Source organism: Talpa europaea (assembly GCF_964194135.1).
Source record: "Talpa europaea genome assembly, chromosome: 4".
Taxonomy (NCBI): domain Eukaryota; kingdom Metazoa; phylum Chordata; class Mammalia; order Eulipotyphla; family Talpidae; genus Talpa; species Talpa europaea.
In genome coordinates, this window is record NC_140070.1 from 45,739,284 (window position 1) to 45,840,771 (window position 101,488).

General features: G+C 46.4%; 2 protein-coding genes across 3 annotated transcripts; one reads left to right on the top strand and one right to left on the bottom strand.

Moving 5' to 3' along the window:
- Positions 1–1,464: 1,464 nt before the first annotated feature.
- SRPRB (SRP receptor subunit beta) lies at positions 1,465–14,539 on the top strand (the record flags this gene model as incomplete). The annotated part of the gene is made up of 7 exons (XM_084231164.1): positions 1,465–1,618; positions 2,255–2,349; positions 4,056–4,133; positions 5,246–5,328; positions 8,347–8,483; positions 9,574–9,628; positions 14,079–14,539. The coding sequence occupies 7 exons, from the start codon at positions 1,465–1,467 to the stop codon at positions 14,290–14,292; spliced, it is 816 nt and encodes a 271-aa protein (XP_084087290.1). The 3' UTR covers positions 14,293–14,539.
- Positions 14,540–22,103: 7,564 nt separating this feature from the next.
- Positions 22,104–76,626, bottom strand: RAB6B (RAB6B, member RAS oncogene family; the record flags this gene model as incomplete). 2 transcript variants are annotated; one of them, XM_084231051.1, is made up of 8 exons in its annotated part: positions 22,104–22,168; positions 23,793–23,859; positions 26,607–26,700; positions 27,583–27,694; positions 30,616–30,721; positions 30,940–30,993; positions 50,265–50,323; positions 76,557–76,626. In XM_084231051.1, the coding sequence occupies 8 exons, from the start codon at positions 76,624–76,626 to the stop codon at positions 22,104–22,106; spliced, it is 627 nt and encodes a 208-aa protein (XP_084087177.1). The 2 variants fall into 2 exon arrangements, with proteins under 2 accessions (XP_084087177.1, XP_084087178.1); XM_084231052.1 differs by lacking the exons at positions 26,607–26,700; positions 27,583–27,694; positions 30,616–30,721.
- Positions 76,627–101,488: the final 24,862 nt, after the last annotated feature.

Genomic DNA, 101,488 nt, shown 5'->3' on the forward strand with positions numbered 1-101,488 from the left:
AAAAACAGTACAACTGATATTGTAAACAGTATCACCTGCTTGATATAAGATTTTCAATTTCAAAAAAGGCACCTGAAAAGCAATTTTCATTTTGGCTATTGGTCCCCACCTTCAAGGTCCCTCCAACTGAGTTTTTAGTTCACTTTGTGCACTCTGATCTTCCCACTAACCCACACCAACTGCTTCAGATGGAATCTGGATAAGTCTCCTACTAAGCATATCTTATTAATCATCACATTCTATATGTTTTCCTTCTAAGCATCTGTCAAAATTGTGCTCTCCTTTCCCTAACTACCTGTGTCTGAGTTTTAAACTCTGAACATCTTTTGCCAAGACATTGCAATAGCCTCTAAAGGGTCTTCTGCCCCCAGTTTTTCCTCTCTCAAATCATAGTTATCCATTGTTTTGCCATCACCCACATCACCTCAAACTAAAGCTTCTTAATGCATCTGGGATAAAGCCCATATTTCTCAGCATCGCACACATCACGCACAGTTCCTATAGGTCTGGTTCCTTCCAATCTTTCCTGCTTTATTTGCTGCCACTTCTACTCAACATGACAACTACTTAATGAAAGAGACTGCAAACTAGCAGCCCCTGATGTGTTTTATTTGGACCACAGTTTTTGAACGTTTTCTAATTACCTGCTGAAATTAGAAGAGTAAAAAATGTCCCATAAAAACACGTCTTTCTGGCTTTTCTTGAAATACTGGAATAACTGGCCAACTTAGTTGCACAAACCTGCCTTGCAGAAATGACAGCTGCAGATTTCAACAGCCCCCCACTCCTCCCCATTGCTTTTCCTGGTTGATTCCTTTAATGCAGATCTTTCAGTTGTAGCCCTAGATTACAGGGTAGGGACACTGAATTGCTCACTTCCTTCCTAAAAGTGCACCCTTTCTCCTGGAAAGGCGAATTCATCCTTCCTGTCACTATCCTTCAGGAGCGTTACTCTGAGCATTTGTAAACAAATACAGTACAACTGTACAAATACAGTACAACTACTACAAGTCTGAGCCAATGTTGGACTAAGCGTCCCTTTCTGTATTCCATAGCGCCCCGTACAAGCGCTGTCACATCCTATGCCACATTCTATTCGATGAAACGTCTGTGTAATGATAAAAGAGTTTCTCACCAGACACCCCACGAAAGGAGCGACTGGAAATTCTCAGTGGAGATTTCTTGAGCCATCAGCTTTATTCACCCATCGTTCTGTCAACAATATTTGACCCATAGCTTAAAAGATGAGTGCGTCACTCGTGAAATACCTGTGGCGGCACCCTCGTTCAGTAAGAGCAGAGTGTCCCCAGGGAACTACAATTCCCACCAGGACCTTCGGGATCCCGCCTCCGAAGGAGGAAATACAGCGTAGGAACTACGACTCCCGTGATGCTCCGCTAGGGACGCCTGCGCAGAACCCAGGGCCACGTTGCTTTGTGGCGCCGGCGACCGTACGTGTCAGACATGGCTTCCTCAGACTCCCGGCGAATGGGGCATGGCGGTGGTGTCGGGGGCACTTTCCAACCCTATATAGACTCCTTGAAGCAGGAGCTACAGCAGAGGGACCCGACGTTGGTGTCCGTCGTGGTGGCGCTTCTCGTGGTGTTATTGACGCTGGGTAAGGGGGCGGCTGGTGGTCATGGTGGCTGCAGAGCAGGCGGGATCCCGGGCTTGGATTGGGCAGTGCAGACCGCGGCCTTGGGACTCAGCAGGCTCCTCATTTAGTGAGGTGGGGGCGTCTAGAGTGACCGGTTATGTCATTCTACTCTCCTGGTTGAGGCAGTAGGGACTACTCTGTTAAAGGGACTTCCTGTGAACTTCAAACTGAAGTCTTGATCCTCAGGAGCACTAGTAATTGTACCTTCGCCGGCCCTGTTATGCCTAAGCGCGGTTGCCCCTCTTTATTGCTCTCACTGCCAAGATTGACAGGGTCTTTACTCAAGTTTGAGCCTCCTGCTTGCCCCTGGGCGCTTGGGGTACAAAGTTGCTAAGACAAATTGCACTTGAGAAGTACGCAGTGGGGATAGAGGATGCAGACACAGAAAACGTTAAGAGTTGGTAGCGGCTGCCACTCAGTGGGAATCCTGAACAGCAAATTATAGTGGTCGTAGTATACAAGAAAGTTCCAGGTGAATGAGCAGAACTGCTGGTAGGCCTCTGTATTTTCCCTACCCTAACCATACATTCATATTATCGGTAAAAGTATACTATCAAGGCTTAACTTTGATTTTTTTTTTTTTCTTCTGTTCAACAGTGTTCTGGAAATTCATTCGGAGCCGAAGGAGTAGTCAAAGAGCTGTACTTCTTGTTGGCCTTTGTGACTCCGGGAAAACACTGCTTTTTGTCAGAGTAAATACTTTGATATATACCTCTCTTAAACTTGATAGGAAATTTTAGGATACCTCCATTATCCCTGTGAAGGCATGGAAAAGAAACTGAACGACAAATTCAATTAATTCTTTACTCTCATGGAGGACAAAAAGACTTAGAAAACCCATAAAGAGGAATTTCCTGACCATTTCTGTTTTTTTGCACTTATCACATACTGCCATTCAGTCCTTATTCCATTTAAGGGTTCTGTGTAACTACTTTCATGCCATGGCTAAGGAGTCAGAACAACTGAGGAGGTAGAAGAGAGGCGTTGGTATAGAGCTGCTTCTTGTATCCCCAGTGGATTGGTTCCAGGACCCAATCAAGTATGCCAAGTCCCTGATAGGAAATGGCATAGTATTGGCATATTATCTATGCTCATTTAGTAATCTAAATCATCTCTAGATTACTTTTAATACCTAATACAGCTTGAACACTATATGTCTAGTTATTATACTGTAATGTTTAGGGAATAATGACAAGGAAAAAAATGTATGTGTTCATTGCAAATGCCATCATTGTAAACCTAATTACCTAGTATTTATATTCCTTCTGTGATCAGTTGAATCTGGGGATGTTGAACCCTGGGATAAGAAGGGTCAACTGTAGGATTTGTAATTCATTATGTGTAATTCATTACATATAACTCTTCTGAAATCTTGTCAAAGAAATATTTTTAAAGGGTGATCCTTTGACATAATGGGCTACTTAAGCTTCTTTTCATTAATATTTTAAATCTATATAGTACTTTTTACTTTGGTTTCTGCTACAAAGAGTAGCAGAGGTTTTCTCATTATTCTTCCTTTTGAGATTATAAATTTTCTTACACTAAAAAAAATACAATCTCTAGTCATTTTTTTTTTTTTAAGATTTATTTACTTATACAAGCACTGGGTACAGTCAGAAGTCGGGAGGATGAGAGAATTCACCAGAGCCAGAGTGGAGAACAGAATAGGCAGACAGACGAAATACACTGCTGAGGGGAGCAGCGGGCACGGCAAGAGAGGTCTGTTGCGCCATGTGGGACCCTCGCCGGTGGCCAGGGATCGAACCGGTGCTGCAGAGGCTATGGGCAGCTTCGCAGCCCAGCACTCAACCACTGCGCTTCCAGGGGAGGCCCTCTAGTCATTTTTTGATGATAAAAAATGTCTATAGAAGGTTGTAAGTTTGCCCACTAGGAGCCTCCTTGGTGGCGCAAGGGGTTAAGACGCAACCTGTGAAGCTCACCACAGCCACTACAGCACAAATTCGATCCCAACCAGGGAGGTGATCCACATGGCGCAGCAGACCTCTCCTGACTTGCCCGCTGCTTCCCTCTGCAGTGTATTTCAGTACATCTGCCTGTTCTGTTCCCCACTCTGTCTCTGGTGAATCCTCTCACCCCCCAAAACTCTGGCCTGTACCCCAGTTCTTGTATGTATAAATAAATAAATCTTTAAAAAAAAGAATTTGCCCACTAAACTTAGTTTGAAAATAATACCTTTAGTTTGAAAAACCTCTTGTGGGGAGAGGAGACTGAAGTTTGCCTTCCATTAGATTTTTCTACAAGTAAAGGGGAAAAAATTTGGTCCTTTTCAGGTAACGAAAACAACGTACTTTAATTTGACCTTACACACGTAGGAGTGTTAGGTTTAGGTTTGTCTTTATGTTTACTCTGATTTCACCCATATCGTCTTATTTTGCAGTTGTTAACAGGCCTTTACAGAGACACTCAGACGTCCATTACAGACAGCTCCGCTGCGTACAAAGTCAACAATACCAGGGTAAGGGGGTCCTGGAATGTTCTGAGTCTAACAATTTTATTTTACTGTGGTGTGTCAGGAAGGGGCAATTCTAGCATGAATTAGTCTAAGAATGTAGGTGACATTTGTAGCTTACTTATGGGTGTAGTCTATTTGGCAAATTCTCCCCACCATCTAAGAAGCAGATTGAATTAGGCTGTCTCCTGCTTCATTGTACCTCATGCACACTAATGTTACATTGCATTTTATTAATTTTTGTTTTTACTTTTTTTCTAACTTGTCTATGAATTCTTAAGGGTGGACATTAAGCCTTTTTGAGCATCTGTGTGTTTTGAATAGGTGATACATTATATGAGAAATGATCCTTGTTTCTGATACATGTATCAGGTCCATACCTGAGAGTCTTTATCATTGAGAACTGTCATATCTGCAGTGAAACTGACCTCCAGGGTGAAGGCCTGGAGTGAATGTGGGCTCAGTGAGTTTGCTCAGTTGGGGCACAACCCCTCCATGTTTCAGTGACTGTCATGTGGATCAAGAATTGACACAAAATATTGATGGAGTTGAAACAAATAAATGGTGTAACTAGTAGACAAATATTTAAAAAATTAAACTATAGGGGAAATGTCAAAGAATGCTTTGTTATAGAGATTGGGGATTCATACACTGGAAATTTGCTGTATGATAAAGTTCTCACATTAGTTTGTAAGTATTACTGTTTTTCTTATATTTTTGCTTTTATACATGCTGATGTAATTCCCCAGCTTCAGATGGACCATACCTCTTGACTCCCTCAGGCAGGATCATGTTTCTCATGTATCCTCAGAATATTTATCAATGTTGTAATTTTACACTTACATGTAATTTAACATTGTTTTGGTCTTTGTGATTATAAGCCTTGTTAGAGTAGGAATGGTATTTATAAATATTTTTGCTCACTGTTATATCCCCAGAGCTTGGACTGATTGTAGATAACTCTCTGAACATTTGTTTGATTCATTAATTAGTGTTGTTTTTAATTATTTAATTAATTAATTGAGCACTATTCTGGTACCTGATGTTTGCTATTAAAGGTTTATGTTGTGAAATGTGAGTCAGAACTGGAACATTACTGTTACTGTTGCCATCCTTAGGGCACTAGCCTGACCTTGATTGACCTCCCTGGCCATGAGAGCTTGAGACTTCAATTCTTGGAGCGGTTTAAGGCATCAGCCAGGTAAGTAGGAAGGAAGGAAAATGGGCTTGTCTGAAATCTGTATATGGAAATTTTTTTTATTATAAACATGCCCCATGTTTGCTCTGCTGGTATTGGAGAAGCAGCCTAAGTGTCCTAGAAAGAGCGTGGTCTTTGCGGTCATCCATTTCTACACTGTAAGCCCACCTTCACTCTGACTTTATGAGGATTACATGAGAGAATGTTTAAATGCATTTCACAGAGTATTCAGAAACTGTTAACCTTCATAACCTTCATTGTTAGATTTTCATTTGCTCTGATGACACATTTAATGTGTAGAACTATTAAAATCTGAAAAAGTAATTTTAAAATTAGGTGGAATCCTAGAAGTTATTAAAATTTAACAATGCATATTTCTATTCTTAAATTACCTAAAAATGGTGCCTCAAAGGTACAGAATGATACTTTCATTTAATACTGTCCTTGTTTTAGTGACTCCTCTTTCCTAAAATTCTTGTGCTGCAGTTTAGGGTCCTTTATTCTTATTCTGTCTTTAAATTTGATAAAACCTTTAGAGAAAAACCAATAGAACGCATTTTATTGATTTTAGAAACATTTTTATATCGGTGAAATTGGAATGCTGTTTGTAGGTAATAGTGTCAGTTATACTTTAATTGGCAGTATTTTTTCTTTTTTAGTTGTACTTAAAGTAATAATGTGTCGATTAATTGATAGAATCTTAGGTTTGATAGAAAGAGATATTGGTTTGTTTATTTTTGAGGCTGTCTTGACTTTTGTTTGTTGCTTCCTTGCCCACAAGATGGTGGTGATGTGCAATCTCTAACAGTGAGATTGTTGTGTGGTTTTTAAAATAGATTTTTTTTTAAAGGCATTTTTAGCCTCACAGCAAAATAGAGCTAAAAATATGGAGATTTCCCATATACTTGTGTAGCCTCCTCTATTAACTGCATATCCCAGCAGAAACATATGCCTGTTACATCTGGATCTACACTGATATGTAATGACCCCAGAATCCACATTATTTTCATTATTATCCCTGTACCACTTTTTTAAAAAACATTGCTTGCTTACAAAGGCTTAAAATCAGTGATTTCAAATATTTTTCCTGGATCTTAAAACCTTTTTAACTTTGATGTTTCTCACATTTTCCTTTCATTTTATTTTTTTCTCCTTTTTAAGCCCCAACAATTACTAATTTCCCCCCTTCCATTCATTGATTACCTAGAATTGCCAGGTTTTGTTTGTTTGTTTTTCTTTTCCATTGCTTCTTGCCTCTTATTCTTTCCTTTTAGAATCTGTTTTTCTCTCCCTGAGAGAAAAAGCCTCTTTTAGAGGCTTTCCATAATTGGTGAACAAGTTATCAAAATTTTCATCTTTTGTTCAAATGAAACTATTTTTCATGGACCTTTGTTTTTGAATAACTGTTTTATTTGAGTGTAAAATTCTGGATGGTAATTGTTTCCACTTTTTCACATTGAATGATTACTTCTAACTGCAAACATCTGTTGTTATAGATGAGAATTCACTGATTAAATTGTCATTTCATTGCATCAAATCTGTATTTTACCCTCTGCTCAGGTATAGCTTTTCTTCTGTTGATGGGTGATTTAGCTTTATCATGCTTGGAATGCAAATGTGCTATTTCAGTTGAAAGAGTCACATCTTCAGTACTGGAAAATTTCAGTAGTATCTTTTCAGGTCGTTTTATTTCCAGATCCTCAGTTCTTTCCTCCTGGAACTCTTAACATTGCCTTACTATTTCTTTCCTTCTTGTCTCTTCTCTATCATACCTTCCACATCTTTTTTCCTTACATATAATGTGATTTTCTCATATTTCTTTTACACTTCACTATATCTTTTTCATCTGTGCATGTTTTCAACTTTTTCATTATGTTACATTTTCTTTATTCTTTACAAGTCTATTTTTTCAAGTCAGCCTGTTTGTTTATATAAGATCCTATTCTTTCATTATGGTTTCTAGTATTCTCATAAGTAATCAAGTGTTTATGGGTATGCAAAGCTCCTTTCAAAAGTTCATATTTCCTTTTGGAAACCATCCGTGTTCCTTGAGTCTGGCCCAATTTTTATATAAATTTCCTGCTTGGGGCTCTTACATAATGAGAGAGTATAGGTCATACCCTGAATCTGTGTGTGACACAGGAGGCTTGGTGTTTCACTACCTCTTGATTATTTTACCACCTAAATTGCTTTTAAGGTCTAGACTTCGCATAGGATGTTCAGTTCCAGGCTTCCCAGCGGCATGTTGTCCATTGCACATCTCCTTCGCAACTTAGCATTCAAGTCCTGGCCTGTTATCTGCTGATTTTCTGGACTGCTTTGCTTTAACTTTGATAACTCTTATTTCTGGCACGTGAGAATTCTCACTTGTGCTGTCTTATGTTGGGCCCTACCCATCTGGTCAATGTACTTCTGGTTTGATTACCTTAGATTTATCAGTCTTCCATTTATGTACCAATATCCTTTGTAAGCTAGAAATAAATACATAAACTCCATAGGTCAGTGTGCCATGCTTCTTTACTACTTGACCTGATTTTCCCCAATTTTCCTATCTCCCTGGGTACCAGCCTACCTTGAGTTCCCCAGGGCATGTTGTTCCACCCCTTTGTGCTCTGCACATACTACTTTCCAGACAGTTTGTGCCCCAATTTTGTCAGCTTAAAATTCAGCTCAAATGTTAAAACCTTATTTTAAGTCTTCTTGAACTGGTCTCATGTTAATTGCCTTCCTCTTTGTTCCTGTTACCACATGGCTCTATAGGTATGATTTCCTGGTCCTTGAGGGCAGGCATCATTTCCTGTTGTCTTTTTTAGCCACAGTCATTTGATATATAGTAAACATTTAGTAGTCCTTTGTTAAGTCAGTTTTGTATTGTGATTGTAAACGTACCTGCCTGTGAATTTGTTGTGTGCTGCATTAGGATTGAATTAGATGAAATTAAGGATATCTTTTCTTTCAATATAATGCTACCCTATTGCAGGCTCATATATACCAGTGTTTCTACCCCTTATTCTCCTTCAGGGCTGTGGTGTTTGTGGTGGATAGTGCAGCATTCCAGCGAGAGGTGAAAGATGTGGCCGAGTTTCTTTATCAAGTCCTCATTGACAGTATGAGTTTGAAGAACACACCGTCATTCTTAATTGCCTGCAATAAACAAGGTACTATCATGTTTTCTGATAATAGTAATTGAGACTTGGGGAAGATTGCTAATATGAATTAATATAGTTATCTACAGTTGTTATTGAGGATGAGGTCATTGTTTTTATATTAAAGTGTTTTAAATATTAAAATTTATTGATACTCTTGCATTTTCATTAGCCTTTTTACCAAGCTATTTTAAAGAATGACATAGTGATCACAAATTTTTCTTTGGTAGTTTTTTTTTTTTTTTAAGTCATTTTACTTTACCAGTTAAGTTCATCAGATTAGCAGTATAGTTACATCAGACACAAAATTGTGGAGGAACAGAGTAGAGTCTCTTCCTTTCAAACAAGTTTACCATCCAGTATGTTCCATCAAGGGGAGCTTGTGGAAGTTATTTTTTTCAAATTGTGATAAACATTAAAAACTTTTTAGTCACACCCAGTGAAACTAGGCTTCAGTTTCATTATCTCTAAAATAAGATAATTAGACTAGTTGGTGTCTGCAGGTCTCTTTCAGATTCAGATCTGAATCATAGAATCATTCTGTGAAAGAGCTGAAGGCATTTCTCAGAAGTGATCAGGTAATGCCTAATCAGAAGTGCAGTCTTAAGATCATAGCTGGCCTCTTTATTCTATTCATTATAAGGAAAGGAGGTAATATTTATTCAGCTTCTGCTGTGTGCCACATCAGCACTTATTTCTTGCTTATTGTGTACTTGATGCTGTAACTCAACATCTTAATATCAGCTACAAATACGCTATTGGAGTGAAGATTTTTGTTAGAATCACAAAGCTGGTAGGTTTTCTTTTTGTTACACTAACTAAACTTCTATGTGTTGATTTTAAAGGTCTGTAAAGTGTAGAAAGCTTTTGTAAGAGGGGAAGTCAGTTTTAGGGTCCTCAGCTTAATATATTTATAAGCATTGTCCTAGAAAAACCCCTACATGCAAATACAAAGTTTACTTTGCTAGTGAAGTTACTAGTGAAAAGCTCCCTTTAAAAAAAGGGAAAAGAAACTTACTGGTTTAGTAGGAATTCTTCATACATACAAGAAATCTTGAAAAAAGACCTTCTGGCTAACTTACATGTGTTTATTTCTTTATAGACATCACAATGGCAAAATCAGCAAAGTTAATTCAGCAGCAGCTTGAGAAAGAGCTGTAAGTATGAATAAGTTGTATTGGTTAATTATGTATCTTAACACCTAGGAAATGTGAATAGACTGCTTAAGGTCTTTGGATGTGTATGATTATCACAATTAGCCTGAAGATTAGTGTGAAGTATACTTGTTAAATAGTTGACAAAAGAATTAGCTGAAATAAAAAGCATTAATAGGATGATTATAAATATTTTAAAATTTTCTTGGAAAGAAGATCTCAGGTTTTTAGAGACCATAGGCTCAATTATTTTTTTACCACTATTACTAGCTCATTTATAGTAGATATGAAAGAATTTAGAAACAAAAATATTTTAAATCCTGGAAATTTTTGTTGACAGTAAGAAAAGAATATAACTTGGAAAGAATAGAAACCATTATGATATTCTGTAGCTTAATGTTTTCAACATGTTTTCTATGTTTTCATTATTTATTTATTTATTTATTTTTTTTTTAATAGAGGCATGCTTTTATTTATTTATTTATTATATTTGTTTGTTTTGTCTATACATGCACTGGGTACAGTCAGAAGCGGGAGGGTGAGAGAATTCACCAGAGCCAGAGTGGGGAGCAGAGCAGGCAGAAGGACTGAAGTACACTGCTGAGTGGAGCAGCGGGTGGCAGGAGAGGTCTGCGCACCATGTGGGATCCTCCTCCGGTGGCCGGGGAGCAGCCGGGGATCGAACCGGCGCCGCAGAGGCCGCGGGCAGCTTCGCAACCCAGCGCTCAACCGCTGCGCCACCGGGGAGGCCCTGTTTTCATTATTTAGCTGGTTTTAGCATTTAAAACTAAATTGAAATAGAAGTTTTTCAATTTTAAGGACTATAGCATGTCTTTGTGCTAGCCATTAGCTTGCTTACACAGAGGTACCATCAACATAATAAAGCAAGGTATGTTTTGGGTTTTTTTGGTAACGTGTGTTTATGGTGTTTTAAGCAAGTTATGTTTTCTTACTTCTCTTGTGTAAAAGGCTTTTTTACTAAAGAAAACTTTAGTTATGAGGAAAAACTAATGTAAAATTCTACTTTTAGCTTATTTCCCCCCACTCTGATTTACTTTTTTTTTTTTAGTTTTAATTCATTTAATAAGCACCTATAACGATCTAGTATAGACCAGGCCTCCACTCAGGACCTGGCATTTAGGAGCTGACATTCAAGCCCTGCATTCAACGACAGGAAGAAATGTGGTGCAGTTCCTGTGCTCAGGCGCTAGTGGTGTGGTCTGCTTCAGGGATTGGCAGGGTCGGCAAACAGTAGTTTTATATGTTTAAAGGACAGTTTAAGAAGGAATGTAGAAAAATATGTGACAAAGTGTCACCCATAAGCTCAAAATAATTTATGACTCTTGACAAAAGTTTTACCAACCCTGGTCTGTCATTTTACATGGTTTCTTTTTTCTTTTAATTTGAGCGTGATATATTTCATTCTGTATACTTCAACTTTTTAGTATAAATAGTATAAACTTTTCTATTTAGTATAAATAGAAAAGTTTGCCGTTCAGTCAGATTTATCAAGACACCATGCCTTCATATTGAATGTCAGAGGAAACATTTAACCTCTTTATTGAGGTACAATTGATATATAAAAAGCTGTACATGTGTAATACAGTTCAGTGCATTTGAGAATAAGTACATACCCATGAAACCAGTTCATCAAGGCCATGAGTGTATTCATTACCTCCCAAAGTTTCCTTCTGCACCTTTATTATTTGTGTGTGTGTGTGCGCGCGCGCACATGCTTGTTTGTGTTAAGAACACTTAACATAATATCTACCTTATTAGCAAGGTTTAGACAATGCAGTATAGTTAGCTATAAATACTGTGCTACATAGTAGCTCTCTAGCACTTACTTGAGTAACTGAAACTTTAATATACCCTTTGACCATCATCTCATCATCCTGCTACCACTCATAACACACCAGCCCTGATAACCACCAGTGTACTCTGTTTGTTTTTCGATTCCACATGTAAGTGAGATCATGTAGTTTTGCTGTGTCTGTTGTTTCACTTAGCATAATGTCCTCTATGATCAAGCATACTGTTACAAAATTGCAGGAGTCCTTTCAGGCCTGAATAACATTCCACCACTTGTATGTTCCACATTTTCTCTCTCCATTCATCCTTCAATGGACATTGGGTTGATTCCATATATTCTGTCTTGTGAATGATACTGCAGTGGACATGGTTGTGCAGGTATCTCTTCGAGATCCTGATTTCAGTTCCTTTGGATAAATACCCAGAAGTAAAATTGCTGGATCCTTTGGTGGGCATATAAATTATATTTATAATTTTTTGAGGACTCTTCATGCTGTTTTCCATACTGACTATACCAACTTACATTGATACTGCGTAAGATACTACCCAGCTTTTCCCTCCTGTGTCTTTCCCATGTGTCTTTTACTTTCATACTGCTGTGCTCACAGTACTTCTGACTCCTCCAGTCACCAAATATGTGAATTTTTTCCCTCTACAACAAGCAATTTTTTTTTTTAAAGAGGCATGTATTTTTATTTATTTATTTATTATTTGTTTGTTTGTTTGTTTGTTTATTTATACATGCACTGGGTACAGTCAGAAGCGCGGGAGGGTGAGAGAATTCACCAGAGCCAGAGCGGGGAGCAGAGCAGGCAGAAGGACCAAAGTACACTGCTAAGGGGAGCAGCGGGTGGCAGGAGAGGTCCGCAAGCCATGTGGGAACCTCCTCCGGTGGCCGGGGAGCAGCCAGAGATCGAACCGGCGCTGCAGAAGCTGCGGGCAGCTTCTCAACCCAGCGCTCAACCGCTGCGCCACTGGGGAGGCCCAACAACAAGCAATTCTTTGTGACACCGGTTAGGTGTCCTACAATTGTAAATCACTTCTAACACCTGGAGTATCATCATATCCCACAGATTAAGTGCTCAGCCCCACAGCACTGCTCTCTCCTTCAGATGCTAGTCACAGATAGTAGGTCTGCATGTTAACCATAACTTCTGTCCAACCTGGCTACTAATTGGAAGTTCTTAATGATCTTGGGTTTGATTAATTTGCGAAACCAGCTTCCAGCATTTGGTTACACTTAGGTTTACCAGCTTATTAATTGATGTAATAAAGGATGTACATGAATGGCTAGATGAAGAGATACACAGGGCATCTGGGAGAATTCTGGGTGCAGGAATTCTGTCCCATAGAATTGGGGTACATTACCTTCCCATTATGTGGATGTGTTCACCAGACTGGAAACTCTCTGAACCCTGTACTATTGGGACTTTTATGGGGGCTCCCTCATGTAGGCAGGGTAGACACTAAGGCTGAGTTGATAGTGGGTCAGTTTTCATCAGCTTATAGCACTAAAGTTTCAAAGTTCAAGTTGTTTTTTAGTTGTAGAATATCTTACATGTAAAGGAATATGAGTTTATCTTACATGTAAAGGGATATGTTTAAAGAACTCTAAAATGAATACTATGGACCCACCACCTTGCTTAGAAGTCCCTATGTGCTTTTCCCCCAGAGTTTTCCCCTCTGATTCCCTCAGGTAATCTCTTGAATTTTCTGTTGTTTAATAAGACATTTTTTCTGTGTGTATCTTTCTAAACAAGGTATTTTTTAGTTGGTTTTTTTTTTTTTTTTTTTTTTTTTTTTTTTTTTTTTTAGTGTGGGTTCTTCACTGATTTTTCCTGCAACCTCTTGGCATCATGATATGCTTTATTTTGTTTTTTATACGATTAAATTTTTCTTGAGATCAAAGCAATGACTGATGTGATGAGTTGCCAAATAATTGACATTATTTTAAAGCGTTTTTCTTCATATTCTTGTTTTATAATTAAAATTTACATTCAATGTGAAAAAAAAACAAACAAAAACAGATTGTCAGCATGTTTTCTTCTAGAAAGGGTAGTGGGAGTGGCAAATGAGCACTGCTTCTGCATTCCTTATTAGTTCCAGCAGGTGGCAGTAAAGTGACTTAAAACAGGAAGGTTTTGGTGGTTAAACAGGTTGAAGAATATTCATTAGGCCCAGACTGGATAGAGAATCTGGAGCTTGTGGATTACAAAGCTCTGTATACAAGTAGACTCAAAATAAATATAAATAGACTGTCTACCCACACTTAACTCCCAGGAACTTGAGTTTTTATAACATTTCTAGTGTGAATTTTTAAAATACATTTCAAAGTGGCATGATGCAGGAGACCCTGCAAGAGGGCACTGGGCTGAAGGAAGGTTGTGTGTGACCTGGGTACATTACTGACCTGCCGTCATTAGCTAGTGAGGTTGGACTCCTGTCCTTCCTCTCTGTCCAAGAGAGTGGTCTGTAAAAGCAAAGAATTTAATCAACAATCTTAATAGCACAATGAATGGTCTTTTCTGATTATTTAAAACATTGCTGAATTATTTAGAAACTACTGTTTCCTAAAGGCCTTTCATTGCTATGTAAAAATTAAACTCTTAGCTTTCTGACTCATGTTCCTTTTACCTTCCAGCAACACTTTACGAGTCACCCGTTCTGCTGCCCCCAGCACACTGGACAATTCCAGCACTGCCCCTGCTCAACTGGGAAAGAAAGGCAAAGAATTTGAATTTTCACAATTGCCCCTCAAGGTGGAGTTCCTGGAGTGTAGTGCCAAGGGCGGGAGAGGGGACACCGGCTCAGCTGACATCCAGGACTTGGAGAAATGGCTGGCTAACATCGCCTGAGGGGCAGGACCAAGGCACATGACACGATGTGGATCTGTGTGACTAACAGATTTGGAATATTTTATATATATAAAGGAATAGGTATTGCAGCCTGGAGCTGGTGAAGAAGTGGTCAAAATATTGTTACAAACATTTCTTTTTTTCTAGAAACAAATTATTGTTGAAACCAACTTGGGATTTTTTTTTTTTTCATTCAGTTCTTCCTTCTTTTACACTGGTCAGCTTGGACTTGTGTGTCTTCTTTTTGTTAAAGTGTAATGTCCCTTGAGCGTACGCAGTCAAGGTCTCTGACAACAGACACGCTGTGTAGAAAGGATGTCATGAGAATATGCTTATCGTCAGAACAGTTTTCTTAGCCTCTGTTTCTATACTTGTTTCTTTTTTCCTGGAAACAAACCTGCCTGTATTAGGAACCAGTTGATTTTCAGTTGCGCTAATGTTCCCAGGCAGTGCATCACCTAGTCCTTTGTGAATTCTCAGATTTGTGGGTACAATTACATTACAGTTTCTGGTGTCATGAAAGGTAAAAAAAACAGCAAGGCTGACTTAACAGTGGGTCTGTTCTTCATCAGCTCAGAGACTTGTCCACACTCCTGCCTCATGGTACTTAAGAGTTTAAAAATAGATCATGAACCCTTGGAGTCACTCCCAGGTGGTAAACTCCTAAGTGCTAAGTGCCCAGATGTCAAGGGTCTAGTGTGTTCTAGTGGTTACCCTAACTGGGAAGTATGTGGATCCTGTAGCAGCCTTGGTGCTGGTGTGTGAAATAAATGCAAGCTGAAACACATTAGACCTTGGCTCTGGTAAAGTTCTTACTCCAAAACCCATTGCTACTAGAGTTCTGTGTTTTGGGCTCTGCCTCTTGCCCTTTCCTTACTAGCCAAATCGTAACGTAAAATGAAACCAGCAATCACAAAAAGTTTGATGACATGATAATCGTAGATGCTCACATGCATGAAAGTCACTCGGCACTTGTGTGAGAGGCATGCGTTTGTCAGCCTTTTTTGCTGTTTTCCTGGTTGACAAAGTATATATATACTTTACTTTATTAGAGGAAGGGGTATACCAAAAAGGTGACGGAGGGGAGCAAGGTTGAATTTTAAGGCGTAACGATGATCTTTTGAAAAAGGAACAATATCTCATGTGACTGTCTCCGGTTAGTGTGCATCAGATGATCTGTACTGCTAGTTAACAACTGGTCTGAAGACCCTGCTCCTAAATATTCAGCTCAGTAGCAGATCAGGTGCATGCTCCAGAATCTGCTTAACGTGCCCTTTACCTGGCACAAGGGGCTTCTGGGAGCACCCTTAGAAAGAACTTGGTTGCCTCCTGATGCATATAACCCCATTGCTCATAAGGGATGGCTGTGGGTCACCATGAGATGCCATCATGGAAGGCAGCTGGGATGAATAAGCCCTGGGCACTTGGTGGGTAAGTGCTGCCCCCTTCTGGACTGGGTATGGCCCACACCTGCAGACAGGGTCTGGGCACCAGCCCAGCTGTTCTTTATTCCTACTCTTATTTCAAAATTCCTTCAAGGCTTCCAAGGCCTTGGGAGCCGCTCCCCTCGCCAGGCACCTGACAGTTTCCTGGGGGCCTAGTTCCTCATCAACACAGCTTCTGCCAGTGGGGTGTGCTTGGGGCCTACCACTCATTTTTTCCCCACAGCTTCTACTTGGAGCTTCCTGGGATTCCGGTAATCCTGCTTTGTGTGAGGTACTTGGCCATGTTCTGTTGACCTGAGATGATTTCAGCCAGCCAGACGCCAGACTTGACACTTTTTTTTCCTTGAGGTTTGAGTTTAGCACATAGTTAGAGCTTCAGTTGGCTTGGCCTCTTCTCTCACCTGAAGGATATTAGCAGCAATTAAGCTGCTTACCTCCTCTGTTTCAACCCTTCACATCTTTAAAGAGAAGCGGTTACTACACTTGGCGTCTGCACAGTGAAGCCATCCCATTTCTCTTTCCAGCTATGAAGCCCTGAACTGCTGATGACTCCCGAGAGCCTTGCATGTTCACTCAGAAACGCCAAGCACAGCCAGGCTCAATAAAGCATAATCCCTGCTTTTAGAAGATTATGGCCATGTTCCGTGGTGAAGACGTGATCTTTCAGTGTGGCTGCCTTCCTCTCTAACTCATCAGCATGAACATCATCATGGCTGCACTGAACCCCAAGCACTTTGTGGGCCCCAAGGTCAACTAGCTCACCCCCACTGTCCCTGTCCAACAGGGCTGCCGCTTCTTGCAGTGTCTCAGCACTTCCTGGGATTCTGGCATCCCGTGGTCCTGCTATGTGTAAAGTAAGTGGTGTGCTATTGACTTAGGATGGCTTTGTTTCAGCTGAAATGTAATTTTCTCTAATTTGAGTTTGGCATAGAAATAGTAAAGCTCCTTCCTCCACTCCTGGTCAATGATGGCAAAGCATTGATAAGGAAAGCCACCTGGAGCAGCATCTCTTGAGGCCACGATGGGGACTTGGGCAGGACATCACCTCAACTCTAATCAGTCACATTTGGGGAATCCCAACAGTGCTTCCCTCATCTGGCTGTGGGACAGCCGCCAGTGTGAACCCCACATGGCTCATTCCTTCTCTGCTGCCTCACATCATGGTGCTCTGAATGCCATAGTCCTGGGGGATTACTGGTTGCCCTGGGATGGCTTGAGCCATCCCAGCATCTCCATACAAGCATCTGCACTTCGGCGCTCTGGCCTCTGCTCCTTGACATCTCCTCAATCTCATAGTTTACAATTTACAGTTTATAGAATTTATACATTTTTGCAACCAGCCTTACACAGAAGTAAAAGCTGTCCTGTCCCTTCTAATCAGAGACGGTTTCCTTAAGATGGTGACTGGAAGGTCTTCCAGGACCTTTAAAGGGCAAAGATAATTAGTGAAGTTAGAATTGAAGAAGAATGGGATCCTGGTGAACTTGGCCTACTGCACAGCCCCAGGGCTCCCAGCATTTCCAGGAGATGGCGATTCTGGATCTGGCCTCGCCTGGCCTTTGTGTCCTCTTTGGATTAGTCCTGTAATTTTGGTGTGAGGGTATCTTTTAGTCTAGATGAGAGAGGCCTGAAGCATCCTCTCTGGGAGCCCTGCGATTGGCGCGGGATGAAGCTGGGAGTGCTGGTGGCAGTGTGGTGTCACCAGGGAGGTGATTGGGGTTCACCTTAAATTCCTGCCTTAAAATGGCTTTGTAGAATTCACCAGAAAGGAGAGATCGGTCCCTGCATCTCCCCTTCATCACCACAGGCCATGTCAAGTGGAGATTAGAGATGATGAAGATGTCACACACCTGACTCAGTTCTGCTTAATTTCCCTTTCCATCAGCTTTTTGACAGAATGGAGGTTGGGGAGGTGACTGTGGATCTAATGTCTTCAGTGTGTCCGACCTCTCCTGAATAGGAGAGCCCAGGTGAGAAGGAGGAAGCAGCCAAGGGCTTTGCATGGTGGCCACGCCCCCCAAACTGAAAGGCTCTTCATGGAGCATGCATTGAAGAAGTCTGGTTTTGCACCCCCATATATGATCGCAACTCAGAGACACTAGACAAGAGGCTTGTGTTGAGAATTAGGACAATTTATTGTTTGATCAACATGCTGAGTCTTCCACATTTTACACAGTTTTATGTAAAGTCAATATGGCCATTTATGCCTGTTGAGCCAGTAAGAGATGGAAATGCCACTCTCTGTGTTCCTCACAGTCACTTTTTGGGGATGGGTGAGGGAAACTGAGGGAGAATTAACACACAGCACGTACAGACTGGCCTTCAATGTATGGAGGCTTCCCATTGAAAGTGACCATCCAAATCCCACTGCAATGTTTTCTTCTAAGCCGTGCCCAGCCAGTAGTCTCAGCCATACAGGGTCTGAAGCCCAAGGAGTTTACACATCAAGAACCCAAGGTTTCAGAGTACCTACAAAGTTGGTTCCCACAAATTAAGGGTGCCCAGGTCTGTGTGGGGCCCAAGGCAATCAGAGTGAAGTGGGGACAGGCTCATCTGTGCAGTACAGGAACCTGAAATTACATGGATTCTCCTCAGCTCATTCAGAAACACTGGTGAGAACTTACATTCTAACCAGGGTAAAGCTATTAGAGGGGTCCCCGTGCATAGCAGCCTTTTGTGTTCAAGTGCACAGTCACATTGCACACGCAGACAAGCCACAAAGAACAAAGACCGCTTCCAACTTGCTGGGTGACCATAGGCAAGTCCTCCTTCTCTGCCTTGGTTTTGCGGCTTGTGGACAGGAAGGGTTATGAGGCCTCTACCTCACCGTGCAGCCCGCGGACAACGCCTCACTTTCAAGGGGCAGAGGTAGTTTGGAAACTAGTGGGCATGCAACCCTGCTTGGTTGGCGTGCACATACGTCTGTTTAGCTGCCTCTCACGTGGCTCAGACACGCCTCACATTCCTCGGCTCCCTGTTCTCAACTGACGTCCTCACCTGCCTTCCGCCTGGTGAGGGAATGACGCTGCTCTGTCTGCAGGACACCGAAGCCAGCGGTGCCATTATCCCACCTGGTCCTTGAGGGCAGCAGCTCCCAGCACTGGCTGACCACGGGGAGGACGGAAATGTTTGCACCCTTAGTTACCACCGCTTCCAACCTCCGTTCTGTTGCCTGAGACACTGAACTGACCTGGCCATTGCGCCTCAGACCTGGGAATATTGCAGAATGATCAAGGATGCGCACCGGGAGAGAGCGGTGGGAATGACAACATGGCGGTTTCCAACCAAAGGAAACTTGCTTCAAAGCAGCACGCGTGCTAACCTCGCACTACACACCCTCAGTTCTAGCACCCTACATGCTGGTGTCACACCTTCATTCTGACATGTGGGCATCCCACAAACAGTGTTTTCCATCTTAGACTCAAGTTTTCTGACGCCTGCAAAAGAGAAGTTTTACTGCAACTTTTCTTTCAGATCTTCCCCCCTAAAGAAAGCCAAAGGATGATGACCCCACTCACCTCCCAGGTCTCGGCCAGTGGGGAGAGGGGATGAATGACTGACTGTGATGAGATCATTTCCTAACAGGATTCCTCCATTCGCCTTGTGCCGGCCCACCCGGGCTTGGGGTGTGATACTCTCACTGAGGTTGCCGAGGGAATGAGATCATTTCATCACAGAACCCTAAATCTACCTGTGAGCAAGAGGACAGTGATGGCACCTGCTTACGACAGCCAAGGGACCAATGCACTTCTGTGCAAGAGTCTGGCTGCCCTGAGAGACTCCAGGAGGGAGGGGGGCTGTTCAGGTTTGAGGAGAGGCGGGGTGAGGCATGGCACACTAAGATGGGAGCACAAGAGGAGGCGACTGCCCTCACCTTTAGAGGCCCACAAGTTGGGGAGAGGCTGGACTCAGAGAGAGGATATTGTGTACGTGCAGGCAGAGGCAGGGCTCACTGATGCTATGTCAAGCCAAGTGATTCTGTCTCTTACTGCTCCTCTAGGCAGTGAGGGAAAAAAAATTCATGGCGCCTTAGATATGTGTGCACATGAAAAGTAAACTGAGTTTCTACTTTTTTTTTTTACAGGACCATAATAATAAAAATTACTCTTTTTACCAAGAAAATAAAAATCCAACATACATTCGTTCACTGCAGACCCCTGCAAATGGGACCATCCCAAAGGCCACGAGCAATGGCCCTCACTGCCAGCCAGGCCAGATGCTACAACATGGACTCCTGTAAATTCTTGCAAAGTCAGCACTCTTTCAGCCAGCACCACTAGGGGGTGTGCCGCGTGGGAGGACGTGCATATAAGCACAAAGGAAATGGTGCACGCATTCCCGTGGGCTATTTTTGCCTGCAGTTGAACACATCTATGCATTATTTTATTGATGGCAAGACAATCACAAATTTGACAATATTAAGTAATTCTTATTTCAACACGTTGCAGTACTTTTGAATTTCCCAAAACTGTTATCACAATGCAAGTTCCAACTTGAGAGCAGGAAAAGCAAGAATATACATCGAGCACATTTATCTTTGTGTGAATGTGTTTGTGGAAAGTGTATACACAAGTCTATCTCTATATATAAGTATGTACACACATATAAAAACTAAACACATGACACTGGAGTTACATCCGTACATTGGTCTTTGCCTTCTGGAAAAGCCCGCTAGGAATCCTGCTTCCTCTTTTCTTCACCTGAAGATAAATTCCTCTGATATACTGTCACGCTGTCTCCTTAGCTGAAAGCATGTGACAGGTCCAGTGGACAAACAGCAGTGAGTCCTGACAGGTTTTGCTGCACTCACTGACTACCGTTTTGAATTAGTTTCTGAGAAGCTCAAAATTCATTGCAACGACTTGTTGGAGCCCTGCTTTGTGGAGGCACCCCCTAGCCCCCCAGGTGGTCATTTAGTCCACCTATAACATGCCCAGCAGCAGCCTGGGGGGAAACCCGAGTCACCTTGAACAGTGGGGCTGACTGTTTTGGGCCAGCATGGCTGCCCAGGCCTACTTTGCGCAGACCGGGCTGGGGGTTCCGGTGTATTTGGAATGTTAGCCCAGTGGGTGGCATCACTTAGTGAGAAAAGAGAATTCTCTTCAGACTTTACAGGTCCTCGGGACTGAGCCCTTCTCAGAAATGATTCAAAAATGGCAAGGACAGCTTTCTCTGGGCAGCCTTCTGGCGCCCCCCACCTCAGCCCTCCCTTCAGGTGGCCACAGAGCCGCTCCAGCACCCACAAAGGTACGTGCTCGAGGACTACAATTTCCTGCACCAGTGGGCGACAACACGGCAAGAGCTGGCTTTTCCAGAGCAGCGCTCAGCTGTGTTAGCAACTGAGGATCTGAGAACATGCATCTTAAGGGTGGAGGTTCTCCAGAAAACCCTCCCCTGGCCAGTCACAGATGAAGGAGAGCTCCAAGGAGAACAAACTGAGTTTCTCTTTGCCCTTTCTTTAAATTCAGCCCAGATACGTGTGCTGACTGCTGGGCAGGTTGGGGAAAACATCCTCAGAACTCCACATGGTGCCCCAAGTCAACAACCCGCACATCCATACAGCCCACAGTCGCAGCAGCACCCCATTCTTCCAGTGCCCTCTTGCTCTGACAATCAGGCAGGCCACAGGGAACACCAGTGTCCTCCACTCCCTTCAAGGCTTTCCAGGGAGGAGAAGGGAGAGGACGTCACTCCCCGGGGCCTCTGCAGGGCTTCCTGCATTCCACAGGGCCTTAATTTCAACTTGGAGCCAGGCTAATGTCCCATTCTGGCCACGGAAGGCCCGTCAGAGCGACCTCTTCAGAGGCTGTTTTGTTCAATCAGTGTTTGATTTAACTAGGTAGGGCCTGTATAGACCCAGAACTGGAGCCTAATTAAGTTGCCCAGGTACCTATTTTTACTTCCTGGGCAGGGGGATGGGAGGAGGGCAGAGGTGTGAGCCGTTCCAAGAGGACAGACAGGAAGGAGGAGGTGTGTGGAAAGGTTCTCTATAAGTTTACAAATATACAAAAACAAAAAAAAAGCACATTTTTCAAATAAAAATGACTACATTTTTATCTGGCAAAAAGTAGTATACACATGATTTAAATTTTTTTTTAAATTTTAACAGTTTTTGGCAATCTTAATAAAGTACAATATATTACAACCAAACCAAAAAATAGTTGTTTAAGTAACAGCTGTTAAGAGTGACGTGATCCCTGATGCCCAGCCTCCCCCCACCCCACCCCACCCTACTCCTAGAGACAGAGAGAAAAGAAAAATCCTCCCATCTGATGAGCTTATTTCCCACCCCCCTTTAGGAAGCTAACCAATAGGAAGCAACACAACAAGCGAGTGGTGTCAGAGGAAGCCAGAGGTGAGGCTGCATTAGCAGGAGCAGCCGCCCTCGCTGGCCGGGGGCTCCTGGGGTTTGTCCAGCTTGATGTCGATCACTGCAGGGGCTGGGCTAAGGAAGACAATGCTGGGAGGCACAGCCAACAGCTCACAATCTGTGCACCCTCAGCTGCCCTGCGCAGCCCCCACCCCTAGCAGCTTGCTCTGTGTCTCCACAAATGCCCAGGGACTCGGCTTTTTGCCTGACCTGGGCAGGACAGAGTGCCGGCTCCCACCCCTATTTCTCTTGCCCTGACCCTCCCATGTGCCCGCACCACTATCCCTGAAGCAAAGCTTGCCCTGGGCCATGGGATGACCATCTAAACACAGGGGGGACAGTCACTTTCTCAAAGTCTTTCCCTGGTGAGCAGTGCCAGCTCCCAGCCATGGCCATGACACCTGTCAGCCCCACCCCAAAATGCCCTGGGAGGTGGAGAGTCCCTGGGGCAGGCATGGGTCCCACATCTCAAAGCACAGGACTACCTAGGCCTTGGTCTTGTTGGCAGCAGAAATACTGAACCCTCGAGGAGTCTCTGGGCATCCCTTATTCCCTGAGGAAGCTGCTGTAAGAAGCCACATCCCTGGGGAAGGGCCCCAGCACAACCGGTTTCCATCCTCTCCAGCGGGGCTGGAGAAACATCCAGCGGAACCAATAGCACAGCGGGTTCAAGCTGCACAGCCAGGCTGAGGCCTCTGCACTTGCCAAGCTAAAGATGATGACAAGTCCGGCCCGACCACAGGACACGGTCTGAAAACTGCACTCCTGGGCCTCGGGGGTGGGGGTGGTAAAAGAACCCCACTAGGGACCTAGTGCTGGTATCTTGTGGATGGTTTGGGGGCCCCTATCAAAGACTCTGTGAACAAGTCTTTCAGTTGCAAGTACTAAGAAAAGACTGGCTTTCCCTGAAGATCACACTTGCCCTGCTTGCCACATATTTCTCACTTAGCCATGACAAAATTGAAGTTAGACTTTACCTCTGACTTTTCCTTCCTCCCCCTCCCCACCCCATGCCCTAATTTTCTTAATGCGTACCTGTACACATGTGCTTTCTATACATTTGTATGCACATGCATTGTGTGTGTATACAGAGACATGCTTTTTACATGGCAAAGTATAAATAAACAAGTAACGAGATAACAAACAACTGCTTTCCCTCCTCTGAGGTAAGTCAGTTGACCGCTCTGAATCTCAACTTCAACTTTGGTGCTGTCTGAGGTGTGGGTGGGCAGAGCAGAAGGGAGCTTGGGGGCTGTTGAGGGCTGGGCCTAGGAGGAGGGTCTGCTGGGAGAGCTGTCTCGTTGACTAGGCTGACCCACGCTGGAACCCTAGATCAGTGCACCGAGGCCTTCCCCTGTCCCCGCAGACACAGCAACGCTTACTGTGAAAGAGGGTGTCCCTACCCTGCACGTCGCTCCTTATACACCCCCTTGGACCCCACACTGCTTTGGAAGGAGAAGCTTAGATGGCTAGAGCTGCATGGGACTTAAAGACCATGAGCTCAGCCTCACCCCAGTGCAGAGGAGCCCCACACTGCACCCACCAGCTGGGAAGCCACATTCGGGAAGGTGGGGCCTGAAACCAGGCAAGTATGGCCAGCTGTTCTACAACACCAAGTGAATAAACTGATGAATAAATGAACTCCCCAGTACATCTTTCACTCACTCAGCACAGAAAAAGGATACTCCCTTCTTTGCTTTTCTCCTGGACATTCTCCATTCCAGGCAGAGCAGAGGCCACACGTCGGAAGAGCTGGAGAGAAGGGGAGACAGCATGAGCCCTGCCTCCCCTCTCCTGCTGCCCCGGGCCTCATCAATCTGGCCTTCTCTCATGCTGACCTTGGGTTTCATCTCCTGTCTGTCCCACTGACTGTGCCCTGGAGGGCAGGGGCTGCACCTGGTATCTCTTTCACCCATTCCAGCACCTCTCATGCAGGCGGGCTGGCCACAGGTCATGTGTCACGATGGCCACAAGGACCCATCCTGGTGCAGAAAAGGATCTAGACCTCAGAAATAGGAGCCCACAGGCCGGCTTCTGTCCCACTTGCCATGTGGGGAACTGACTTTTGACTTGCCCTGGAGGCATCAGACCCTCTTCTCAGGGGGGTCTGCAAGTCCACAAGCATCAAGGTAACTGGGTGCTGGGCACTGGGTCACAGTTACAGCAGAGACACTTTCCTGTGAGTGTGATGTGTGTGGGTGTGATGCTATGGGTGTGTTTGGGTGCAGTTAAGTGTGATGTGTGTACTGTGTGTAGATGTGTGTGTATGTGTGGATGTGGGTATGTTGCCACATCTGTGTGTGAATCTGTGTGAGGGGGATGTGAATGTGTGTGTGTAAGCGTGCATGCATGCACACACATGCCCTGGGATAGAGATGCACAGAAGAATAGCTGGGGTGCTGTCAGACATGGAACCTAGCAGGTGACCACAAGCACAGGCACAAGTACAAAGCACTGGAAGATTCTCAACACTCCTCCTTCTCCAAATAACAACTGCAGAAACTCGTTGGGCTCTGGGCTTCTAACTCCTCCACTCCGTGAGCTCTCTAAGGACAAAGAGTTATATATTCATGTTCTTACCCCAGAGCCCAGTCCTACAGCACATCCAAACTAGGTGGCAGGTTCTAAAGGGGATGAGGGCCTGAGTGGGCCTGGCAGTGTGTGTGACCCCATGGTGGGCTGTAGAGTGGGGCAGGCAGAGAGGCTGAGGGTTGAGGGCCTGGATCATTCCTCATGAGCTCTCACTCATGGCCTTGCCCCAAAGGGCACACTCTGCCTGTAAAAAGTCACTGCCTCTGCCCATGGCCAAACTGCCAGTTAGAAGAAAGCTGCTGGGGTAACGTGGTTGTCTCAATGTGGACAGGCTCACGGTTACAGTTCAGCATGGACTCTCCTTCTGCAACACACAGGGCTAGTACTGACCACACTTAACTCCTGCTCAGACTATCACGTAGCTTCTAGAGCATTCTAGGAAGGACAGTATCAGAATCTCCCCAATATTGACAAAGGCTTCCTGCCCCTGTGTCAGCCTGGTGCTGCCCCCCCAACTCCCTTGACTTTCCTTCAGTACTGCACAGAGCAGCAGCCCAGCCCTCCAAGAAGCCATGGCAGCCCCAGTCGTACACCAGAGGAGGTGGGAGAGGAGCTGCGAGAGAGAAGAGTTAAGGGCACTCAGTTGGGGAAGATGGGGGTCACTGAGCCCTGGGAGCTTTGGGGCCTCCCACTCTACCTCTTCCTGCTCCTCTGCCACCTTCCCCACTGCCACCAGCACAGCCCACATGGGGTGAGCCATCACTAACCAGCCCAGTGGTTGCACAGGCAGCTTGTCTAGTGTTCCCAAGCACTGCTGGGGGCAAAGGGCAAGAGTGACCCGTAGGCAAGTCATGCTCCTCACTCAGCATGGCCCTCCACATCTCAGGTACCCCTCCCCCACACCTGTGCCCATGCTGTCACCCTGCCAGGCGCACCCTCCCACCTTGTCACTTCTCCAAGCCCTCCCTTCCTTGAAGACAGGGGTCCCTAAGCTTTGTCTAATCAAAGGCCTTTTTGTCAGCCTGGGAGAGCCTATAGTCTCCTTCTAAATGTGAGCAATCACTTACACTGGCATATAAAGAAAATCACTTAGTAATGAAATAAACTTCTAAAATCTTTAAAGATACAAATTTATGCCCAAAGCAGCATCTGTGCTTCCTTATGAACATATTAAACAGCAAGAGCTAGCAGGGGTCTAATAACCACTGTGACACCGAAGTAGCGATGCTGTAAATTGCGAGAAGCCCACAGGACTGGCCAGTGAAAACAGCTGTGACTCTCCTGGGCCGTCGCTCCTGCTGCTATGAGGGAGTCTTGTCACGAGGGAAAAGCTAACACTCAGCTAGTAAAGGTAAAGGCATAGTTTTTTTTTTCTAACCAAAGTCCATGGACTCCTTGGGGGTTCATGCAGACCCCCTCTCTTCCCATACTCTGGAGCTCAACACCACTCCCACCTACCCCTCTATGGCGCCTCCATTTTGATTCGCTAGGTCTCTGCATGCTGGGAGTTCTGGCCACACCAGGGTGTGCTCTTTTCTTCGAGTACAGTTGGTCCTCCACTGCCCTGAGCACTTGCAAGCACAGCGCATAAATCCCAAAACTAGTGACTAGATTGACTTTCCTGACCCCCTTTCCAAGTGAGGAAAGATGCCAGGGAAACACAGCTTCTCTCAGTCACCTGGAAGCTGGTGGCTGGACACTCACATTGTGTTACAGGGACACATGGCGGGCTGCTGCATGGTGGCTAAGGATGACGACCACCCCCTCCATGGAGACTGCTCCTTCCCTTGTACAAGCTTACCGACTCTGGAGGTTAACTTGTTCCCCATGAGGAGGATGTATGGGTGCTCAGGTTGGTCACCCAAGCCCAGTCACTAGCCCCTCAGGGCAAGACAGGCCCACGCCATGGCTGACCACGCTGGGCTGTAGCTGAGCTGGACTCGGGCTCGGCAACAAGGGCGTTTTACCTGCTTCACGTTGTAGCCGGTCTTTGCACTGGTCTCGATGAACATGACGCTCAGCTCTTTGGCGCGCTGCTCTCCCTCCTCGATGGTTATCTGCCTGAAGGCAAGGGCAAAAGGGAAAGTCAGTTTGAGCAGGAGGCAGCCCCTGAAGGAGGCAGAGAGAGAACTGAGATGAGGGCTGGTCCAGCAGCAGGGCCCAGTGGCCCTGAGTCAGCCCTGAGGACAGGGCGCTGAGGCCCAGGCTCCCTGGAGGGCTAAGGGCACCGTCCTTACCCTACTCCTTCTGTTTGGCAGCAGGCAGTGGGGCTGCCCAATTGTTGCCTTTACCAGGAGTCACCACGGCCAAAGCCTGAGCTGTAAAGCACTTTTGAGCCATGTACCACTTCTCTGGAAGGGCATCAGTCCCATTTTCCAAATGGGGATACTGAGGTAAAGAGCGACAGCCCCAAGGGACACAGATACTTAACAAAGGAGCTAGGATTTGAACCCTGATTTCCTCACTTCAAGGACAGGATTCTAATAAAGGAGCCTCTATTTCAGATTATTCCTTAAATGGTCAGTGTGCATTCCAGGAAGTCCACAGTCTATAAACCTGTTGCTTTACCTGACAAGTCAGGGTCTCATGAGATGAGTGGAACAGAAGCATGCAAGTGGCACCGAAGTCAGCCCTGAGGAACAGCCTCAAAGCAGCCTCTTCAGAGAAAGTAGCCCAACCCGACATGACATGTTGACACCCGGAGACCAGAACTCTCATACCCACACCCATACCCAGCATTCCACGGGGACAGAGACACACACTGTAGGAGATGCTGTGTCTGGAGCTATCCTGTGGCCATGGCTGGACCCCAGACCAGGTGCTGCAGGGCAGAAGCACAGACTCATAACCCACACCCTCCCATACTCTGCAGGAGGAGCTGTAGAGGATGGAGGGTCGGCCCAGCTTGCAGGCCCCACTCCACGCCTCTGCCCTCAAAACTACCTCTTATCAGCGAGGTCCGTCTTGTTGCCCACCAGCATGATGATAACGTCACTGCCCCTCTCTGTCCTGACATCATCGATCCACTTAGAGGTCTGTTGGAAGGAGTTGAGATCTGCAGATGGAAGGTGCAAATAAAATAGGTACTAAGTGCAGCCTCATGGAGAGGTGAGAGCTGGGAAGGGGCATAGCTCAGGAGCAGGAGGGAGGGAGTATGTACCCAGGAGATGTGGGGGCACGGGCACACAGGCAAGTGGGTCCAGTCTTCCAGAGGAGGCCCACGTTTGTTTCTGCCACTGCCACTCAGGGAGAGATGCTTATATTCTAGCCAGTGTTTGTGCAGAAGCACCTGTCTGGAAGTCCCAGCAGTCATGATTTGGTGCATGGACAGCAGCAGCTTTAGGGGCCCACCTGATAGCCAGACCTGACTTTTATTTTTGTTTCATCATAATAAGAAAAACCTTTAATGGGTAAATATACATTGTTTTTATTATTTATTTATTTCCTTCCTGATTCTTTTTCTTTTCCTCCCACCACCATACCTTCTGTCTCCTGGTCCTGTTTCCCTCCCCACTCCCTCCTAACCTCAGAGTCCTCACAGTGTTTATTGATGCCCACTGGTTTTTGAAGGTATTTTATGTTATCAAATTGTCTGTTACATAAATGTATTTGCTTTTATCATTCTGACTGGCTACCCATAATTCTAACTCCCTCCATTTTTTGTTGAAAAGGCTGCATTTCATCCTTTCTCATGGCTGAAAAGTATCCTATGGTGTGACTACACCACATCTTCTTGATCTAAGTGTTTATCAGTGAACATTTAGGCAGCTTCCACGTCCTACCTATTGTGAATAGAGCTGCTATGAACATTGTAGAACATGCAGGGTTTTGTGTTGATGGTTTCATAATCTCTGGATATATGCCCAAACGTGAGGTTGCTGGATCATAGGGTATTTCCATTTTAGATTTTTAAGTTTAATCCAGATTGCTTTCCATAATGGGAGCACCAGTTCACATTCCCACCACCAGTGTAACACAGTTAGTTCCTCTTTCTCTGCATCCTCCCCAATACTGGTTGTTGAGGGTCTTTTTAATAAGTGCTTTTCCCATGGGCATGACATGGTATCTGCCCAGTGGTTTTAACCTGCATCTGTTGTTGGAAGTGATGATGAACATGCTTTCATATACCTAGTGTCCTTCTGAATACCTTCTTTGATGAACTGTCTGTTCATATCTGCTGCCCATTTATAAATTGGGTTTGTTTGATAATTGTTGAATTGTGTTGAGTCCTGGATATTAATCTCTTATCAGTTATATATTTGTGACTTATTTTCTTCTATTCAATAGAGTGTCTTTCTAGTCATTTTGTATTTTTTTAACATATAAAAGCTTTTAAACTTGAGGCTGACCCACTTGTGGATTTTTGCAATTATTTGCAATTATTTATTACTATTTTATATCTCTTGCTATAGTCACCAAAACTTATTTATTGTTGATGTCATAGAATCATCAACATTTTCTTCTGATTGTTTTATTACTGCAGGTCTTATATATAAATCTTTACTCCACTTGGAGTTTATTTTTGAGAATGGGGTTAACAAGTGATCCAACTTCACTCTTTATGTGTGGCTTTCCATTTTCCCGTATCATTTATTAAAGAGACTGTCCTTCCCCCATTGCATGGCCATAGCTGCTTTGTCATAAATTAGGTAACGATACATATATGGATTTATTTCTAGGCTTCTGACTCTGTTCAACTAATCCATATATTTACTTCTGTGCTAATTCCCTATTGTTTTCAGTATTATTGTTTTTCAGTAAAGTTTAAAACCAGGTAACATGATATCTCCATTTTTCTCCTTTTTTTCCAGAGCTGATTTTGCAATTTGAAGTCTTTAAAATGGTGTATATAAATTTCAATTTTTTTATTTATTTGAAAAATACTGTCAGTATCTTTATGGGGATTATGTTAGATCTATGTATCATTTTAGGCAAGACAGGCAGACCTGACTTTGGAGGCTCAGAGTAGAGAGTAAGAGATGGGTGCACCGGACTTGGCTGAGCTTGCACACAGTGCAAGGGAGGAACTATAGCAGCCCATGGGGGGTAGACCCAAGCCTTTCCAAAGATGTTTCTTAAGAGAAACCTCAGGCTTTGCACATAAGAGGGGCAGGTGGCCCCAGGGATAGGTGAGAGCCAGGAGATGGGAAGGCCATTTCAGCCTCCTCAGCCCCAAGAGGTGGTGGAATTCTCAGGGCAGCAGTCAGGCCATGCCCACCACTCAGCAGCCCGCATGCTTGGGGAGGGAAGCCAGCCTGTTCTGTGGAGACTCAGTTTCCCTTCTGTTCAGCATCAGGCTACAGGAGCCCAGGCCCTCAAAGGCTCAGCTCCCACCTGCACTCAGGTGTCAGAGACCCTGCAGTCAGGACTAGGGCAGAGGATGGTGGGGGATGAGGTGGAGGGGGGCAGGCAGAGGCAGAAGGCTGGGGCAGCACTTAGGTGTCCTCCTACACAGGGGTGCCTGCAGCCCAGGAGCTTACCACATGTGTTCCATATACCTGCTGGGATAGCTGGGGCTCCGCCTGAGCCCCAGCCCCACAGGCTGTCAAGAAGAATTACCCTGGCCAGGAAAGCCACGGTGTGTGGGAAGTGCAGCCCATCCACAGCTCTCTTAGACCTGCTAGGTCTTCTCTCCCAGGGAGTCTTGTGAGGAGGTAGGTCACTAGCTGGCAAAATAGCTGCTGCTGGGGCACAGCTGGGCCAGGGGCAGGCTATTCTCTCACATATACAGAAGTTACTCCATAGGGATCTTTCTGGAGTCAGGGTGAGTTCAGAGGGACTAGGGAAAGGGCAGCCTCATGAGCACCTGCTCTCTTCTATGTAGGCCTCTGCTCTGAGGAAAGCCAACCCAGTGCCATACACAGCTGCTATAGGAGGGTGGTAGATGGTGGAAAACACACAACTCATTCCCCACCTGAGCTCATGTCTTCCTGCACTCAGAGAACAAGGAAGCAGGCACGTGGGGCGCACACTCACTTGTGATGTCGTACACCACCACAGCCACAGTGGAGTCACGGATGTAGCTGGGGATCAGGCTGCGGAACCGCTCCTGGCCGGCTGTGTCCCAGAGCTGCAGTCGCACCTGTTGCAGGGAGGGCAGGGTGGCAGGTGGGCAGACGGTCACCAGGGAGCAAGGAGATCACTCCAGCCCCAGTGGGTGGGGGCCAGAGGGCAGTCTGGGATCTGAGATGCTGGCACCACCAACTCCATGGTAGGCAGGTTCTCAGCGGTGCTCAGGGTCCATGTGATAAGCCCAAAGGAACCCTCCCTGTCCCACCAGGTCTAAAGTTGGGCACTCACCGTACGATCCTCCAAGTACATGGTTTTTGACAAGAAGTCAATCCCAATAGTTGCCTGTTAGAAAAAAGCACAGGGAGGTCAACACTAAGAGGTCTCAGGCAAAGGGAAAAAAGCTCAGTGATCCAGGCAATGACAGAGCTAGCAAAAGGCGGGTACCCCCTGCCAAGCCTAGAGTGGGTCCTGTTTTGTTGGGCTGTTCCTGCAACCCAAATCCCAACAGTAAACCCTCTCATTCCTCTCAGAAGAAGTGAGTTTGAACTAAAAAGGATGAAGACAAGTTTTGTAGAGACTGATACAAAAGTGCTTTGGAAACGGGATAAGAGAGTTGGGTGAGGAGACCCCTCCCCTCAGGAACAAGGCTCATGGAAAGAAAGCATTTCACCTACACCCCTTAAAGTGGGGGCCTAAGGAAGCAGGTCAAGCAGGTACTGGGTGGTTTCTCTGGCAGAGCTTCCTTAGCCCCACCTGCCTCACTCCCTTGCAGCCGGCCCTCGAGGCTCCCCAAGCCTCTCCTCTGTGCCCTGTAACTGAGACTTCTGGGCCTGATTCAGCACTGCTTAGGTAGCAAGGCAGAACGGGCTGCTTGCCACTCTATAGGGGTGGAGACTGCCGGCTTTTCTCGGGGCATCGCGGACCATCCAGGGCAGCATTTCACAGGAAAGCCCAACTGACTCTTTTCTATCCAAACCAACATGTTGGGAGGCAACTGTCCCCAGCACCCAATGTCACACCTGTGCCCCTTTGTCCTGGCACCAAAGGCATCTAGGGAAGCTTAGGTGAGCCTTGTGGCCTCATCTACCCCGAGTGTCTGTGCTAGGCGCTAAATGCTGCCAGTATGAAATGGAAACATTACAGGTGTGTAGTTAATAGTAACAAAGACTCAGATATAGCCTGAATGTCCCAAGTACAATATGGCATATTCATATGATCAGAACCCTTGGCAGCCATTAAAAATCACATTCATGAAAAATATTTAAAGATCTAGGAAAATGGTCATTGAATGGACTAAAGAAGGTTATAAAACATCATGTTTACTGTGATCTTAATTGAATGAAGTAGATAAATAATATATCTTTCATATTTTCTTAGACACTGAAGTTAAGGGACTGTGCTAAATAAAGCCTTAATTATGCCAATGTCTGGGTAGTGACATTATGGATGATATTTTTTTTTTAGGCTTCCTTCACTATACTTTTCTCTATTTTTGACAATGAATATATAACAGTTCTAGAAGTAGGAAAAAGCATTTTGAAACAAAAATAAAGAAGGGAAACTAGACTGTATGGAAAACTGTGCAGTGACTTCTTACTACAAAAACCACAAACAAGCAAAACCCAAGGAAATAGAGCATCCCATGACTGCAGCCCCCAAGCTGACCACAAGCAACGCACACATCCAACTTGTTCCACGTAGGAGCTGAAGGAGCTGCATCCTCCTAAAACTTGCCTTAGTGCAAAGATGTGAGTGTCAGGGACCATAAAGTTCCAAAATGTGGGTATTGGACAAACACCTTAGATACCCAATCCCTTGCTTTGGAGATGAAAGGCCAGACCACAGAAATCAAAGGACATGCTCAGTGTGACTATGTCAATCAGTGAGAGCTGGGAGAAGCAGAGCTAAGATTTTGGTATCACTTTCTTTCCCAGATTAACACACCTTTCCTGCATGGTGTAGCCACTGGGGAACATATGTGGATTTGATGAGTAGCTTACGGACTCATTTCTGTTCCTTAATAGATATACTACATCCACTTAACAGTTGTGTTAGAGTGACAGTCTTTGTCTTCCGAAACTCACAAGAAGAAATGTACAATCAGGTGGAAATCTCTCAGCTCATCAGAGCTCACTGGGCTCCCCAGGGAGTGCCAGGCTCCTTCTGTAAAATGACCTTGAGCTAAAAGCCAGATGCAAGAGCACAGGATGGTGGCAGTGGCTGCTGACCATCCCTTTATGGGTATTTCCCTTTCTACAACAGGACTCCAAATTTAACGATGGTCTCACAAATGCTCCAAATAAAGACATTATTTTCCAAGTTCTCTTGTACTGGGTGGCTAAATTCTGGTCACTGGGAGGTGAAGGTAATGCACATATCTTCTGGAATGGGTCCTTTGTGGAGGCATGGGAGTATGCCCACAGCTGCTCCCTTTCTTGCTGCTTAGAATGAAGACAGATGGTGATATCCTACAGACCCATCCAGTTGGGTGTGACAAAGTAGCAATGACAGATCAACCAGACAAAGAAAGCTGGGGTCCTTGATTCAGGGAGCCACCTCAGTAGTCTTGAACTGCTTATATCCAGATTGTTGTGTTGAGGAGAAATGAACATTTTTTTTTTTTTTTGCTTAAATCACCGTTATTTTGGGTTTAGTAACAATATCCTATCTAGTAAAGAACCATAGAGAAATGTACCCTTCAAAGGTAGGTAGCATGGATGGTGATGGTGATAGCCATTAATGATGATGTGACAATGAGAGCCCTGTTTCCTCACATGTACACAAGATACTTCTGCTTCCAGGGAGGACAGAGAAGTCACCAGATGACATGACAAGCCTGGTGCCAGCTGGATCAAATCTTGGCAAAGTTCAACTCAGAGGCCTCCACAACCATAATCAACATTTACTGGTCACCCACATACTTTACTACCTCTCACAACAACTTCACCAAATCATTAGTAATGAGGTAACTAAGACTGTAAGGACCCAATTCCTATCTCTCCAGCTCTCTCCCAGTTTTATTCCCACTTCTGTGCTTCTTATAAATCAAGGGTATATCCATTCCCTAGTTGTGCAGTCTCTCAAACCTGTTCTGGCCACACTCCCCACCCAACCAGGCCACCAAGTCACTGCAGACCTTCCCACAGATGTACTTACTGATGCCAAAACACAGGCATCACCACTGCTATGGCTGAGCCACCAGCTTTGCTCAAAACTAGACTTCTAACTTTTGATTCCAATAATGGCTGAGTAGTTTATACCAAGCCAACCCTCCACAGATAACTATTATAAACTCTGGACAAATACAAGAAATAACAACTTGCAAGCACTGAAGAGTGATCAAAACTAGGCAGAAAATGGAAGGGTGAATATCTCTAAAGGAAAGGAAGAGAATGATCTCAGATCCTATAGTAAACTGGTTTTCTCCTAAGGTAACTTCCTAGTCCCACTAAATTAGAAGGACTTGGTAAACTCCTCGGGCTTTCCACCAGAACCCAGAAAGGTCAGCTTTGGGAAAGAGAACATCACCTCAGGACTGAGGGTTACACCAGAGGACTAAGAAAAAAAGCAAAAGATATCCATCTGAATAAAATTTAAATCTAGTAAGTAACCATCCTCTCCAAAAAAAAAAATTAATTTAATTGCCTAAATTAAATAAAATTTAATTTAATTGCCTATTAAACTAAAACTCAACACTCTTCAGAGCAAGGTAACAGAATCTAAGAATCTCTACAACTTGTTCAGTATGTCCCCTACACAATAAAAAAAGGATTAGGTGTGAAAAAGTCAAGCCTTAATGAAAAGAAAAACTCAATAGAAACAGACTCTCAGATAATCCAGATATTGGATTAGCAAGAGTTTAAAAAAGCTCTTATATATGTTAAAAATAAAGAAGGAGATGATAAACATGATGGGTGAATGGTAAGTGAAATATAGAAACTCCAAAATAAAGCCCCAAAAATCTTAACATTAAAAAATATAATACCAGAAATAAAAATGCATTAGGTTTGAGTAACAGCATCTGGAACACTGCAGAGAAAAGGGTAGTAAACCTTAATACAAGACAAAAGAAACTGTTTATACTGAAGTAGAAGAAAAAAAAGGAATGAAAAAACCAGGCCTTAAGAAATTCCAGGGCAAAATAAAGTAGGCTCTCATAAAGAGAGCAGAAACAGAATCAGCAAAAAAAAAATTTCAAAAGCTAACAACCAAAACTTTTCCCAGTTTGATTAGAAACATCAACCCACATTTCCAAGAATCCTAAAACAGGATTCATTCAAAGAAAACCATTCAAGGCAAGTCATAATCAAACTACCAATAGCTAAAAATAAAGAGAAAACCTTAACAGCAGCTAGAAAATAGAAAGTCATACAAGGAAATAATGACAAGAAGGAGGGTTGATTTCTCATCAGAAATAATTCTGCACAGAAGACAATGGAACATCTTTAAAGTTCCAAAAGAAACCAGCACCACCATCATGTCAGTCTAATTCTAAAGTCAGTTAAAATTCCCTTCAACACTGAAGGCAAAACAAAACATTTTCAGATAAAGGAAAACTGTCATAATTTGTTACCAGTGGGCCTTTATTATAAGAAATGCTTTTTAGGCTGAAGGGAAATTTTACAGAAGCAAATGTCAGTCTTTAAAGAAGGGATACAAGAGTGCCAGAAACAAATAGATTTACCAGAAATGGTGACTCTGGGTAAATATAAAAACATATGACTTTCATCCCTATCAACAGTTCCTAACATTCTCCCTGGCTCCAATCTCATGTACTTCAGTCTCAGAAGGTACCTCAAGTATGACTTTACAACATTAGGTGTAACTACTTCAATTTCTTGCTTTTCCCTCTAAGATAATCACAGCGACAACCACAGTAATGATGACTAAACATCCAACCACTAACCATTTGCCAGCTACTGTGCCCAGCACTTCACATGCATCATTTAATCCCAACCTCTGAGTTCTGGTCTTTAGTATTCTGATGTCACTGCTAAGAAAACTGAGCTGAAGCGATGCTATTTGCCCAGGATCAACAGCCGGAAGCAGCAGAGCCAGGATTCAAAAGGTATTTTCAAAGTCGTCTGTATGTGCACAGACTATTCCCCCACTCCCCAGGGGTCTGAATATTGCGCCGGGTGAAAGCAAACCTTCTGGACCCAGGCCTCCCCACCCAGTAATGCTCTCAGTTATCTCCTTTCTCTGTTTTATCTTCAACCTTTCATTCTCTACTCTTTCCATTCTTCCACGACTCATTCTCTAAATTTTCACACCCTTACAAAAATAATTACTCCCTGTCACTACGCAGCTCTCTAGTCAAATCTCTCTCCTCTTCATATGGTATGGTTCTTGGAAAAAGACCCCAAACCCACTCCTCCACTTCTCTCCTCCCATGACTTGCTCGGGGAAGCTGCTCTTTAAAAAAAAAAAAAAAGATTTATTTATTTATGCATATACAAGAGTTGGGATACAGGCCAGAGATGTGGGGGGTGAGAGGATTCACCAGACAGAGTGGGGAACAGAACAGGCAGACTGACTGAAATACACTGCTGAGGGGAGCAGCGGGAGAGTCAGGAGAGGTCTGCTGCGCCATGTGGGTTGCTCCCTGGTCGGCCAGGGATCGAACTTGTGCTGCAGAGGCTGCAGATTGCCTCATAGTGCGTTGCTTAACTCCTTGTGCCACCAGGGAGGCCCGGAAGCTGCTCTTGCTATGCTTACCACAGCCATTTCATCTCCAAATTGTAAGGACCCACTATAGGCCACACTCTACTTGATGTACTTGACCCTGCTGGCTAATCCTCTCCCTGGACACGCTTCCTTTGCTTTGACACTACTTGTTTCTGACTTCCTTGCCTCTCTGCTGTTCCTTATTGGTCTCTTATAGGATCCTCCTCCTTTCTGTACCCCTAAAATGTTGGTGTTCCTTACTATTTAGTGTCAGGAGACCTCACTTACTCTCAGCTTCAAACAGGATGTGCTGGGGCTTTCCCATCTACATCCCAGACCTGACCTCTGCCCCGAACTCCAGGTCCAGGTAGCCAACTGCTCACTAGACATCTGACCTACTCATTCTCTAGACATGTCACTAAACACAGTGTGCCCCACAAGGGGCTCACCATCTCCCTCCAAGCTTGCTCCCTCCCATCTTGATGCATGGCACCTCCTTCCCTCCTAGGTGTGGAGCCTACTGTAAGCCCTCCTCAGTCCCTCCTCTTCACTTGCTCTCTCATCTCCCACTCATCAAATGAATCACTGAGATGATTACTTTGCCTTCTGAGTCTTTTCATTTGTTCTCTTCTTGCCATCCCCACAACTGCTCCCCCAGTTCAAACCTCCAACCTCTTACCTACACAACCCCCCAAAGGCTTCCTGACTGGTCTCTCTGCCCTTGGGCTCTCCCCTTATTCCTTCATACAGCACCACGGTAATCTTTCTAGAACACAGCCCTGACCACAGCACTCCCCCTGGCAGAGGAGACAGTCTAAACACTTCTATTCCCTGCAAAGCTGTTTCTACAGTCTCACTGCCCCCTTGCTGGCTTGCATCTTACACTTTAGTAATAATACTGCTGGCAGGACTTCACACACAAGCCATGTGTTGTTTCTGTGCCTTTTCTGATGCTGTCCCCTCTCCTGAAATGCTCCTCCACAAGGCTAAAGTCCATTCAAAACTCAAGATTCAGCAACTCTGCAACTCTGCAACTGAGTCATGGGTTGGTCTCAGGACCTCTTATTTAATAGCGTCTTGAAACTGGAGTTCTCATCCTGGTCAGTCTCCCCTATCAGCCCGTGATTTGGTGATTCTCAGCATGCAGTATGGGACCACTTGCTTCAGAGTCGCAGCAGGAGCTTGTTAAACATGCAGATGCTTGAGCCCCACCTAGACAGACAGAATCAAACTCTGCGCCTGTCAGTTTGGGAGTGAGAATGTCAGGCCAGCCTTCAAATGACTCATTTGTATGGTAAAGTTTACAAACAACTGCCCAGCTCTAAGCTCCTGATGTAATCAGCCTCAGGCATTTGTGGTGTCCAGCAAGAGGAGTGAGAGACACATGGAGACAGCCATTCCTGCAGGAGGTGCTATTCGCAATGAAGGAATCAGGTCTCATGATTCAGGACCCAGACCACACTGGTGGTGGTGGCACAGGCTGGATTGAATGTCAGATTTCCCTGACTGCAAAGTCAGTGCTCTTGACTATTCATCCACATTCCCTCTGCAGCCTAAAATCCCTTCATTTCTGAAGCTGTCACTGAGTTTGTGTGGGGATCACATTCTGTCTGGCTCCCTATTGTCAGAATCTTATGGTCATTAGACATAATAGCTCAGCAGAGTCTACTTAGGAGGAAGTTCATTTGCATTTTAACTACAACAAAAGTCAGCTCTCAGATATAGAACAGAAACAAAAACTTTTAAGATCTCCTTGGCTGGGTCTTGGCTACTGAAAATTTCTAGCTCCTTGCATCATTTATTTTTTCAGACACAGGCACAAGCAGTTGATACCACACTACACCAGATGCAGACCGCACATCCCTCCCAGACAGTCTAGACCTGCAGGGGAGAAGGGGGTGATGGTCTTTCGGGGGCAGCTCCATTCTGGCAAACAGTGATGTATTGGATACTCATTCAATTCTTCATTCTCATGTGCAGACAAGCCCTGGTTCCTGCCTATAAGGACTGTTCCCTCCCCTGGTATGTCCTTCCTCATGGCTAATACCTATTCAGAGTTCAGAACTTAGCCTTGAACTTCAACCTCGTGGTGGAGTAAGGTATACACTCACAGAGCCGTGGTCCTGACAGATGGCAAGGACAAACGCAGGTCCAAAAAGGGGGAACTGTGCTTTCTGTTGATTTCTTCAGGCAAGGTGGGGCCACTACAAAAATGGGTGAGTGAATACTAACTTTCCAGCAAGTGAAGCTGGGGAGTCATGGAGGATGGGAGAAAATCCCAGATGGAGGGTACAGGGGAGTGCACCTCCGTTGACTTCCTTGGTAATGTCAGAGCTGCTAGAAGACCAAGCCTCTTGCAGAACACTATTAAGAACTCTGAACAGAATAAAACAAACAACTGTCTGAAGGCTCTGCAAAGTAACCAAAAGGAGATGAAATTGGAGAAACGTAGAAGCAGAGAACATGGCTGTTTTTACGACTGCTCTCTCACCTGAGGGCAACCCCAGCTAGAGTCGAGGGGTCGCTAAGAAACCTTCAGTCTTCCAGGACAACAGATGAGAGGGCAGATGCAAAGCTACCACAGAAGACAGAAAGTATGAAAAATCCTGGAAGTGAAAAAGTCACAGAGAGGGCATCCCAAATTCTGCATATTAATGCTACCCAAATCATTGACTAACCAAGCACACCACAAGCAGCCCACCCCATCAAAGACAGAAAACAAAACAGACACAAATGAATGTGAATCAAGTTTAAGTTGCTGCCTGCCACACCAAAGAGAACTGAGAATTTGGGTCCAGCTAAAACTGTAGCAAAGGAACAAACACAATGCACAGTCTTTTTCTCAATATGTAAGATATACCTCAGAATTATTAAGCATATGAAATGAAAACCATAGTTAAATAAAAGAGAATAAATGGAGAACAACCCTGAAGTGAGCCAGATGTTGAAAGTAGCAAGCAATTTTTAAAAATAATTAATAAAATTATGCTCAATTATGTAAGGATAAATATGATCATAATGAAGACACAGATTTTAAAATCTCAGCAAAGAAATGATACAGAAGAGCTAAATACAAATTTAGAATGGAAAAACATACTATCTGAAATTTTAAAATTACTGATGGGTTTAACAGCAGACAGAGATGAAACAATGTATTTGAAAATCAATTCCTAGAAATTATCCCAAAGTACAGTATGGGGACACCAAACATAAAGAATATCCAGCTATGCAGGTAGGCCACACCCCCTACAAAAGACCCCAGAAATCTTGGTTATTCTGTTACCTGCTTTGACCTAAAGATGTTGCCTCGCACAGGTCAGCACAAGTCACACAGGGGTGTGAGTGGACATTGATGGGAATACGCATGTGTTTTTGTGTGTGAGTAGACATGTGGCTGAGTGAACATACACACATGTGCATGGACCTATTATTTGCATGTGAAAGTATGTGTATATAGGTAGAACTGGGAGAGTATGAGTATGGGGTGGTTGGGAGTCACTTCTGCTTTGAAGGTAAAGGCCAAAAGGCTGTGGTAAAGGCCACAGCCCTGGCAGTGCCAGGAGGTAGCAAAGATGAAGCGATCAGGAGACTTCATAGGTGTTTTGGGGATGAGGTGGGGGTTGATTTCTGCCAGCCAGCCAACCTAGGTCCCTGTCCATGCCTCCTAGGACAGCCCATGGCCAACCCGGGGGATCAGGCATGTAGCTAGCACATGCCTGATGGAGCCCCACCCAAATGGACCTGGGTAGGGTCATGGCCCAGAGACCCTAGTCTGTTTCCTGTGACCTGTGCCAAGTGCTTTGGTGAGTTGAGTGATGTGCCTGGGAGAACACTGGACTGGGAGAGTCCTAAAAAAATGACAGACTCTCTGGCCCTCAGTTTTTCATCTCTAAAATGGGGATAATCACAGTTTCTTCAAGGACTGTTGGATCAAATGAGTGAGTCTAAATGAAGGTGCTGTGTAGAAGTAAAATGACCAAGGGATTTCCAAGAGAAGTTAGAAAAACACACCCCACTGGAGACCCAAGAATGTGCCTTAGTCTGTGTGAAATATAGCCCATGGGACTATAAGTCCTACAGGGTAAAAGTAAACCATCATCAACTGTTTCAGGGGCAGCCTGCATAGTCCAGCCTGTAATGGAGAGCCATAAAACATGTGGACGCAGACGAGGCCCTGAGGAGTCCGGCACTGAAGAAACAAGAGCAATTTTAAGTAGGTTAACGTTTCCAAGCTTCTTTGCCCTGGGAACCGCTGTTCTTGGAAACCCTATTAACATCCCAATAAACCAGAGTTCCCAGAGCTTCAGGAAAGGCTGACCCTCAAAGAGGTGGGTTCTAAATGAGACCACATCCCCCTTCTACTTTGCCATGGAGTCTTAGTCAAAGCAATTCTATACTCCATTTCCTCTTAAAAGGTGTGGAGTAAATTATTCTTACTATTAACTATTCCACCGGTACATAAAGAGGATATCAAAATAACATGAGCAGTAAGCTTGAATTTGGGGACTCTCCTGACACTCTATGATCCTCATGATTCTCTCCTTTCCTTGGCTGAGCTGCTGCACCCCCCGTACTACTGATACCCTACCCCACACCTCTCCCGATGCCCTGGGCTTTACACTGCTGTTACCAACCTGGTAATCCTTAGTTATTGCTTTAATATCATCATGCTTGCAAACTGTGCTGCTTATGAAAAATGGCAGGTACTTCATTTTATACAAAATGTGGGGAAGCTTAACCAGCACAGATTTCATAACTGCATCCACGCTTATCTTCTTTGGAGGGTGGTATTAAACAGTGTCAAGCGGGGCTCAGACACACAGTGCAGAGTGACGGTGCGTTACATGCCTCCCTCTGCACAAAAGCTGCCATTGGCTCAGCTGATCCCCAAGGAAAGAAATGTTTCCTGAGGCACTTGTTGAAATCTTCTTTGCTATGTGCATTTATTATAAAATATAATTTTGCATCCACATTTTGACAAGACACAGTAATAAAAGTCTGCAGTAGAAATCTGCATGGTAATTTGCATAAATTGACTGGAGACTCTCTTCTTAGGAAGACAAATTACGAAAAGGACCAAGTGTGTCTTCTTTCAGTCTTGGCCAGGCCTTGGTCCATGACTGTGGAAGCATCCATTAGTGGCAGAAAGCAGCTGGGCATGACAAACCCTTGACAATGAAGCTGCTGTTGGCGCTCTGCACCACCAACCATCGAATTAGAGTATTAGGGGTAAAGTCATGCAAATTAGCATGCAAATGAGGCTGGCAAAACTTAAGGATTCAGACTGGCAAGCATGTGCTTTAGGGGCAAGCAACAGCAGCCTCTGGAAAACACGCTGGACAAGATTCATCCTTGCCAGCAGCTTCACAAAGTGCTGGGCGTGGGGGGTGGCCTGGGAGGCCATAGCACAGATACCTGGATTCTTTCAGACACCTCAGCCTCCATATCTACACAGGCCTGAGGCCACAATGGAGAGTGGCTTGCGCTAGTTACCACCTAATTTAAGTATGTATTGATTATGCTTTTATTTCCCAGCTGGAAAAACATAAACCAGACAAGATGCACCATCCAACTTTAAATAAGGGGTTAAATTTCATCAAAATCAGTGAATCTCTTCAAAAGCCAAACAGATGCCCACAAATGTGTGGCCTGAAACTCCCTGAGTGGTTTACTAAAGGGTCACAAATGGTCCAAGTGGACAAGTCCCCGCCCTATCTATAGTACCTAGGGGTAAAAGATCTAGGGGCTATCTAAAATGTAGGCCAAGAAGCAATTTAGGATTCTAAAATGTGAGCAGAGAATTGCATCATGGGTCCATCAGCGGTATCATCAGTGGACTCACCCAATAACCATCTCAACTTGCTCCTACCCACTTGACTAGAGTCCGTAAAAGTGAAATTCTGTTTTCTCAGCCTCTTGAGAGGCTAACAGTGATCATGGGACCCAACTCTGCTCAATAAGACATAAGCAGCCACCTGCTGGAGAGGGAGGGGACGCTAGGGAGTCTCTGGCTTTCTTTTTCTGACAAGTGATGTTAAGAACAACCACCAGGCCGCATGGAGAAATAGAGACACACAGTAAGAGGGGAACAGCCCAAGGCCTGATGCTTCACAGCATAGCCGGGCCTCCATGAGGCCGAAGGCGACTCCCTGAATCTGGCAAATCAGAACCCTTCGATGTTCAAGCCACCTTCAGCCAGCTTTCTTATTAGTAGGTAACCATATTGCTAATGCAATCAGAGACGGGGAGAAGGGCAGAGGAAAGGAGGGAGAGAGAGAAAAGATGTTAGAGCATGGGCAAATTTGCCCTCAGACCATCCCAGAGCACTGTCCACAGTGAGCACTTGGATGACTGTAGGACCAAGTGAGTCTTCTTTGAGTCTTGGCCAGGCCTTGGTCCATGACTGGGGAAGCATCCATTAGTGGCAGAAAGCAGCTGGGCATGACAAACCCTTGACAATTAAGCTGCTGTTGGCGCTCTGCACCACCAACCATCAAATGAGAGTATTAGGGGTAAAGCAGCTTCACAAAGTGCTGGGTGGTGGGGGGGGGCTTTAAGTTGGGGGGGGTGGAGGTGTCAGTGGTCAGTCAGTGGTCAGGTGATTGGATTCAGGGAGACTGCACAATATAAGGTTGCCACCTCACATTTTGACCACAGAATCTAATGTTTGCAAGCTGGACCTTCACTGTGTTAATATAGCAAAATCCTCAGGTTGCCTGAGCTAGCAGAGAATCGCAGTCTAGTGTTCCAGAGAAGCGTGGGGTCCAGCATCATCTGGCAGAGCTGCAGGCTCAGCACAAGTCCACATGTAGGGGTGACTGGGATGCCCACCATTTCCCATGAAGATTAATGTTCACTTCACTTCATCATTTATCAGTCTAGTCTGTTATAGAGTTATTGTTGCTTTTGGTTTTGTTTTTTCTATATTGTGGATACTGATGTGCATTGTATCAACTGTATTTTGGCCAATTAAAATTTTCATCATCTAGGTTTTAAAACCTGTATGTGCTATGGCTTAAATGGAAATAAAGCACATTCCTACAGCTAAACTTTGAGGTGACTGGTCTAGGTGATGCAGGGGTTGAATCCTAGCCACATAATTTTAAGGTGAAAAATATGCCATAGTAGGAAACTAGAACACTGGCCCCTGGTCCCTCAGCTAAGAGACAGAAGGGATTTGAACCTAGGCCTCCCCTACACACGCCATTGTTTTGAAGGAGAAACAAAGAGCTGAGGTACAAGGGGACTTGCTGGATCCTCATTCGTGGTGTGACCTCACTCTGACCATGACTGCAAGAGGGGGATCCAGTTCCTGATGGGGATGCCCAACGGGGACACATGACATCTTGGCTTCTATGAGGAAAGGCCACTCCTAGTCTCACCTCCTCTCTGCACCCTGACCCAGAAAACGTATCAATTCCTAGTGCTTCCGGAATCCAGTCGCCAACCTCTTCTTTTAATTCCATCATTACTTCCCAATTGACTCTTCATTTTTTGTGTGTGTTATTGGCACTGATATTTTTTCAGAGTATCTGGACAGAAACTCAGGGTCTACTCAGGCCAATGCCTCTTTTGTACACTACAGACCCACTCTACTTTCTTGCCCCTTCCAGTGTCCTGTGGGGCTGCATTTTGACTTTCTCACATAGCCACAGCACTGGATCATTACACCTCTGGCCTCACAAGTGCTTCTCACTCAGCATGCAAACCTTCCTATCTCTGCTGAAGCTGCATCAAATCCTCCGTGTCCTTTCTGGCTTGGCTTCTCACCCTTTCCTCCAGAAAGGCTTCCAAGCCCACTAGATCAGCCACTGACCCCTGCTTGACTGACTCCATATAGCCAAAGAATGACGCCGGAAGCCCATAATTCTTCTACCTTCTACATACGCACGCATTAAGCATCATTGCTGAGAGGGAGGAGGAGCAGGAAGGTACTTAGATGATAAAAGCAGTTCTATTATGATGTGAGCCCGGTGACTACACTCCAGGGACAGTCTATGCACACCCTGGGCAGCCACATGAGGCCCCATCCCTCACCTTTGCCACCTCAATCCCCCAGAATCTGGCTCCTTGCTGATCTGGTCATCCAAAAACAGCATGTCTGCCTCTGAGTTGAGGGCCCAGCACGGTCAAGTGATGGACTGCCGTGCGCTCATTCCACTATTGGCTCCCAGGATGGATGCAGCACCTTAGGCCCTGGGCTATGGACCCAGATGCCTCACCTGGTGCCCACATAGCATGCAATCTGGCTCATCTGAGTCTCCCGTCTTTCTGACCGAGTGCTCCATGCTACAGCCACAAGAGCCATCTTCCTCACATCCGGGTTACCAACTATACTCCTCCAGGTGAACCTCTTCTGGGTGAAACACTGAGCACCCCCACTCCATCAGAGGAACGACAATCTCCTGCTTGTCTTTCTGCTGCTGTGAGCTCTGTGAGGGCTTCATTTACCTCCTGAGAGTTACCCCACTGATAAAAAGATGCTCAATACCTTAGCATCTTCTCCCCATGTCCTCCAGGTATTTCTTTCCCCACCCGTTCCCGTTCTATGGTCCTGGGGGTGGGGGAGAATGGGGAACCAGAGACAAGAGTCTGTAAGTGTGTAAGTGTCCAAGAAGAACCTTCTACCTGGATCCATTCCCAAGTCCTTTTTCCTTACTCAGTTCCACTTCTGGCCCAACAGCAAAGGTGGTGTGGGGTTATTTTAGGTGTGGGATCAGCTGCCCAAGTCTGGCAACCCTGGGGCAGCCTACCTGAGTCTGGTTGAACAAGCATCAGCAGAACTTGCTACCCTGAAAAGAAAGACCTGAGAGCATCAAGCAGCACACTGGACAAAGCACAGCTCTCTGCACACCATGACCCTATGCAATGTCCCTCTCTCAGCACCAGAGTCCACTTCTCTAAAAGTCTAACCTGAGCTACGGGGTCAAATCTGTGGGGTAGGGGCAGGTGATGGTACGGGGGCACAAGCAGCTGACTAGTTGTACCAGTGGACTCAATGACCAAAGCCTAGAAAACATATTTACTTTATTAAACCAACTTACAAGTATTATGAAAGAAATATCAGATGACTCTGAGAAACCTTAGGAGAACTCACTCCTGGGGGAATAGCCCCCCAGTTCAGAAGATGGGCCTGCAGTACATTAAGAGACAGAGAGGCTGAGAGGATAGAGAGGGTCATGCTGGTTGGTGAAGTCCAGGCCAGAAGGTCACGTTCTCAATGGGATCAGACTGGGAGGTGCCAGGGGTTATGGTGTTCAATAATATCCCCCCAATTCTGTCTACCTGGAACCGTAGTATGTGACCTTATTTGAAAATAAGGTCTTTGTAGATGTAATGAGTTAATAATCTCAAAGTGAACAATCATCCTGGACTTCGGTGAGTGCCTCAAACCAGTGACTGGTGTCCTTATAGGAGGAGACACAGACCCAGAGAGAAGACAGCCACGCGAGATGGAGGCAGAGACTAGTGATGCAACCCGCACCAAGGAATATCTGGAGGCCCCAGGAGCTGGAAGAGACAAGGAAGAATTCTTCCCCAGAGCCTTCAGGGGAGCGTGGCTCTGCTGCATCTCAGTTCCAGACTTCTAGGCTCCAGACTGTGACAGAATGACTTTTTATTGTTTTAAGCCACTGCATTTGTACTAATTTGTTATGGCAGCCCCAGGAGACTCATAGAGACCCAGGAAGATAAAGAAAGAAGTCTAACCTGGAAACAACCCAAATGTCCAAAAACAGATGACTGGATCAAGAAGATGTGTTATATATACACAATGGAATATTATTCAGCAATCAAAAAAGATAAACTCATGCCATGTGCAGCAACATGGATGGAGCTAGAAGGAATTATGCTCAGTGAAATAAGTCAGAAGGAAAAAGAAAAATATTGGATGGTTTCACTTATAACAGGAATATAGGGGAACACAATAAGACATCAGTGTAAAAAAATAATAACAGTACAAAACACAACAAAGTAAAAACAGACAATTATGAATTAGAGACATGCTGCAGGGGAGGAGGAGGGAGAGGGATCAGAGGGAGGGAGGGAGGAGCACAGGGGACTGTGGTGATGGTGCACGGGTGCATTGGTGAAGGAAATTCTATGGGGACTCAATCTGAGGGGGTGGGGGAAAGCAAATATGGTTTAAAAATAAAAATAAATAAATACATAAATCCAAAAAAAAAAAAAATGAACGCAGTCTAGCGCAGAGTAGGCAGGAATGACAGTGAGGACGGCTGAAGCCTGAGAGTTCCTCAGACAACCCTACAGCCTGTGAGGGTACAGTGGACACAACCACTCCTTTCCTTCCCCAAAGGCGCCATTGACAGAGTGCCCAGGGCAGGCACAGCTTCCCCGGAATGCACCTCCTCTCTCCACTCCACTGCTGCTGGAGTGGCTGGGTAAGCTCCAGGAGGTGGGCTGGGACCCTCTCCCTGGACAACCTGTTAGGCTGGTTCCCTAACTTGAGTTTGGTGAGAGGTCCATGGAGGGGCATGTGGCTCCAGGACTCACTATCAGTTCATCTCAATCACTTCTGAAATTTAAAAAATGCTAATGCCTCAGCCAGTCTGTTAGTCTCCTGACCAGCTGATGTGCAGTCAAGAGAGAACCCATGAGGCACCCAGGAGAGACTCCAGCAGCCAATGTCTACCAAATCCTCTCACCCCTCTTTCATGCCCAGGAGCTGCCTGAAGAGGCCTGAAGTCTCCCATTATGGCTCCAGGGCAGCATTCAAACAAGTGGCCCTGGGACCAGGCCTGTTGGTGTATTCACTTGGCCTAGGGGAAGGAGGAGACTTCCCACACACAGTACTGTCTCCCCTCGGTGCAGGTGCCAGCAGGTTTCTTCTGCAATACATTTTGAAAGTGATTTTTAGTGAGTAGTTTATATAAGAAGTATTTACAGACATGAATCTCACCAGTCTGCTTGAGTCTTGATCTTTCACTTCTTCAAGCGACTGGATTAGATGGAGTGATGGGAGGGGTGGTGAGTCTGGGGAGCAGATGTGTCAAGAGGAGAACAAGGTGTGTGTGGGGGGTGGGTGCCAGGCAGGAGGTGGCAGAAGACCTGCTCTTCTGCTCACAGGTTCACAAGGTGGCATCTCCTTGGGCCTGAGAGGTGTAGCAGGGGAACCCAATTCTGTAAGCAGGTTCTCATGCCAGCCCCTGGGGCCTCAGGCACATTTAGTCTCAGCAAAGGAGGACCTACTCGCTGCCACACAGGATAAGGTTGAAAACCCTGTGCCTTCTGTGCCCTGGCTGAGGGCAGGGCCAGGCTCCAGGGCCACTTGCTCCTGCTGTCTCTCCAAACACAGTAAACACCTAATAAACATCTGTTGTCAGAATGAAGGAACTGGGGGGGGGGGGGGGGTGGTGTAGTGGGGGTGTAGTGTCAGAGCCAGAGACTCTGAAAAGGAGGGATGATCTGTACTGGCCCCTCAGCTAATCAAGGCAGTGGGAGGGGATTGGGCCCAGGGGCTGTGCTAGGTGTACTGCAGAGTCACTCCACAGGGTCCATCCTGATGGACAGAATGTTTGGGAGGGGAAGGGATGACTGGGAACATCTCTCAGGTCTGGAGCTCTCATCTACTTCCAAAACCTCTCTTCCACCATGTTAAGAAAAACAAAATAAACTAAATAGCATTTTCCCTCTCCATCTCCAGAGGATTCATTAAAATGAGCCTATGTATGCACAGAATTGGAGCTCCGGCCTCCCAGCCTAATTACCATTTTAAAGGGTATCATGTAAAGAAATTCTACCTGCTGCAGTAAAGGAAAAGCTTCAGGGGAAGGGCACTGGCTTTCTCTAGGTCTCTCCCGCTAGTGCCACCTGGGGCCTCTGCGGCCTGTCAGTCTGGTGGGGTCTAAGCACCAAGGCAGACCGTGCCTTTTCAACCAACAGGTACCAACAGGTACTTGTGACACCAGCTCAGGCCAGGCTCTGTGCTGGGTCTATGAATGGAGCAGTGGAGCCACAGGAACCCCACAAAGGAGCACCTATAAGTCTGGAGGCTAAACGAGCCCCGAGGACAACATGCTAGGGGAGAGTGTCACGGAAGGGGGCGGAGCACAGGGAAAGTCTCACCCACACTGCAAACCTGTGCTCTGAGCTGTGATGAGTCAGAAGAATTTTTCACAGAGGAGAGGAAAGGGCATCCCAACAGAGGTGACACCATGAGCCAAGGTGCAGAGACTCCTTGATAGTGTCACTGTGGGAGCAGCAAGAAGGGAGCCCCCTTGGACAGCGGCATGCAGACTGCCAGTGGGCAGTGGGAAATGAGACTGGAAATGGGGTTTGGCTGATATTTTGAGGGACTTGAATACAATAGGTAGTAGCTGAGGCTTTGGTCTACACCAGTGAGGAACACTGCAGAGGTCCTGAGGCTGTCTCTACCACCTAGCACACTAAAAATACCAACCACCTGAGAATCACACCATTCAACAGGATACCAAAAAGAGGTATTATAAATAACTTAATATTCAAAACATCTAATAATCAAAATTTCAAAATTTTAAAATCAAAATTTCAAACATGTGAGGTCATGTACACACACACAAATGAATGCCAAGTCAGACTTCAGAACTGAAGTCTGTTAGTGCTGTCATGTCAATACAGTCCCCATGTCAGGAGAGGCCTCTGGCCAGCCCACCAAGGCACTGACAGAGTGCTGGCATAGAGAGCGCAGCACAGACAGGCATGGTCAAGATAACCGCGAAGCCACATCTAAGCTGTGCACCTCACTGTGGCCCCTTCCCAGAGCCTCATGTTCTCACCCTACCATCTATCTTACCAGGCCCACCGGTTATCTGGCATCGCGGCAGAGGTAAAGCAGGGAATCAGAAAGAGGCTGAAAGAGACAGGGATATATTTGAGGCAAGGACGATAACTGGTCTGGAGGGAGACGACAGATTACATGTAGACCTGGCACTGTCACCCAAAGTGAGCTGCGCTCTGAAATCTCGGAGTCCAGAAAGGCAGGCAGCTCTTCGCACTGTAGTCCCCGGTGTGTTCTATAAATATGTGTCCTCTGAGGACTCAGTGACAAAAGGATTCCATGACCAAATACATTCAGGGGCTCCTGCATACTCTATGCCTCTTTCGGCAAATCAAAACCAGACACTGAGGTAGTAAAGGCCCTGAGAAGTCCCACAGTGGACATGCCAACTTAATTTCCTTCACCAGTGTTCCCCAAATTTATATACATATTGAACCTTCTCTATCTTTTGTTCCTCAAATAATACCTACAACATCTCTTGCAATTAGTATCTTATAGATCTGCTGGCTTAGAAAAATGATTATAATTTGTCTCTGATTTAATGAAGAAAATATCTTTTTTCTTAAAAAAGCTGAAATGGTAAAGTTTGGTACTTTCTGGGTAAAGCTGTAATTGTAGGAAAAATTCACCTCTTTAGCACAAACTGTCCTACTCAGAGTAGGTCAGGGAAGTTAAAAATTACTGATCCCCAAAAGCTCATCTATCAGGGCACCTGAAGCCCCATCTAGGCCACTGGTTGACCCCAGATCACCCTCAAGTGCCAGAAGCCACAGAAATCATTCCACCCACCCTCCTGCCCATGTGGAGCCATGCATACTGGCTGTTCTAGGAAACACAACTGCATGGTGTCCAACAAACATAACCAACACTTATGAGGACAGCTCCCAAGTGACCAAACACTCTACTTGTTATAACTTGCCCAAAGGAAGCAAGAGAATACAGACTAAAAAATGATTCTCTCTTCACACTGTGAATATCTTCACCAGTTTCCTTTACCAAGGTTTGGATTTCAGAAAGGTCAGGGTTTTCATGGGCTGGTACCACAAAAATGGCCACCCTAGGGCCAAGGTCCAGTCTATTTTCACGCCAGCCTTAGCGAGCTTGGAGAAAGGCCACTGTGGTCCCCAGGGAGCGGTCAAGGCTGCAGACCTGGGGATGCCCAGGATCTCACCTGGTATGTGTTGTCGAAGCTGTCGTACATGAACCGTGTGATCAGAGACGTCTTCCCGACTGCAAAACAAGAAGAGAGGGGTTCAGCCGTGGAATTTGAGCTAGGCTCCTCTAAACGTAATTCATGTGCAGAAATCAGATAACCAAACGACTGCAAAACAAGAAGAGAGGGGTTCAGCCGTGGAATTTGAGCTAGGCTCCTCTAAACGTAATTCATGTGCAGAAATCAGATAACCAAACAAAACACCCACAGGAAAGGATGAGTTACTGAAACAGAAGGGGGAGGCAGGCCCCCAAAGAGGGATGCCAAGGCAAGGTGATGGCGTCTATTCCAGGCAGGCTGCAGGGGGTTCTTGCCAGAGGAGGGGTCCTCCCCCAGCCAATCCCAGGTCTTCCTTGAACCACAAGAACCCAACTGAGGCTGGAGCCATATATGAAGAATCAGAGCAAATGGGAACAAGATGCTCCTTTCCCATGTTTGTGCTCACTTGGAAATAACACTTTGCCACTGGTCACAGGCTGGGATAGCGGCATTCAGCCGGAGGACTGGCGAGAAAGGGGCTGTTCCGGGAAGCAGTGCGCAGTAACCCAGGAACGAAAGGGTTATTCCCCAGGAGTCTCTCATGAGCAGGGTTAGGCTGTGAGCTTGTACCTGACTGTCCTGCTCTTCTCAGGATGTTTAGCATCCCTGGACCCTGCCAGGTAAATGTCAACAGGACTCCCAGTCATTGTGACAACCTTGGATCCTCTCCCACATTTGCAAATGCCTTCTAAGAGAAACCAGGAAGTCTCTTGGGAATCCCACAAATGCTGCTAATTTCCCAAACTACAGGGTTTGACTTTTGACCTAATGCTGCACAGATAGGTCTCCTGGGGCCTGGCAGTGGCAGAAATACCTACTGCGGCATTTCTAACCATCTGGGAGGGGAGGAGTGGATGAAGGGGCATTTGTCAGGTTAGGCCCAGCACGGAGTGCTTCTCTCCCCTGTCCCACCGAGCCTGTGACATGGCTCCTGAAGCCTCAGAAGGGGCTTGGCCAGCTGAGCTTGGTCCAGAGTCCTTTCCGCTTCAGGCTACCTGGATAAGCCTGGCAGAGAAATCAAGAGTCGGTATCCGCAGTGCTCCACTTTGCCACTCCCTGATGCTCAAATGGAATGTCCACGGCCTCAGCCTCGCAGGTTGGCTGGTCATGGACCAGGGAGAACAAGGCAATGCAAGGGGACTCCTCTAGGAAAGGTCCTTTCCAGTACTGAAGCCTCAAGAGCATTGGAGTTAGCAGGCAAGAGCCACCATCTTCTAAGTCAACATCGTTAAGGGGAAGACAACTGACTTCTAGCCAGAAGGGACATCTGATGTTCAAATTCAGATGCTGCAAATTCACATGACCCAATCTTAGACCCACAAGTGGTTAGCTGGATGCAAATCCTAGCTGGGCTACAGCTTAGCTGTGACACCTCAAGGCAGTCATTCTCCTCTGGGCCTCAGTTCTCATTTTTAAAATGTGTATGATAATAGCAAAGACTTCAAAGAGCAGTAGCAAGAAATAAATAATAAATGTACCAGGCATACAGAAATTCTTACAAGGGGAAGGAGGCAGCAGGTAGCTGAGATAGCTGAGGCAGTTTCCAGAAAGACATGGAAAAAAAGAAAACCACCACCACCTCCACTGTGGTTTAATAAAGAATTTGACTCTTTGGTTCGTGGGAAAATAATGGAGTGTTTTTATTATTTAAAACACCCGAGTTTTTGTGGCCCATGGTGGACCCCCGGGGCGGGGGCGGGGATGGGTTGGGGACTAGGCAGTTAAGAAAGACCAACCATGTGATTGTAGATTGAAGCTTTGTGCTGGGTCAAGCTGCAGGAAGGAGAGAGAGGCTGAGACTGAGTTTAGTCACATGGCTGATGTCCAATCAAGGTGACTCAGGGTTGGAACCCCAATCAGTTCAGAAGCTCAGTGGATCATCTTACTTGGTGAACACACCGACGTGCCAGCAGGCTGAAGTACCCTGATTCTAAAGGAAGAAGGCATGAAAGCTCTCACCCTCTCAGACCTTGCCCCCACATCTCTTCATTTAGCTGGTCCCGACCTGCATCCTTTATAAGAAAACGGTAAAGGGCAGTAGAGAGCTTTCTTGAGTCCTGTATTTGTTATGGTGAATTATGGAACTTGAAGAGGGCTGTGGGAACCCCCTGCATTTGTAGTCAGTTGGTCAGAAGTGTGGGTGACAGCCCCATTGGGGTTAGTGTCTTAAGTCGGGAGCAGTCTTGTTAGGGACTAGACCCTTAAACATGGGAAGCTGGACACCTACTCTGGGTGGGTAGTGCCAGGACTGACCTGCAGCATGACAGCTGATGTGAGAGCAGCTATACTTCTAGAACGACATCTCTGGAGTGAGCAGTGATGCACCCAAGATCTTTTCCATTTTTACCTGGACACTGCCCGCAGATCTTCTGATAGAAATTAAATTTGTAAAGTGCTTCCCACACCATCATCTCTGAGGCCAGAAGTCACGAAGATGAGATCTGATTGCAACCTCACTAAGGGGGGGTTTTCCAGAGTGACTATTCAGGGAAGCACTCTGAACTTGCAAGCAGCAGAAGAAATTGGAGAGAGTGCAGCAACCTCCTTCTCTAAGGGAGGATGGAAAGTTACGGCCTCTTCCCCTTACAGGGCATAGGGTAGTAACACTCCACATGTTACACTTGGTGGAGGGGTAGGGTTGGGAGTAAAGAAGAAGACATGGGTTCTTTTTCCAATGGGTTCTTCCTTAGAGTAACTGATTAGGCAGGAAGGAGGAACAGTAAAATTACAAAAAGCCACTAAAGGAACAGGAGGCTCACAGGGTGGCTGAGAACTTCTACTACCTAGTCCCCCTTCTTGAAAAACCAGCCACTGGCAGTGGATTAGTACTGGCTCAGAGGGTGACCTCTAGTTAGAAGAAAATTCCAATAAAACAACTTGCTTGTTGGAACTGTGCAGGATGGGGCTTTTGGATGCCAGTCCCTTCCAGTGGCACTATTTTTCAGTATTCCCACAAAAACCGTTAGCAGGTAGCACCAAACCCTGCATTTACAGAGAAGATTCCAGGTCAGCGGAAGAGACAGGCCACCTACCTGCCTGAAGATCACAGGAACTCAGAACTCAGTCCTTACCACCACCCAGTTTGGTCCTCAGCTCTGAAGTGGGTACTCAAGCCACCCCCATTTTATACAAGGGGAGATGAGCTGACAGCTGCTTGTCCATGGCAGCTGTAGGACCAGGATGGAGGGGCCTGGACAGGAACTGAGCTCCTCTCCCTGACTCTCTTTAGTATCCGTGGGTCACACTGGGTTCCAAGGTTCTGCCAGGGCATTACTGCCTCCACTGTGGATGGCATGTTGCTCCCAGGAACGGATTCTGCCAAGTCAAAGCACCTTTTCTTTGGGACTGGCTGGAATGGGGCCGCTCCCCACTCCCTAAGTGCTTGGCCCAATCTGGAAGGTCAGAAACTAAGAACCAAAGTATCTTGTAGGGACCAAGAGAGCACAGAAAGGGAAGTGAGCAAGTCTGAAGAACCCCAGCTGAGCTCTGGACCTGATCGCAGAATCACTACTGATGTTACTATTCCACTGGGCCCATTTTTCTCAGAGCAGAAGCTTCCTTTTTCCTGCCTCAGGATGTCCCCCAAGTCACCCCTTACTCTCTCCACAGCTACCAGATTGGCCTTCCTGTTTAGACACCTCCAATTCTCTAAGTCTCCTATAACTTTGGACCCAAGGCCCACCAAGACCCTCCCCATCTACACCGTCAAATCAGCCATCATCCTCCTCTCCAAAGTGCATGGCAAGTCCAGGTGTAGCCCTGACGACCTCCAGAAGAGCCCTGCTCACTCCACGGGAAATGCAGATGTCCTCTCTCCTGGGAAGTAGTCCCTGAGAGCCCCCACCCCCATTCCCTGGGCGTGTCCTGTTCCACATCTCCAAATTGAGCAAGTCTAACCATAGGGCCCTGAGCTCCAGGGTGGGGCTCACCCATCTCCAAAGCCTGGGCAACACTGGCCGACACAAACTACAGAAACAGCATCCTCTACACTGGCCTCTGGGAGGCTTCCTAGAGCCCTGGGCAGAGCTTAGTAAAGGAGCCCTTTTCTGCTGGCCAGCCTCCCCATAAAGAAGCTCCCCATACAAGGGTTGCCCTCTGCCAAGCTCCTCTCCCCGCTACAGAGCAGCAGCCCCCTCTCACCCCATGCCTTACCCCCAACAACCGCCCTGGGGAAAGGTGCTGAAATGGAGAGCTTGTAGAGCCCATCCACCAGGCCACTCTCAGTCTCGCCATGAAGGGCGGCAGGACAGCTGGAGTCATCACCTGACTGGGCACTACCATTTGGCTGCAGCAGAGGGTAGGCCCGAGGGGGCAGCGGCACCCAGCACTTGAACATCTTGGCCAGGGCTGGATGAGTGGGAGGGGCGAAGGCCCCCCCCTGCGACCTCTCCTGCCCCCCAACCAGCCCCTGGAGCCCCAGAGAGCTGTCCTGCACACACAGCCCTGTTCTCAAGGTCACACTGCACTGCATCCCTCCAAACAGCAGCTCCTGAACACCACTGTGCAAAGCAGAGCTTTTTCTGAATGTAAGGTTTCAGCTCTGCTAGCAGGATTTTATTAAAAATAAGCAGGCAGATCACTAGTGAGCTTTTTATTCTCTCTCTTCATGGCTCAACAATATTCTTGTAATCTTCTGGTAGTTTAGTCCCACATGATTAAGCAGGGAGATGCATTTTTCCCCTTTCAAGCAAAAGAGGGTGAAAAAATTCATTACTGAGTATTTACTGGGAACCTTTAAGAAAGAAAAAAAGGAAAGTCTGTCTAACTCTTACTGGGCTTCTACTCAGTGCCAGACAAGAAGTGAGGTGCTTCACTTAGGTTCCCTCATCACAACCCAATGAATTAGTAATGATCCCTAAGGTCACGGGGCCGGTAAACGGTGGAGAAGCCCACATGTGATGCCAGAGTCATAGCTCATGCATGATGTCGGGTTGGTTCATGGAAAGGTCCAGCTGGCAGCAAAGCTGGAGGTCATAGCAGGCAGAGGCCAGGGCAGGGCAGTCAGGCTGGCTGGAGGAAGCAAGGCAGCCGCCCCGCTGTGGGAGGGGAGAGCACAGGGAATAAGGGAGTCCAGGCAGGGACAGTGCAAGCAAATGCACAGAGGCAGAGACAAAAAGCTCCTGAGAAGGGACAGCAGTGTGTCCAGGAGGCATCCAGGACACACCTAGAGGACTTGGGGAAAATGGAGCCAGACAAAGTGTGTGAGGAGAGAGGGAAGGGACAAACACTGTTTAAGGAAGCTCCATGTGGTCACGGGTGGGGGAGATTTAAGCTAAAATTCATCTTTAGGGTCACTTGTGGAGGGAGGGAGAGTGGACAAAGAGGCAAGGCCCATGGAGACAGGGGCCAGAGCACGTGGCTGTAACCAGGAACCTGGTCTTCAAGGGTAAATGGACTTTCAGAAGAGTCCTAAGCAGAAAGGTGTGGAAATAAGCATGGCTGTTCAGAATTCCTACTGTGGTATATAAAGTATCTCCCACCCACATGCTCTTCTTAAAACATACCACTGACAGCATCCAGGGCTGAGTGATATCCTGGCCCATGACTGGTAGAAATGACACTGGGGTGTCACACAAACTCATTCCCTCACACTCTGGAAGCTAATCCTTCAACCCAGTCACTTTGCCGCGTGAAAGCCCAAGGCAAGGAGCAAGTGGGAGTCTACATAGAGACACCTCGTGGCAAGAAACTAAGGCTTCCAGCCAACAGCCAGTGGCCTGCAGCACACCAATAGGTGAGCAAGTCTTCAGATAACTCCAGCCCCCAGCCTTCTAGCCACCCCAACAGATGCAAGGTGAACACACAAATGCTTTCCCCGCCCAAACTGCCCAAACTACAGATACCAGAGGCACAGTAAATATTCTCTTCTTGAGCCACTAAGCTCTGGGTTGGGTCTGTTATACAGCACTAGGTAATCAGTGCAACAGAACTGTGCTATAGGAAACAATATACGCTGCTATGGGAGAATGGGCTACAGGGGCCAGATGGGGTGCAGGAGTCCAGCAAGAGATGGCAGATCACAACAAAAACAGAGGTGGGGCTAGAGGTGGGCATGATAAGGTCGAGTGGCCAGTTAAATATGAAGAAAGCCTAGCGTACTTCCCTGTCACCTGGCTTTATGACAAGCAGATGATGAAGCCACTCCTTGAGCCCCAGGAAATAGGACAAAGAGCAATACCAAGTAATCACCATGAAATCAAGTCACCCATGAAAGCTTTCTTTAAAATTATCAGAGCAAAGCACAAACACCAGCACTATATTCAGGAAAGACATCATCATATAATGATTAACAATAACCATTCAATCTCATGAGCTGACAATCTAAGCTTATTTCCCATTATTGGCTTTACCATGAAATAGTTATTTTCTTATGCAAATGTGAGCCATGGGCCCAGTGGTCTTATATCCTCGTGGACTGTCCAGGGAAACTCAGTCCCACATACCTAGGAGGTTCTACCATTGTAGGGTGGACTGGCTACCAGCCCTTCATAACCAGCTACCAGCACCCACCCAGACTTTACCCCTGGGAGTCACTCACCCACCAGCTTCTCAGGGGCCCTAGCCCCCATCTTAGTGGTATGCCTCAACTAAATTGATTTTTGTACATTCAGTGGCTTCTAGATAGTCAGAGAGGATATGAGTCTCTGTGTAGACTCCCAATCAACAAACACGCACTGGGGGCTCTGTCCAGGTCAGTGCTGGGCATGGAATTCACAGGTGTACTTCTGCCCTTCAGCAGCCTCAATCAGTGGCAGCATCAGATGTAGGGGCAAATACCTGAGATACGAGGCTAGCTGAGAGTGAAGCCACTGAGCGACATCCCCCCCCAAAAAAAAGGCTGGTGCAGGTGCAGCCACCCCTGAAGAAGGTGGCATTTGGGCTGGGTCTTCATTGGCTGGTTAGGGGTGGGGGCAGGTAGAATGGATTTTCCAAGGGAGGAACTGGGATGAGCCTGGGGAATGTGAGCTGCGGTATCCAGTGCATACATTCCTCAATTATCCACATTTCCCCATGGCTGCCATGGAAAGACAAAACCACCCAGGGCTGGCAGAGCATGTACCATGATGGGTTAGCCCCCTCACCACACCTAGTTGGAACCTTGGGCTCTAATCAGCTCTCACCACATACTCCCAAGTACCACCCACACCAGCTCCAGGATGCTCCTGAACAGACAGTGAGGTCCCATCTGGGCCTCCTTGGGGTTACAGACCTGGGTCCAGAGTGGGAAGAGTCACTGGGCACACTCACTGCCATTTCTAGGCCACCCTGGTGGGGTGCCTACTTCCTTGATGCCTATGTTTTTAGGAAAGCAGTGCCCATGCCGGAGAAAAAGTATCTGCATCTTTGGTTCACACCCTCCCATCAAACAGGCTCAAACAATGTCTGCAGCTGTCAGAAGGTTGGAGCTGAAAAGACAAATCTGCTCCCCCAAGGCTCAGGTCCACACCCATTCTCAGGCTGGGCTGGCTGCCTCAGTTCCCAAAACAGATGGGAAATGCTACTCACATGCATGCTGAGAAGGGCCCTTCACCATCAGCTACTAGCCCCTACCCAGACCTCGCCCATGGGACCACTCACTCCACCAGCTTCCATGGCTGCCTGCCTGCCAAGGGGTTCAGCTCTGGTCCTACAGCAGGAACAGAAGTCAGGTCATCCTGGCCCAGCTTTCCCGCTCCTTAGGCATGCAGGGAGAAGACTCCACCATTGCCTACAAAGTCCCCCGTTACTGGCAGGGCCGCAGGAATAGGCAGAGACACCAGTTCCATCTGTCCGATCCTCATTTCCTTTTGTTCTGTTTTCACAAAACAGAAATCCAGTCCATCGTTCCTGCAAGGTAGACAAGACTAGGGGATGAGCACGGGGGCCAGGTCCCCCCTCCGCACCACACCCTGCCATCCCTTCTCAGTAAGGCAACTCTAGACCAAGTCTTTGACAGCTCCTACCTGAGCCCTGAGGGGCCGGCTGGCTCACCGTAGGCTAAATGAGGAAACACGTGAAAATCCCATTTCAAACCATCCCCCAAAAGACTCAGACAGTAATTAAGAAATATGCAGAGCTCTTCATTGGACACTTTAATTAAGTGTGTTAACTCCCTCTGCCAGAGGATGCTCAGCCACCTGGGCCTCATCGAGGGATCCAGAGATGGAACTGTGGAGAGAGGAGGAAAGGAAGATCAAGGGAGGGGATGGCAGGACAGATAAGGGGGCTGGGTCTGGCCTGGCCTTCTGCGGCTCCTGTGGGAGGCTGGTCCATTCTTGATCCGCTTGCTTCCCCACTGTTCTTCACCTGCCACATCCCTACCCAAACCTGGTGTCTGGAGGGAAGCCTGCTTAAAGTCAGGGGCAACAGGGTGTGATCCATTCCCTGCCACCCATGCCCTGCCTGCTGGAAAAGGAGAAGCCAGTAGGGACAGGAGGAACTTCTGGCCTCTTATCTGCCCCTGCCTGGCTGTGGACCTTGAAACCTTTGCATCCACTATGGCATTTCAGCTTCTCCACTAGTGTAAGAAGTAACAGGATGCATGAGTTCTAAAGAACTGCAACCTCTTAACAGTTCATGCTTAAAGCAAAGTAGAGTAAAGGTCCTTGCAATCCAGGAAATCTAAGGTTCCAAGTGGAGAAGTAACCCTAGCATCCAAGAGCCCCCTGGTACTCCCAGGCTGACTGGTGCTCCATGCCATTCTTTCCTCCTAAACACTTTCAGCTGTGGCCTACTGGGGCTCTACAAAGTGACCAGAACTGTGGCCTGAGAGGTTCAGCCTCAGTTTCCCCTCTCCTGTACGAATGCCCTGGCACACCGGCTTCCTTCCCTGGAGGTTCTACTTTCAGCAGAAAGAGAAGGGTTGCAGGTTAACAGGGAGACAGCAGGGATGAGTGCCCAGGCGACTCTCTGGTTGCCTTGGGGGAGGGCTGGACCACCTCTCCTACCTGGTGCAAGTTACCCTCACCTCTGTTTCCTTCTTTTTCTCTCCAACTTCTCTTCAATTTCCAAAGCCCCCAGTCTAGCCTGCACTCTGGACCTGTCCTCATCTCTTCTCTTGCCCTGAAACCGATGAGCTTTCAGGACACTGCAAATCATCCTTCGTTAACCTACACCAGGAGCTTCTAACACAGAGTCCACATCTGACTGGGGATTTCTTCTTCCCCAGCCCAGAGTTGATCCTCAGGGCCCTGGGGCAATACCAATGTCCCTGCCTATGACAGCCAAGTCTGCTGTGAGCACGAACAACTATGGGTACACTTCCACTAGATGTGCCCCCTGCTCTGATGCCTAGAAGCAGTGGAGCCAAGAGTCAAACCCAAGACCACCCAACTTCCAAGTCCAGGGATCTGTGAGGAATCCTTGAGCCAGAGGCATCCCGAGTTCAAGACCGAGAAGTGATCTAGAGCCCCAATTTCTAACCTCTCTCATCTGAAGCCTGGAGAACACCAGATGGGGTTGAAGGGAGGGGCAGGCGCAAAACTCTGGGCAATCAATTAATTGAAAAAAATAAGTTTCTCCCCCCGAGAGAAACATACCAAAGAAAGAGGACATCAGATTGTTAAAGACTTAGGAAAAAGGCCTGTAAAAAAACACATGGCATGCTGACCTGAAGGAGGTTGCACTGTAGGTTGTCTTCTCCAGGTCCCACAGAGGGGCTGCACGTCGGGACTTAAATGTTTCCTACAGAAATGCTATAGATGGCTGGTTTGGGGGCCAGAGTCTGGAGAAGGTGCCCAGCACCAGACAGCAGTCTCCACTAACTACACGGTGAGCTGCTCACTGGCCAGGAGCAGTCCTAGCAAGAGCCTAACACAGGAGAAGTAATCAGACCTTGATAAAAGAACAAAGAATGAAGGGGAATTACAAAACCAACGAATGAAGAAACTTACCTGCCAATATGCATCTCAGTCCAGCCACTCACTAGGCTGAGGTCATTATTCCAATGAGGTCAGGCCACCTGGTCTTTAAGGTCTACTTCCCCGTTGATGTTTTCTAGGCTAATGACAACACTGACTTAGGCCGAAGTATGGCTTGATGAAGTACCAAGAGAGGGGTTCCTTTCCTGCTGTATGCTGAGTTCCTCTGACCCTTGGCCTTGCTAACCTTCAAACATTCCTTCCCAAAACCATTCAGCCTGGGGCACTGAGAGCCCAAGGAAGGGCTATGATGTGGCTAACTGCTCTGATGGGAGGGGTGAGGGGCAATAGTCTAGGGAGGGTGAGCTGGCACAGAGACGGAGGCTGTGCTATCTGGCATGTGACTGCAGTGTACAAGGCATACTTGCACTAATTTGATTGCATGGGTAAATGCCCTGCTTCTTCCCCCAAAAAGGATTATTGGTGACTTATGAAAATACAATTTGAAAATGGAACTGCTTAAAATAATAGCTACCTATCTCTGACAATATTAAATCGCCTCCTAATCCCTTTGAGTAATCCTATGTTTGGGGAGTTACAAAGCCATCCACCCCGATGCAGAAGCCTCTCCTGCAGCTATGTTATAGGCACATGACCTAAGTTTCTCCCACCAGATGCCCAATAAGACTCCATCATGGATGACTGGCATCTCGGGAGGAACAGGGTGCCTCTAGATTCTGCAAGTGGAGGCAGTCACAATGTAGATTTCAGCATCAGCTCTTGCCAGTTCCTAACACAGGAACCTGTCTCCACCTGGACCAGGCCTGATGTGACTTAGGCTGCTGTTCCCCGGGCCTGGTCCTTTGAGCCTGTCTGAGACTCTGAACTCCCTAATCATTGCTCTAATACATCACTGTCTACATAAATCAGCTGGAGAGCAAGAGTAGGTTTCTTTTGTTTGTAACTAAGAATTCTGAGAGTAATATAAGGCAAAGGACAAGTAAGCTAAAAAGAGAAGGCTGGAGCAAAAAGTTTGTTCACAGAAATACATCTTGTAGCATCTTCCCTGAAGTCAGACTGAAAAATTGCCTGAGCTCTCTGGCAGTCAAAGTAAAGGGGGAAAAAAACAATACTATACCAGGAAACAAATGACCAAAAAAGATTCACAGTATTCATGAGCTAAAACCAAACCAGAGCTCTTCCGTAAGAATTTTTTGTTAAGAATTGTTCCAGAAGAAACCATATGGTTACTGAAAGAGCAAATTTACATGTTTATATAATCAAGTGGATGAACATCACTGATGAAAACCAAGCATGCTCACTAGACCAGCACCCCCTGCCCAAGTGAGTGTTCACAGTCATGGGCCCAGACTGGAGTCCCTTACAAACAGATGACTGAATGAAAAAACAAGGACCCAAGATTCAGCTACTGGGGAAGCTGGAATAAAAGGGACAAGATTCATCTTCTCACCTGAAACAACCAAAAGTCAGATAAAATACACGATTTTCAAGACACTGGGCATGAAGTACAGTAAATCCTGAGAGACATGAAACAAATGAGGTAAGTCACATACCTGCCCCACATTGCTGCCTTGAGAAAATTTCAGGGATCAGCAAAGGGAGGGGGGAGCTAGATGGAACCTGGAGGCCTCCTGAGTTGAGGAGACAGAGCAGAAGAGTCCAGAGAAAACAAGGGAGCTAGAGTTTATAAGACACTGAGGAGGAAGCTGCAGAGAGAGAGAACTCCAGAGGTCTGCCTAGGGGTTCCCTCAAGTCTGCACTTGAGGACTGATCAGCAAATACAATCAATCTCCTACAGTTCCTCTACTTAACACTGAGGAAAGAGCACCAAAATGGATCCAAGGAAACAGTGTGTGGCTTAGACAGTGACTGTTGCCCCAGAGGAGTGGAGAGCCTCAATCTTCAGGGGATAGTGGGAGAGGACCCAGAGGTTTATGCCTCAGTAGAGGGTAATAATTAGCCTCATACTCAGCACCACTCTGGTTCCAACTAGCAAATCTGAATAACACTGATAGGAACACAGGCATACCTAGATGTACTGTACTTCACAGATACTGCATTTTTTATAAGAACTTTCACTAGCAAAAAGATTATGATTTTCTGCTAAAAGCTCAGATGATGGTTAGTATTTTTGTATTTTTTTTTTTAAGATTGATTTATTTATTTATACAAGCACTGGGTACAGTCAGAAGCGCGGGAGGGTGAGAGAATTCACCAGAGCCAGAGTGGGGAGCAGAGCAGGCAGAAGGACCGAAGTACACTGCTGAGGGGAGCAGCGGGCGACAGGAGAGGTCTGCGGCCATGTGGGACCCTCCTCCGGTGGCCGGGGAGCAGCCGGGACTCGAACCGGTGCTGCAAAGGCTGCGGGCAGCTTCGCAACCCAGCGCTCAACCGCTGCGCCACCGGGGAGGCCCGATGGTTAGTATTTTTAAGCAATAAAGTATTTTATAGCTAAGGTCTGTACATTGGTTTTTAAGCTGTAATTAAGCACACTTTAGAGACTATAATATAGTATAAACATAACGTATGTTCTGGAATACAAAAATATTGTGTGACTTGATTTATTGTGATATTCGCTTTATGTGGTGATCTGGAATCAAATCTGCAGTATCTCTAAAGTGTGCCTACACACAATCTACACAATACATAACATGACAAAATTCACAATGTCTAGCATTCAATAAAAAAATTACTAAGTGTGCAAAGAAGCAATGAAACAGATCCCTAATGATAAGGAAAAAACCTAATTAATCAAATTAAAACTGACACAGATTTTAGATTTAGCCACAAAAATAAGAAAAAGTTATTATGTATGCATTTCATATGTTCAGAAAGTTAAACAGAGATGTAGAAGACATTTTTTAAAAGATACAAATCAAATTTACTGAGGTAAAAATTATAATGTGTGAAGTAAAAAGTACATTGGATGGGATTAGTCCCAGAAGAAATGATCAATGAACTTGAAGACACAGTGAGATCTAAAAAAAAAAAAAAAAACCACACACAGTGGAAAAAAGAATAAAAATAAATGATCAGAACACCACTGAGCTATGAGATAACATCAAGCGGCCAAACACCCTCAAAAGGATGTAGGTTTGAGGGGATTAATGACAGAAAAAATATCTGAAGAAAAAACTACTGAAAATATACCAAATTTGAGGAAAACTACAAATCCACAAATCCAAAACATGTAACAAACCCTAAGGAAAGGAAACATGAAAGAAACATATCATAATCAAATGGAACAGAATCAGTGCCAAAATGAAAACTGTAAAGAGAACAATTTCTCCTCAAAAACAATCCAAGTAGACAATGGAGAAATATACGTAAAATACTGAAAGGAAAAAACTTTTAACCTAGAATTCTACAACTTTCATATATATATATATATACTATATAATATCTTTCAAAAACAAAAATGAAATAAAGATATCTCAAGCATATAAAAGGCAGCAGAATTCGTCCCCACTAGACCTTCACGAAGCTGCCCGCAGCCTCTGCAGGGCAGGTTTGATCCCTGCCCTCCGGTGAGGGTCCCACATGGCGTGCAGACCTCTCCTGCTGCACCCGCTGCTCCCTTCAGCAGTGTATTTTGTCGGTCTACCTGTTCTGTTCCCCACTCTGGCTCTGGTGAATTCTCTCACCCTCCCGCACTTCTGACTGTACCCAGTGCTTGTATAAATAAATAAATCTTAAAAAAAAAAAAAAACCTATGCAAACCAGAAGAAAATGAAGTGACATCTTTGAAGTACTAAAAGAAAAATTTTGTCAACTCAATTCTATACCCAGCAAAAATCTTTTTTAAATGAAGGTGAAATAAAGATAATCAAATGTTGAGGAAATTCTTTGCTAGTAAACCTTCAACACAAGAATGACAGTACTTTGGGCAGAAGAACAGCACACTCACACTCACATCACACACATGGATCTTAGTTACTGTGTGATCCTGGGCTAGTTACTATCATCTCTGAAGTTCAGTTTCCTCACAGGTACAATGGGGGACAGACTTCACAGAAGTGCTGCGGATTCCGAGAACAGTAAAAAGTTAACATTCCAAATGAAATGCATATGAGGTCTTTGAAGTGTTCTTACAACTCCCTTTTTGCCTAAAATTATACAAGATTCAAAAGGTAAAAGGAAAAAAGAAATAAGATTTTTTAAAATTATGCACACACGTACATGGCTTCATTTACCTTCAAATTCTGGGCACATCTGGGAAATGGCTTGTTCTGATTAATTAAACACAACCAATCAATATGACATTTTCCTAAGGAACTAAAATATAATTACTCTTGGTATCAACTTGGCCTTTGCAGAGAACTAGGACCTAGCTGGGCACTGGGAAACCACTGTGAGTCCTTCTAATCACAGGCTGGGAACTGGAACAAGCCTAAGAGCAGCTCAATTGGCAGACATCATGAATAATCACCTTGTGTGCACACGCACTGAGATGTGTGTGAATGTGTGTGCGCACACACAGACACACACATGCTCTAATCAGCAGATACCAAAGTCCCTGGCGTGTAGGGGAATTCTGCAATTCCTCTGGTGTTTTAGCTGTAGAACTAAGAACCTTACAAGGATGATGTCTTCAGGGCTTCTTGGAAACCATCTGAGATCTGACCACAGTTTGTGTGACGGCAGAGCTACTCACACTCATACTCAGTCTACACAGTGTCTGGATCCTCAGGGACAGAGCTTCCTTGATTGTTCTGGGGCTCAGACAAACTACACATGCCAATCACCAATTATTACCACATGTCTGCCATGCATGGTGCTATGGAGAATTAATTCATAGTGAGGGCATGTATGTGTGAAAGGAGGAGGCACATGCTAAATTCCCACCACCAGCTGATGTTTTGACAAGGCTGGTGTTAATGCAATTTGGAGTTTATTTAACTGATAGGAACTCTTGGCCCATCCACAGCGTGGAATTTGGCATAGTATAAACATGTTCAAGATTATCCTTTTCTTCCCAAGGCAAATTGCTTGTGGCACTGGTGGTAAAAGCCTCACTAAGATAGAGAGGGAAGCGGGGAGGCAGTGAGAATGGGTAGACAGAGTTGAAGGGCATAGTTTGTGCTTCCAATGATCTCATCTGGGATTCAGTCAGGGGGCCCTGTGACAATGGATCCACAGACCCCCCCCCATCCATGGGGCACAGCTGTGGCCTGGCCATGAGACCAGGCCTGCACAGACAGGTGGAAGGTGCCTCTAGGCCACAGTCTGCCATAGAAGGGCAACTTTCCAGGTGCCACTCCCTCTCAGAGGAACTCTGGGCTAGACAGGATGGGGGCAGACTCAGAGGTCTCCATAAGATAGGAAGTTGTTTTCCTCCTTCTGTTGGTCCCACAACTCTTCCTGCCCTTGCACACAGCCTGATCATTGCTGTTCACATTGCTCTTTGCCAAGGAGAAGATGGGTGTAGTCCCTGCCTTTGCACCTTGAGAGCCAGCTGGTGAGGGAGGAGTGGATGTACAAACCTTCCCATCCAGTCAAGACAAAAAGCATCCTCCTGCCCGCAGGATGAACTCAAGGTCATGTTAAGGATTCACTTGGAGAGTAGGGATGCCTTCTAGGTGAGGTTAAGAGATGAGTACCATTGTTTCTGGGGTGGAAAAGGCACTCCAGATCTCTAGGATTTTTGGCCTAGCAGGGCATATAGGACCACAGAGACAACTGCTGGTCAGGCACTGGGATGGCCAGAGAGCCAGGATGCTGGGAGAGAGCAAGGGGAAATGGTTAACACCCAGGTCTATCCTGGAACTGGATGCCTGGGTACAAAGGAGATGACAACCACATGCTCCAGGTCCCTAAAGAGCCCTTCTCAAGAGCAGCACCATGAATGCTGCAAGCCACTGAGGACACTCAAGTTTATCTTGTCCACGCACTTCACTGAGCTGAGATGTGAGGTCAGAGAAGAGGGGTCGTTTGCCTAGGATGACACAGTACCAGAGCCACGGCCACATAGTGCAGAGCCTAGTGCTCCACCTCAGGTTTCCATAAGCCCTTAAGGCCTACTGAAGCATGCCCAGGAGGGGAGGATTCTGATTCCTGAAGCCCCAGTGGAAACATGCAAAGGACATGCCAAGGAGCAGCAGAGAGTAGGCTGTACCACAGTCCAGAAGCCTGGCTTCCAGAGAGAGGGATCACAGATCTAAGTCACGTCAGGCAGGCACCTAGAAAACTGTCCATCCAGCTTTGCAAGTGGCAGAGGAAAAATCTGAGTCACAGGTAGGTTTGTTCAAGGCTCAGGGAAAGAGCAGTGGCAGAGAAAGACCCAGGGTACAATTCTAGTGGCTCCCTCTTGCCTGCTTTCAGTGACCTCAGGCAGCAGCTCAACTGGGGCGGGTCACAGTCCCCCTGGGAGCTCCAACTCCTGGTATGCACATTGAGGGCACCTCAGTGGTATACCCTCATCAAGAATCTTCACCCTGTCTGTTTTCAGTTACTTGTTGCTGCATAACAAACACCACAAACTTAGTGGCTAAAACAATATCCATGTATTATCTCTCAGTTTCTCTGTGTGCTCAGTCAGGGCCTCACAGGCTGCACTCATGGTTTCAGCAAGGCTGTGCTCCTTTCTGGAATTCAGGGTGTCCTCTCCAAAGCTCCTATGATTGTTAACAGAATTCAGTTCTTTGTGGCTGGAGGACTGAGTTCCACACTTGGGAGTGCAGGGGTACTGCTGGCCAAGGGCTGCTCTTATTTCCCAGAGGCCACAGTTCCTTGCCACATGAGCCCCTTACAGGCCCCTTCACTTCCTCAAGGCCAGCAAGAAAAATCTTCTAAAGAAACAATCAGGAATGTCTGCCAATTACCTGTTGGCTATATTCTGTTGGCTGGAAGCAAGTCTCAGATTCCAGCTGCTCTCAAGGGGAGGAGACCATGCAAGGGTGTGACTCATTCACACATCCATATACGTCCACCACAGCATCTCGCATTCACAGGTTCCCAAGAATGCCACTTCCTCTCCTATGGAGGTGAAGTGGCTTTTCCCTGCCACAGAGCCTCATAGGCCTCTCTGCTTTAAGACTGATGCTATTAGGTGCCCTAGACATAGGCTGTGGGTGGGCAGGGGCTGAGGTCTGCCATGTCTACTTCATCACGTGTTTGTACTCATATCCAGCCTTTCCCAAGCTCAGGTGGATGTTATGGGCTGAGACCTCTGTCCAGACCAGAACTTGGACTGAGAGTGGCCCCTTTGTTTCATGATAGAGGTAAGAGAGGAGCTTCTGTTCCAACATCTGGGGTTCTACCTGCTTCTAATGTAGGTGGGAGAGACCCAGGATAGGTGGGTTAGCCCCTCCTGCTTGGCTGGGTTGGATGGCATCAGTTGTCACAGCAGTCCCCACAAATACAGAATCACCCCATCACTTTCCATGCTGCAATCAGCGTCAATGTTGCCATGGAAGCTCCAGTCTTTAATTTTGAGTGTCAGAAGTCTGGGGTGGGCAGCACCACTACCGAAAGCTGCATATCACCCTGCAGGCCCAAGGCCCCAGCACATGGCCAACAAACCCCGTGACTTGGACATGAACAGGCTGCCCTCTTTGGGCTAGGGCTGGATTCAGGACGGCAGATCCTGCCTCCATGCAGTTCCTTAGCTCTCACGCCTTGTTTTCTGTGCGGTCAGGGTGAAGGATTCTCCTAGTCTACACACTGCTGGCCTCCCTCAAATCCTGAGGACCCCTGACCTTGTTGGGGAGCTGGAAGCTGGCAGAGAAAAACAATGGAATTCATGGGAGATAGCAAAGAAGTATCTACCAGAGAAGGAAAACAGAAAGGGAGGGAGAAGAAATACACACGCGGGGACTCATACCGAATGACCAGAGGACCAGGGGCTCACACCTAATGACCGGAGGGCCATGGGGGCTCACATATCTTATGATCTGCTTCTTGACAGGTAGTAATCGTGCCCTGAGCAGGTAGGCAGCAGAGGGGAACAGTCTGGAAGGGCCACCAGCTCCTTCGAGCAGTCCCTTCTCAGAACAGAAGCAATTGTGGAGGCAGAAAGGACAGGAGAGCTCAAGGTGCCTGTCTGGGTAAAACTGAGTACAGTGTGGCCTTGTAGGGCTGCACAAAAATCCCTCCCCTATAATCCTATATTATTACTGAGGCCTGACTCGACAGAGAAAGATTCAAGAAAATAAACATTCCCAGACAGACAGAAATTCAGAGCCAAAAGGAAGCTTAAGCTTACTCCTTTCATAAACACTCTAAATTCCATACCCTGGGTGATTCCAAAGTGACCAAGTGGCTGAAGGGGCCTGGATTTCCTGCTTCTTACTGGGCCATACCCCACCTTCGTCTTCCGGCCAGGAAGCCGGGGAGACCTGTGTGCTCTTCCCGGCCCTCTCTGGCAGCTCTCCGGGTCTTGCACTCTGTAAAAGCCTTCACCTTGCAGAGCCTTGCTTTCTTCATCTATAAAATGGGGTCAGCAGCCATATCTGTTGGATCACAAGGTGTGTGCCCTGCAGCTCACTAACATAAAAAATGACCCATCAATGGTTCTCAAAAAGTCACGCCCCTATTTCATATAGCACAAGGGGGAAGGGGATGCTGTCACTATTACATTAACAAAATTACTTATCACTTGAGCATTTACCATGTGCCCCTCGTGGATGTACCTGACTTCATGAAACCTTAATAAGGTAATTAACCCTAGTGTCTGGGTGAGGAAAATGAGCACAGTGTAGTGCTGGTACTGCCCAACACCTCCATACAGTGTGTGGCAGGGGAACCCAGGACTCAGGAGCACTGAGTCAGGGAAGGGATTGGAGTAGGAGCTGGGGCCAGGTCACTAGCTTGCTTGGTCTGGTGTGGACACTGCCCCTGGTTCTGCTCCTTTTCCAGCCTTCCCTGCTTACCACTCATCCACCTGGCTGCAGAAAGAAGTGTTTAGAAGTACCTGGGAGCTGTCACCTCTGTTGTCCTTAGTGTAGGTCCTCTCTGTATGGAATACACTTCCACCATCAGGAAGGGCAGGGCAGCTCTATCCCTGTTGCCTGGCAACCTGGGCCAAGTACATATCAGAACACCCTGGGGGCACACCAGGTATGTGGGCTAAGAATGCTTCTGAGGGTAAGAGGAGGCAGGCTGCAGAGAACCCTGGCCTGAGGTCACGGCAGTTCTGGAGGGAACAGTTGGTAGAGCTATGACCCCACACCCTCAGCCAGTCATGCAGCCGCTCCAAGCCCTCTAGCCAGCAGCATACCAGCTCCCAGAGAGGTGTCAGGAAGATACAAGCACCCCGGAGGAGCCTCAAGAATCATAGGATATTGGAACCTGGAGGGTTAGCTCCCTTCCATAAGGGAGGGCAGGCTGAGCCTGGACCCCTTCCTGTTCATCCAACTCTCCAAGCCCCTAGTTAAAAGGATTTATTTTTATTTTTTTTTTATATTTTTAAATAAATTTTAATGTATTTATGCATACAAAAACTAGGGTTTCTTTTCAGCTGTAGATATGACACAGATACTCTCCAGCTGAGGATCCTCTATCAGATCCCAAATTTCCTCCCAAAGTCCCAACTTCTGTGACTTACCCTCACCTCATCTCTTGTCACAGGGAGAAAATGAGCCAGTTACCCCAACACCCTTTCTCTGGGGAAGCCATCAGGGCAAGAAGCCCCTTTGCTCTTGCAAGAATGCTGTGGTTCTGGCAGGATGAACACACTACCCTCTCCCTCCCTCCCAGCCCAATCCCCTGCTAGGGTTCTGAGCTGCCATTCTTCGGCTACATTTCCTGGATTGACCTTCATATTAAAGCCTCTTTTCTCCCTTCCAGACTGAGGTATCATCCGGTTTTCGGTCTGCTCCTTGGGCAAGTCACCACCTGGGAACAAGTGATGCCTGGCCCAGGACATGTGGCCGAGTCACTTGGGCTCCCACTGTCCTTGTTACCAAGAGACCAGGCTAAACGTGCATTTCTTTTAAAAATAAACCATTAAAATGATAAAGTAGTCATAGCAATGAAACTTTACCATTCAGAAAGATTCCACTTAGTTTAGGGCAAAAGTTATTAAATAAAGGGAACTAGACATTTCAAGCTCCAAGATACAGTGAAGCGCCTCTGAGAGGTGAGGCCTCCTTTGGAGTTGTCAATCTCCAGCTTTTCCTTCCCTGTTCCAGGAAGCAGACACTGGCAGTGCCCTCAGGGCTTAAGTCCCCAGGCCCTGCCTGGGGCCCACTTCCCGACAGCCAGTCTTTTGGGATCTAACAAAAGCTGCCCATCTTAGGGCGTGTCTGGTGCTTCTCCCTGGCAACCTCCACCCAGAGTGCCCCATCTTCCCTTCTCCGTGGTAAGAAATACAAAAGGATGACATAAGGACAATGAAAAAAAAAATGCCCAGCATGGTTCTTCTGGTAGTCCAGCCTGTTTAGGAACCTCTCGCTATGTAACCTAACCTTTCTCACCTTCCTCAATGGTTCTGTTCAACAGTTTCTTTATTTATGTAATGGATCAGTCAGTCTTACGAATTTAGTGGTTCATTCATTCAGGAACAGTGGGAGACCCAGGGTGGGGAGGACAGGGTACATCCTGGGGGGGTCACAGATGGCAACACCCTCAGGCCTGCCCCTGGCCAGTTTACACTGTCAGGGCAACATCTATAAGGATAAATATTCATGGACTGATTTTCAGGATATAATAAATAACAAAAGGACAAAGAGGTTATTTTGTTATATTTTAATGGGATTCATTATAATTTGGGGGCTGAAGTGATAATGATAATAGGATCATGCACAAGATGGTAATTACTATTGCATCTGCACAGCCAGAACATATTCTACTGGCTTCTTTCTTTCTTTTTCTTTTTTTTTCCTGTTTAGTTCTCCTGTCTCTTACCAGCATTGTGGATGTCACTTCTCTTTTAAACCAAGTATAGGTTAATTCTCATCTTGGTGTCTGTCTGTCTTCCTGCCTCTCCCTCACCTCACACACATCTCTCTAAATAAATAAAGGTTCTGGATCTGTGCCCAATATCCCAGGTTCCCTCTCTCAATCCAGCCACTGAGGCAGGCAAGAAACTGGAATAAGAGAAAGCAAGATGGAGCGTAGAGGCCCAGGGCAATGTGGTGATTTAGACCAGGTCGCAAAGCGAGCTCTGACGGCACTGGGTTTGGAAGGGTGTCCTTCCTTTCCACCTCTGCTCTGACCCGAGTGGGTGGTGTGCGGAAGGAAGAAATGCAGGCTCTGAGAGATGGACTGACCAAGTGCACCTGTGAGCTGGGCAAGACCAAGGCTTAACGAGCCCATTGTCTGTAAGTCTTGAGCTGCTGCTGGTAAAATTTTCAGGCTTCAGAAAGCAGCAGGTGTCAGGATTTCAAAGCTGCCTTGACCCTTTCACTTTTAATCAACTGATGTGCCATCAGCAAATCCTGAAGAGTGAGGATAATCTCATCATTTTCAAATCAAGATATTAATGAGCACAAATCTGCAGACAGAGAGGGGAGAAAGATGACTAAGACCTAGTCCTCTTAAGGTGCTTAAATTTTCCTTAAGGGGCTTAAAATTCAGTTATGGTTTTTGTACCTAAAGAAGTTAATAAAATTTAAAAATCCTGAGTAAGACAACTAAGAGGTCATGGAGCAGCATGTGACTTTTTTTTTTAAATGCTCAAAAACAAAGCTATGCCACTGAGGGGGTCTGAGAGGTGAAGGGAAGGAGAACACCCTGGGATGGGTTTCAGGCACAACATCCAGGCTGGCAAACAGGTCCCTGGGTGGTTGTGGCGGGTGGGAGGGAGGAGGTCAGACTGGCCAGACCAGGGGCAGAAAGGTGAGCCCTCCAGACAGTGGGGGCCCTTGGGGAATGGGATGAAAGTGCGGGGGGGGTGGGGGGGGGGAGTCCCTACCGTGCACTAGCAAGAAAGGACATTGAAAGTCACCATCGGGCCTCCCCGGTGGCGCAGCGGTTGAGCGCTGGGTTGTGAAGCTGCCCGCAGCCTCTGCAGCATCGGTTCGATCCCTGGCTGCTCCCCGGCCACCGGAGGAGGGTCCCACATGGCGCGCAGACCTCTCCTGCCGCCCGCTGCTCCCCTCAACAGTGTACTTCGGTCCTTCTGCCTGCTCTGCTCCCCGCTCTGGCTCTGGTGAATTCTCTCACCCTCCCGCGCTTCTGACTGTACCCAGTGCTTGTAGAAATAAATAAATAAATCACCATCATCCTCCACCACCCCTCCCCACATACTTTTTCTCCAGAGGAGGCAGAACAAACAGCTGTCTAGAGGGGCTTTGCAAGACTACTTCCTGCATTCAACCCAAAGACAAGGCGTACTAGCCTGCTGCCTAGAGAAGCCACTCCTCTTTAGAAGCCACCTCTGACACCTGCCCCCAAAAGGTGGATCAGACGCCCCGCTATCTATGTGCTTGGACAGCAGTTGTTCTTCTCTTGCCACAGCTCCTGTAGACCTTTCCCATAATTATATCCACAGATGTCCACGCTCCCTCGTGGGTCATAAGTTCCACCAGGGCAGGGGTAGACTCAGCGATCTGATTAAACAGACAGATGCTCACAGGAGCAGGGCGGGATGGGAGGGAAGGAGAACGTGAACAGTGACTAAATGACACAGGCAGCGGCCCGCAGGGTCACTGCCCAGCACAAATGTGGGCATGCAATTCACAGGGTGCAGCACCGCAGAGGGAGGCACAGGGGCCTGGCTGGGCTGAGCGGGAAGCTGGCCTGCTGGCCTCAGCCTGGGAAGGCAGCCCCAACTTATGTCCATCAGTCTTCCTGCTCAGCTGAAGGAGTCTCAGGGAAGGGAGATTAGAAGAAGCCAGAGGGCCTCCCCGGTGGCGCAGCGATTGAGCGCTGGGTTGAAAAGCTGCCAGCAGCCTCAGCAGCGCCAGTTCGATCCCCGGCCGCTGGGCGAGGGTCCCACATGGCGCGCAGACCTCTCCTGCCGCCCGCTGCGCCCCTCAGCAGTGTACTTCAGTCCTTCTGCCTGCTCTGCCCCCCGCTCTGGCTCTGGTGAATTCTCTCACCCTCCCGCCTGCGCTTCTGACTGTACCCAGTGCTTGTATAAATAAATAAATATTAAAAAAAAAAAAAAAGAAGAAGAAGCCAGAGCAAGCACAGGACACATTCCACACCCCTCCTCGCAGCCCCACACACGGAGAAGGGTCAGGAGAAGCCCAGTCCCACAGAATGCCACTGGGGCTCAGGAGAAAGACGTGTGCCTGCAGGCCAGCACTCCCTCCTCAGACACCTGCTCATGGCTGCCCTCTCTGGGTGCTGCCAAGAGCCTCACTCGGGACTGGTGTGCATCACCCCCCTGGCCCCTACTACTGCTGTAAGCACAGGCCATGGCCACCCAGCCAAGAGAGCCATCTGAGCATGTGCAGGATTTCACAGCCTCTCTACTGCAAGGAAACCCCTCATCCTGGCACCATAGCCCTCTCCCCACAACCCTCCCTCTGCCAGGCTGACACTGTCAATCAGCCAGTATTCCCTGGGCTGGAGACAGCAGTCTTTCTGCTTCAGGGAGGAGTGGACTCGCTCATGGGCTGAAGGTGGCTCCTCAAGGCTCTGTACTCAGCATAAGTCCCTGAATTTTTCTGAAGGCCTGATGCCCCCTGGGATTATCTGGCCCACCCAGGGTGTCCTCCTCATCACTGTTCCAGGCCCTATACTACTCTTTGGAACTCAACTGCTCTCATCTGCTGGCCTAGAGAGATGCTATCTCTATGGCAGGCACAGGAAACAAGAAAAGGTCACATCCTCCCGATCCCTTCCTGTGACCCCTTCCCAGGGGATTCAGTTTATGCAGGCTCCATCCAGCTCAGCTGGCCTAAGCCATCCCATGTACAGGTAAGGGACCTTGTAGGTCATACAGGAAGGGGGAGTTAGGGTGGGGGTGAGAGCCAGACCCCAGAGGCACCCTCCACTGCATAGGCTGCAGAGGCTGCTGACACAAAGGACCAATACATGCAAAGCTGCGTGAGGCAAAATGGAAGCAGCAGCTGAGGTGGTAATCCCCCCCCCCCACCAGGCTCAGGGATGCACATCTTCCCTACCTGAGAGACCCCCAAAGCTCTGTAAAATCCAAGGTAAACAATCCAATCCACTAATGCCACAACAATGTGGAAGGAGGCTTTTCAGGGCCTGAGGGCTTCCAATACTCAGTCTCACTGACAGCAGTGCATTTCGTCCCTCAAGACCATGTTCCCAGGGTCCAGCCTTGGAACCTAGCCTCCAACCAAGTCATCCAGCATTCCCACCAGCTCACAGCCCAGCCACAGCCTAGCCAGGGAGTGGCAACCCTCATCATTCCTCAGGGAGGGTCCCCAATTCTTGGCTTCCCCAATTCAAGGTCACCTTAATTCCCAATGACAGGTTAGTGACTACAAGCAATTGGATTCTAGCATCAGAAGTGTTAAGAAGCCATAACGGGATGCTGGGCCAGTCCTTCCCTGTCTCTGGGATTCAGACTTCCCATATAACCATAAACGGGCAGGTGGGGACTCCATCTCTCACGTCTTCAGTTCTCACTTCTGTGATTTTAGGAGCCAAGAGGGTTCAGCAGGAGCCTCACCCATCAGGGATTCTGACAGAGCCCAGAGTTTTCACCCAGCCTCACCATAGACATTCTCCTCAACAACCCCCTGGACCTGTCCCGAAGCATGTTCATCCTTGGAATAAACAAATGCTTTTTTCAGAACCTACCAGGGTTCAGGCCCCTTGAGAAGCACTGAGGAAACATGAAGATTAAGAGACCTGCCCTCAAGCAACCACTTTACAGTGACAGAAAGTAAGGCTGAGAGGCCTCAAAATCTGCTGGAGGCAACACAGGCAGACTCCAACTCCTGGGTCAACTGATCCTTGCAGAGTTCTCCCCGAGGGCTCCAGGCCCAGTAAGACCAGTACTAGAATGGAAAGGTCTTGGAAATTCCTTCTGGCCAGGGAAAAGTTGCTCTGAAAATGGAAATCTGCTAAGATCAGAAACCAGAGTCTGGAACACAGGGTCAGCGGGCTGAGTGATCTTGCTCTGGAATGCCTAGCCTGGCCCCAACGCGCATATTACAGCTTGCCCACCCTAACACCTTTCTCTGAGCAGCAGCATGTCACCTCCACAGCCTGCACACACACACACCACAGGGGCACTGCTCCTTGTATCCACCAGGTACCCCCGGGTTGCCTGTGTCTTGGTCCCTTGAACAGACAGGCACCAAACCAGGTGAGCTGGACTAGATCTCGCTGGAGCTGGGGGCCTTGCTCCCAGGTATCACCTTCACCCAGGCAGAAACCTGGTCATGACTCAGTTTGCCTCTGCAGTTCCCGTGAGAGGTTTCTGGAGAGATGCTCTGAGAGCCACTCCTTCCTACAGGTGTCAGAGGGGTCCGTGGTCTTCCATCTGATCTTCCCACCTTGAGACCAACCTGGGTTTCTGTGATGCTTTTCCCAGGAAGGCAGCTGGGCAGCAAGGAAGCCATTTCTCTACCCCTCCCCCCGCCCCTGGCCGACAGCCACGTTGACCTCCCCTCCCCCAAGAAGGGCGGCTGGTAGGTGGGGGTGGGAAGAATCCTCCGCCAACGCTCTCGGGTGGGGTGCTGGGAAGCCAGGCAGGGCGTGTCACCTGGTCCTTTTCTCTGCCCAGCGCCAGGCAATACGGCCTCTTGGCGAGAGGCGCCCCCCATACCATCCCCCAAATCTGCCTCGAATTGAGAAACCCTCGCTGTCAGAGCCCAAGCCCCTAGGTCCCCAAAATGCTAACACAAGCCATTGAAGGGGCTGCGGGTCTAGAAGCTTCTGAGCCCGGGCAGACATTAGGCAGGGGAGGTGGGCGCCCTGTTCCCCCATGGCCGGCCTGCACACTCTTTCCAGGGGAGACAGGTGTCGATCTTCCCTCCGCGGCTGTCGGCCCCAGGGTCTGCAAGTGCCGCAAATCACGCGAGGTTCCGGGCAGGGTCCGCCTGGGGACCCCTCTGATGCAGCGAGGCGGGGGGCGGCTAGACGCCCGACCCCCACCGGCGCCCCGCCACCTGCGTGGTCGCCCGCAGCCGGTGCCGCAGTGCGAGCCAGCCCGGAGCCCTCGCCTCGGCCGGCGCCGCGAGGGAGCCGCCGCCCTCCGGCCTCCCCGCCGCGCCCCACCTGCACCCCTAACTCCCACTCCAGATCCCACCCTCTCCCCCACCTCTAACCCCGGCGCCTCCGGCGTCCTCACCCTTGGCCCCTCCCCTGCCCAGCCCCGCCCGAGTCGGCCCCGACCTCCCCATCCCCATCCTCATCCTTCCCTTCCACCCGGCTCCCGGGGGCTTCCCCGAGGCGGGGCCCGGGGTCCCAGAGGGGCGAAGGCTCTGGCTGCGGGGGGTCGACTAGGCGCCAAGCCAAGAAAATAAGCGGGGTGACTTACCGCTCTGCTCCCCCAGGAACACCAACTTGAATTTCCTCAGTGGGTTCCCAAAATCTCCCCCTGCGGACATGGTGCTGGCAGCGGGGCCGGGAGAGGAGGAGGAAAGAGAAGGCGCAGGGCGGGGAGCGGAGGCGCGGGGAGGCGGCCGGCGGTGCGGTAGCTGGAGGGGGAAGGGCTGGCTGCGCGCGTCCCTGACTTCCCAGCTGCGTCCCGGCCCGGCCTGCGGCTGCGTGTCCGGCGGCGGCGGCGAGGAGGAGGCGGGCTGGGGCTGGGGCTGGGGCTGGGGCTGGGGCTGGGCTGCCGCGGGCGGCGCTAGCTGCGGGGCGCGGGGCGCGGGGCGCGCTCTGGACGCCCGAGGCGCGGCGCGGACAGCGAGGCGCGGGCGGAGCGGGCGCAGGGACGGCGCGCGGGGCGGAGGAGCGTCTCCCGAGCCGCGCGCCTCGGCTCCCGCCCCCTCCTCCCCGGCGCCTGCGCTCTGCGCGCTCCCCAACCTCTGATGTCATGCGGGGCCCGCGGCGCTGCGGGGTTGGGGGGCGTCCGCCCGCCCACCGGAGTCCGCACCCGGGTGGGAGCGAACCCCCGCGCCGTGCCTCCGAGAGGCGCCGGCGTCCGGCAGGGCCTCGCGGTCCCCACGGCGGCCCCTCTTCCCCTCTCCTTGGAATCCGCGAAAATGACATGGAATTGTCAGGGGACATTTGTTTCTGGTCTTTACACCTAGATGCCTCTGTCTGCCTCCCCCTCCCGGGCGCGGGTGCGCAGCTCGGTGTCCGAAAGAGCGGGAAGGAGGGGTGCGGGGGTTGGGGGGAGCCGGGTTGCGGTGAGCCGTGTGGGCACAGACGTGCCGACTGGCTCCGGCGTGGCCCCGGCCGTCCTTCCCCCGTTCTCAGCCCAGATCCCTCTTCCGTGGGGCTGAGGGTGGGGTTCTGAGGTGCCCCTGCACACCTGGCCGGCCACAGAGGAGACACAAGTGATGGGCACGCCTACCAACCGCTCGGACGGATCACTTGGTCCTAAATATGCTGCCTCCAGGAAGAGATGGAGCAATTGATGACCTGAATGCGAGCACGTCCATCTCCAGGACAGCGCTCTGGATGTTTTGACCCTGGGGCCGCCCGGCTGCCACTGCCGCTGTTTGTCCTGGCAGCTGGCTGTATCTGAACAATAGCTCCTGAACGGTAACCTCCCATTCTCTTCTGTGTGCACCTGACCCCACTGAGGCAGCAGAATAACTTGTGAATGAGTGAGAGCAAAGAGCAGATTCGCAAATTAGGCACTGATTCCAAGACATTGTGAATAACTGACATATTAGGAAGCTGCTTCTTGCTGTCATGACACCACTTGGTCTCTTTTGTGGGCTGTTCAATAAATACTTATTTGTGATTACAGCGCAGATGTTTGGAAACAAGCTCTGAATGTGTGTTTATTTAAAAAGAGAGCCATGACAAGCAACCTTCACCTTTAGAGATTTCCAGGGGACGTTTGCTCCCCTCTTTCAGACTTACTGGGCTTCTGTGGATGTCTTCCTATCTGTCGCCCCAGTTTGTTTACTAGACTCTCTTCTCTCATTGCTTGTTAAAACAAGAGATTGAATTCCATGAAAATAGCAGCTGAGGCTCCATTATTGGGTCCCAAAGACCAAGCTCAGGGGTTAGTAAATGTTTTTGGAATGTTTGACCTAATGCCTGGAACCTAAATCAGAGCAAATGTTCTATTTCTCGGTCACCTTTGGTTTGGTGCCCCAGGGATGACGCACCTGTGTCTGGCACCAAGTTTAGGGTCACCCTGCAAACTCCCACCCCACTTCTGTTTTTCCTGCTAGAAGACTCCCACGCCACAGCCCTTCCTGCCTCTATGAGCATTGGCCCCTCCACAAGAAGGCCAGGAGAGTTATTGTCAAGGCACCAAACCTGGCAACATCCTCCAACCTGCCTCTTCTCCTTAACACCTGGAGCTGTCTCCCCAAACCCTCCCGTCCTGCCAGTGGCAAGACAAAGCCATTGAGGTATGACAGAAAAAGCATGATCTTTCAGGTGTCCTGTACTTTTTCTGATCATCTCTCCCTCCACACACAAGGTGGTATGGCAGTAGGGGAGGGAGATATTGCATGGGGAGGGGCCCTCTACCAGATGCAGCTGGGCTGACTATGGACCAGGATGCCTTACAGGACTGTCAGAATTCTTTCAGTTCAAGTGACAGAAGCCTAACTCCAAGGATTTCAATGGGTGATTTCACGATGACATGGGTTGATTGGTGTAGCTGGAGCAGATGTTGGCCTACCTCACAGAGTGTAGTCATCGTGCTAATAGCAATCAGAGTCTGCTCGGCGCCATGTCTCTCTCCTACATTTTTTGTCCTAAAATTCTTCCCTTATTTGGGATCTTGGTTGCAACCTGCCCTAGTGCAGGCAGGCTTCTCCAGGGGCACAAAAGGTGACCACCATGACATTGTTTAGCAACCTACTAAACTGAGTTTCTTGGCACATAGCACCTTTGTTTCCATTTTTTAAAATGTTGTAAAACTTCTTGAGTAAGTGCATGTGTAAGCTAAGGGGAAAACCCATCATTAGGAATGCCTTTACTCTCTGGAGAAATCAAATATTACAATACTTTTGAGGTTCTATGGTTTCTTTCATTGCAACTCCTTTCCTACTCCTTCCCCAATGTAGAAGTCCAGAATCTTGGCTTTCTTTGAGTTTTATCAAGTTTGGATTAGTCCTTCAACAATATTTTGTTGTGTTTACATCTGTGCACTTTGTGTAAGCTATCAAATGCTCTCCAATGACTTGCATTTTCTTAATATTCTGTTCCCAGGATTAATCTGTTGATGCACTCAGTTCTTTCATCTGTCTGTGCTAGTTGGTAGTCTACTGTATGCTTCAATTTTTAAATCATTTTCAGTAAAATGTATCCAGTTAAATTTTTTCAGTTGAAATAATTTTAGGCTCATAATGATAACATCTCACATAGCCATAGGATATTAACAAAACCAGGGAATTATCATTCAAAAATGCACCCAATTTCTTTCCACTGGTAGAAATAATGCTGCTTTGAATATTCTTTAAGTGCTTCCTTGTGCAACTGAGGAAAATTTTTCTAAGCCATGAGCTGAATAGATAAATTGTAGAATAGAACCAAGTGTATGTTTACTTTTATTCCAAACTGTCTTTCATAGATCGTCCTTAGGTCACGTAGCTCTGTATCTTCTATATTTTTCATTTTCTTCAAGAAAATCTTGCTTTGCCCAGCCCTTTGCTGCTATATACACTTTTTAAAAATTGAACTTTAATCTCAAGATCATTGTAGAGTCACAAGCAGTTTTAAGAAATCAGAAGGCCTGTATATCAAAATGATAACATCTTGCAAAAATATAGCACTATATCACAATCAGGATCTTATAATATTGTTACAGAATATTTTACCACTACAAAGACCCTCAGATTTCCCTTTATGGCCCACACCCATTTTCCTCCTGCTCCAACCATCTACCTAAACTCTGACAGCCACAGTTCTTTGTTTCAATAATTTTGACATTTCAGGAATGTTATGTATATGGAGTTATATAGTATGCAACCTTTTGGAACTGACTTCTTCACTCAACACAGTTTTTTGGAGATTCATCCAGTTTGTTTATGTTGATAGTTGGCTCCCTTTTACTGATGAGGAGTCTGTAGTATGGATTACCACGTGGATGTAGCCAGTGGCAGGCGTTTTGGGTCACTTCCAGATTATAAAGCTACTGTAAACAATCATGTACAGGTTTTTATGTCTCTGGGATAAATTCCCAGGAGTAAAATTGTTGGGTCATATGTAGTTACATGTTCACTTTTTTTTTTATTGAAGTAACATTGCATCACAACATTGCATCAGCACATTAAGATGTGCATCATTGAAAATCAATGTGTATATACAACATCAAATTCACCACTGAAAGTCCAAATCTAGCCTTTACCATACCATTGTGTTTACTTTTTATTTTTTTTTAATTTTTAAAAAATATTTATTTATGCATACAAGAACTGGGGTATAGGACAGAGGTGCAGAGGGTGAGAGGATTCGCCAGAGACAGAGTGGGGAACAGAATAGGCAGATTGACTGAAATACACTGCTGACAAAAGCAGCGGGCAAGACAGGAGAGGTCTGCTGCGCCATGTGGGTGGCTCCCTGGCCAGCCTGGGCTCCAACTCGTGCTGCAGAGGCTTTCCTTATCTTCACAGTGCTGTGCTTAATCCCTTGTGCCACCAGGGAGGCCCTGCTTACTTTTTATTAAAGGGACCACCAGACTGTTTTCCAGAGTGTCTGTGCCACTGTACATTCCCACCAATGATATATGAGGGATCCATCAAATTCCTCATCAGAATTTGGTTCTTTTACTCTTTATTTTTCAAATCATTATTAGAAAAATCTAGTAATAGCTCGCTGTGGTTTTAATCTGCATTTCTTTAATGGTTAATGATGTTGAACATCTTTTCACAAGCCTTTTTGCCATCTGTATATGCTCTTTGGTGAAATATTTTGTCTTTTGTCCATTTTTCAGTTGGTTTTATATTGTGTTTTGACGGTTCTCTAAACATTGCTGATACTGGTCTTTTGTCAGATACGTGGTCTGCAAATATTTTCTCCTACTCTTCAACTCATCTTTTCATCTTCTTAACTGGGTTTTTTGCAGAGTAATAATTTTTAATTTTAATGAAGCCCAACTTATTGATTTTTTTCTTTTAGGAATTGTGCTTTTGGCATATGTTTAAAAACTCTTCTTCACTAAGCCCTAAGTCTCAAAGATTTTTGCCTGTGGTTTTCTAACAGTTTTTAAATAGTTTTGTGTTTAACATTTAAGTCCATGATCTAGTTGAGTTAAATTTGTATAAAGTGAGACTTGGGTTAGAGATTTGTTTGTTGTAGACTTTGGATGTTCATTTGCTTCAGTACCATTTATTGAAAAGGTTATCTTTTTTCCTCTTGGATTCTTTTTGCACTTTTGTGAAAAATCCGTTGGGCCTTGTTACTGTGGGGAAAGGGTAAATGTCCAGACTCCCCACTTTTGGATTCCTTCTGAAGCTTGATAGAGGAGTCCATATTGTTTGACTGGATTTATAGAAAGTTCAAGTATGGATAAAACCAATCTATGATGACATATTGGAACAGATACTTTAATATTATTTCTTCTGTTGGATCATCTACTTATATGCAGGGGAGAGACCTCTTACTGGCCTGTAGAGATGAAAGGCCTGCCTCCCCTCTTGGTCTACTTTGGCACCTCATCCCAGCTGAAGGGTGGGGCACCCTGAGATAGCTTGGTGACGGCACAGTTCTATATTTACCACTTGGACTTTGCTGATATAGGTAGGTAGTGGGAGGGGACTTCACAGTTTATTTCTAGGGTGTTTGAATGCGGTAGAGCAGTTATTGACTAAAAGTTTTCTGTCTTGCTAGGCTGTCCCTTTGCAGGTCCTTTGATAAGAGAGAGCAAGTTTTTGTTGGGGCATTAATTTTGTCTGTGTTTCTGAGTTGCTAGCTTCATCAGCTCAAAGTCTGGGATATATGAGACTGAAAGGGGGTTGGTCATGTACCTCCTGGTCTGATAGTTACTGTATGGTTTGTAGTGGTGATGGATTTTCAGGCAGCCCTCTACCTACAAATTGTAATATAAACTTTTACTGACATATACCATGCATGCATAAAAGTCTACATATCACACGTGTACAACTTAATGAATACCTCCAGCTTGGCTTCTCCCAATCATTACATTGCTCCAACAAAAGAAATAGTATAATAATATCTGTTCTGATATGTCATCGTAGATTGGTTTTACACATATTTGAACTTTCTATAAATCAAGTCAAGCAATATGGACTCTTGTGTTGAGCTTCAGAAGGAATCCATATGTGGGCAATATTTCTGTTTCATGATCTGAAGTTGTAATCTTTACCAATGACTTCAATAAAAGAGGGAATTAATTCCTGCAAGGATATTAGAAGTTACAAATATTGGGAAAATCATGAATAGAAGGCTTTGTTCAGTAGGAAACCATAAGAACCACAGTTTGTTCTATTGCAAGAATTTTCATATGGGAGAGATAATTAAGGTGGGAGCTCATAACCTACTTGCTGTGCCCATGGAATGTTATGTTCTTCTCTTGATGGTTGGGAAATGGAATGATTTCACATGGGAGCCTTAGAAGGAGACTATTTATTCTGTGAAGATCTGGGTTTCAGGGTTAGATAAGTTGATTAACTGGTTGGATGGTAGATGAATTAATAGGACGGATAAATGGAAGGATAGGAGATGGGATAGACTGATCTGTAAATGGGTGGTCTTGTGGGTGAGTAAATCGATAAATGTCTGCAGCAGTAAATGTATCTACATATACATTCCAATATGAGCAGATGGATGGATGTTGGAGTAAATGAATATAGATAGATAAATGAATAGATAAGTGAATGAAAGAATGACTGATAGAGGGTATAGGTGGGCTATCTGGATGAATGGTTACCTATATGTGTATGTTAAATTTGCTTCATACATGTGTATCGGGTAATAAAAGCAGCAGGTAGATGGATGCTGGATGACTGGACAGTATAGCAGATGGGTAATATGGAAATATAATATAGGGAGTAATGGAAAATGAGCAAGTATATAAGTGGATGGAGTCAGTGGATAATGAATAGATGACATTAAGGTGAGATTTGAAATTAGGCCTGTATTTGCTCATGACTTGTTCACTAGTTATTTGACATAAGAGAATATTTTTAATCTTTCTAAATTTGGGAGAATTTAAGTGTTTAAGAAAACATCAGTCACAAGTTTTAATGAAAAATTTAAAGGGAAATATTGAAAAGAAGAATTTTTTGAGAATAAAAAATTCTGGAAATAACTGTCAGTAGTTGAAAGAGGATATCTTATTTGAAGTCAAATATTTGTAAATCAAAATGATTTCAGGAATGAACAAGCTATGGTAAAATTTGAAAATTTACTATGCAATAATTCAAATACAAAAAAAATTATAAATTACTGTTTAGTTGTTACAAACTAAAAATAAATGCTATCAATATATTAATACCTCTATTAATATCACTGTTAATACAGGATATTAATATCACTTATTAGTAGTGATATTAATCAGTGATATTAACATCTTCCAAAAGATATTGAAGGTGGAAGAAGTGTTCTGGATCTAAGGTCCTCATCTTTTATATCAGGGTGTCAAATGATAAAGTCCGTCTACTTTGAACTGTGGAATATAAAAATGACTACTCCAATTTCAATGTGTTTTTGTCCTCCAAAATCTCTTCTAGTATTTATAGCAGGATCTTTGAAAAAAACTTCTTGAGGGGAATAAATATTTCTTAGAAATTTTATAATTTTTTCAGATTCCTTTGATTTCTTGTTCAACTTTTAAATACAACTGAAATTAAATGCAATAACATTATTAAAAGCATATAGAAATTAATCACATATTTATAAAAATAATTCTGTATATCTATTTAGCCTTCCTAGAACACATACTTGAAAAGATGTCTAAATGATACCCTCCTAATGTAAATGCTAATTATTTATGAGTGGTGGCATTTGAATTTTTTAACCTCTATGCTGTACTTGAATAATTTATAATAAATATGCATTCTTTTTATAGAACTCAGTTTTCCTTTATATAAAAGAAAAACTTTAAGAAATTAATTCTGTACTTATTCTAATCTGTCATTATTACCTTTAAGTAGTTTGTTTACATGGCTGTTCTTGTAACCTTCTACACTTAAATTCTGTATTTTATCCTCTTTTGAATTTAACTCATAGTCTCAAGGTCATAGAAACTTCAGTGTTTGTTTTATTTTGTATGTTTGTTAGAGAAAAGCATAGTCATTAACTGCTTGTTATAAAAATTATGAAAGTTCACCTAGAGTTGCAGACTGTATTTGTGGTACGAATTGAATTTGCTCATGACTACTTGCTAAGTAAACCCTGGATAATCCCCTCTGACCCTGTTATAATTAATTTGAGAGTATATAAACCAAGTAGAGTCTCTGGGGGAATATGAAATGTAATGTTCCTCCTTAAAAAGATTTATGCAAGAATTGTATATTTATTTTTAAATAAAACATAAAATCTCTTTTGTGACACTCATGGAATCATGGAGTATGGTGGGGTGGTGGGAGCATAGCAAACTCCCAAACCTAAGAATTATAAAATTCTAATTACTAAATCTTCTATAGAAAGGAAATGATTGCCTGCTGACCAGTTGAGCTGAAAACCAAAATTTCAGAAAATCTATCATGAAGAAGTTTTTGTTAAGAGTCTAGGATTGTGGGCCTCACTGGTGGCATAGTAAGTTGAATGCAGTGCTGTGAAGCTGGCCCCAGCCTCTCTAGTGCTGGTTCGATTCCCGGCTGGCCAGGGAGAAACCCACATGGCATGGCAGACCTCTCTTGTCTTGCCTGCTGCTCCCCTCAGCAGTGTATTTCGTCAGTCTGCCTGTTTTGTTTCCCGCTCTGACTCTGGTGAATTCTCTCACCCTCCTGCATCTTTGGTCTGTACTCCAGTTTTTGTATAAATAAATAAATCTTTAAATTAAAAAAAAGAGAGAGAGTACATGCTAAGTAATGGGGAATTAAAAAAAAAAAAAAAGCCAAGAATCTAGAATTGTGGTCGGAAGGTGGTGTACTAACTTCTTATGGCTGCTGTAGCAAATCACCACAAATTTTAGCCTACAAAGAATAATAGCAATGAAGCTATCTGTTTTATATAGTTCTAGGCCAGAAGTTGTAAACTAGTGTCACTGAGGTGAAATTAAGATGTCAGCACTCCCCCTGGAGTCTCTAAGGGAGAATTGAATTCTTGCCTCTTCCAGCGTATTGCAGCTGCCAGCATTCCTTGTCTTGTGGCTGCTTCAGTCCAGTCTCAGCTCTGTGTTATTGCCTCCTCTTTTTTGTGTGATATTTCTCTTCCTTATAAGGACACATGTGATTATATTTAGGGTTCACCCAGACTATCCAGGTAAGTCTCCTCATCGTAAGAACCTCACCATAATTACATCTGCAGAGATTTTGCTATTGTAAGGTAAGGTAATGTAAGGTAACATTCACAGGTTCCAGGAATTAGGATGTGGACATACTTTGGTGGATGATGTATGTATAGGGGGAATGATATCATTTAACCTATAGGTCATATGATTAAATAACAGCGAGAAAATTTTCTCTGTCCTCCTGGGGTGGCTATTTCACACTACATAAATTAAGGTTTCCATCTGAAAGCTGTGAATGTGGGAATTATCTCTACTCTGAGTTTTGAAGCACCCCCTTGGAAGGTTCCCACCACCGTCCCCAGACCTGACATTTCTCAGGGCTCCCTGGGCACACACTGGCTTCCCTTCCTGAGGCCTCTCTGCAGCTGACTGGTGTGAATATTCGCTCTTTTGGAACCTGAGTGAGAACAGGAAGGCAGAGGGGGTATATTGATGCACAAATGGCTGGTCAAGAATTTTAACATTTCCATTCTTGACCTATGTCAATAGGAGTCAGTTCTGACCAAAGGTGCCTCTTTCTGGTTCTTAATAGCACATTTGTATGGAGAGTCATTCATATTGAAATGATAGGACCCACAGTTTATGAGCCAGACCAAAAAGTGGGCTCTTGCTATGTATGTTTCAGGCACCTATAAAACCCTCTCTGGATGTGTACCTTCTGCTTTGCCCCCCCGAAAATCCCTGTACTTGACCGTGTACTGGCAGCTGCATGTGGGTTGAGAGGGCCTCCTCTCCAGCTGCAGTAGGGCTGGGTACCTCTGTTCCATTGTTTCAGTGAAAATGACTAACGCCTATGCACAGTGAGGTGGGAGGAGAAAGAAAGGTAGATCTCTAGGGATTTCTCGCTCAGCACATATGTATGAATCATGGTCCTATGAGGTTATCTATCCAAAGATGTAAAATAATATTTCAGGGGTGTTTGGATAAACACTACAGTGATTTGTGAGATTCCTGACTCATTCCCTTAACAACCAAAGTCTTGATGAACATTTTGTTCCTTCTTCCTGTCTCCTATGCATCTCTGCAGCCTGCGGACCCAATCTTTGCAAGCTCATAGAAAACCTAGTGAAAGCAGGTGATTTTTGAACTCTGATATGTGTCCAAGCATATTAAATGAGTTCAAAAATTCGTGGATAGAGGACCAGACTTGATAAAAAACCAGAAACTTTGTTCTTGAAACAGGTAGCTTGTGACTCTAAAATTAAACTATATATTAATAATTTATCTTCAATTTAATAAATAAATAGTATGGTCTCACAAGAGTGATCATATATAAACAAATATTTTTGAGTAAAAAGCTATATAGCATTTTAAGTTCCAGATGGATTTTGAACAATAAAGATTAGAATATTATTTATTTTAATTTGTGCTGAATGTTAAAATGAATAATCTGATTTTTCTCACAAAATTTATTTTCTCCCCTGTTTGACAGTACAGAAAAAGTGGGGAAGAAAGAAGTCACTTCTCTTCTTTATTAAATTAAAACAATCAGACTTTTAGTTGAAGTGATCTCTGGCTAAGATAAGTTATAGGGCAAGTGGTTCCTTGCAGCATGGTCTTATCAATCGTCATTTAAAAAATTGCAAATATAAAGGTAAATTGGAAATGCATTCCATTTGAGGACATTTCAACACAAAATTATTTATTTGAAAAGACAGTAACATGTTATTTTATAATGAAACCATGAATGTTTATTTTAATCTAAAACTTACTAATAAAATAAACCTTTGGAAAATCACATATTAGATATAAATTTTATTTTAAGGAAAATTCTGTGTTTTATTCCTGGGATGATGGTGTAGTTATAATACAACTGAGATATACATTTTGACACTTTTTACTCTGAATTGTAATTCACAGAAGTGCATAAAGCAGAACTGCACATCTCAAGGAATTATCACCAAGGAATGCACCCATCACAAGTTCAAGGAATAGACTACCGCTGCAACTATAGAAGCTTCCCTCACACCCTCCCCAGGTACTTCCAGCAACTTTCCAGTTACCAAGTCTTCTTCCTACAACAGGGAAATCTATTAAAATTTTGCCTGTTTCTTGAGTCCTTAAGTATATGTTTTTTTATATTTCAGTTTTTCTCTCAACAAAGTATTTGTAAGAGTCATATGAAGGGTTATGGTTACTATAGTTCATTTATATGCATTGCTTATCCATTGTATGTTCTCTGTATGTGTTTGGTTCTCAAGTTTGGGGCCATATGAATAATGTCATGAAACATCTGGAACATGTCTCTCAGTGCACATGTGCAATGCATTTCTTTCTTTTTTAAAAAGATTTAGTTATCTATGCATACAAGAACTGGGATATAGGTCAGAGGTGTGGGGGGTGAGAGGATTCACCAGAGACAGAGTCGGGAACAGAACAGGCAGACTGACTGAAATACACTGCTGAGGGGAGCAGCAGGTGAGTCAGGAGAGGTCTGCTGTGCAATGTGAGTAGCTCTCTGGCAGGCCGGTCATCGAACTTGTGCTGCAGAGGCTGTGGATAGCTTCACAGTGCTGTGCTTAACCCCTTGAGCCACCAGGGAGGCCCTACAATGCACTTCTGTCAGGTTTATGCCTATGAGTGAATGGCTGGATGAGACGATGCACATGTGTTCGACTTCATTAGAAAATGTGCAGATATTTTCAAAATGATGACACCAATTTATACTCACACAAGCAATGCGTGAGAGTTTCTGCTGGTCCATATTCTTGCTGACACTTAATATCATCAGTTAAATACATTAGCCGTGCTGGTTGAAGTATAGTTGAATCATGTAGTTTTAATTTACATTTCCTTGATGACTAACGAGATAAATTTCAGTTCACTTTAACATCTTTATTGACCATTTGGATGTCTTCTTTCATGAAACATCTCATCAAGCCCTTAGCCCATTTTCTATAGGGTGTATCTTTTTCTTGCTTATGTGTATAGGAGTTTTGTGGGCAATTGCTGAATTTGTCTTCCTTGTGCAAGTTGGAAATTCTTTCTCTTCTCTGTGGTTTGATGTTTCACTCTTTTAATGGTGTTTTTTTTAATATTTATTTATTTTTATACAAGAACCGGGGTACAGGCCAGATGCGCAGGAGGGTGAAAGAATTCACCGGAGATAGAGCAGGGACAGAACAGGCAGACTGAAAAAATATACTGCTGAGGGGAGCAGCAGGCGTGACAGGAGAGGTCTGCTTCGCCATGTGGGATTCTCGCCAGCCTGTCGGGATTGAACCTGCGCTGCAGAGGCTGAGGAGAGCTACACAGTGCAGCACTCAACTGCCTGTGCCACCAGGAAGGCCCTTAATGGTATTTTTGATGAAAAGTAATGGAGCAGCAAACTTTCACAGCCTGGTAATGTTGGAAGAGAGGTGGAAACATGTCCTAGAATAAGATCTACTCTATTTCTTCCTTTAAGATGCCTAAAACCAGACCCTATTGATTTCTTTAGTGGAGACAGAATTTGGAGAATGGGTCTCACAAAATTAGGTTATTGGGAAATGCCTAGGGATTTTCACAGATTTTGTTGCATAGAATATTTAGGATCAAGAATATACACATTCAAGGGCCTCCCCGGTGGCGCAATGGTTGAGCGCTGGGTTGCGAAGCTGCCTTCAGGCTCTGCAGCACCGGTTCGATCCCCAGCCACCAGGCGAGGGTCCCACCTGGCGCGCTGACCTCTCCTGCCGCCTGTTGCTCCCCTCAGCAGTGTTCTTCAGTCCTTCTGCCTGTTCTGCTCCCCACTCTGGTGAATTCTCTCACCCTCCCGCGCTTCTGACTGTACCCAGTGCTTGTATAAATAAATAAATCTTAAAAAAAAAAAAAAAGAATATACACATTCAAGGCGAGCAGCCTATAACTGAACTGAGCACTAGGACAAAAATAGATATTCTTTAGAAATATAGCAGATCCAGAGTGCCTACAATGTTGTGATATTTTACTATCATTTTGCAGAATGTTACTATGGGGGAAACTAGGCAAAGTACACAAGGTATGTCTATCTATATATTTCTTACAATGGAATGTTTACACATCATTACCACTGTAATTATCTCAATAAATTTTTTTTTATTTTTAAAGATTTATTTATTTATACAAGCACTGGGTACAGTCAGAAGCGCGAGAGTGAGAGAATTCACCAGAGCCAGAGCGGGGAGCAGAGCAGGCAGAAGGACTGAAGTACACTGCTGAGGGGAGCAGCGGGCAGCAGGAGAGGTCTGCGCGCCATGTGGGGCCCTCCTCCAGTGGCCGGGAGCAGCCGGGGATCGAACCGGCGCTGCAGAGGCTGCGGGCAGTTTGCAACCCAGTGCTCAACCGCTGCGCCACCGGGGAGGCCCTCAATAAAAATTTTAATTAAAAATATTCTATGGAAAATTAACGAAGTGTAGGATATTTAGGACAGATCTTCAATTTTTGAGATAGTCATACAAGCAGTTCCCTATAAAAACTAAAGAATCTGACTCTAAATTTATGTTTTCATAAAAACTTAGATTAGGGCCTCCCCTGGTGGTGCAGCGGTTGAGCGCTGGGCTGCGAAGCTGCCCGCAGCCTCTGCAGCGCTGGTTCAATCCCCAGCCGCCAGGCAAGGGTCCCACATGGCTCGCAGACCTCTCCTGCTGCTCTTGCTGCTCCCCTCAACAGTGTATTTCGTCCCTCTGCCTGTTCTGTTTCCTGCTCTGGCTCTGGTGGATTTTCTAACCCTCCAGCGCTTCTGACTGTACCCAGTGCTTGTATAAATAAATAAATAAATCTTAAAAAAAAAATTTAGATTAGATGACCTACATAAGAGACAACCCATGAATATTCTGGAAAACAGTAATAGTCAAGAGGTGATCTTTCTAGGTTTAGACTAGATTCACTCTAAAAATGTGAATTTTAAAGCTACATACTTTGGTAAGAAATTAAGAAGTAGTAAAATAGTTTGACACCTAAATGGGAGACTTAAGCCATTTGAAATAACTATTTCACGACTATTTAAGATGTTCCTAGCTTAAAGATTTAAAAATAATTTAAGAATTTAAAATCCGCTTGAAAGAAAAAAGAGAACAAAATGATTCATACGGCAATGTGAATGAATCTCAAAAGCATATAGTGAGAGGACATGTTGAAGATTCCATTTGTATTAAATTCTAGAATAGGCAAAAACAATCTATAGTGATAGAAATCAGATCCGTGGTTCCCTGGGGCAAAGAATTGGTAATGAGATGAATTTACTAGCAAGGGGCAGGAGGAAACCTACTAGGGAGATGAGTGCATGATAGTCGCATGCACGTACACATTTATCAAAATGAATTGACCTTTTACTAAAAATCTGTGGACACTATTGTGTATAAATTGCATCTTCATACAGTGGATTTTTAGAAAACCTAGCAATACCAACTTTTCAAGAAGTGGAACAATTGATTTTTCCTATTTTGCTGGTGGGAATTCTATTCAGAAACAGTCAGTTTCTTCAAAGATTAAACATAGGGCCTCCCCTGGTGGCGCAGCGGTTGAGCGATGGGTTGCGAAGCTGCCCGCAGCCTCTGCAGCACAGGTTTGATAGACCTCTCCTGCCGCCCACTGCTCCCCTCAGCAGTGTATTTCATCAGTCTGCCTGTTCTGTTTCCTGCTCTGGCTCTGGTGAATCCTCTCACCCTCCCGCGCTTCTGACTGAACCTAGTGCTTGTATAAATAAACAAATAAATCTTTAAAAAAAATATTAAACATACCCTGTGATCTAGCAATTTTTACTCCTAGGTATTTTCCCAAGAGAAATGAAAACATGGGTCCACAAAAAGAATGGTGTTCAAATATTCTTAGCAGTTTTATTCATAAAAAATTGTAAACAACTTGAATGTCCAGGTAACTAGATAGATGATAGCTTACTTTATCCAATGGAATACTACTCAGCAATAAATAGTATTTTTTATTACTTATACACACAAGCAAGCACATGAATGAGTCTCAAATCACTATGCTAAGCAAAAGAAGCCTGACATATAGAATATGTATTATATGACTCCATTCATATGAAATTCTACAACCAGCAAAGGAAATCTGTAGCAAAATAAAGCCTGTCAATTAGGGACATTTGCATGAGGAGGGAAGATGGGGCAGGGAGATGGGGGTGGTACTCACTGTAAAGCACTACCAAGACATTTTCTGGGGGTCATGGATATATTCTACATCTCGATTAAAATAGTGGTTGTATAAATTTGTCATGATTCATTGCATAGTAAGTGGGCTTGAAATGGTGCTTTTTGTTTCAGCAAATATGTCAATAAAGTTCTTTTTTAAGCATATTTTTAAAAGATTTATTTATTTATGCATACAAGAACTGGGGTACAGGCCGGAGGTATTAGGGAGGGGGTGGTGAGAGGATTCACCAGAGACAGAGCAGGGAGCAGGACAGGCAGACTGACTGAAATACACTGCTGAGAGGAGCAGCAGGTGAAACAGGAGAGGTCTGCTGTGCCATGTGGGTAGCTCCCTGGCCGGCCAGCGATCAAACTCATGCTGCAGAGGCTGCCGACAGCTTCACAGTGCTGTGCTTAACTCCTTGCACCACCAGGGAGGCCCCTAAGCACATTTTCTATTATATCCAAGCTTTTGGTCTAACCAGCTAGAAGGCTGGAGTGCCACTAAGTGAAATGGGAAAGTCAGTGAAAGGAGGTTAGGAGAGAAAGTTGGGGAATCCAGACTGGACTTCATTCTCTAACCAGTCACTTGGCAGACACCAGGGGTTCTTGAAATCTTTTACCTGGCAGTTATTTAGCCTGCCAGCCTTCCTGGTTGCTATTTTCAAACCCAGCCCTTCTCTCTTTCTGTAGGACCCCAGTTCTGGCCTGATCCTCTTTAACATGCCCCTGAATTTTGGGTGGCTTAGTTTGACTCTTTAAGTGTGTATGTTAAGTATAGAAATGTAAGTCCCCAGAGGGCTATGCAGTTGCAGTTCCTTGTCACTGGGCTGGTGTGCTGGGCCAGTGATTTTCAAGAGAAAATGGAAGATTCAAACACTCCCAAAATTAAGTAATTTATAAACATGTGTCAGACAGGTGGATTAGAACAGTGTGCTGGGGCCAGGGACAGAGTTTGCTTATAACAAAGCATTTTCCAACATAGGAGACTCAGCCTGGCCCCACTGTAGGTGCCTGGGGAGCTCCTGCTACTTGTGTTCCTGCCCTTGGTTCTGGACCAGAAGGTGCATCCCAGTTCTGATTTTTCTCCTGTGTCCCCAGCGATCATAATGACAAGAAGAAGTTCTCCCTCCTAAGAAGCAGTCTTTGTCAATCAGTTTCCCAGTTCCCTTCCCTAAGGATGCATGCAGCCCAGGCAGCCTTTTAAATCCAGAAATCTGGATTACTAAAGGAGGTGTGTACCGCACACCCTCCCGCTGCAGCCTGCCTCCAAGACACTCTGGTTCTGGCAGCTTGTAACTGCACTACTGAATGAGGAAGTTAGGAAAACGGGTACAGTCAGTTAGGAGCATGGTGCCCCAAGTTCCAAGCCATTTATCAATCTGAATAAGGAACAATCAATGGGAACCAGGAGGATGCCCCACAGCCCAGGTGTCTCAAACCCATTTATCAAATTAAATGGGGAACAATCTATGCATTCAGGGTGCTCCACACCAACACAGTAACACAATGCTAAAGCAATGGACCAAAGCAAGTTTGGGGAAGGCAGACCAGGTAACATGGAAAATTCAGTAACCTAGGAGACCCCACAGTCCCCAACCAATCAGCAGGAGACACGCAATGAGACACCCAAAGGCCAAACACCCCCATTCCTTGCTCACTTTACCCATGTAAATTCCTGATTTTGGGTGGTGGGTACCCATTCGGGACCCCTCTGCTCTGAGAGCTTTCCTGCCCTTCCTCTTTTATCTATCAATAAATCTCTTGCTTTGCTGCCTAACTCTGATCTCAATGTTGAATTCTTTCCTTGCTGAGAGAAGAACTGAGAGAGGAGCCCCTGGGGTCCCCAGCCCCTCCCCTCTGGCTCCCCTTCACTACCTCTGCCCTCGCCCTCCAGACAATGTACTCCAAGCATTCTCAGCAGTCTTCCTCCTGCGGTCCTCTGAGCAGAACACCTTCATTCTTGGGCAATCTTGCCCTATCCTTTAGGATTCAGTTGGAGTTCATCTCCTTTAGGTCTGATCCCTCATTCCTTAGGGAGCTCACTTCATCACCTTTGTGATTTCCACCCTTCCCCCAGTCAGCTTAGAAGCAGGTTATCTGTCTGCTCATCGCCTGCGGGGCACTGTTGCACCTCCAACTGATCAGCCATCTGCAATTTTCTGGGCTGGAAAGGGGCTCTCAGACACTCCCTCCAGGAGCACAGCTGCATCTCTGCACTCCCACAGTCCAGCCAGGGCTAGTCTTTGTTTCAAGTAGGAGATAAGGTCTGGCAGATCTGGGAAGTCTTTTAACTAGATTTCCTCCACAGGACAGGAGGGAGGGGGGGTCGAGCCGAGCAGTCTAGGAGTGGGGAGTGATGGTATGCATAATTAAGAGACTGGGACTCTCCACCCAAAAAGCAAAAAAAAATTATAAAACCCTACAGGTTTCCTGCCCTGGGCAGCTCTGCCCTCTCTGAGACTGCCCCCTGCCTCGCAGAGTTCTGTCCTTTCGCTCCCTGATAAACGCTGTTGGTGGCTTCATTCTGGTGCTTCCTGAAATTCTATTCTCCAGACATCAAGGACCCTCCGATGTCGTTGTCCCCAAGACAACCATGTAAATTGTGTGCCTTCTTGGTTATGTCTGTCTTCCTTCCCGGGTTATCAATTCCAAGGGGGTAGAGGTCTTATTTATCTTGTTCACCCCCACAGACCAGGTGCCCAGCGCTTGCGTGGGTCCCTATTCTGCGACAGGATGGGCACTGGGACATGCCCCAAGATAGCCGGTGCCCGTGGGGTACAGACACAGGTTTCCCTGATGCTGTTTCTATCTCAGAACCAGGCCCAGGAGGGGCTCTGGGAACTGGAGGGAGGAAGGAAGGAAGGAAGGAAGGAAGGAAGGAAGGAAGGAAGGAAGGAAGGAAGGGAGCTACCTGAGCCTCCCACAGCCCCTGAAGCTGGTTACCAGAGGGTGACTCAGCAAGGCTGTGACTGCATCCTGGTGGGGAAGACCCCATGCTGCGGCCTGGGTGACCACCCTGACCACCAGGGTCAGAGAGCGTGGGGACAAGCTGTGTGCCCTGGGACCCTCCCAGTGCTTCCTTACAAGTTTTTCTTTATTTTCCAGGGTTTTTGTTTTTTTTTTTAAAGATTTATTTATTTATGCATACAAGAGCTGGGGTACAGGCCAGAGATGCAAGGGGTGTGTGTGTGTGTGTGTGTGTGTATGAGAGAGAGAGAGAGAGAGAGAGAGAGAGAGAGAGAGAGAGAGAGAGAGAGAGAGAGAGAGAGAGAGAGAGGATCCACCAGAGACAGAGTGGGGAACAGAACAGGCAGACTGACTGAAGAACACTGCTGGGGGGAGCAGCAGAGGTCTGCCTCGCCTATTTTCCGGCATCGGCAGCCTACAGGGTGCTTGGTCGCACGGGAGAGAGGGAATCTCAAGGCCAGGTCTAGTGACCAGGCGCCGGTTGACTCAGACAGGGGGGGTCTCTCTAGGGTGGCCAGAGTAGGGTGATATAGGCGTGGGGTGGAAATGTGTAGCTCCGCAGGATCCAGGGTGCCTGGGCAGAGAAGTTGGGTGTTGCAGGCACGAGAGGCTGGGGCTCGGGGTGTCCACAAGCAGTGCGCGGGGTCGAGATGCCAAGACGATTTTTCCCAAGTGGACTTGCACCCAGGACCGTGGTGCCTCCTCTCATCGCATTGCAGAGCCCCGGCCAAGGGAGGCGGCGGCGCCCCCTGGTGGCCAACTACGACACCAGGCGGTGGCGGCGGTGCCACCCACAAGAGGGGTTGGTAGTGCCTTCTTGGTGGAGATGAGAGAAAAGGAGCCAAGGCCACTGTGCCTCAGGTACTGATCTGTGAAATGGCATGCTAATTGCATTCCACGGGGCTGGTGTGACAACTGAAGGCTCAGAGGTGCACTTCTATGGTGTCTGCGCACTCAACACACCCAAGCTAATGAAAGTTCTCCCTTTGGGAGTTCTGGAATCTGTGTCTGGAGAGGCAACTCCAGTCAAGGAGCCACAGAGTGTGAAACCTGTCTCTTATTTTTCCCAGAGAGCTTCTGCCTCATCGGATCCCTTGGTTCCTCTTCTGTAAGCTCTTGGTCTCAGGGTATGTAGACTGAGGTTTAAACTGATGTTGGTTTTTCCTGAAACCTCTAAGGTCATTTTGATGGATTTGGTATACATAAAAGGGGATATGCATACCCTGATGGGTATCCCACACTGATGGGCCACAGAGCAAAGATAAGGGGGTTAGCAACACATTGGGGGTCTGAATAGAAGCCTGTTTGAGTTAGCAGACTCACTCTGCCCTGAAACCGAGTCTTTTTGATTCCCATCTCTAAGCCGGGGCACCAGGGCTAGGAAGGGGAGAGAGAGGAGGTGGAAGGTGGTGGCAGAAAACAGAGCAGCTTCCACCCCACCCTTGGCTGGAGCAGCCTGGAAACACAAGCCATGAGGGAGGCTGCAAATGGCTGGGTGGCCAAGCATGCAAGGGCTTCCTGTGAGTCTGTTGGGAGTCCCCACTGCTGGGACTGCTCCTTGAGAGTGTAACATGGCCCACTCAGGACCCTGCCCCAGATTGGCTGAAGCTTTGAGGCTTTCTAGATCCTGACTGAGCAGAGGTGGGCATGGGCACTGACCCAGGAACCAGGACAGGATAGTGCCATCAATAACAGCCTGCTGTCAGCCCATCCTCAAGACACCCAGGATCCTCTGAGCCCCAGCTGCCTGTCCAGCCCTAGACTCTGCTCTTTTTCATGGGCCCTGTGTCCAGTAAGTTATTAGAATGTACAGAGATTTTCTTGCTTCCTTACCTTTGCCTAGAATGTCTTCTCCTGTACCTTTGAGTAGTCTCTTGAAATCAGTTCATCCCTCAAGACCAAGGTCAAACCCCTTTTCTGCTCTCACAAGAGAAGCAGCTCATAGCATTTGCACTGTCCCCTGTGTTAATATCTTATTCTTGCTCCTAATTATGTCCTCTTAAAAGGCAGGGACTGCGTGTTTGCTATCTTTCGTCTGCATATATATCCAGAAGTAAATGAACAAGTGGAGGCCCAAGTGACAACTGGGCTCCATCTGTAGCCTAGGACTCGTCGTACTGGCCTTCCAGGCTGGTGGAAGCTCTGGGAGGAGTCTTCCACTGCGGATCAGCTTCTCCACTCCTTCTCAGGGACCTGGCTCAGGCAACTGTTCTCAGCTGCTCAGCCTTGGCCCTTTGTCCAACAAATCTCTCCCATTGCAAGAGAAACCTTCCCTGATCCTGTTCTCTCTCTCAGCACTCACCCCTTCTCTGCCTCCTCTGAGCCACCTTCTTCCCATTTCCCCACCTCTCTGCAAACTGCCTCAGGCCTCCTAGACCTTGACTGGAAATCATCTCCTCACACTTTGGAATTCAGCAAAGGTGCTGGCCCTTTGAGTCACTTTTCCTGACTGGGCCCCTCTGCCACCAGCAGCCCTATTTCAAAGCTGACTTAAATATCCTAGTGAGTGCCTATGTGCCCTGAGATTGGCCCCAGTGGTAGAAGATTCTAGTGCTCCTCTACAGCTGCTTTTTGTCTCTTCTGAGTTTACAGGAGGATTATCCTTCCCCACCTCCATGGCAGGGACATTCTACCACGGTGAAATGTGATACTTCTGGATCAAAACATTTACTTAACAGTAAGTGCAAGATCTTCAAGGACTTTCTGCCCCCGCCTCACCAACTGTGGCAGGTTGTTATGCAATGGAGGCACGTGAGGATGCAAGCAGACTGGATTACTGAGCCCCATTTGCAGGCCACTGCCCTGGAGTCACCCAGACCCACAGTGGACTTTAGGAACTCCTGTTGTTTCATGTGGCAAATTGGTATCTGATTTACCAGTAATATGAGTTTGTTAACTGTAAAGACCTGTGTTCATTTCACTTATTGTCATCAAGGTGTAGCAGGTACCTAGGGGGGAAGGGACTTAGCAATGTGGAGTGACCCTGTGTTGTGTGGTCACACTGCAGGGGTGGGGTTCGGGGAGAGAGGATGAATGAGCAGCGTGTGTCCTGGAAGAAAAAAAACATATCTTATTTAGGATTTTCCAAGGGCTTGCCCAGAACCTGTTTATATATTTAATCTGTGATGAAAGATTATAATAAATCTGGCTTTATTGGCAGATGCACATTTCACCCAGGTAGTTAGTTCCTATGGTTTTAAAGGTATTTCTTGGATTTATTGGGTCTCTCTCTCTCTCTCTCTCTCTCTCTCTCTCTCTCTCACACACACACACACACACACACACACACACACACAGTGTCCCCGCCAATCTCTCTGGGAATCTGTAATATAATAGACACAATATTTAATGTCAATTTGATACTGATAGGATTCAGCCCCAGCTTAAATGCACCCCTCCCCCTCATTGAGAGCAGTTAGAGAAAATTATGGTATTGTTTGCTTCCTAAGCATAAATCTGTGAACCCGGCACCAGGTGGGGGTGTTCCCTTGAAGGTCTCTCTGTGTGCAGATGTCTCAAAGTCTTTTTTCCTGAAAGCCTGTTCCTCTTTGTCCCTTTCCCCCAAGACTGTCCTTTAGCTCATGGTGCTACAGGGCTGTTTAATGAACATTTGTAATGTTCTTGCTACTTGACTAGAACATGGGTTACCTGGTTCTTCCCATCTCTTTTACCCTCCTGACATGGCCCTCCCTCCCTCCCATGGGTCTGTGAACCTCACTGGGAACTGAGGGGCCTCCCCCATTTCAGGCCCCCCCACCTCCTGTCAATGTGCGATTGACTCAGTGAGGCAGCTGGGGCTGGAGGGGAGTGGGCTGCGCAGCTTGGCCTGGGTCTAGGCACAGTCAGTTGTAATTTACGTGGTGTTGGCCATGATGGTTATTTCCTTTATTCCAGATTCCTCATCTTCAAATGAGGCCTCGAGATAAATCTGGCTGCTATCACAGGGCTGTGGTAAGGATTGCCCCAGAGGGCACTGGTTCAAAAGATGATTTATCGAGATAGGGGTGTGATTCTCATGGAATTCTCCCTTTCCTATGCCAATAAGATTCAAAGAAGGGTGGGATAGAAATGTTCCTACAGACCCTTCCCTCTTGGCTTATTTGTACAGTCCTTGAGGGGCTGGGGGAGGGAGTGGAGCAGAGGGTCGGCCCGTGAGGCCTGGATGGGGAGGAGGCATAGTTTGGGTGTGCACAGGAGGTGGCCTTACCCTGGGACTTGGCCTTTCCAAAATTTCCAGGCTCAAGAGAGAACCAGAGCTACTAAGGGGCCTCCGATTGGGAAGGAGCAAAAATTGCACAGTGACAGGACACATGGATCTGCTGATGGCCCTGGGGACCTGACCCACAGATGGTGGTTGATGCTAAATTTCCAGCCAGTCAGAAGGACGGGGCGTGAAGTTAGACATAACTGATTGAAAGAGATAACTGATCTCTTTGCACTCTCAAGTTCATAGAGTAAGAATTCCACTCTCAGTGCAGATAGGAACCCAATATAAATGTGAGTTCTTGGATGGCTTTGCCCGCACACTTGCTCCTGATTGCAGCCTCCCAGGAGGTCAGATCCCCAGGCTCCCCTTCTCCTGTCATCCCTCACTCGTATTTGAACTTACGAGAGGCCTAGTGAGTCTAAATTTCTCAGTGGCCTGTGTGCAAGTGAGATCCCCCAAGGTTGTGCTGCACCCACCACATGAGTTACAGGACCACCCCCATCAGCCTCACATGAGGGGCCAGTTACAAGTGTCACTTTGGGAGTCCTCTTTGGGCCCTTGGAGATAGATAGGTGGAGGGGTTGCCAATCTGCATTTTAACATGCTCTATGATAACCAAAGACTCAAGGATGTTTGTTCAGCTTTGTTCTTCAAGTGAAATGAAGGTGACCCCATTCTATTCTCTACTGGCAATGGGAAGGAAAGATTTGCTGTGGGAGCAGTAGTATTGGCTGTGACCAAGTGATCAATCACAATTGTGATACTACTTCTACTTTGTTATCGTGGACTTGCCTGTCATGGCCAACACCACTTCTGGATTTTAAACTCAAGGGCAGTGATCAGCTTCCATGAGTCTAGCACCACCAGCTCTGATGGTGATCAGAAGGACCCTGCACCAGGGTTATGGGTGGAGAGTTGTAGCACCTCTGATTCCCATGGCCACAGGCCCTGGAAGGTTGTGCACTGGCACTGCCTCTGGCCAGACGGTTCTGTCTGCTCTCTGACAGAGACATTTGATAGCACAAATTCATGACCAAGTTTTATCAGTAGCAAAATTGTAATATATTAATAGCAATATCATAAGAGAATAAAGGCTTGGGAGGACAACCAATCTTCCAGAATCTGAGGGTTTGTAGTCATTGTTCAAGAGCTCAGCTAAAGGCAGTGTTTTCAGAATTTGTTTAAATTGCAGCAAAAAGGACCAGGGTTAGTTGCAGGGAAACATTCCCCAAGCAGAACCATTTTAAATGCTGAACTTGGCCCGTGAGTTTGCATGGAGCCTCCCTTCCTAAGGGAGATCTTTGGAAAGAAGTCTAGAGGCTTTGGAAACAGTTGCCAATTATAGTTTTCGCAGAGCCCTCCGTCTCACAGCAGGTTGGCCACTGACACACATTTTGTGGCCACTGCCATATATGACCTTTCTGAAAGTGGCTTCTGGAATGTTTCTGAAGGGTTCTTCCAAGAGGAGTGGCCAGCTGCCCCAGGGGCTGGGTGAGTGAGCTCTCTGTCCTGCAAAGGCACAAAGGATCAGACTGGTGGGGCACGGAGGGTCAGGATCCTGCTGGCAATCTCTGGGTTCTTGCTGTGTCTCCTTCACCTTCATTGAGAACACTCTGGGAGGAGGCCTTAGTATTGATGGATGAAGGGAGGGGAGATCACAGGGAAGCTTGGTGGAGAACCACGTACTGGCATTGTCTTGCTCAAAGCCCATCTCCAATAAATAAAAGATCAGTTGATGAAGGCCTTCTTTGCTGACTTATAACTCTGACCCTTTACCCACAGCAGCAGCATTTCTTGACCCAGGACCACAGGGGATGCCCACCTCTCTGGAGGCAGTGAGAAAAGGCTTAGAAAATGTTGATATATACCAAGTGTATTTGACACCAAGGAAGTCAACCTCATTGGCTTCTATTTTGTGGGCCGCAGTGCGCCAACCAGCTTGGTGGGCGCTGATATTCCCTCGGTTTCATTATTCACTTTTCTGCCATCTTGGAGACCACCTCTCTTCACTTGGCCAAGAGGCTGAAGGCCAGATAGGAAAGTCTGTTTGAAGCTGCTGGGGAGACTTGGGGAAGGTGTTCCTATCACTCTGAGATGAGAGGCTCATCCCCACATATTGAGGGTGGGCAGCTGGGTGTCAGGACCATTTCACAATCTTCCTCGGGCCTTCATCATGGTGTGGTTCTCAGTTTGAAATGTACTCCCACATGGACAAACATGCACAGACCGACGTACAGAAGGGTCTAGAGTTAACACGAACAGCATTTGGAGGCTCCATCTTCAGGGTGTCTTAGTCCCTGTTCTGGTGCTGAAGGGTGGGGAACTGAGCGAGGCCATCTGGCTATACTTCCTAACACAGCTGCTTCCAGGCGGGAGGCGAGGATCTGATGGGAAGGGAACCAGCCCCTCCTGGGCTCTGTGCTGATGCCAAACCCAGAGGCAAAGGGGACGACAGCCAGGCCCCCCTCCCTTGCCTGGGTCTGGTTAGCCCACTCCCTTTCTCCTCTGGGCAGAAACCCCTTTCCCTTTCCACTTAGTAAACCATCCCCCACAGAGCTGGTGAGGGGCAGGGGCTGCCTCAGTGGGCATCCTTGCTGGAGGACCCAGTATTGAGGGGAGCCTGAGCATGTGGG